This window comes from Marmota flaviventris, chromosome 20 (assembly GCF_047511675.1).
Source record: "Marmota flaviventris isolate mMarFla1 chromosome 20, mMarFla1.hap1, whole genome shotgun sequence".
In the NCBI taxonomy this organism is placed as follows: domain Eukaryota; kingdom Metazoa; phylum Chordata; class Mammalia; order Rodentia; family Sciuridae; genus Marmota; species Marmota flaviventris.
Genome location: NC_092517.1, coordinates 17,880,515 through 18,020,154, shown reverse-complemented (window position 1 = coordinate 18,020,154; position 139,640 = coordinate 17,880,515). Strand labels below are relative to the sequence as shown.

The 139,640-nt window shown below is 55.3% G+C and overlaps 5 protein-coding genes across 6 annotated transcripts in view; 2 read left to right on the top strand and 3 right to left on the bottom strand.

The window, feature by feature from the left end:
• Nucleotides 1-5,348, bottom strand: part of LOC114089939 (zinc finger protein 420-like) — a 12,569-nt gene extending 7,221 nt beyond the window's left edge. The window contains exons 1-2 of the mRNA XM_027931943.2: nt 5,231-5,348; nt 3,399-3,548 (exon numbers count right to left, since the gene is read on the bottom strand). Of these exons, the coding sequence (XP_027787744.3) occupies nt 3,399-3,548; nt 5,231-5,233 (153 nt within the window). The 5' untranslated portion in view covers nt 5,234-5,348. The remainder of the gene's footprint in view (nt 1-3,398; nt 3,549-5,230) is intronic.
• A 20,699-nt stretch (nt 5,349-26,047) lies between these two features.
• Chchd4 (coiled-coil-helix-coiled-coil-helix domain containing 4) lies at nt 26,048-36,992 on the bottom strand. The gene is made up of 3 exons (XM_027931974.2): nt 36,554-36,992; nt 29,342-29,440; nt 26,048-27,115 (listed from the first exon to the last, which is right to left on the bottom strand). Exons 1-3 carry the CDS (start codon nt 36,990-36,992, stop codon nt 26,814-26,816), a joined length of 840 nt encoding a protein of 279 aa, XP_027787775.2. The 3' UTR covers nt 26,048-26,813.
• Nucleotides 36,993-37,049: 57 nt separating this feature from the next.
• On the top strand, nt 37,050-51,783 carry Tmem43 (transmembrane protein 43). The gene is made up of 12 exons (XM_027931909.2): nt 37,050-37,134; nt 39,864-40,013; nt 40,757-40,891; nt 41,770-41,864; nt 42,743-42,792; nt 43,034-43,103; nt 43,708-43,778; nt 44,670-44,791; nt 45,049-45,123; nt 46,058-46,159; nt 48,517-48,634; nt 49,683-51,783. Exons 1-12 carry the CDS (start codon nt 37,123-37,125, stop codon nt 49,883-49,885), a joined length of 1,203 nt encoding a protein of 400 aa, XP_027787710.2. The 5' UTR covers nt 37,050-37,122; the 3' UTR covers nt 49,886-51,783.
• A 1,059-nt stretch (nt 51,784-52,842) lies between these two features.
• On the bottom strand, nt 52,843-77,795 carry Xpc (XPC complex subunit, DNA damage recognition and repair factor). The gene is made up of 16 exons (XM_027931789.2): nt 77,660-77,795; nt 73,618-73,816; nt 72,066-72,181; nt 70,036-70,159; nt 68,600-68,684; nt 67,408-67,565; nt 66,756-66,876; nt 66,198-66,287; nt 63,785-64,642; nt 61,039-61,199; nt 59,110-59,191; nt 56,436-56,570; nt 56,189-56,358; nt 55,643-55,736; nt 54,663-54,752; nt 52,843-53,724 (listed from the first exon to the last, which is right to left on the bottom strand). The coding sequence occupies exons 1-16, from the start codon at nt 77,757-77,759 to the stop codon at nt 53,509-53,511; spliced, it is 2,799 nt and encodes a 932-aa protein (XP_027787590.2). The 5' UTR covers nt 77,760-77,795; the 3' UTR covers nt 52,843-53,508.
• Nucleotides 77,796-77,961: 166 nt separating this feature from the next.
• Nucleotides 77,962-85,451, top strand: Lsm3 (LSM3 homolog, U6 small nuclear RNA and mRNA degradation associated). 2 transcript variants are annotated; one of them, XR_003582275.2, is made up of 5 exons: nt 77,962-78,060; nt 80,262-80,372; nt 82,029-82,124; nt 84,339-84,580; nt 85,059-85,141. XR_003582275.2 is itself a non-coding variant. In XM_027931956.2 (4 exons), exons 1-4 carry the CDS (start codon nt 78,040-78,042, stop codon nt 85,137-85,139), a joined length of 309 nt encoding a protein of 102 aa, XP_027787757.1. In that variant the 5' UTR covers nt 77,962-78,039; the 3' UTR covers nt 85,140-85,451. The 2 variants fall into 2 exon arrangements, 1 of the variants encoding a protein (XP_027787757.1); XM_027931956.2 differs by lacking the exon at nt 84,339-84,580 and having other exon boundaries at nt 85,059-85,451.
• Nucleotides 85,452-139,640: the final 54,189 nt, after the last annotated feature.

Below are 139,640 nucleotides of genomic sequence, written 5' to 3'. Positions count from 1 at the left end.
AAAATGTTCATCATCTCTTGCAATTAGAGAAATGCAAATCAAAACCACTCTAAGATATCATCTCATTCCAGTCAGAGTGGCAGCTATTTTGAAGACAAACAACAAGTGTTGCTGAGGATGGGGGCGGTAAGGTACACTCACACACTGCTGGTGGGATTTCAAATTGGTGCCGGCAATATGGAAAGCAGTATAGAGATTCCTTGGAAATCTGGAAATGAAGCCACCATTTGACCCAGCTGTTCTTCTTCTCGGACTATTCTCAAAGGACTTGAAAACAGCACACTACAGGGTCACAGCCACGTCAATGTTTATATCATCACAATTCAGAATAGCAAACTGGAGCCAACCCAGATGCCCTTCAGTGGATGAATGGATAAAAAAATATGTGGCATATATACACCATGGAATTTTACTTAGCAATAATAAAATCATGGCAATTGCAGGTAAATGGATGGTATTGGAGAAGTGAAGTTAGTCAATCCCAAAAAACAAATGCTGAATGGTTTCTCTTACATGAGGAGGATGAATATAGTGGGGTAGGGAGGGGAACATGGGAGGAATAAATAAATTCTACCTCTATTAGAGGGGTGGGAGGGGAGGAGGCAGGGGATTAGCAGTGATGGTGGAATGTGATGACATCGATATTCAAAGTACATGTATGAAGACACAAATTGGTGCCAACATCCCTTATGTACAACCAGAGATATGAAAAATTGGGCTGTATACATGTAATAAGAATTGTGATACATTCCACTGTCATTGTTTTAAATCAAAAAATAAAAATAACAAACACACTTCAGCCTGTGTGAGGATCAAGGACGAATCCTTTCCACCACTCACCAAGACAATGAATTGCATTTTTGTTCCGGTGCACAGCTGCAGGAAGAGCGGGAATATATGTGAATTTCAATACCTGATACCCACTGGGATATATTTGGGTGAAATACAAGAGACAGAACATCGATGGTAGGAAAGGTGCAGAAGATCTGGGAGGCAGAAAAAAGTTGTCATGAAAGCAATCGACATTCTCAAGCTCAGCAGGTAGTACCTGTGATGAAAAATGTCAACCCCAGCCTAATTCTTGCCTACATTAACACAGACCCTCACTTCATGCACGAGGAATACTGGTCATCAGCAATTTAAGAGGTATTTAACCAAATTTAATATCCTACACAACGTATTTTTGCAATGCACATTTTCAATAAAAGTCACACAATTTTTACTTCAATATTGAGTTATTTAATTTCTTTTGCATTTGTTATAATTTTAGAGTCAGCTGGGTAATTTTTACAAAATGACTTTTGGATTTTGGCCTCATCATATTGAACCTGCAGACCCACTGTGGAATATTGTGGTTTTAACAAAATCAAACTTTTGATCATTGAATATTAGCTGTTTTCCCACTTTGTTTCCATTTTTTTTTTTTTGCATTTTACTTTCCCCTTTATTTTTACTTTGCAGTGAACAGTTCTTTTGTTATAACTTTCATTTTAAATTATTTTTCCTATATTTGTGAATGGATTTATGCCTCAATTTTAACACTGCCCATTGCTAGTGTGTATAAATTACATGACTTAATGTTGACCATCTAACCCATGACATTATTGATCTAATTTAGGTCTTATGTTTCATTAGTGCATGGAAATTGCTTAGAAATATTATAGAAATAAGAATATCATCTGCATGTGCTATTTGACTTTTGATGTATAAAATGCTGTTCAATATTCTCAGAACAATATTTAGAAGTCAGAAAACCATACTTTTTCCTTTTTCTAAAACTAAACTTTGAAACACTTAGGTTCTCACCATTAAATATGAAAACAGTTCATAGCTGCCCTTTAGTGGATTGAAAAAGAATTGTCCTCTGGTCTTCATTGGCCATAGGTTTTGCAATAAATGACATAAGTATGGGATCTGCCAAAAGCTTTTCTCTATCAAAATGATTTTTGGAAACTTACATATTGTCCCTCTTGGTCATGAAGTCCCATCTTTCTTTTTGTTGTTATTCTCAGTTTGCTAGGGGTTTGAATACCTGGGTCAACGTCTATAGGAAGATGGTCTGCCATTTCCATTCTTATGTGTGTTATCTGGTAATTCTGGCCTCCCAGAAAGAATTAGTCAATTTTCTTCTATTTTTAAATGTGATCATGAATTACTGTTACTGATTCCTTATTACATGTTTGGTAGAAATGAACTGTGAAAGCGTCTTTTTTAAATATGATTACTGTTTGGTTTTTTGGTGGGTGGATTTTTGGAGCTGGGTTTTTGCCAGGTTGGCCTCACATTCCTTAGCCCAAATCCTCCTCCTGCTGTAGCCTCACAGGTAGCTGGGACTAGGGGCGTGTGCTCCCAAGATCAGCTTTTCAGCTTCTCATAAAAATATTTGCAATTAAGTGAAATATTAATTTGTAGGTCTACTTTATATTTCTTCACATCTGGGTCTACTAATGTATTCTATTGATTCCTGAAGTAATTTTCAAAGTTGATGATTATCTTGCAATTTATCTATATTTGGTTGTTTTCCAGGCTCGAGACTTTCTTGGCAATTAGGTGGAATGATGAGCAAGCAAAATGTGGGGAAATGAGAACCTGGCATTTTGTGAATTCAACAATGTCTCAGGATGCCCTGTGCAGGACGGAGAGTGTGCACACATAATTCTCTGAGATAAATGAAGCAGAGAAGCTAAAGCAAATTATAATTTTAGTTAGCCTAATTAACAATCTTGAGTAGCTTTTTTAAGTCTTCACACACTTGTTTACTTTTTAGGGCAGAATCTAAGTATTTTACCATATTTAAATTAGGTTATTAAAGGTTTTTTTTTTTTTTATTTTTTGGTGAGTTGTGTAAGTTTCATGTATTTTGGATGTTGAGCTTTTACCAGATATGTGGCTAGCAACGATTTTCTTTTACCCACAGTCTAGTTTTACATTTCATTGATTGATTCCTTTGCTGCATAGAAGCATTTTTAGCTTTATATAGTCTCACCTATCTCTCTGTTTTTCCTTGCACATACTCAACATGTTCTATTTAAAACCATTGCCAACATGAATGGTAAAGAATTCTCGTTTTCTTCTGGAATTTTTACGACTTCAGGTTATATCACAATGAGCTATAACCACATGCTTGTGGGTATTCTCAAAATGTTGGTAGGTAGCACATACTGCAGAGGATATGCAGGAAAGGAAACATGTGGACATCCTTGCCAGAAATATAAATTTGAATAGATATTTTAAAAAACTATAAGGGTTATTTTTCAAAAAATTAAAACTAGAGATGCCATATGACCCAGACATTTTGTTAAGAATATGCCTGTATTTTTCAGGGTTCTTCAGAAAATGAGAATAAAATACATAAAAATGGATGTGTGTATAGAAGGGAGCTTATTATATTTACTCACATAATCATGGGACGAATAGTCACCAAATGTTTGCCTGCAGGATGGCAACACTGGGAAACTGGTAACCGCTTGGTCCAAGATGCTGGAAGCTTCATAATGTGAGGAATCAAATGAAGCAGCTGTGGTCCAGGACAGAGGACTTAAAAGACCCTGGTAGATGAAAAAACAAATAATCCAATCAACAAATGGGCCAAGGACCTGAACAGACACTTCTCAGAAGATATACAATCAGTAAACATATGGAAAGATGCTCATCATCTCTAGCAATCAGAGAAATGCAAAAAAAAAAAAAAAAACTAAGATATCATCTCACTGCAGTCAGAATGGCAGCTATTATGAAGACAAACAACAATAAGTGTTGGTGAGGATGTGGGGAACAGGCACACTCATACATTGCTGGTGGGACTGCAAATTGGTGCAGCCAATATGGAAAGCAGTATGGAGATTCCTTGGAAATCTGGGAATGGAACCACCATGTGACCCAGCTATTCCTCTTCTCGGAATTTACCCAAAGGACCTAAAAATAGCACACTACAGGGACACAGCCACAGCAATGTTTATAGCAGCACAACTCACAGTGGGGTAGGGAGGAAGAGCATGGGAGGATTAGATTAATTCTACATAGGGAAGAGGGGTGGGAGGAAAATGGAAGGGGAAGGGGATTAGCAAGCATGGTGGAATGTGAGGGTTATCATTATACAATGATATGATCAACATCATTATTCAAAATACACGTATGAAGACTTGAATTGGGTGTCAACATACCTTACATACAAAGAGAGATGAAAAATTGTGGTATTTATGTGTATTAAGAATTGTAATGCAGAAAGAAATGAGTCCATGTATAATGGCATAAGTTGACGTGAATATTCTTTATATACAGAGATATGAAAAACTGTGCTCTATGTGTAATAAGGATCATAATGCATCCCACTGTTATCATGTATTTAAAAAAATAATAAAAACAATATATAAAATTAAATCATGACCTAAAAAACATCGTTAAAAAAAAGAAAGAAATTGTGAGATAGGATGCAGGGAGATCACAATTGTGAAGCTGACCCCAGCAACTGAGTGAAACCCTGCCTAAATTAAAAAAAAAAAAAAAAAAAAAAAAGGCAGTAGTAATTTTAAAAAATCAAATTAAGAAATAAATTAAAAATTTAAATTTTTAAGTAAAAATTTAAAAAGGGCTGAGGATATAGTTCAGTAGGACACCCTGGAAATTCCATCCAGAAATAACAATTTCTGGCAATCAGCCACATTTTTTTTTTTTTTTGCCATATTGCATACAGTCTGACCAATACTATGAAATACCGTGTCAGTGTTATATGGATGTTATATAAATGTCACATTTCACATATAAGCATATTTTTAAAAGGACACCTGCAGAATTTGAAAAAAAAAAATGCAAACACAGATCAGTACATAAGAGACTGAATGATAAAATCCCTCCTTATACGGACGGCCGCTCCCCCAGGTTCATCTAGGATCACCCCATCAACATGTCACCATGAGTCCTTTCCACCTCAGCCCGGGAAGAGGCCGGGCACCGCGCTCCCCTGCCACAGAGGACCTGAGCAGGGGCTGAGGCTGCCCCCGGGGGTGGGGAGGCCGCGAGGGGTGTCCGCCACTGTCACGCTCCCCACCCGGCTGGCCCGGGGGACTGAGGGGCGCTGTCCCCAATGGGCTCAGACCTGTGGTCTCAGAGAGCGCCCGGAGTCGGGTGGGCAGCTCGGGCTCCTGCCACTGCCGGTCCCGCGGGACGGCCTCCCTGCCCGGCCTCCTCCCGAGCCTCCCTGTCCAGGCATCAGGGACCACCGCACACTCACCATTTCCTGGTGCCCAGCAGCCAAGCCTGCCCTGGGGAGCTTCAGCCCCTGAATGGCAGGGCCACCCGGGTCCTGGGCAGAGCGAAGCCCGGAGTCCAACTGCAGGAATCTGAGGGGAAGCGCGACCGCGGAGAAATAAATCTCTTCCGGATTGCGGAAGCCCGCCCCCTGCTCGCTGGCTGCGCTCAGGATTGGACATCTCTCAGGATGGCACAGCGCTCAGGATTGGACAGCGCTCAGCACGGGGGCTTCTGATTGGACAGCGCGTCTGTCAGTCTCCGCCCTCCCCAGCCTGAGCCCAGCGAGCCTTCTTTTTGAGTGACAGGGGGGTGATATCAGCTCCAGGCGAGGAGGTGGCCAGAATGGCAGGGTTAGGCTGCAGCTTTTGTATTTTTTTGTTTTCCTTTTGAGGTCTGGGCATTGGGTCAGGGTTAGGGTACCAGAATTCTAAGTTCTGTTGGGTTTTGATGTTAGGAAATTGAAGTCATTTTGAAGTGGCACCCCCTTTCTTTACAGAAAAGCCCTCTTCACCATGGCTGATTTTAGGACTGTCAGCCAAAGAGTCCATTGTAGATAAACTTCCTATTTTCGTGTCACCCTGTTTACTTGGCCACTGGCTGAGAAGATACCAGCACTCCAGGTGCTGGACACCCCCTTACTAGTTTTCACAAAGGTATCCAGTATAGTACTTTGAAGAAATGTACAATCAAGGCCTCTGGCCTTGAGCTGGGCTTCACAGAAACGTCTACATTTTTAAGATAAGTTACAAATGGGCCCATGGTAACAGCTGGCAGGGGGAGGAAAGAAAGGGGAGATGAAGCTCTCCCCTTCTCAAGTGTTGTCCTTGAAGGGTCAACTTGCCCAGAACAGTGAAAGAAAAAGCTGCTTTTATGTGAACTTCTGCAGACTGTGAACTTCTGAGCCCCTCCCCTTACATGCTGGGTATAAAACTCTGAACTCGGGGTTCAGGGGATTGATTGATTACAGCAAAAGCTGTGCCCTCTGAGCCTGGCTGCAGCCAAATAAAACTGTTCCTGCTGTCTTCGGTGCCTGGCCTCGTTTGTCCCTACAGTATTTTGGAGGGGCACATACAAATGTAGCAGCCACAGTGCTAGTTTGTCAGTGAAGAAATGCACAGGCTGAAGCAACAGGTGATCAGTGCAGCCTTTGTGGGACAGGCTCAAGGAGCCCTTTGCCAAAATTTACAATCCTAGAGGGCTTTACTGAGAAGTGTGCCAGTGAGCTGATGAAGGTGGACACCACAGTTTTCATCAGTTGAGATCCAGAGACTCAAAGACAGGCAGACCAGAAAGATGAAGTGGAGGATGGATCTCCTTACAGCTGCCCTCACCACAAACCCAGAGGTCACTCAAAGGGGGGTCTCACTAGAACAAAGCCAGTGCTCCAAATGTTTATAAGGAAAAAAAGTGTGGCCAGACAAAATGGGAAGCCCCCAATGGCCCTGGCAGACAAGTACGCCCTGCCATGTTCAAATGCTAAGCCTTGAACAGAGAAGGAATGAACAGTTTCTTCCACTTGCTCAGAAGTGGATGATTGACAAATATGGCAGGGGTCCCATAGACACAGAACTAAATCAGATGCTCGGGACCCAGCGCTTCAGGAGGGCTCAGCTGCTGCAAGCCTCCAAATGAACCAGGAATATGTTCATGTTAGCAGCCAGTAGTGGGCCATAGGGTGCTCACTCCAAAAGGACATGCCACCCTGGCTCCAAGCCACACGCTGTGAGCCACTAGCAGGAAGGGCCACAGAGCCCCATGCACCCAGGCACACTGAACAAGAACACAAGCAGGGCAGCTACTATGGACAGTTAGAGCAGGCTCCCACCTGACAAGAGGAGAAAGCCACGCAGACAAGGAGCAACACTTAGGTGGGCACAATGTGGCTGCCACACTGGGACCTGAATGGAACCGCACTGCTGCCCTCCAACCTTGGCAGATGGCCCACAGCGAGGTTGACATAGGTGCCTTTTACACAAATGATGCCCCAGGTCATCAGCCTCTGCTAAGATTCACATTAGATTTAAGAGTTGGAGAATCCCGGCAGCCAAGATCCTGCACTGGGAGATAACAAAAAAATTCCTGCATCTTAAAGTGCCAGACGCTCTATGTATGTCCCCCTTCCCTAAATGGCAGTTCCTCCCAGGGGCTTGAGTACACCATCCTTGGGACAGCACTGGACTCTGACTTAAAAGCCCATATCTACCAAGAAAAAGGTCAAATACCTTGGTTACCATCTGACTCCGCAACAGAACAGACAATAGCAACTGGGCCTCAAAAGACACAGGAGATCTGCTCAATTCCAGTCCCTCCAACCTGCCATCAGACTAGAGAATTCTTGGGGGCTACTGGGTTCAGACATGTATGGATCCCCAACTTTCAGTTTTGACAAAAGCCCTCTATGAAGCCACAAAGGGGGGAGAATGGGATCCTCTGATGTGGGGGTCAACTAAGCAAAAGGCCTTTAAGGACATTAAACAAGCACTCACCTGTGCACCTGGGTCAGGGCTCCCTGACCTCAGAAAGCCTTTCTTTCTGTATGTCCATGATCTGTCTGGAGTACCTATAGGAGTTTTGACTCAGATGCTGAGGGCATGGCACCGTCCAGTGGCCTATTTGTCCAAACAGCTGGACTTGGTAGCCCAGGGCTGGCCACCTTGTTTATGGGCCCTTGCAGCCACAGCTCTTCTGGTGTTGGAAGCTGAGAAACTGGCCACGGGACAAGAACTGGCTGTCATTCCTCATTCAATTTTGACATCGTTAAAATATAAAGGACACTACTGGTTGACTAATGAAAGAATGGTCAAATATCAGGGCATGTTATGTGAAAACCCACGTATCCACATTGAGGTCCTCAGAACTCTAAACCCAGCAACTTTGCTGCCCGTTGGACCTGGAAAACCTGATCACAAATGTGTTGAGGTCATGGATGAAGGGTTCTCCAGCAGGCCAGACCCTGGCAGAGCAGCCCTCGGGGATGCTGATGCAGAGTACTTCACAGATGGAAGCAGTTTTATAAAAGATGAGGTATATTTGGCTGGATATGCAGTGGTCACTCTGGACTCCACTGTCGAGGCAGAACGTCTGCCTCAGGGAACTTCAGCACAAAAGTAAAACTTATTGCTTTGATTCAAGCACCTCAGTTGACAGCAGGAGTCTGTGTGGATATTTACAGACTCAAAATATGTGTTCGCTACCTTCATGTTCATAGGGCCTTATGTAAGGAAAAGGGGCTCATTAACTCAGGAGGGAAAAAAAGGCATGATGTATGGGCAAGGAATTCTTGAACTTTTGGATGCACTGTGGGCTCCCAGGAAGGTCGTGATTATATATTGCCAAGGTCATCGAAAGGGAAACACTGTGGTTGCTCAGGGCAACCGGAGAGCTGACAGAGAGGCCAGGTTAGCTGTCTGCAAGAAACAGGAAGAAAATCCAGTCCCAGGTTTAAATGCTGCCCCTCTGCCTGGCCAACTAGCTAACAGAAAGGGAGCCAACACACTCCCAACGTAAAAGTCAGTGATTTAAGACTGAACAAGAAAATTCTCTCCCAGGTGGATGGTGGAGATTTTCTGATGGCTGGAATAGCCATCCCTGAGTTTCTAGCCCCAGCCTTTATCAGACAGTTTTGCAGGAAAACATGTTGGACATACAGCACTTGAGACAGTTCTGAGTCAACATTTCTATGATCCCCAGCTCACAAGCATCACCTGGATGATCTGCAAACAATGTGAGGTTTGTGCTCACAACAATCCTTGTCAGGGGCCAAAGCCTTCACCAGGAATCCAAAGTATAGGAGGAGCACCTTTTGAAGACTTGGAAGTAAACTTCACTGAACTTCCACGCTCACGGGGCTATAAGTAACTTTTGGTTTTTTTATGAGTTCATACTCTGACTGGGTGGAAGCCTTTCCCACCCCCATTGAAAAGGCTAAGGTGTCCCCATAATCATTGGCTCAGACAATGGGCCAGCTTTGGGGCAGAGGTGATATGATTACTGACCAAGAGTTTAAATATCAGATGGAAGTTACTTTCTGCCTTTAGGCTGCAGAGTTCTGGTAAAGTTCAAAGGATGAATAGGACTTTAAGGCTCGATTGGGTGAGCTGTGTCAGGAGACTCACTCACATTGTGATGAACTTCTCCCTATTACACTGTTGTGGATTAGATCCACTCCCACTAGGAGGACTGGATTCTTTTCTTTTGAGATAATATATAGGAGCCCCCCCCCCTTATTAGGGGACTACAGGGAGACTTAAGAGAGAGAGGAGAATTAACCCTGAGTCGACAGCTTCAGGTCTTAGGGAAAACTTTACAGGTTCTCAACCAATGGGTTAGAGAAGATTGCCAGTAAGTTTCACCCAGGTGCACACTCCTTCAAGCCTGGAGATTGAGTCTGGGTCAAAGAATGGAATATTCAGCTCCTGAACTTGTTTGGAAGGGCCCTTTCACTGTTATTTTATCCACCCCAACTACAGTCAAGTTTGCAAAGACAGGTCCCTGGATTCACCACACCAGACTCACGCCTGCAGCTGCGGCCTGGGAGTGCTCTCCAGATGCTGCTACGCCCTTGAAGCTGACCATCCCCAAGAAAAAGGAGCACCAGAGAAGCTTGAGGATCAGAAGGACAACAGCCCTGCTCCAGTCACTCTGGAAGCTGACTGGTCTACGCATGGCCAAAGCTTGAGGAGACTAGGACCCTGTTTCAGCCACACAGGAGGGACTGGCTGATTGATACACAGTGAAGGATAACCTTCCCCCCAGGACTAATGGACTCTTCAACCTCTGAGATAGTTCCTCTACTGTGATGCATTGCCACCCCTGGCTTCTGGATATGTGCACAGTTCTCTGGTTCTTACTACTGGTTTGATAACAGTAACTCTTACTGACTGGACTCTGGGTAACAAAATCTCACTTATAGTTTTTTGGTTTTTTTTTTTAATCTTGCTTACATAAGCTTTCTAGGGTTTGTTTGGGGTTATTAGTTTGGCTCTGTTAATTCATGCTGTTTAACCTATGCTAACCAAAATGTTAGTCTATTATCCAGTTTGGTTTCCTTTGATAACCTTAAGAGGTTCTGCCCTACTCCTATTCCAACCATGGAGATCATGAGAACCATGTGTCAAGACGATCCACTATAACCAAGAGGTGGTAAAACATATATTTAGGACCTGTCCCACCAGAGGAATGCTAGAGATGGATGACTGTTTGGAGAAAAAAAAGAGGTCCATTGGAAAGAAACTTGATTAAGGAAGTCACCAATCTTGGGGTGAAGGTACCTGGCCACCCCAGATGATTATTGCCACTTATGCTCCAGATACCTGGGCACACAATGGCAGTTGGAGTTATAGAACTCCTATTTACGTGTTAAACAGAATCATTCACTTACAAGCTGTACTAAAAATTATTATTATCAGACTCCCACAGCCTTTGACCTCCTGGCCACACAACAGACCAGATGCGAGTGGCTAACTGTCAAAACCGCTTGGCATTAGATTACCTACTGGTGGAGGAAAAAATATATGTGGAGAGTTCAACAGCTCAGATTGTTGCATCCAAATGGATGACAATAGACAAACAGTTAAGGATATAGTCACAACACAAGAGAACCGGCACTTGTATTAGTTCATACTAGAAGGGCATTCAACTTTGGGTCCCAAACATGCTTTTGGGAGATGGTTTTCAACTTTTGGTAGATTTAAAACCTTAACTGGTATAGTGGGTATTCCGCTGTTATCCTATTTATTGCTCCCATGTTTGGCTCCACTGTGCATTAAAACTATTGGGTCCACCGTAGAAGGTGCTGTTGAAAAGATGACAACAACTAAGGTTTTGGCATTGTATAAGGCTTTAAGGCAAGATAATGCTAATGATGCTCTTAAATTTAAAGGATTAAATTATGGGGAGCATCATTAAAGGGGGGAATTGTAGTGGCACCCCCTTTCTCCACAGAAAAGCCCTCTTCACCATGGCTGATTTTAGGACTGTCAGCAAAAGAGTCCATCGTAGATAAACTTCCTATGTTCATGTCACCCTGTTTACTTGGCCACTAGCCGAGAAGACACCAGCACTCCAGGTGCTGGACACCCCCTTACTAGTTTTCACAAAGGTATCCAGTATAGTACTTTGAAGAAATGTACAATCAAGGCCTCTGGCCTTGAGCTGGGCTCCACAGAGATGTCTACATTTTTAAGATAAGTTACAAATGGGCCCATGGTAACAGCTGGCAGGGGGAGGAAAGAAAGGGGAGATGAAGCTCCCCCCTTCTCAGGTGTTGTCCTTGAAGGGTTAACTTGCCCAGAACAGTGAAAGAAAAAGCTGCTTTTATGTGAACTTCTGCAGACTGGGAACTTCTGAGCCCCTCCCCTTACACGCTGGGTATAAAACTCTGAAACTCCCTGAACTCGGGGTTCAGGGGATTGATTGATTACAGCAAAAGCTGTGCCCTCTGAACCTGGCTGCAGCCAAATAAAACTGTTTCCTGCTGTCTTCAGTGCCTGGCCTCGTTTGTCCCTACAACAGTAAGAGGATCATGAAGGTGGTAAAAATAGAGTTTCTCTTGGTGGAATGGTCTGGCTGCAAAATAAAAGCTAAGAAAGGTAAAGCAGGGGACAAAAATACCCCACAGGTTACAGAAAGTAATTTTAAAAGCGGGGGCGGGATGGGCTAGCCAATCTTAGGGATGAAGCTTCCACACTCAAAAGAGCAAAATGGAGCCCCTGTTTGCTTTATTTATATCAGGGAATATCAAAGGTTTTCCATGGAATGTTCTTTGCCAAATAAGGTAGAAGGTGGGCTTTGCAGTTTCCAGTGGGTCACGCCCAACTTCAGAGCTAGAAGAGGGGTCTTCCTGGTAGAGCAGGGATAGGGTCATGTGCCTTGGGCCATCTAGTGCACTCTGGGGAGCTGTGGATAGTTCCCACGGTTAGACCTAAATCTCCATGATTTAGACCCTCAAGTAATTCACGGGTGGCAACCTGCATAGTCCCCCTTTTTACTATGCAATAGAAAATGATGAGTCATTATTTCAAGTTCCCGGACTCTTGTTCTGAGAGTCACAATACACAATACAAAAAAGAACTAGGAGCAAACATCTCATTCCAATCATATACCAAGCAGAGTGTTTCAGCGTGTTTCCAGGGTTAAAGCCATTCCATTCTTGAAGTATTTCCAGTTAGAGAGATAGGATCCATAAGATTGATTTTTCTTTTTTGAATATCCTGGATGTTGTGATGTAACTCCATAAGATCCAGGCTACTATTATTTGCTATGCCAAATGCCCATTAGATGATTTAACCTTTTCTCAAACCCATTGAGAAGCCTTATATTTGGCTGCAGAAACACAGACCTTCATAGTCAGATGGCATTTAAACCTTTCCTTAAACTTGAGAACAGAAAGCTCATTACCAATATTTATGATAGAAGTTTCTAAGGCATTCAATTTCTTTCAATATTTTCATCAATATTTATGATTATTGGGGGCTTTGGAAGTATATTGAGCCAAATCATTAAGAAAATTTGCATGTTGAATGTTCTGAGATATAGCCACTGAGGCTGTAACTGTAGAGTGATGAATTAAATTAAATTTTAAAAATTATAATCAAGAATTATGAGTCCAAGAGCTCGCTTAAGTCTGGTCACATGAGCATGTGTCTGTTGTAAAACTTGAACACCAGCATCAGCATGCCATGGCTCTGAAATGTTGACTGGTAGTAAGACAAAGGAAGACTGGTGAAGGATTAATATTCCTTTCCCTCTGTTATATCTAGAGATGCAATTAGGTAAATTGCAGTTTTACAGGCTACAAGATATTTATCATCCGTTCTCTTAACTCTCACATTTCCAGTAATTAAAGCATAAGGAGATTGAACACAGGCCTGCAGCCATACCAGGAACCCTCTTTACACCCCCTGCCTACAAAGTCAGGCATAGGGCTGTCAGTGTAATATAGGAAATCAGAGGCTGCAATTAAGCTCCAAACAACTTTCTGGATACCGCCTTCACTGAAGGGTAGGATATTACCAACAAAACCTCAGGGATCATGGCATCCTTAAGTGATTGTCTTTTGTCAATTCTTGGAGAACAGTCTAAAATATATCCACTATTTCTAGAGCCTTTTTGTTGTACTGGCAAGACATCTGCACAGTCTATCCATTTAGGAAAGGTGCCAAATTCTATTGTAGAATGATTAGGACAGTAAGGTATTGGCAGACGTTCTGGGGCAATGACTGGCTTGTTATGAGAAAGTCCCATTTTAATAACTGTTTGGGCATATTGCTAAGGATCCCAGGGTCCAATACGATTGGCTGGTCTATGCCCCCCATATGCTGTATTTTCTTCAAAACATACCCCTAGATAGCCAGCATGCTTATCATGGGACCAATATACACGTAGTTGCCCACTGTAACCAGTATAACTAAATCCAGTCACAGTTCTCCTTTCCTGTCCATGTGGGTTTTTTTTTTTAATTCATTTTGTTTCTCTAATTGATCTGGCTACAATTCCAAGAACTATATTAAATAGAATTGGCAAAAGAGGGCATCCCTGTCTTGTTCTAGTTTTCAGAGGGAAGGTTTTCAAGTTTTTTCATTTTAGAATGATGTTGGCCTTGGGCTTAGCCCAGATAGGTTTAAAATATTGAGATGTCTTTCTATTATCTCTAGTTTTTATAGATTTTTTTTCTAGATTTTTCTTTTATTTTTTTAAATTAATTAATTTATTTTTGCATTACAATTCTTAATACACTATTATACCACAATTTATCATATCTCTGTATACAAGGTATGTTGACACCACATTCACATCTTCATACATGTATTTTGTATAACGATGAGGGTCTCCTTCCACCATCCATTCAATTCCCCTTCTCCCTCCCTTTCCCTCCCACCCCTCTTCCCTATCTAGAGGTAATCTTCTTCCCATGCTCTTCCTCCCTACCCCATTTTGAGTCACCCCCCTTATATCAGAGAAGACATCCGGCATTCTTTTAAGGAATGAACTCCATGCAATGAATTTTCCTCTTAGTACTGCTTTCCTAGTGTCCCACAGATTTTGATATGTTGTGTCTGTGTTTTCAACTACCTCTAAGAATTTTTTAATTTTCTTTTTGATGTCTTCTGTAACCCATTATTCATTCAGTAGCATAATGTTCATTCTCCATATGCTGTAGGAATTTTTCTTCCTTATTTTATCATTGATTTCCAATTTCATCCCATTATGATATAATAAAATGCATGGTTGTATTTGCTAAAAGTTGCCCTGTGGCATAGTATATGGTCTATTTTTGAGAAGGATCCATGTGCTGCTGAGAAGAAAGTGTATCCACTTGATGTTGGGTGGTATACTCTATATATGTCAATTAAGTCTAGGTTATTAATTGTGTTACTGAGTTCTATAGTTTCTTTATTCAACTTTTGTTTGGAAGATCTGTCCAGTGGTGAGAGAAGTGTGTTAAAATCTCCCATGATTATTGTGTTGTGGTCAATTTGACTCTTGAACTTTAGAAGAGTTTGTTTTTGTTTGAATTGTGTTAAAATCTCCCATGATTATTGTGTTGTGGTCAATTTGACTCTTGAACTTTAGAAGAGTTTGTTTGAACATAGCTGCACTGTTGTTTGGGACACTTATATTAATGAGTGTTATGTCTTGTTGGTGTGTGGTTCCCTTGAGCAGTGTGTAGTGTCCATCTTTATCCCTTTTGATTAACTTTGGCTTGAAGTCTACTTTATTTGAGTATGGAAACCCCTGCTTGCTTCCACAGTCCATGTGAGTGGTATGATTTTCTTCAACCTTTCACCTTCAGTCTGTGTATGTCTTTTCCTATGACATGAGTCTCCTGAAGGCAGCATATTGTTGGGTCTTTTTTTTAATCCAGTCTACTAGCCTGTGTCTTTTGATGGGTGAGTTTAAGCCATTAACGTTTAGGGTTACTATTGAGATATTGCTTGTATTTCCAGCCATATTTGTTTATTTTTCTTATTTAACTTGATTTGTTTTTCCTCTTTGATTAGTTTTTCCTTTACTGAACTACCTCCCACTGTTGGTTTTCATTGTTATTTTTCTTCATTTCCTCTTCATGTAATGTTTTGCCAAGGATGTTTTCTAGTGCCTGTTTTCTAGCTGCAAATTCTTTTAACTTTTGTTTATCATGGAAAGTTTTAATTCATTTTCAAGCCTGAATCTTAATTTTGCTGGATACAAAATTCAAGGTTGGAAACCTTTATCATTCAGCGTTTGAAACATGTTGTTCCAGGATCTTTGAGCTTTCAATGTCTGTGTTGAAAGATCGGCCGTTAACCCGATTGGTTTACCCTATATGTAATCTGCTTCCTTTCTCTTTGGCTTTTAAAATTCTCTCCTTATTCTGTATGTTGGGCCTTTTCATTATTATGTGTCTTGGTGTGGATCTCTAGTGATTTTGCACATTCAGCGTCCTGTAGGCTTCCAGGATTTGGATTTCCATTTCATTCTTCATGTCTGGAAAGTTTTCTAAAATTATTTCAGTGAACAGATTGCTCATTCCTTTGGGTTGGACCTCTATACCTTCCTCTATCCCAATAACCCTTAAATTTGCTCTCTTGATGCTATCCCAAATTTCTTGGATGTTCTACTCGTGTTTTCTTATCAGTCTCTCTGAGCAGTCTACACTCTTTTCAAGATGATATACTTTGTCTTCAGTGTCTGATATTCTATATTCTAAGTGTTCTACTCTGCTGGTGATACTCTTATTTGAGTTTTTAATTTGGTTGATTATTTCCTTCATTTCCAGGATTTCTGTTTGGTTTTTTTGTAGGGTTGCTCTTTTGCTTCTTGGATTTGTTCATGTAATGCATTGTCAAAGTGATCTTTCATTGTCTGCATTTGCTGTCTAATGTGGGAGACCAACCTTACACGTGACTGAGTCACATTCCCTGGCTGGGTGCTGAGGCCCTCAGTCACAGAAATGTGGCAGGGCTTTCCCCACCCTTCTTGGGTTTGAGGGTCAGTGTCTTGTGCATGGGTGTGTCTTGCTACAGCCCCGTGGGTGAAGCTATGCTCACCTGTTCCTTTGTAATATTACCCCTTGCCCTGTTTAGGGTACAATCTTCCATGGAAGTGCCTTGTGTGTGTCCCCTCCTCTTACTGTGCCCTTGGGTGTGGCCTACCCAGGTGTCAGTCAACCTGCTGACAGTGGACACCATGAAGATAGACTCAGCCCCCTGAAACCTGACCCTTGCCTCATCTGAATAGCTTCTCCTCAATAAAAGGGGTCAGCCCGTGCTCTTGTGCTCTCTTCCTGCAGACCCTTAAGGTCAGAGGAGCCATCACTGCCACCCCAAAGAAAAAGGTATTTGTGTCTCTTGTGTGGTTATTTTGTGCAGCCCAATTAGCCCAGTTCAACTGGAGTGACCCCTGAGCCTTTTAGTTGTGAGAATAGAAACCCAGCAGTCTAGTATCTTCCTTGAGACTCCAGATAATCTGAACCATGTGTGACCTGAAATCTTTATCTGACATTCTTTCTGTTGTAGCTGTTATCTCCTCTATTGTTGAATTGTCCTGCATTGTTTGTGGCCCTTTCTTTCTTTGTTTTTTCATTGCTCACATTTATTTCCAGCTCTGTGTGACTTTTGTTATTATTTTCCCCTATAGATTTGTATGGCTCTTGTATAGCTCCAGATCTCTCCTTTGTGATGGGAGACAATGTCTAGAGATGTTGGATTCAATTATAATTTAAAATATCTTCATTAGCTTCATCAAAGGCATACAGTTTCTGGTGGCGTATAGAGAACTGAGGGTTGGGCGTAGGACTTTATGTTTAGGGGGAGAGATGTGAGGGTATGGGGTTAATCTATCTTAGCTACTTTGGAGGAGACGCTAATGACTGGGGTTATTAGCAGGAGAATAGCCAGGAGGTATTTTGGGGTAGCTAAGTAGGTGGGAGGACAATAAGAAGCATAGAAACAATCACCTATTTGTATTTAGTAAATTACATGCAGTAGAAATGGTAACAGTTGGGAGGTTGGGAGAGGAAGAAAAGGAGGAATAAAAGTAAAACTAAAAGAAGAAAAAAAGGGGGAGGGGAAGAAATAGAAAGGAATGAAAAAGGAGAGGAAAAGAGAGAAGAAAAAGATAAAAAGAAAAAAAGGAAAGAAGGAAAAAGAAAAAAAATGCGCTCTTAGAGTTCTGTTTTCTTCTCCTCCAGGAGGTGGCGCTGTGCACTCCAGGTTGGGTCTCTGCCCTCAGGGTGGGGAGGCACTCCGTGTGGGGCGGCTCTCCCTCCCCTGCCGCATGCCTCTCCAGTCCGGGTCTCTATCCCCCTCCCCTCTCCTGCCCACCAGACCCCAATTCCTGGGACTCTTCTCTGCAGCCCTGGGTTCACTCTGGGCTTGTGACACCCTGACTGCCCCATGCTCCTGCTCAACTGAGCGCCGTCTCTGCGTTGGGTCGTCATCAAGTCATCACGGCTGGGGAGAGGGGGAGTTGGAGACCTTCAACCTGTTCTGTGAGTTCCCTCTGATAGCCACGCCCACTGAGAGCGGGTGAGAGGGTTTTGAGTTATCCCAGGTGGGTAGCGGGGGGCTGGGACTCGCTCACCTGATCCGACGCCCATTGCGCTGTCTGCTCTACACACCCAAAGCTGATGTAACTTTCCAAGATGGCGACTGCCCTGCCCACTTCCGCACTGGGGCTTCCGGTGAGGAGGATGGAGCTGGGCTGTTCCTCCACTAAGTCCAGAATTCGGTCCTTAGTCCTGCGACCTGTGGTGACACGGGCCACAGTCTGTCACGCTCCAGCCCTAAAGGATCTGTAACCTTGCGTCTCCATGCTGCCAGGACTTCGCAGCACCCACCTCCGACCGTCTGCTGTGGGTTTCCAGGCTGTGCTGCTGGCTGGCTTCCGGCTTCCGGTGACTGGCTTCTGGCTTCCAGCGGCCAGCTTCCGGCTTCCGGCTCCCGGCGCCCAGCTTCCGGCTTCCGGCGGCCAGCTTCCGGCTCCCGCACAAGAGTGACTCGGGACTTCCCGCGTTCTGGGCTGTGCTTGCAACAAACCGCTGTTTAAAATCCTGTTGCAGTGCCTTGCATGCACAAGGCCCTGGGTTCAATCCCCAGCATCACAAAAAGAACAAAAAATAATAATAATAAAATCTGTCACAGGCTCCATAAAGCTTAAATTCGTGAATGGGAGCCCCTGTGAGGGAAAGCGTCCGCCCCTCACTTGGAGTCACCCCAGTAACGGGGTCCCCTCTGCTCCGCCATCTTGCCAGCTCTCGCTAATTAGTCCTTTAATGTTACTTGTGTGAACATTTTTCTTCACAAGGAATTCTATCTCACAGCATGTGTATTAAATTTCTTTTTACTTTCTTTTTAAAGTCACGTTTCTTGAAATAGAATTCATATATGGTACAATTTTCCCTATTCAGTTTACAGTTACATGAATTTTGATCACACAAATATAAAAAAAATGACAACATACATATATGTGGATACAGAGTACTACAGTCAAGATACAGAACATGTTACCCTGGTCTCCTTCTGTTTTTTTAAACAAATAGAGAAATTCATTTTAATATATTTTCATTTAACCCAATGGATCACCAACAAAATTTGCAAAGTAAATCATCGTTAGTCCCAATTACTGCGACTAACTAAGTAGCTAAGATATTTCATGTTCATTTTGTTTGTCCTCGAAATTCTTTGGAATCTAATGTCTACTGAACACATCGCACACCTCCACTCACACCAGACACATTTCAAACACTCAGTGGCTTCAAGTAACGGTGGCTGCCATATGCATATGCCTTTTGGTGAGACATATGCTGTAGGTGGCATGATAAAATCCCCTTTTATATGGTTTCTTGTTGAGATCCATCAGAAAGGGACACCAGAGAGATGAACTTAGAATGTACCAGAGGAGAGCGAGGTGCTTCACTCCTCCCTGTAAGACTCTATTAGACTGGGAGTTCATGCTTTGGGTGGGAATGATTTTAGTTAGGTCACCTTCTCCTATAAGGTTTTCATAATGGCTCTCTCTTCTTTCACCTCCCACCTCTCCAAGTCTACGGAAGGAAAGGGGCTTCACAAAATGTGTTGGTTTCCCTCAACCTTGCCCTTACCTTTACAAGTACCTTATTAAAAAAAATTTTAACCTGGGCTGGGGGTGTGGCTCAAGTGGTAGCGCACTCGCCTGGCATGCGCAGGGCACTGGGTTCAATCCTCAGCACCACATACAAATAAAATGGAGATGTTGTGTCCACTGAAAACTAAAAACATAAATATTAAAAAATTCTCCTCTCTCTCTTTAAAAAAATTTAACCTGATTGATCTTTTTCATTCTGGAATGAAAAAGATTTCACATTCTTATAATTAAAGTTTTTTAATTATAAGAAAGTAAACTACACCTCACCTCCTATCACAGGCACTGTATATACACATACTAGATTAATTATATATTAAAATATAACATATAAAATGCTAAAACTTTTAAAGAAAAATATTTGTGAAACTTTGTGAAGAGACATAGAAAACAAAAAAAAATACAAAAATAAGCAAAAACCTGAAAAATAAGATGATATTGTTAGAATTTTTATGTGTAAAAGTTTATTAAAAGGGGTTAAAATAGACATAGATTATATTACCTGACATTTTTGGTATTTAGTTTGACTTGGTTTCTCCCTTGGTTGGCTTTTCCTTTATTGTAGTTCTTCCCTTTGCAGATTTTCATCGTTGTTTTTCATTTCCTCCTCGTGGAATACTTGGCCAAGAGTGTTCTGTAGTGCAGGCTTTCTTTCTGCAAATTCTTTTAGCTTTTGTTCATCGTGCAAGGTTTTTATTTCATCATCAAACTTGAAGCTGAATTTTGCTGAATGTAAGATTCCTGGTTGGAATCCAGCATCTTTTAGAGCTTGGTCTATATTGCCCAGGATCTCCTGGCTTTGAGAGTCTGGGTTGAAAAATCTGCTGAGATCCAAATTGGTCTTCCCTTGAGGGTAATGTGATTTTCTCTCTTGGGGCCTTTAAAATGCTATCCTTATTCTGTAGGCTAGATGTGTATTACAACAGATCTACACCAAGACACACTATAATTAAAATGTGTCTTGGTGTGATCTGTTGTAACTTTGTACATTTGGTGTCCTATCGGCACCAGGCTCTGCACTTTCATCCCTTCCCAGTAACAATGAGTTTCAGACTTTTTACAACTTTTTTTCTGACTGCCCAAACCAACACATTCTGCTTCCATCTCCAATGACTAAGCCACACTCACCGTGAACTATAAAACACAGACCCCTTCTGTAACTGGTGGCCATTTTCTACCCCAAAAATGGAATTTAGGAGACCCTCAGCAACTTAGCAAGACCCTGGTTCAAAATGAAAACCAGCAGGGACTGAGGATACACCCCTGGATTCTATCCCCACTACTAGAAAAATAAATAAAGTCATTAGCAAAACTAGGGAGTTGACAAACTCCCTTACAATTATTCAATATCGTAAGGGAGTTTGTAAACATACTAGAAAAAAAAATTTTAAACCTAAATCCGTTAGAATGGAAAATCACATTTTTCATTTCTTTTTTCACCTCCTAAGATTCTCTTAACAGGAGAGATAAGAAACTTGTAGAAATAATGGATTGATTCAACCAGACAGCTAGGATAAACACTTCATCAGCAATGATCTTATCCTCTACCATGTATATGACGGTAAATCTAATTTTAAAAAATAATACCATTCATACTAGTAGAAAAAATTCCAAGGGATCTAGCACAGATATCTACAAAACTAAGTAGAAAATAGAAATAGAAATGAAGTTGGAAATAAACTAAGAGGTATACTATCTTCATGGATAAAAAAAAATCTCTTCTGAATTAATAAACAACCAAAATTTAACAGCTATCACTAGAAATTTACAATCTGATCTGAAATAAATGTCCAATAACAACGAGCCCAAGTACCAGTGAAAATTGGAGAGAGAAGAAAAATGAGAAAGAAATAGGGAGAGAAGATGAAAAGAAGAAGAGTATGGTGAGAGCACAAAAGTATCAATTGTAATTTCAAGTTCTGTAAATGAAACCATGTGGCGTCCACGTAGGTCTATACCAGTGAAGCCCAGGGAGAGCCCAGAGACAGGTTCGCCCGCACGTGTGAGTGCTGTGTTGTGGAGACAGCCCTTAAACAGCGGTGAACATGGTGGGGAACTGGCTATCCACATGGAAAAACCGGAGCTGGACCCACCCCCTGCGTGGACCCTCTCTCATCCACGGAACATGGTAGAGGAGAGTGTGGCGGCAAAGTCACTCATTAAGTCCTCTGGAAGCAGGAGGCAAGAAGAGGTCTAACTTTATTGCACAGTCACTATGTGTACACACTCAGGCAGGAGCTAAGCGGATTATAGGCAGCCACCAATGCAATGTCTGCTCACTGTCCTTGCACAGACCAGTCGAGGAGTGGGCCGTGGAGAAGTGCAGGGACTGCCACACACGGCCTCATGCCCAGGGCTGCCGCTCACATGCCCAGCACCAGGGGAGTGGCCTGCCACTCAGACGCCCCTATCATGCCACGTATGCAGTACTGCATGCACCTGTCCCCACAGTACCCTACAAATGTTCCAAAACAAAACCCAAGGAACCTGAGTTTATTCTTTTAGACCATGAACCTGGAGACAAGGGTCCTTTGGACACTCTGGACATCTCCTGGTCATGGGTGATAACTTCTCTAGAGTGCCTACCACTGAGACCATCTGCTCGTTCCTAAATCATGCCTGTGTTTATTTATATTTGTTTATGCCACTTTTTTTTCCAGATGATTCTATAAATTCACCTCCTAGACTGGCGGTGTGTGTTTTCATTTTAGTCAAGACTGTGACCAAAGACGTTCCCCCATCTTGTGAGTCTCAAGTTGTGTCTCATCTTATTTCCTTCGTTAGTAATGAGCATAAATATATTATGAGCATAAACATATCAATGAGCAAAAATATCTCATACAGTGCATAAAAAGCACGCGTTTCCTTTTCTCTCATGAGACTTTAGCCAGTTTAAAATTTTTCTTTACCTTCTTACGATATCTTTTCCTGATTCTTAAACTTCTTATCATAGAAAATTCTGAAATATAAACAAAAACAAAGACACTGACATTCTCATATTATCAGATACATATATGACATTCATATATGTACCTAATAATATCAGACACACAGTCATTACTTCAGATATCATCAATGTGTTCCTCTGGACCCACTAACCCTCCCATCTTACGCTGAAACAAATCTTATCAACATCATTTCATCAGCAAAAAGTCAGCGTGTTCCTATCATGTGTCGGACTTCTCTGGGAGTACAGTCTCTGATCCCAGCTACTTGACTGAGGCAGCAGGATCACAAGTTCCAGTCCAGGATGGGACATTTCAAAATCAATGAAAAAATACTTTAAGGCCTGGGGACATCACTCCATGATAGAGCACTTGCCTAGCATGTGTGAAGCCCTGGTCAGTCCCTAGTACTGAAAACATACATACACACACACACACACACACACATGCACACACACGCACACGCACACACACACACACACGCCCTACTTCAATTTATGATCTTGGTTCCTATTTAACAGGAAAACTTTTAATAAAGTCAAGCTAACCTGACCCCGATCCCTGTCTGCTTCCTTTCTGGGTGCCCTCACTTGCGGAGGATCATGTACAATTCCCCCTCAAGCCCTTGAGATCTGTGGATCAAAAAACAACCCAGAGGAACCCTCAGAGTTCTGGCAGCCACAGGAAGAGACAAACAGGAAGTGAGTGGCCACTGGTAGCCAAAACCAAACCAAACCATAAATAACACTAGCTGGGTGGCTGAGGGGACATCTACGTGGCCACAAGTGGCCTCACAGGGAGGTGCCCCATGGGAGGACTGGGCAACCTAGGGCTGCGGCATTTCCCTGTGGGCCTCTGCCTCGGTCCTTGGGGGGTGCGGGGCAGGGTTGACGGGTGGGGACCAAGTGCTCCAAGCCACACCTGCCTGGGACACTTACAAGCCTGAGTCCCCAGAGCTGCAAATGCTTCTGAGCAGGTCTCTGCAGGCTCTGATCCAACCCTGTAGGGGATTCCTAAGATGTTGTCACCCTGGCCATCCCCTGCATGCCCTGCCTAAAGGACCCCAGAACACCTCTGGGAAGAACTTGGGCTCCTTCTTTGTGGCTCTGAGAGGTCAAGCTCCCTACCTGGTCTTCTTTAGCCTGGAAAAGATCCACCTGCTCCATTTCTGCACCCTTTGGACCCCACTGTCCTTCTAAACTAGAGTTCTGTGGCTGAACATCTCACGGAAGCTGAAAGATGGGTTCCTGTGTCTTCATGGACCCCAGGGTTCAGGCATGTGGAGTTCTGTCTACAGTTCTGTCTCTGTATGTCTGTGAGGTCTTGGCGGCACCAGCTGACTTGGACATCAGTGAACCCTCATGATTTAAATAATGAGGCTCTCTCAGCTCCAGGTGACCTGGGTGAATCTTTAACAGGTGACACCTACCATCACTGGGTCAGTGTAAGTGATTGATGATAAAATACCTGACTATTTAACTTCAGGGTCATGTTTGGTGGTTATAGCTAATGAGCAATTGTAGTAATAATGGAAAACTGGGCTGGGGCTGGGGCTCAGTGGTCGAGCGCTTGCCCAGCACATGTGAGGTCCTGGGTTCCATCCTCAGCACCACATACAAATGAATAAAATGAAGGTCCATTGACAATTAAAAATTATATGTATTAATAAAAGACTTCCAAAACCTTTTCAAGTAATTATACCCTCAAGAGTTTTTCTAAGTTAAATTAGATGGTTATTCATGGACTACCCAGGTCATTTCTAAATGCAGCAACATTATCAGTACTCAACACAGATTTAAGCTTATTTACTTTTGGTTTCTTAAATTTCATGTAGAAATAAAATATATTTGGATCCTCAGTAAGTATGTCCTGTGTATCACTGAAAAAAACTCTCCTACGAGTAAACACACATTTTTAGAAATTACACAGTGTGTATTTATAAATTGGACTGGTTCAAACTGCTTACCTCCTAGGTTTTAACTAGAACTTATAGCTACTAAATTTAGAAATCCTACTTCATAGAATTAAAATTGCTAGCAATAAAAGAATTCTATATGCAAACTGTACAAAGAAAGCAGGAAGTATTTTTGATGAAAAACCATTAAAAACAAGATGTATTTTTGTTGAAAGAGAATCATAAGAGTGAATAAAAAATCAGGTAAGATTGATGGGTCTTTAAAAAGGTTTTTATAAAATTATGAAAATCTCTTGAGTGGTCAGAGCGAACACTGATGGATTCATTTATAAGGTTTTATTAAAATTAACTTTTGTGCCGGGCACGGTGGTGCACGCCCGTAATCCCAGTAGCTCAGAAGGCTGAGGCAGGAGGATTACAAGTTCAAGGCCAGCCTCAGCAACTTATCAAGGTCTTAAGCAACTTGGCCTCCCCGGCCAACTTTTTTTTTTCAAAATTAAAAAAAAAAAGGGCTGGGGATGTGGCTCAGTGGTTAAGTGTCTCTGGTTCAATTCCCAATACCAAAAAAATTCACATTTTTATCAACTATACACTGACACCTGTGATCCTATTTCAATAAAGCATTTAAATTTTTTTTAACCACAAACTAACGTTTGAACACTTCAGAAGGCTTATTTGATATGCTAAAATTATGTGGGAAACATCATCGAATAAGAAATGATATTCAAATTTGAGTTCCATTTGTAAGGTTAGTAATGTACATTACAAAACTGTATGTTATCAGTCGATCATAAGGTCAAATTGTTGTCTGACACAGAAATAACCAAAATTTCCAGTCATCGTTATTATTCAAACTCTTATCAGACCTTTATATCATGGTTATTTAGGGTTTTTCTGTTAGTTTTTTTCAAGACAGTCTATGTTGCCAAGCTGGCCTCCAGCGGTCGGTCCTCTGCCTCAGCCTCCCCTCTGCCTCAGCCTCCCCTCTGCCTCAGCCTCCCGAGTAGCGAGGACTACCGTGCCCAGTTCTGAAATCTTCTTGCTTTCGCTAAAAGTTCTTTGCAAACAACATAACCCTAGAGTGTCATGTCTCTAAGAAGTTTCATGGAAAAGTTGCACAACTCTCATCAAACAGGCTTCTGATAACTTGAGACCCTCCGAATAGCATGGACTGAAATTTCCAGAAACTTAATGGAAAAGCTGGACTCACAAAATCGCAACATCGACATCAAGCAAAACAGGAATTAATGACACAGGACCCGGCTGATGACAGGTGATGGTTTGGGACTTCTTGTTCAAAGCACTGGTGAAGGCAAGGCCCATGTGGCAAAGAACTGAGGCCTCTGGCCATCAGCCAGTGGGGAACACAGACCCTCGATCCAACAACCTACAAAGACAGCCCACCGAATCCTACCCCCAAAATCCCTCGGGTGATTCTGTAAGGTCTGGCGAGCTGGAGTCGCCCACAAGGATGACCACTTCATCTGACCCAGCCAGGGAGGCCAGGAAGTCCAGGAGGCCAGGAAGTCCAGCAGGCCAGGGAGGCCGGGGAGGCCAGGGAGGCCAGGGAGGTCGGGGAGGCCAAGGAGGCCAGGGGCTTTGGTTTCCTCTTCCCACATGGGAGGGAGCATCACCCCCGTCAGGAGCTACTGCAATGTCTGCAGGAAGCCAAGAAGCTGGCTTTGAACTCACGGTAGAAAATTTTTAACAGACTCAACCCGGTTTGTAGGGATCTTTAAAAGAGGAATTTCAACTGCAATTTTCCAAAATTCCTATTTCCTTATATCCAAAGTATGCCCAACTTGTGAAAATAAGAGACACGCTCAGACGCAGGTAGGAATCACGTTTCCTTTTCATTGAGCACTTCATTCACACCATGTCCTCTCTTGGCAACAGTTAGGTCCCGACCTGTCAAGAAGACTGCAGCGGACCAGAGAGAGAGCCCGTGTGAGCAGACCCGGCCAGGGCTCCGGACAGCATAACCAGCAAAAGGCTGGGAACCCAACATCCAAGTCTGCACCTTCTAACCGTGGGAAACCCGGAGCTCAATGCAAACACGGGAACCAAACTTCATCAGGAATGAAGTCCCTCCTCACACACCCAAAGGCAAGACGGTTTGAGAGATCCAGCCCTGACCATCTGGCCTCTTCTACCAGGGACGGCCCCACGCCAGCATTTTGATAGAGTTTTTTTGGTTTTTATTTCATTTCCCAAAGAGGAGTAAGATCTACTAACAGGGACAGGATGGATCAGATCAAATCAGCTCACTCACAGGAACATTCCGGGGTGGTGACCTGGGGTTGCTGAGAAGGTTCAGCACAGTGTGTGACAGTGGTAAAGCTCAGGGCAACCTGACAGAGAAGTCAGAGGGGCGGCCACCCTCGGGGATGGCCGTGTGTGGGACGCACCTACCTGGGACCCCATGGTGTCAGGGGGCCAGGTCACCCCGATCATCGACAGGAGTCATTTTGTACATTACAGTGCACACAGCAGGACAGGAAAGACACTTTCTCGGAGGGTGGGTGACTCAAAGGTTCTCTGCAGAAGGTCCACATCACTCTGCAGACGAAAAGCTAGAACCCGGGGCCTCAGGGCCTGCATTAGCTGGAGTCCACCCCGTCTTTGGTAACAGTGGCCTCGGGGGGAGCCGTTGGCTCTCCGTGTTCCGCTGCCTTCTTCTCCTCCTCCTCCTCCTCGTCCTCCTGGGGATAGAGGTCCGGGTACTTCTGCATGCATTCCTGCATGGCCCGGAACTGGTCCACACAGTCTGACCCCTTGATGTCCTCTGTGCTATAGTGGAAGCAGGAAAAGGCCGATTTGAACTGTTCCCCACAGGGGCCGCTGGCCATGCCCCCCAGGCACGGGCAGTTCCAGTTAATGTCTCCGTTTGGCAGTATCAAGCCTGCAACAGGAAGACGGCAGGAAGACGTGAGAGGTCCTCTAGGGTCTCAGAAAGTGCCACGTCAGCCGCCCCCCAGGCCTGGCAGGCGCTCCCCTGGGCACCTACCTTTGGATCTGGATCAAGTTCAAATGCCTAGCACGAGTCCAGAGTTCCCTGGCTCAGCTGGACAGAGTGGCCGTGGATCCCTCTCCACGGGCAACGCTCATCTCTATTCTAAAACACCTCCCAGCGCAGGAGCACTTAGATGATGTCACTGTAAGGGCGCGGTGGTGCACACCTGTCATCCCAGCAGCTGGGGAGGCTGAGGCAGGAGGATCACAAGGTCGAGGCCAGCCTCAGCAATTTAGTGGGGCCCTGAGCAATTTAGCAAGACCCTGTCTCAAAGTAACAGGAGCTGGGGATGTGGCTCCATGGCAGAGCACCCCCTGGTGCTCTGATAGTCTTCTACGGAGAGCACTCTTCAAGAGAGCCTCTAAAATGCCACCGAGATTCCAAGGGACCCTTCACTCCAGGACATGTCCCAGCACAGCACTGTGCCCTGGTGCCCGGGGTCCGCGGCTGAACCCCCCTCTTAATCCTAACCTGGGAAGCTTCACGGATGAGGGGACCTGTTATACTGTTCCTCGTTCATAAAGTGGGGTGACGATGGGCGCACCCCAAACCAACAAAAGCAAAACCAGCCCCTGTGCAATGAGCCACGCCTGGTGACCACGGGGTCCTCTGAGGGTCTCCTGCAGCCGCCCTGCCTACGCCAGCTGACACCATTTCTGGGTTTCATGGGATCCAAGTCAGGACTGCGGCCAGAGCCCCAGTGTGACCCCATCTCCCCACTTCTCCCCACTTTTCAGGGACCTGGGGGCTGAAAGGGGTACAAATGCTGCCCCCTGGAGGCTCAGTCTGATAAGACACCTGCATCCAGACCCTGAGAGCCAGCTTGGTGACATTAAGGATCACAGCCAGGTCCTATCGTTAGAGGGCAGGAGCAGGACAGGGCAGGGGCTCACAGCCGGGGGTACATGTTTTAAACCTCCCCCAGGAGAGCCCAACAAAGCCTGGTCCGTGACCTCTGGAGTCTTCATGGATCAACAAAATCTGCTCAACTCGTTTGGAACTAAAGGCAGACACAGCACTGGAGGTGACAGAGCTCCGACTCAAGTTACCCCTGTGGCTGTCCTCCCTCCTCAGGACACTGACACTTTGCGTGAGAGCTGTCCCTGCCACTGTCCCCGACAGGGTGCCACATAGACATCCTGGGCTTTAATCTGAGGAACAAAGATTCCCACCCAGCACTATCTACACTTGCGACAGCATCTGAACCCCTCCCACCAGGACCCCCCACTCCAGGGTCAGCTGCCAGCTCTTGGGTCCTATTTGTCACCAATTCACACCACAAGTCCTGTTAGTGCCCAGCATGAATGTCAGAAAGGGTTTGGGCTTTTTATTGTTGTTATTTTCAGAAGTGGGTTTTGGTGGGCAAACTGGGCACTACTGACTGGTGAACTGGCTAAGTTTTCTGTCTAAGTCCAACACCCAAAGCCTTGGAGTGGACCCAGCTGGCCCACGCCTGTCATCCCAGCAGCTGGGGAGGCTGAGGCAAGAGGATCGCAAGTTGGAGGCCAGCCTCAGCAGAAGTGAGGCCCTAAGTCACTCAGTGAGACCCTGTCTCTGAATAAAATTAAAAATAGGGCTGGGGAGGGGGCTCAGTGGTCAAGCACCCCTGGGTTCAGTCCCTGGTACCAAAAAAAAAAAAAGATTGACATCCTAGGCCCAGTCATCACTGTCAATGGCTCTAACAGGTGAGCTGAATCCTGCTGCTGGAAGCTGCCCGTCTGTAAGTGATCCTTCCACGCCAGGTGCTTGCTGGAGCACTTCACAGGGGACAGCGGGGACTGCAGCAGCCTCACAGGACAATTCCCACAACTGCTTGCTGATAAGGTTGGCAGAGTGCAATGTGGTCACTTGACAGAGCACACAGATCCCTGTCACCTCTGCCTACCTGCAACTGCTGGAATCCGACGTCCACCCCTGGGACGTCATCCATCGGCCACCTAGGCCAGAGCCAAACCCCAGGAGGGCAGAGGCAGGATGCGCTGCCTGCAAAGCCGACCCGGGCCCACATGGCACCTCCACCCCAGCCTCAGCTTGGACCAGGTGGGAAAGGAAGTGTCCACACTGAGCCTCAGCCCAGGAGGTGCCTGTGGGTGGCCAAAAGCCCCCGTCACTCACCGTGTTCCTCATATGGATCATTGGGGTCATCGGCCACCAACTCTGCATTGCTGGGAGTTTCATGGTCTTCTTTGGTCACAAATATGATGCGATCTTTCCCTGGTGTTAGGACACAAGAGGAGGAAAATGTTTCACTCAAGAGAAGCGACTGCACTGGGTGCCCCTAAGAGCCACTCAAACCCCTGCCGGGGGACCTTCAACCTGGAGCGCATCACTCACTCTGGGGAAGATCCAGCAGCCACTGGAACCAAGACCAGGAGCGCGACACAATCCCACTGGGATCGGGGTGCAGGGAGACACACCCCACCTTGCAAAGCCAGGGGACACAGGCCCCAAACCCAGACAGATGTGATGGTGCGAGTCTCCAACTGTGCCAACAGTAACCGGCACACGCCTCCCTCGCCACCAAGAAGGACTGCAGACCAGGACCCTCAGGAACCCAGACAGGACAGCACCTGTGAACTCCAGGGCTCCGCCCAGTGTCCCCCAACCTTGGCCATGCCCCCACCCACCCTGCTGGCCCACAGCGCCAGAGAAGCCACCTGATGGGAAAGGACACCTGAACCTGCCACCGAAGGCTGACACACAGGTGGCCTGAGCACACCAGGGTCAAGACACTTGTGGGCTATTTCCCAGCAAGCGCAGTGCTGGGGACAGGAGCGATCCAGAGTGCTGGTGTGTTTGACGTCAGTGGCCAGCACGGGAGCCAGGCTTCAACCCTCATTCAGGGTCAGAATCCTGGCCTGGCTCTGATGCCGAGGTCCCCAGGCCTCCAGCCAAGCCAGGGCCACACTGTGAGCTCCTCCTAATGGAGGGCGGTGAGCAGACAGGGGCAGGGACCCACCAGACAGGGACAGATACAGCAGGCCTTCCAGTGACCCTGATACAGCACAGCCTCATCAGCACCCGACCCACTGAGGACAGGGGAAATCCCAGGCCCAGAAGGAGGTGACGGCTCGAGATGACCAGGGGACACCCAGCTCCCTGCTGCTCTCTGCGACTCCTGGCTGCGCCAACAGCACCCCACCCTCCCCAAATCTCTAGCCACTGGTGACCCCAGCAGAGACGGCAGCCATTTCCCCTGTGCGTGGGAGCACCTTGTCCCCAGCGCTGCCTGGTGGGTCATCCATTGTCCTGCGGTCCCCAAGGGCAGGCTGGCTTGGTCCATTTCTGGTCCTGGGCGTCAGCTGGTCTCTCCACCCACCCCACCCTGAGAGAGGGACAGCAGCACCTTGTCCTGGTCGCGCACTGCCTGGCCTCGCTGAGTTTCTGTCCCACCCTGGTCTTGCTTGTCTTGGAGGACAGGAGGCTCTTCAGGCGGGCTGGCTGGACCTGGCCAGGTGGGGATGGCTGCCAGCGAGGCCGGACGACCTCCAGCTTTATTATAATCCATGAACACCCCCCTGTTAACCTGGCCCCCCTCATTCCTTTAGCCCTCTATCTGCAGCCTCCTCCCACAGGGTGCTAACACATTGGAGGGTTTACTTCCCACTTCTCCTCCTTCACCAAGAATAAAAGTCTCCTTTGGCTGGAGCAGTGCACACGCCTGTCATCCCAGCAACTTGGGAGGCTGAGGCAGGAGGATCGCGAGTTCAAGGCCAGCCTCAGCAACAGCGAGGCTCTAAGCAACTGAGGGAGACCCTGTCTCTAAATAAAGCACAACTAGGGCTAGGGAGGGGGCTCGGTGGTCAAGCACCCCTGAGTTCAATCCCTGGTACCAAAAAAAAAAAAAAAAAAACCTCCCCTCTGCTCCCCAACTGCAGCTCAGTCTTCTTACTGGTTCCCCAGTTTTGAAAGAGAAAAGGACCCCCTTTCAGGCTTAAAGACTGTACAACTTTATGGGGCTGACCTGAGGCTCTGGGTAGTGACCTGCCCAGGCTCCTGGGGCTGGGAGCTCCAAAGTCCACGTGGATCCTGCCCAGACACCACGATCCCCTCCCCCAGCAGGCCCAGTCCTAAGGGCTGACCGCGGCCTGGCACCACCGGGCACTGCCTGCCGGGGCTCTGAAGCCCAACCCCTGCCCCTGCTGAGAATGCAGTGAAAAGCTTGCTGAGTGAACAAGGAGGATCCTTCTAGAAAATTCTAGAAAAAGTACAAGGCCAAATTTTGCAGCCCTACTGACTACCCACCAGATCCTAGGACAGCTGGGCTGATGGGACCCTCGGCTGAGGCCACAGGAGGTACGTAGTGCTTTAAAAGCCTTCTCCAGGGCTGGCGCAGTGGTGCTCACTGTCAACCCAGCTGCTCGGGAGGCGGAGGCCAGGTAGAGGCCAGGTGGAGGCCAGCCTGAGCAGCTCAGACCCCGTCACGAAACAGAACTAAAAAAAAAAAAAAAATGGTAGCTGGGGCCTCCTTCAGCCAGGCGTAGTGGCACAGGCCTGGGATCCCCATGACCCAGGAGCCTAAGGAAGGACAATCACAACTGGAGGCCAGCCTGAGCCACTCAGCAAGACGCTGTCTCAGAATAAAAAGGGCAGGACGTAGCTCAGCGGGACAGCACCGGGGTCAATCCCAGTGCAGGGCGGGGGAATGCGTCTTCAGGCTACCTCCAAAAGTGTCCCTCAGCCTGCAGACAGGGGGCTCTCTGGAGGGTGAAAGCCAAAGTCTGGTGACACGTGTATGAGGACAAATCAGGGGACACAAGGACAGTCCAGTGTGCTCTCCTCCCCACTCACACCTGCGCAGGGTCTCCAGGACCAGGTGGGCAGTGCAGGTGAGCCTCTCTGTGACATGGCCTGGGACCTGCACCCGCCTGGGTTTTGCCCGCTGAGGCCATCTGGGCCTCAACACTTCGTGTGTCCTTCTGCCAGGGGAGGATGTGAACCTGGCCAGGCCCTGTCAGCGCGCCCCGTAACCCTGGCAACGGCCGCCTGCAGCTGTGCTGCACAGGAGAGCGGGCGCCCACTTCACAGCTGGGCTCTGGCAATTTTGTTGACCGAGATCTGATGCAGAGGCCCAAAAGGTCCAAACGCGGTCACGTTCTGGAAGCATCTGTGGAGTCTGGCCTCCCCCAAAAGAGCTGAGTCAAGCTGCCTGGCATGTCTGTGCTTCTCAGGGGACAGGGACACACAGTGGAAGAGGGCTCACCAGCCCAGCACAATGCAAGGATGACCCCTGTCCCTCCCCAGGGGCGAGGCGTCCTGTGCACCCCTGATACCCCGTCGCTCAGACTGTGGGGGCACAGCAGTGACAGCTGATCCCTACAGGCCTGCACCCCATGCAAAGTGCTCCTCATCAGGACGTCCCCTGTCCTTCCCCAACAGGGGCAGATCGTCTTCGCCCAGAGGAGCTCAGCTAGCACGTGCCCAGGCCCAGGGACAGCGCTCGCCCAGCAGTGCCAGGCCCGAGTGGCAACCTCAGCACCATCAAGAAGAGCAAAACTGAAATGTGCTGCAAAGTCAGCGCCACCAACTCTTCAACAGACCCGCCTGAGGACGGAGCTAGAGTCACAGATGGTCACTGGTCAGGTAACCAGCCAGGCCAGGGCTCCACGAGCTCTCTCGGGACCTCCCTGGAGAAATACAATATTCCAAGCCTCGAGTTCATTTCCAAGGTGAGAGGACCACGCCGAACCAAAGAGGAATCTGTGTCTCCAGGTCGTGGCTAAGCACAGGACACCCTGCGGCGCACAGTGACATCGGGACCCCGAGCACCCGAGGGCTGCAGCGCCCGTCGGCTCCAGCCCTGCCGGCCTCCTTGTCACAGGAACATTCTGGGTCTCAGAGAACAGGTGCCACCAGCAGTCCTGCCTCCCCAGCTCAGTGAGAATCAAGAAACGGGTTAGACAGAGGGAGTGAAGGGCCCCTGCCCTCTCCAGAAATGCCACTCAGGGGACAATGGCATCAACTGGCAAGGACACAGGAGACCAGGAGAGTCCCGGGCAAACCAGAGGCCTCAGGAAAGATCTGGAAGTGGGAGCCGTCCTCCTCCACCCTGCGCTGAGCCCCGAACCCAAAATGCGCTGCCATCAAGGAGGAGGCCCACGGGTGGGATCCCACCAGGGCAAGGTCCCCGACCAAGATCTTAGGGGAGGATGCAGGGACAAGACCTTCCAGAAAGAAATGTCCCCGCCATGGGAAAGCCCGAAGGCACCAGGTCAGGACTGAAAGTGTTGACCAAGCCCCTGCCCAGCCTCTCACAACACTGTCTCCGTGTCACCTACCAGGGTTTGTGACCGCCATCACCTGGTAATGTGGTCATCCAACCTTTTCCACCGTGCCACCCAAGGAGGCACAGAGACAGTTACTTTCCTCGCTACCCGTGCCCAGTGGCTGGCACACCACAGGCGCTCAATAAATGTTTGTACACTGAACAGGAGAAGGCAGGTTCTGCGTTAGCAGGAGTGGGCAGCCCAAGGCCAGGGAGCCCACGCTAGGTGGCCTTCAATGCCAAGCCGCGGCCTTCAACCTGAAGGCTGGGGAGCCTCCCAATAACTGTGCACAAGCCACGACTCACTGAGGACAGAGGGCAGGCACGGGTCATCGCATCAAGATCTAAGTGCGGTGGCACACAGGAGTGACACACACCTGTAATCCCCAGGGCTTGGAGGCTGAGTGTGAGGACGGCCAGAGGCCTGAGCCCAGGCAACTCCACTGTAAAACTCCAGTTGGGAACCTACAGTGTCCCCAGGCACCCACCGAGTCCCCCGTGTGGCCTCAGACAGTCACCTCCCTCCCCCTGATTAACAGGGTGAAGCCCTGGCGGGCTGTCGTGGCCTGGTAAGAGGGAAAGGCCAGAAGACCAGGGTGGAGACCACCAGGCCAGGTGATCTGACCCACGGTGAATGATCTAATAGAGAAACCCGGTGGGAGCTGGTAAGGACTGAAATGGGGGTCAAAAGCCCCCAAATTCAGTATAAATGATAGAGCCAATGAGCAGCCGGAACAAGGATGCACCCAGCTGGAGGGCCCTGAGGACCTGACGTCCCATCACTTGTCATCAGTGATCCTCTGCATGATCCTCACGGCTCTCAAACTCTACAGCCTGTCTGGACCCTGGTGAGAGCCCCAACTCCTCCCCAGGACCCTCTCCTCCACGGGTCGTCCACTCCACACCAGGAAAAGCCTGTCTTGGTCTGGACCTGGTCACCGAGGCCTGAGTGGATGTGCATCTGCTGGACTTAAAGCCTAAGGCTGAGACTTTTGAACTCAGCACGCAGAGGGAAGGTCTGTCACCAGCCTGTCATGATTAAGTGGGCTTTGCAGCACTAGAATTAATCCAGAATTGCTTGCTGTGAATGCATTATGTCTATGGCAGTGCCTGGCATTAAGGATTGTCATTTTCTTGATTAAGAACCTATAGAGTGAAATTGTATAGAGTAATTTGAGTGAATAAAGCATCGAAAGGGGCAGAAGCGCGTGGCCATTCTTTATTTCTCCCCTCGACTGCACACATTGCAATCTTGCCGCCTCAACACACTGAGGCAGGAGGATCGCAAGTTCAAAGCCAACCTCAGCAAAGCTAGATCCTAGGCAGCTCAGGGAGACCCTGTCTCTAAATAAAATACAAAATGGGGCTGAGGACGGGGATCAGTGCTTGAGTGCCCCTGAGTTCAATTCCTGGTGTCCCCCACCCCTACCCCCCAAAGAAGATCTGAGCACCTATTATAAGGTGCTAGCTCTCAGGTTGGCAAGAGAAAACACACAAGACAAAAAATAAGGTAATTTCAGAAAATTTAGAATGTGAAAGTCACAAAGGGTCAAGGAAGGCCCCTGTTTCAATCCTTACCAGCTACCACCGGATTTCTCCACAACATCATTTACCCTGGGGTCAGGTCATCTGGTTGGGTGGTCTCCCCCGTGGGAGCTGATCTTACAGGACAAGGAGTCAGCAACAGGGGGTGGGAGGAAGGACACAGTTGGCTAAGGCAATAAACCCAGAGGGGAGAGCGGCCAGGCAGGGGACAGAAGAGGCTGGAGGGACACGCAGCAGGTTGGAAAGGAAGGCTTTAGATAGGAAGGGGTTTGAGATCATTTTCCTAAACCCCAGAATCAACGGATTTTTTTAAAGGATCAAGAAACGTTAATCCCTAGTTGAGTTTTGATTCTCTCCATGGGTGTCTCAGGCACCCATCACCTGCCTTCTCTGGCCCCGAGAATGTGCCTGGTGACCTCTGCGGAATGAATGGAGCCCAGCCTCTCCACCTCCCAGGCTGGACTCAGGACTGGAGGAGGGGTTAGGTGGCAGCTCAGGTGACCACAGGCCTTACCATAGAGGGGGCTTCTTCTGAGCCACCGGGTACAGGTGGAAACAGAGAGGAAGTGACGGACCGGGGGACACTCTGAAGAGGGCCAAGGGATACTTCCTCCCAGCAGAGAGGTCCAAACCGCAAACTGGGTTGAACAATGCGGTTCTAGAACCAGATTGCCAGGTCTGGGAGTCCTCCAGCTCTGTGGTTCTGCTCAAGCCACCTGTGTTTTAGTTTTACTGCTCCATAAAATATGGGCGGTATAACAGAGCCTGAATTATCAAGGTCGCTGAGAGGTCAATGAGATCAGACTTATAAAGCGTAAATGGCGCCTGATATGCAGCTGGAGCTCAATAAATGCTCCCACTGCTGCCACTACTCCAGCACTGCACGGTCTGGCCCACGAGGCAACTTTCCAGGACAGTTAAAAAAAAAAAAAAAAAAAAAAAAGGTGTGTGCAGCCCGGCGCAGAGGCAAGGCGGCTGGGGAGGCTGAGGCAGGAGGATCGCGAGTTGGAGGCCAGCCTCAGCAATTTTTAGTGAGCAACTAAGCAGCTCAGGGAGACCCTGTCTCTAAATAAAACAGAAAAGGGGCTGGGGTCGGGGCTCAGGGGTGAGCACCCCCGGGTTCAGTCCCTGAACCGTACAAACGGGACCACGTGGGTGCTCCCAGGGGCGACCGCCACGCGTCCCCGGCAGGTCCAGTTACCGGATGCGACCGCCCCGCCGCCCGTTTGGGGACCTCCCACGTGCAGGCCCCTCTGGGGTCCGGGTTCGAGCTTCACCGTGACCTTGGGCCAGCCCCGTGTCCCCCTCGGGGCTCGATTTGGTCGACTTTACTCCGGGGTTGGACGACCCCGCCGCCCCGCCCGCCCCCGAGGGTCCCCTGGAGGGCACATGCGCGTCGCCTCGGTGGCCCGCGCCGGCCGCGGGGTCGCGGGGCGCCGGGGCCTGCGGGGACTGAGTGGCCCGCGCGTCGCCCCCGGGCCTCCCGGGCGGTCTCCATGGCAGCGCGCCCTGCCTACCTTCCTGCCGGCAGTAGGCCATGGCGGCGGGCCTGGCGCTCGGCCCCTCGCGAGCGGCGGCGGCGGCGGCGGCGGCGGCTCCTACCCCTTCAGGCCGTGACCTCGCTCTCCTCGGGCAGGGCGGGCGGCTCTGAGGCCCGCGCGGACCCGCCCCCTCCAGGCCTGCCCGCCGCGCGCCTGCCTCCGCGCCTTCCCAGCCGCAGCCCGGCCGCCTCAGCCGGGAACTACACTTCCCGGCAGGCCGCGCTCCCCCTCGGCAGCAGGAACTACATTTCCCAGAAATCTTGCAGCGCGCAGGCGCACCGGTGAGGCACGGCGCGGGTCGAAATTTTTGTGGCCAAAGCGCCTGACCCTGAACTACAGTTTCCAGAAGGCCTTGCGGCGCGCAAGCGCAGGAAAGTTGGGTCCCCGCGGGGCGGTAACTCCGTAGCAAGTTCATCCTGATCTGGGACTCCGCGCGGGTGTCTTTTTTTGCAGCTCTGGGACAGGCGGGAGGCCACCAGATCCCGCGCTCCGGTGGTCATTCCAGCTGGGCAGAGCGAGGCGGCGGCGGAGAGCCGGGTCCCACCATGGCCGCGAATGTGAGTGTCTCCGGGTCGCCCGGCCACACCCAGGCTGCCCCATCACCGGGCCGCCGCAGGTCCCCTCCGCGATCCGACTCCCGCTGTCCCTCTGCACGTCGGTGTCGGCGCCCCCCGTGCAGCGCCTCCGGCTCCTCGGTCCGCAGTCCTCGGCCGACCCCTTCCCCACTCGGGCCCCTCGGGAGGCCTCGCCCCCGCATGCCCAGCTCCTGGACCTTGGGTCCTGAATGTCGTGGGATCTGGGAGCCAGACGGGCCCTGGGGGGCTGAGCCCGTCCATCCGGAGCGCGGGGAGGCCGGTCCTGCCGGTGGAGCTGTCCAGCGTGGGCTGCGGGGCCGTCCGCGCCCTCGGGGGTCTGTGCGCCGAGCCCGCCGGCTGCAGGGGAGCCGGCCTGGGTCCCCTGGGCCCGTCCTCCTGCGCGCGATCGGGTCCCCTCCTTCCCCGTGCCCCGTCCTCCTGGGGAACTTTCTCTCCATTGGGCTCGGGCAGCACCGCCCACGGGGTGCGGGCTGAGGAGCCGTGAGTCACCCGCCTTCTCTGTGAAAGTGCTTTGGAGCCAGGTTGGGAGCCCGCCAGCCCCAGACACGCCCTCCCCCGGCCTGTTAGGCTCCCTTTCCAGGTCCCTCCTCTGTCCCCAAGCCTCTTAGCTGCCTCCCTCCCCTCCTGAGAGGCCACGGTTTGTGTCACCCTCTGCCCTGGCACGCTCTGCCTGGTGTCCCCGGGGGAAGAGGGGTGTTGAAAGTCCCCAGAGGTGGTCCACGAGGAGTAGGGTAGGGTGGCCTCCAAGCCACCTCATGGTCACCACCTCCCCATAGTTTACAGATGGGAGTTTCCCTGGCAGAAGGCACCTGCCCAGGGCCAGCTTGGCGGCTGCAGCATGGGAAGGTGTCAAAAGGGACAGAGGGGATCAAGAGACCTGGGTGGGGAGGAATCCAGACCCTTCCACTGTGCCTACTGTCTCTGGGTTTGTCTCCTCCTGGGATCCCTAACTGTGACATTGAGGGAGGGCTGTTAGCTTCTGGCACCAATGGCCCTAGTGGGCAGAGAGCATCGTGGGTATGTTGGGATCTGACCCCTCAGTGAACACCCTCTGCTGCCCAGCCCTGTCAGCTCATCCAGTAGCTGGGGACACGTTCATGGGGCCACCAGGCCTCACCAGGTGAGGAAGAGACCTGAAGACAGCAAGGTGGAGCAGGCAGGCAACTGAATTCCGCCTAACAGCAGCCTGTGATGAGTACATTTTTTCCATCAAGTGAGCAAACAGGGTCAGAGAGGCAGAGCAACTTACCTGGGGTTGTACAGCAATTGATTGGCAAAGCTGGAATTCTTTTTTTTTCTAATATATTTTCAATATATTAAATATATATTTTAATGTTTTATATTATTTATATTTTATGTTTTATATTTTATATGCTTTTAATAATCTTATATATTTTTTAGTTGTAGGTGGCACAATATCTTTATTGTATTTATGTTTATGTGGTGCTGAGGATCGAACCCAGGGCCTCACACACACTAGGGGAGCAGTCTACCACTGAGCCACAAGCCCAGCCCTGAAGCTGGGATTCTAACCGAGTATCTAGGAGTGGGATTGCTGGATCAAAGGGAAAATATGTGTGTAACTTCCAAGCTATTTGACAAAGAGATTGTTAGAAATGTTTTTTTTTGGTACCAGGGACTGAACCCAGAGGTGCTTAACCACTAAGCCACACCCCCAGCCCTTTTGATTTTTCTTTTTTTTGCGACAAGGTCTTGCTAAGTCACTGAGGCTGGCCTCAACGTTATGATCCTCCTGCCTTGGCCTCCTGAGTCGTGGGATGACAGGCATGCGCCACCATGTGGGGCTAGAAATGCATTTTTAATTAAATTCAGTAACGAGGAGCTGGGCTTTTGGAGGGGCATGGTTCCTCTGGGGTCTGAAGAGGGGTAGATAGCCCTGTTGGTGGCAGTCAGGTCATGGCCACCAACAATACTAGGAGGTCAAGTGAGAGAGGGGGTCCAGGGCTAGAGTCCACCTTCCCCTGGGGTACCCAGGCGGGCTCCCTGGAGGAGGGGGATCTTGGAGGCAGACCCTGGAGGACGGGCATCCCCAGCAGGGGGTCTGGGGGGCAGCGCCAGGGATGTGGAGGCTGGGAGTGGTTCTGGGGAGCAGCTAGGGCTGGGCTGTGGACGCCTGTGGGGAGAGGAGGGGCCGGGCATGTCTGGGCAGGATCCAGCTCCCACTCCAGGGCCAGTGGATCAGGCCTTGCCCAGCCAATCACAGCACAGGGTCTGGGTGAGTTCCCACTCCGTCACCCAGGGCCAGGGTCCTTGGCCAAATGATCTGAACCCTCCATGCCCCCCGTCTTCACTGGTTAAATGGGGGTAAGAGTCCAATGTGCAGGACGGGCTGAGAGCCCCAGGGTACAGTATCGGTGGCTCGGTGCCTTGGCGAGGTAGAGCCATGTGGGCGTTAGCTGGCAGGAGTGTTATCAGATGTCCCCATAAATCACACAGGGCCACCTCCCAAGCTACAGGTGAGCTGACGGACTGGCCCTGGGACCCCTCAGACCCCAGGATCTCTCATCCACACCCACTGGTGGTCACTGAAGAGCTCTGCGGCTTTACTATATATGATCAAACTCACTCTCATGGAATTCATGCTCAATAAACACATTTTGGGTAGCAAGATCCCGTGTATTTTTAAAGGCTGATTTGCATTCTGATTTCTTTTCTGGATTTCCCTTCAGTACTCCAACACAGGCAGCAGAAGGGAACATGTCAAGATCACCTCTGACCCCCAGCCAGGCTTCCTGGAGCGGCTGAGCGAGACTTCGGGGGGAATGTTCGTGGGACTCATGACCTTCCTCCTGTCCTTCTACTTAATTTTCACCAATGAGGTAAAATGTCTCGTGTCCCCGTGGGCACAGCGTATCAGGGAACAGGGACTATAAATCCAGAGGCTGCATTTGGCAATAAAGGACCTCGATTTTTATAAAAGAGAAAGAATAATACTGAAGGAATCAAAATTCATTTTGTGGTGACCTACCTCACCCTGGGGTAGGCACGACTCCTGAAAAGCCTGCTTCAGGCATGGTTGGATCCAGGTGTTCGTGCGGGGTCACCTGACTCTCCGTTCCTTCAGCCCTTCCCTGTGTTTCTCGGCTGTGGCATCTCTCTTGGGCAGGGCCCTCCTTTGGCAGGCAGAGGTGGCTCAGCAGTTCCAGTTTCACGTCCAAGTAGCTCAGAGATCCTGGAGAAAGAAAAAAAAAAAAAAGGAACCAAGTCTTTCTAAAGCAATTCTGCAGAAGTTGCAGAAGGATCTCTGAGTCCGGGCTTGGGTCTCAGGCCTTTGAGCCAGTGCCTGAGGCCAGGGTCAGAAAGGCCTGTGGGGACCACGGGGACCAGGAGAGGGGTGGAGAAAGGGGAGGGGGAGGCCAGGCAGACAGGGAGGCCACTGTGCCCAAGTGAGGCCGAGAGCCGGGGCTGATGGGAACCCGCGGGTGGCGGGAAGAGGGGAACCTGGGCGCGCAGGGCCTGGCCCAGTCCCGCTGCCTCAGCCCCAGCAGGGAAGTGGGGAGACCGGTGTGAAGGCAGCGGCCTCGGGTCGCCCTGAGGTGACGTCCCCTGCCCTCCCCTGCAGGGCCGGGCGCTGAAGACGGCCACCTCGCTGGCGGAGGGGCTCTCCCTTGTGGTGTCCCCCGAGAGCATCCACGTGGTGGCCCCAGAGAACGAGGGGAGGCTGGTGCACATCGTGGGGGCCCTGCGCACATCCAAGGTAGGACCTGCCGCAGGCTCTGGGGTGGGTCCTGGAGGGTGACAGACACCGGGGTGACCCCCAACGCCACCTCTCGGCCGCGGAGTGCACTCGTGGCCTGGGACTGGGCTGACCTCTTGGCACAGTGCCTGGCACGTGGTAGGAAGGTCACACACAGGTGCTCTCGCGGTGACAGTCCACGTGGAACGCAACAACTCTGGATGGCAGAGCTCTGCTGTCGTAGATATGATTTTTTTTTGTACTGGGGATTGAACCCAGGGTCACATAACCACTAGGCCCCCTCCCCAGCCCTTTCTGTTTGGAGACAGGGCCTCCCTAAGTTGCTGAGGCTGGCCTCGACCTTGCCATCCTCCTGCCTCAGCCTCCAAAGTCACTGGGGTTACAGACGTGCACCGCCCACACCAGCTGTGCTGTTATTTGAGTGTTGGCATGACGCAGTGGGGCCTGCAGCCTGACCTTGTACTCTGAGTCAGCATCATGGGCATTAAGGGTTAAGAACTGGGGACACCCAGGCACGGCGGTGCACCGTGTAATCCCAGCAGTTTGGAGGCTGAGGGAGGAGGATTGTGAACTCAAAGCCAGCTAATTCAGCAACTTAGCAAGGCCCTCAGCAACTCACTGAGACCCTGTCTCTAAATTAAAAAAAAACACAAAATAGGCTGGGGAGGGGGCTCAGTGGCTGAGCGCCCCCAAGTTCAACCCCTGGTATCCCCCCAAAAATATCCAAGAGTTAAGAACTGGACAGGCAGCTCCACTTGACGCCCCCACCTTGTCCCCGTTGTCCACCTCCTTCCAGCCCAGCCTCCCTGAGCCAGGGTTTCTGGGGGGATGTGAGGGCCACCTGTATTTTCTGGTCCCTTTGACTCTCTTCTGAAAAGCTCTTGTCTGATCCAAACTATGGAGTCCACCTTCCGGCCGTGAAACTGCGCAGACACGTGGAGATGTACCAGTGGGTGGAGACGGAGGAGTCCAGGTGAGGAGCCCGGTAAAGGAGGTGCAGGCACCTAGAGAAAATGCAGCGGCTTTTGTTTTTTAGGGGTACCGGGGATTCAACCCAGGGCCCTCGACCCGTGAGCCCCCTCCCCAGCCCTATTTTGCATTTTATTTAGAGTCAGGGTCTCACTGAGTTGCTTAGGGCCTCCCTTTGGCTGAGGCTGGCCTCCAATCGGCGATCCTCCTGCCTCGGCCTCCTGAGCCGCTGGGATGACAGGCGTGGGCACTGCGCCCAGCAGGCCTTTCATTTTGAAGCCTCTGAAATTCAAAGTATAGACTCTTCGTACCAGAAAAATATCAGATTATCCCAAAGTTAAAAGCCGCTGATCTTCCGTTTGGGGATGGCCAACACCCCCCGCAGAGTGGCTCCAAAATGAAAGGGGACTGAGCAGCTCCCTCCCAGGGACATCCCAGGGAGGGCACGTTGGGGATGTTCCAGGATCCAGGTCTCCAATGACGCTGGCACCTTGTGGCCCCCTGTTCCAGCCTCTGTGCCCACTTTCCCTTCCTTGGGCTCCACCTTGGCCCCTGTGGTAGCAGAAGTCACCTTCCCGCTGACAGCCTGTCGGGAGTCCAGGGTGTGATGGCACCGGCCAGGTGGGCTCAGTCCCCCTGAGCTACTGCGCAGCTGGGTGTGAGGGGACGGTGGCCCGTGGGCCCTGCCCAGGGCTGTCCTGACCAGAGACTGCAGCCATCCATGGAGGGAGCTGGCCCTGTGCCCCGGGCAGGCCCGGCTCTGGCTGGGACCCACCAACCCTCTCCTTCCCTTGGGGACTGCAGCCCTATGGCCCTGGGGGTGCCCGGATCCTGGGGGGCCTCAGGTGACAGGGCTGAGGTGGCCCCTGTGCTTCTCTGCAGGGAGTACACGGAGGACGGGCAGACGAAGACGGAGACGAGGTACTCCTACAGTGAGTACCGCCCGGCCACCAAGGGCCCTGCTGGCCGCATCCCCCGTCCTCTGTCCCCAGCCCGTGGCGGGACGGGACCCGTGGGTGGAGCTGGGGACAGGCACAGCACTGAGCCCAGGAGTCCTCCCCTCTGGGGGCGCCAGGAGCTGTCCCCTGACCTCTGGTGTCACGGGCTCAGGGTCCGCGGGCCTCGGCCATCGGGGCCATGGGTACGGCTGAGCTGTCCCCTCTCCCTGAGCAGACACCGAGTGGCGGTCAGAAGTCGTCAGCAGCAGAAACTTCGACCGAGAGATCGGCCACAAGAACCCCAGGTGAGCGCGGCCGGGGCCTGGCCAGCCTCAGTTTCCCCATCTGAGCAATGGGAGCGGGCTTTCTGCCCCGGGGGTCGAAGAGGACATGGGACATGTTAGGGACCAGGACACGGACGAGTCACCCTCGGGAGGCCTGACCAAAGGGCGGGAAGGGACGGGCGTGGACAGACCAGGGGAGGACCCTGTTGGTGGTCACCTTTGGAGGACTGTCAGGAAGGGCCTCTAGGACAGAGGCTGGTGACCTGGTGTCCGCAGAGGGGGGTCAGCTCAGCCGCACAGGGTGGTGGAGCCCGCGTGTCCCTCGAGCACCTCTGGGGCCTGGGCCATGGGCCACCGTGGTCAGGGCTACGCCAGGAAGATGGCGGGAAGGGGTCAGTGAGGGGTGCGAGTCCAGGGAAGCCCCCGCCACAGCTCAGTGGGCCACCAGAGGTCTGGGGACAGGGACAGAGTGAGGGGGCAGGAGCCCTGGGGACGGCCGAGGAAGACGTCTGTCCTGCCTGGTCTCTGGACTCTCAGGAGCCCCCTGGGTGGGACCTGCCAAGCCCAGACCACCTAGGGTCCCACGCAGCTGCCCTCCTGGTCACCAACGTCCCTGTCCCCACAGCGCGATGGCAGTGGAGTCGTTCACGGCGACGGCCCCTTTTGTCCAGATCGGCAGGTTCTTCCTCTCGGCAGGTAAGTCCCAGCCCTGGTGACCAGCTGGTGCCAGCCCCAGGCCCTGTCCTGTCCTCGTGGCCACTCCCAGGGGCAGCAGTCCCTGGCACCCGGCCCTCGGGGGTGGAGGCCGGGAGCAGCCTGTGCCCTACTCGGGGCTGGGGCCGGAGGACAGGCGGGTCCCCAGGAGGTGGGGACTCCACGCAGCACCCGCCCCCACCCCGCCAGGTCCCAGGAAACCAGGTTGGTCCAGGGAACAGCCCAAGCTCCCTGTCCCCTCCTGGGCCACGCCCATTTGTGGTGACCAGAGGTTCTGAGGGAGCCGTCCCTCCAGCAGCCAAGAAAATCAAGGCCACTCCCTGTCCCCGCGGCTCCTGTGGCTCCACCTGTGGGCCCCACCCGGGCACAGCCCTGTGCCAAAAGAGGATGGCGTGTCACATGCTCCCTCGGGGACTCCAGAGAGGAGCTCCCAGGGGATGAGGCCGCGCCACGGGCCACAGTAACCCCGAGACACCCCCATGGCCTAACCCAGGAGGGGACGAGATGGGCAGGGTCCAGTGTCCAAGGGAGGGGGTGCCCAGTGACCAGGCTTGGCCTCCCGCCCCGTCCACCATGTAGCTCAGCTGCTGCGCAGTGGGAAAGGGCCGGGCCACTCTCAGAGCAGGGGACACTGGCCCGGCAGGGAGAGGGGACAGAGCAGTCCTCCTGGGGAGGGGGTGACACAGGCCACCGGGAAGTTCTGGAAGAGCCCGAGTCGGGAAGGGCCTCCTGGGGGAGAGGCCAGGTGTGAGGACGCCGAGGTGCGGCTGGGTGGTGGCGCACGGAGGGCTTGGGCACCGTGGGAGGGACACCGGGGTGGCAGGTGGCAGGTCCCCACGGGGCCGGTTGCTGAGCGCAGGGCCTCTCTGTCAGGCCTCATCGACAAGATCGACAACTTCAAGCCCCTGAGCCTGGCCAAGCTGGAGGACCCCCACGTGGACATCGTTCGCCGGGGCGACTTTTTCTACCACAGTGAAAACCCCAAGTACCCGGAGGTACAGAGCAGCCTGGGCCGTGGGGACAGCGGAGACCAGGGCCTGGCGCGGCGTCCCTGCGGCCCACTCCTGCCCCAGAGGGCTCCCTGTGTTGACCCACAGCTGCGCGTGGCCAGATAGAGTCAGAGGGGACAGGGCCTTGAGGGGACAGCCCAGCCTGGGCAGAGGTGGAGGGAGGGACCCGCCAGCCAATGAAGGAGCCAAGGCCCAGCCCCAGGTGGCCACTTGCTGACGCCCTCCCATGTCTCTCCCCCCAGGTTGGAGACCTACGCGTCTTCTTTTCCTACGCGGGACTGAGCAGCGATGACCCTGACCTGGGCCCAGCTCACGTGGTAACCTGGCCTCCCTGGGGGCGGACTCCGAGTCAGGGCGTCAGGGCCTCTCCAGGCACAGACCCCAGGAGGATGTGGTGACCGCGTTGTCGTCCCCCCCCCCCGGGGACGCACACGCTCGCCCACACGCAGTCCCAAGCTTTGCTTTTGAGCAGCTACTGAGTTCCGTGCCTCCCTGCCACCATCCCCAGACCCCAGGCCAAGAAATGCAGGTCTAGGCCGGGCGGTGGCCCACGCCTGTCATCCTAGCCGTTCGGGAGGCTGAGGCAGGAGGATCGAGAGTTGGAGGCCAGCCTCAGTAATAGCAAGGCCCTAAGCAACGCAGGGAGACCCTGTCTCTAAATAAAATACCAAAAAGGGCTGGGGACGGGGCTCAGGGGTCGAGTGTCCCTGGGTTCAATCCCTGGTACCAAAAAAAAAAGAAGAAAGAAACATTGTCCTGGACGGTGGCCTCATCGTGTCTGACAAGAACCGTGCAGTCACAGGTGGCTTCCCCGTCCGTGGCCTTGGTTCCTGGCCCTGGGTGTGCACTCAGGAGCTCCATCCTGGCTGGCCCAGGAAGGGGCAGGAAGGACCTCTGGGCCCAGGTAGCCAAGGAGAAGGGGAAGCCACGTGACCTCGACGTGGCCTGGCTGCAGGGTGGCTCAGCTGGGCCCGTGGCAGCCAGTCCTCCCCTGAGCTCTCAGTCCAGGACGTGCCCAGCCCTGCTCCGCCCGCCACCTGCCTCTGGCCCAGGGTCCTCCTTGGAGCTCTGAATGAAGGGGGCGGGACAGCCCAGGGGGAGTCCAGGAGGGACAGACACGCCCAGGTCCCACGCCCAGGTCCCCCCACTCACTCCCTGGTCGCCATGGAGTCCCAGAGAGAGCAAGTGTGGCGGGCAGTGGGGGTCCTCACCTTGTGCCCAGGGGCCTCTGACGCTGATTTCTTGGACTAGGTCACTGTGATCGCCAGGCAGCGAGGTGACCAGCTCGTCCCGTACTCCACCAAGTCGGGGGACACCTTGCTGCTGCTGCATCATGGAGACTTCTCGGCAGAGGTGAGTGGCCGCTGCCCCGCCTGTGTGGAGGGGGAACAGGTGTGTCGGCCCCTCCTCCCTCCCAGGGGCTGTTCCAGAAACTTCCCCTGCTAGCGACCGTAGCCACTGCCATACAGCAAGAAAAAGAAATAGAACAGACACCGAGACGGACGGATAAAAAGCCACGCGGTGTTACAGGGGTCGAGAGCTGCTCTGACACCTGGGCTCCTACGCAGAGACCAGTCTGCAGCCATCGAGGGCTCCTAAGGAGTGACATTTGTGCAGAGGCCACATAAAGAGGGGGTATCAGCCCTGGAGGAATCGGGCCGTTTAGGGACTGGGATAGGAAAGGGCCCCTCAGTGGGGCGCACTAGGAACAGGGGGCAGAGGCCACGCTGAGGTGCCCCTTTGAGGCCATCAGGAGGGCAACAGAGGGGTTTGAGCTGGAGTATCCGGGCCGGGTGAGTGGGGGCAAGTGCCCTGGGACAGTCCCCACAGCCATCGGCATCCCTCTCCCCGTCTGCACCAGGGAGGTCCTGCAGGAGGAAGGTGCAGGGGGTACCGAGGAGCCAGTTCTGAGCCCTAGAAGTCACCCTCTCTAGGCAGGAGTCACCGTGTGACAGCTCTTGAGGTGGTGGACACTGGGACCCTGGCTGGGACATACACTTGCCTTAAATCAGGGGCCAGAGAGGGCGAGGGCAGGAGCAGGCCGCAGGGACCACCTGGGACCCTCTGCTCCTGTTCCTGGGCCCTTGGCTCCGTCTGTCCCCCGTCCCTGTGACCCTCCTGCATGGTGGTGCCTGGCCAGGACCTGGGGAGTCAGGATCTCCTGTAGGAGCCCGGGGAGCAGCTTCAGGGTGGGGCCGCCCCTCCCAGCCTGGCACCCCGTGAGTCACCCTGGGGACTTTCTAAAATTAGGAGGCCTTGTCCAGGCCCTGCTCTCCTGCCCTGGCCGCAGGCCCAGTCCCAGGCTTCCTTGGGCACCGTCCCAGGTCCCAGCGCTGCCCTCAGGGAGGAGGGTGGGGCGTGTGAGTGCGTAGGCCCACAGGGAAGGCCCTGGCCGTGGGAGGGTGTGCGGCCTCCACGTCCTGGGCCTCCTGCCTCTATCCCCACGTGGGGTCTCTGCCGAGTGGGAGAAAAGGCCCTGAGCCAAGGACACCCCAGGGCACTGAGAACAGGCCCAAAAGTCAGGAGGCCGGGACAGGAAGCACAGGGGACCAGCCGTGTGGGCCCCAGGGAGCCACTCACCTGCCCCCGGCTCAGTGCACTGCCCGCGGGGCCTGGGGATTGTGATCGGCTCATCCTCCTCCATCTGTCTCCTCTGTGGGAGGGGACAAGTGTTCCTGCTCCCTGGGTCACCTTGAGGACCAAGCAGTGCACTCAGGACTCATGGGAGACAGGACCGACCAGGTGGGGTGGGAACAGGGGGTTAAGAGACAGGGCCTCCCTGAGTGGCTGAGGGTCTCGCTGTTGCTGAGGCTGGCTCTGAACTCGAGATCCTCCTGCCTCAGCCTCCCGAGCCCTGGGATGACAGACATCATTATGCAGTAAATGTTACCTACTAGATTGTGACGGGGCCTGGTAGAGATCCGGGGCTCCGGGAAGGCTCTGGGGAAGTGGCATTTAAGCCAGGACGAGAAGGATGTGGATGGCCCGGCAGAGCCACCCACATGGGCAAAGGCCCAGAGGTGACAGGACACCTGACCTGGTCTTGGTGGGACCTCGGCAGGTCAAGGGCATGTGGGTGAGGGAGCAGGCCGCGGCTGCCCGCCAGGTCCCAGCTCCGGGGTGGGTGGGCGGTGGTCCCCGTTGCTGAGGTGCAGATGACAGAGTCGGGGTGCAGGCTGCGGGGCCTGAGCCCCTGTGTCACCAGGCCAGGTGCAGAGGTGCTGGGCAGCCAGCAGAGGGGCCAGGGCTGTGGCCTTACGTGGGGGCCACACGGGGGCCAAGAGGCGGAGGGAGGCCCTGGGCAGAGCGTGGCCCACAGAGGCTGCCCTGGGCGAGGGTCAGGGCGGCCATGAGACCAGAAGGTGCAGCCTGAGATGCAGGGAGAAGGGAATGACGGGAGGGTCCCCGAAGCCAGGAGCAGGGTCCTGGGGCCAGTGGACGCCACAGGCTGAGCAGTGCCCGGTGCCTGGCTCGTGCTGTCCGTCACCACACACACGGGGGTGGCAAGGGGCACCTGAAGGGTCCCTCTGTGTCATTCCAGAGATCACGCACTGAGGCTCTGAGCCGAGAAGGGCTTATGCCTTCCAGAAAGTTCTCTCCACTGTGCCAGGTTGACGGGGGGCTCCAGAGCTCCCGAGCCTCAGGTCCAGCCCCGTGGCCCCTGCCCTGCCCGCTGGCCGGCTGGTGACCTCCCCCTGCCCTGTCCACAGGAGGCCTTCCGTAGGGAGCAGAAGAGCAACTCCATGAGGACGTGGGGGCTGCGGGCGGCCGGCTGGATGGCCATGTTCACGGGCCTCAGCCTCATGACGCGGATCCTCTACACCCTGGGTAGGTGCGGGGCCTGGGTCTCGCGGCCCCTCGGGCCACCCCCTGCCTGTCCCTCCCTGGGGCAGAGTCCAGGCCTGGGCCATGTCTGTCCCCCTGCGCTGTCCTGGAATGGACGCGAAGTCACGAGTGAGCAACGTGGTGCTTCCAGAGGGGGGACGTGGGGCCACCTCCCAGGGGCAGGTCTGGCTTCTGAGATTGAAGGTCTGGCCCCACCGTGTCCCTCTGTCCTTCGCTCCCCCTGGGACAGCCCTGTGAGGAGGCCGGCCTCCCGGCTGAGCTGACCCAGCCTGTCTGGGGTCAGAGCTGGGAGCGCCTTCTGGGCTTGGGCCGTTGGTTTGGGAGACAGAGGTTCTCGGGGACCTCACCCCAGTGTGTCCCTGCCCAGGCTTCTCTGGCCCCCACAGGAGCCCTTCCCCGCTGGCTCTGGCTGGGGGACCCTCTCCGTCGTCCCAGACAGCAAAACCGAGGCCCCGAGAGGGGAGGCCGAGTCCTCTAGGCGCCGTGGACAGCTGACCTGGGTCCAGGAGACCCGGTTCTGCCCTGGGCACGTCAGGGAGAGCTCAGGGCCCAAGCAAAGCCGCCATCGGGGCCAGGAGTCAGGATGCACCTGTCCCCAGGCCTGCCTGCTGCCCCTCTCTGGATCTAGCTGCCCATGGTCCTGGTGACCCACAGGCAGGACCCGTGGGAGCAGGAGCCCACACCCCTCCATTCCTCAGTGACTCACCGCCTACTGGGCGCCCTGAGCAGTGGGCAGCACAGCTGGGTCCTGTCCCCTCCAGGGTCAGCGCAGTGGTGACCTGGGCCCGGGCAGTGGAAGTAGACATCCTGGTCCTGAGTCTGCAGGGAGCAGGGGTCTCACCAACCCCGCAGGGGGATGTCTGCCCGTTGGCCTCGGGGGGTCACAACATGGAGTCCAGGTTACACAGTTGACCGCGTCGAGTTTCCTGGTGCTGGGCAGAGCGGGTGGCTCACAGGGAGCCCTGCCACCCAGCTCAGGGCCCTAGGGCCAGGCTGCTGCGCTCCCCACACTGACTGTCCCTCTCCGCAGTGGACTGGTTTCCTGTCCTCCGGGACCTGGTCAACATCGGCCTCAAAGCTTTCGCCTTCTGCGTGGCCACCTCGCTGACCCTGCTGACCGTGGCTGCCGGCTGGCTCTTCTACCGGCCCCTCTGGGCCCTCCTCATCAGCTGCCTGGCCCTGGTGCCCATCCTCATCGCCCGCACCCGGGTGCCAGCCAAGAAACTGGAGTGAGGAGGCCCTGGCCCCGCCAACACCCGCGTGGGCTCGGGGCCCGGGTCCCCTCACCTCTGCCCGGCGCTACCCGCACTGTGGGCTCCGCTCCCCTGTCCTCTGCCACAGGGCCCCGGAGCCGTGTGCATGTTGGACTTGAGGTCCTTCTGTGCACATGTCCCCGCCCCTTGTCTTGCCAGTCTGTCGCTTTGGTGGGCAGAAGCAGCTCAGGGACAGTGACCCCGCGGGCCCTGTCCGGCTTCCTTTCCCCTTCCCTTCCCTTGGGCCTGAGACGATGTGGAGCAGCTCCACAGAGACCTGGTGACAAAGAGCTCGGCCTGGTCATTGTCCTTTCTCATCCCTGAGAACAAATGCCACGGCCCCCGTCACACCCCCCGACCCCAAAGGCATCCTTCACTGCTAGGCTGCACTGGGTGACCCGGATGACACCGAGGCCCGGGGAAGTGGGTGTGCCCCAAACCAGGTGTGCAGACAGGACTCCGCTTGGAACTTCAACAGAAACCACCAAAAAGGTCCAGGGGAAAATGGACGCTGTTGGGACTGCCATCTATTCTGTGGCTTGGGAGAATCCTCTTAGTGCCCAGACCTGCCACGGTCCAACTTAGGTCTTCCTCTGTTACTTCCCTCCTTCCTGTGTCCCCTCCTGTCCCAACAAGGAGGTGTCTAAGGTTTAAAAAAAAACAAACTCCTGGACAATCAGCCTTTCAGACTGTTACAAAAACACCCTGGACTCTGTCAGATGAGATTAATTCAGACCAAGAAAGGTGTTAAATTGGGGGGACGGGGGTTACCTCGGGACATTGGGGAGCTTTTAGATGCTTTTGAATTAGTGTTTCAAAACTGCGCTGCCTGGTGCAGGGGTGCGCGCCTGTCATCCCAGCGGCTCTGGAGGCTGAGGCAGGAGGATCGAGACTTGGAGGCCAGCCTCAGCAACAGCGAGACCCTCAGCAACTCAGGGAGACCCTGTCTCTCAATAAAATACAAAATAGGGCTGGGGACGGGGCTCAGTGGTCGAGTGCCCCTGAGTTCAATCCTTGGTACCAAAAAAGAAAAGAAATCAGTGTTTTTAGCAAAAGAATTTGTTCTCCCTCTGCAAAGACCTAGGAAGCTCAGCAGGTGGAAGGCAGCATTTCTTTTCTGAAAATCCTGACATCACAAACCACCTGCTCACCTGAAGCCACTCATGAAAAGGTGGGAAGCCTCATAGTAAAGGGCTCCTCCACGGTGACCCCAGAGGACACCCGCCTCGGCCTCGACTGCTGTCCCTGGCCTGCAGCAGCGACTTCTAGCACCCTGTGCCTGCTGGGCTTGGCTCTGCTCATCCGCCTCACCCCACTGGATCCACATGACTTCTGACTGTCCCTTTATGTTGTGTGTCGCAACCTTCGCATCTTAACAGAGTCTTCGTCCATCTTCATCTTGGTTACAGTAACAGCTGCTCGGTCCTTGCTGGGGGTGTCTGCAACAGAATGTCCAGGGGGTTTCAGGGTCAGGACTCCTGACCCCTGTGACTCTCCTTGTTCTGAGCTACCCGGGCTGTAGATTGGGGATCCATGGTAAAGACAGAGGTGGCACCAGAGGTGACGTGTCTGCATTTAGAATTGAGACAGCTTCACTTCCACTTAGTCCATGGGCCGACTCCCTCTGTGGACCCTGGAGGATGCTCTGAAGGCGAGATGCGTGCAGTTGGCTGACACCTAAATGTGGAATCCTTGGGGTTTGGCTTGTGCCATTTCTTTCTCGTGAGTTTTAACGGTAGGCTTTAGGATGGTTCCTAAATAGCAAAACAATGTTAAAATAATTGGGAAGCTTTGGAAAAACACCACGGAATTTGTATTATCTTTGTATTTTTGATAAAATCTGTGAAATAAATGTCTGAATCTTTTGCTGTTACCCTATTTTTGGTTTTGAAGTTGGTGCCTCCTTTTCAATGGTGATTAGTTTGCATTCTTGCAAACAATCCAACCACCAAGTTTTACTGAGCAGTGTGAATTTCTAGAAATCAGTTCCAAGTGACTCTGAGTGGCTGAATTGGTCTCAGGTCTTTTAAAAAGAGTGACTCAAGATGTCTAGCACTGTCACCGACCTGCTCTGTCTTGACCGTGTTTAAAGTGAATGACTCCTGTTTCACCCGTCTTCAGAATGTGCTAGAAGTGGTGGGGGAGTGAACAGTCCAGATGGCGCTGGCTTTTGAGTCCCACACACACAGACCTGAGTTTGGGTCCCCAAGTCTGCCACTGAGTGGCTCCTGACGTTGGGCAACTCAAAGTCTCTGGGTCTCAGTTTTCTCATCTGCAAAACTGGGACAAGGACTTGACTTTTTTTTGGAGAGGGGGATATACTGAGGATTGAACCCAGAGGTACTTGACCATGAGCCCCATCCCCAGCCCTTTTTTATATTTTATTTAGAGACCGGGTCTCACCAAGTTGCTTAGAGCATTGCTAAGTAGCTGAGGCTGGCCTCCACCTTTCGATCCTCCTGCCTCAGCCTCCAGATCCACTGGCATGACAGGTGTGTACCACCCTGTTTCCCTCCATTGCCACGCCTCCGAATAGCTGCCTGAATGGGTTATTTCTCCAGAGAAATGCAACACCCTTGTCATAAAACCTCAGAAAACAAGTGGCTTACCTCCCGGCGGCTCAGCAGACTGGTGCAGGGTGAGAACGCGGTTTCCATAGCAACCTGGTCTGTGGCCCAGCCGGGCTCCCAGCCTGTGAGTCAGCCCCCAGCGTGTTGCCTGTTTTCTTGGATCAGAGTGAGTCAACACTTGGAGGGCTCCTCGGAGATCCCGCGTCCTCTCGTGGGCACAACCAGGAGAAAGACAAACCCCACGTGGGATCAGACCCCAGGCTGAGCACAGAGGCTGGCCTCCTCCGGGGAGTCCGACGTGCCCAGAGACCACTGTGTCTGGGTGCCCTTAGCTGATGGGAAATCGGAAAGAAAACGTCGAACCAAGTGTTTTTAGATAAATGCTTTATTTCTTTCTCAAATGTTTATAAAAGTGATTTCTCCTGAACATCCTCAGCACAAGCAGCTTCGCGAATTTATCCAGCCGTGGGGGAGGGCCGAGCTGAGCGCCAGCCTGCTTGACGCGTGGTCCCTTGACCCTCCGTTGGCGTTTCCGTTTCTTTCCTGACCTGAGCTCTGTGTTCAAGTCTTCTGTCATCAGAAAATGTGACTTCAGAACAATAGACCCCAAATGCCACTATGGGTGGTGGCCTGCAGTCCCTTGTCCTCTGCTCTCCACTGAGCCAGCCTGATCGGGGGAGAGGGAGGGGCCCGCAGGGAGCAGCCCCTCCGTAGGGGACAGAGGGACACCTGAGAGAAAGGGCAGCTGCGTTCCTAAGGGCACTTCTGCCCAGGGACCCCGAGTGTTTCTGCATTTAAAAAACAAGGCCACATCTCCAAAGGTGGGAAGGACAGGTGGGGCTCAGGGGGTGTCTCCTGGGAAGGTCCCACAGCACAGAGTGGGGTTGGCACCAAAGAGCTGTGACAGTCACCCTGGGGGTGTGACGGGGTTCAGGCCACGACCTCCACGGGGCCCACCCCTGTGGGGATCGCCACTTCTGTCGGCCTCCTCCGCAGAGGGGACCCAGCACTGGGACCCAGAGCCGGGCCTCGGTCACATCTTCTCAAAGGGGAACAGGTGGGCGGCGGCCGCCTTCCTCCCCCTCCTGGTCTGGGGGCGCCTGGGCTTCTGCTCCTCGTCCTCAGCCCCCCGGTTCTGGGGCCAGGAGGCAGCCAGGATCCGGGCGGCTTCGGCTTGAGAGCTGGTCCCCTCCTCCTCGTCGGATGACAGGCCACCTCCTGCATCTGCGGGGGAAGCCACCGCCTCCTTCTGCAGGGGACAGTCAAGGGGCGCCACAGGCCACCGTCAGCACCCAGCCATGAGGACGTGCCCGTGGGGGCAGTGACGCTCTCAGCCACCTGCCCCAGCTCCAGCCTGGCCAAGCCCTGGGCCTAGAGGAAGAGGGACCACAGGGGGAGGGACCTGGGCACTTCTCGCTTGGCCCAGGGACTGGTGCAGGCAGGGCCCTGAGAATGTGCTGTGCGACTCGCTCTGGGGACACCAGATGTGCTCCACAGCATGGCCATGTCCAGGGTCACTGCCGGCTGCTCTGTCACCCCACTTGGACAAACGTGCCTGTGTCTCTGAGCTGCACAGATGTGGGGGGCCCTCCTCAGTGCTGACTGGTGGCAGGGGACACCCCAGGAAGGCTGGGGGCCCCTGGTGGAGGGGGACGGCACACGGGCAGCCTGGTCCCCATCAGGACAAAGCCAGACGCAGGCTCCTGACAGGGGAGGGTGCAGAACGGGACAGAAATATTCTCTAAGAGCGAACAGGGGGTAGGGACGGGGTGGGGACTGGAGGGTCCCCAGAGCGCCCTCCCCTGGGCCTCCCGCAGGACCCATCCCACCCACCACAGAACCCCAGGACCTGACGGGGACCTAAGGCTGTCACACTCCCACTGCACCCAGGACCTGCCTGGCACATGGCAGGCGCCGTGACAGTTGTTCTGAGATGTGCAGGTGGCTGCAGGTGCTGGGAGGGACGCATCCCCAGGAAAACCGCAGCCTCCTGGCCAACCCCGCCTGTGGCGGCTGCGCACAAGGACAGGGACACCCGGATGCAGAGCCAGCGGGGGCCTCCCTCCAGCAACACCCCAACACGTAAGGCCAGGCACGAGACACAGGCTGGGCGTCAGGGTGTCCACGCTCGCGGGCACCTTCTCGAAAACCCACCCAGCCGCTCCCTGGGCGCAGGCGCACACTGACCTGGGCCCCGTATCTCAGCTTGAGCTTCTCGCGGATGAGCAGGCCCTTGGTCAGCAGCTTCCAGTGCCCCAGCGCCCGCTTCTCCCTCTTCTGCAGGGGGGACCGCAGAGGGAGGGACAGTCAGCGCCACGATGGACAGGTCTGGGAGCAGACCCGGGAGGACGCACCCGGGACAATGCAGGCCAGAAGGCCCTCCCCCGTGCCCAGCCTCATTCCCCAAAAAATGGTCTGACCCAGGGGCAGGGGCTGGGCTCAGCGGTGCGCACTCCCTGGCATGAGGGGACACTGGGCGCGATTCTCAGCACCGCGTATAAACAGGTAAATAAAATAAAGGTGCAGCAACAAGTAAAACAAAGTTAAAAATAAAAAAACCTGGTCTGACCCAAGAAAATGACATTCTGCAAAGCCACCAAGAACAAGGACCTCTTCTGAATTGTTACTGTCTCTGTGGATCAGGTCGTCCAGGACCTGGACCTGGGCCACTCCCTTCAGTGCAGGGACGGCTGGTGTCGGCAGCAGGGCTGGCTGTCCCTGGGGCCTGGGCAGGCTGGTAGGGACAGTGGCGGTGGCTGTGGGTGGGTGGCAGGAGGCTGTTTTCCCCAGAGCTCACATCATGGGGCACTTTTCATGAAGTCAAAGAGAAACGGAACCTCGGCTGGTGGCCCACGCCTGTCATCCCAGCTGCTTAGGAGGCTGAGGCAGGAGGATCAAGACTTGGAGGCCAGCCTCAGCAACAGTGAGGCCCTGAGCAACTCAGGGAGACCCTTCTCTAAATAAAATGCAGAATAGGGCTGGGGACAGGGCTCAGGGGTCGAGGGTCCCTGGGTTCAACCCCTGGTCCCCCAAAAACCTATTGTCAGAGAGAATTTCAGAGCACGGCTGCTCCTCTTGCTCTCCCTGAGGCCAGGGGCCAGGGCAGGGCCAGCTCACCAGGGTGTCCTGCCGCCCTCTCCCCCTGGCCGGTCCTGCCCCGGGCTCACCTCCTTCTCCCTCTTCTCGATGAGGGCCTGCTCGTTCTCCCAGGCCGTCAGGAGCACGTCTTTGAATTCCTCGCAGACGATGTAGCCCTCGGTTCTGTGGGGACACAATGCGGGTGACCTTCCTGAGTCTGCCGCCTGCCCTCTTCTCCTGCTCCCCTCTGCAGGGGACACAGTCCCTCTGCGCACTCAGGGTCCTGGGTGAGCTGGTGACAGGCAGCAGCAGGCAGCAGAAAGGCTCTGGAAACCGACAGGACCACTTCGTCCCCAGACCCTGCCTGAGAGGCCCCCGGCTGCCGGCCAACCCCACAGGGGACACAGCTCAGTGACCAGCAAGGACATAGGCCAGCTTTGGGCACCAGCTTGTGAGGACCCCTGGGGACCTAGCATCATGAGGACGCTCATGTCCCTGGTTCTGCTGCCCCTGGGCAGCTGCCAGGGTGGGGCAGGACAGGCCTGACCTCCAATCCAGAGCCAAGTCCTGCCAGGAGAGGCCGGGCCTCCCCGCGCCAGCGGCCGCCCTGCCCCCCATCAGGGCCCTGCACGCACACAGGGTGGGAGTAGCCTCCGTGGAAATCGAAGCCCGTGACGGCCTGGACACAGTCGATGTCCAGCTTGCGGGCCACGCGGGGCAGATTGGGCAGGTTGAGCTGGACGCAGCCGATGGGCATCATGCTGGGCAGGAAGAGGTACACGTTCCCGAACTCATTCCGCGGCACCTGCGGAGGGGGCACAGCAGAATGTGGCCGGCAGCAGGACAGAGCCGCCTGGTCCCCAGCCCCGAGGCTGCCCGTACCTTCCCGTCCACGGCCACCGGGGGCTGGTACTCCTCCGTCTGCCAGCGGCCGAACAGGGCCAGGTCATTGTGGTCCTGTAGCTGGGGCTCGGCCAGGCGGGCCTTGCGGGCGCGGTTGGAGAAGCCCTTCACCATCTGCCCAGAGAGACGGCCACGTCACGGCGCGGGCTCCCAGATGGGGCCTCGTGACAAACGTGACCTCGGGTGCCACCAGCGAGAAGTGCCCTGGGCACCTGGCGCTCTTCCTGGGGCTTCAGATGTTGGTCAGAAGCCCACGAGGGGGGCCCACTGCGGTGCCCACTTCACAGATGAGCAGCCCGGGGGGACACGAGGCCTGATGTCACGCAGCGTGTCACAGCCAGGCCTGTGCTTTCAGCCACCCCACTCCATGCAGCACTCGACCTCCACAGGAAGATCTGCACTAGAGGTAAGGTCACCCGCCTAAGGGGACCATGACCAGGACGAGCCAGAACTCAGACACAGGTAGTGCCCTCTCTGTTGTCAGCCACCACATGACCTCAGGTCACCTCTGGAGGCCCGAGTGGTGCAGGACACTGTCCCCTCCCTACCTGGCCCGGTGCCAGTCCCCGGACTTGTCCCAGGCACAGGAGACACAGGTGCTGGGGTGCTGGCCAGGAGCACGGGGGTGTGGGACTCATGAGGGTGACAGGTCCAGGGCTGGAGACTGGCTCCTGGCCTGGGCACTGCAGGGGCAGCAGCTTTCCTGAGAGGGGCACGTGGGGCCACCATGTCCTTATCCCCTTTAAAATCCTGAGACGCAGCCTGGGGTCAAGAGCCAGGGCAGGCGCCAGCGTGTGACCTGTGTGACCTGCTCCCCTGTCCCCTCCTGCCGTTCTCCCAGGCACCCCCTCGCTGTCACCCGGTGGGCTCTCTCCAAGGAAGCCACTCACCCAGCGGTGTCTGGTGACACCCACTGAGCGTCTCTCACACCCTGCTGGGCCACCAGCCACGAGGGACAGACAGGAAGGGACATCACTGCCCTGGTGGAACCCAGGATGCCGTGGGGAAGAGGAGGGAAAGTCACAGGGCGCTCGGGGGACAATCACCACCAGCCCTCGGGACGGAGGAGGAGGACAAAGTCTGCCCAGGACAGGTGGCGTATAAACAGAGACTGAAAGGGCACAAGGCAGGGTTGCTCAGCAGAACAGGGTGGGGAGAAGGGCACCTGGCACCCAAAAGGCACAGACGTGTGAGAACACCTCTACCTGGAATTCTGGACATAGTCTAGCAGGGAGGAAGCAGGTGCCACAGCAGCCCTCTAGCACCATGAGGAAGGCATGGGCCTCTATCTCAAAGGCAAGGGGAGGCTGGGTGGGCTGAGGGTGGGCTGTGCTGGGTGGTGTGGAGCATAGTGTTGTGTTTTGGAAAGATCCGCACAACTGCAACACAGCCACCAGGTTCCGGCTGGGAAGGAAGTAAGGTTGTCATCTGAGAGGGAAACGGGGAGGCAGGATGTGGACGGTGGGCTCAGAACAGAGTGTGGATCTGAGAGACCTGGGGTCATCCTAGGGCTGCACTCGCACAACATAATGAAACACCCACGACTGTCCAAGCCCAGGGACTGACAGCCACGTACACACAGGATTAAGATACTGGATGTAGCCAGGCACGGGGGCAGCACCTGTCATCCCCGCAGCTCAGGAGGCTGAGGCAGGAGGATCATGAGTTCAAAGCCAGCCTCAGCCAAACGGAGGCCCTGAGCAACTCAGGGAGACTCTATCTCTAAATAAAATGCAAAATAGGGCTGGGGACGGGGTTCAAGGGTCAAGAGCCCCTGAGTTAGTCCCAGGTACCAAAAAAAAAAAAAAAAGATCCGTCACAGTCCCGCCTGTCTCGTGGGTTTGGCCCATTTCTGGAAGGTACTGAAGACGATGAACCTAGGGCTTGCGTTCTGTCCCTGCTGGGCAGCACTGTTCCAGAAAGAAGAAACTGAGCAGGCGTGGTCCAGGGAAGACGTGGCCCCTCAGGACCGGCAGACGGCACCGTGCGCCCAAGCCTGCTGTTGGCAGCCCCCTGCCACCAACGCCTGAGCCCTCCCCCTAAACCCAAGCCCTCCCTCTCCACCCAGCACCCTGCCCCCAGGGCCACTGCCGGGAGCTGGCAGAGAGGTCCCTGCTTCTCTGTGGCCGTCGCCGCACTCTGCCACTTCACTGCGCTGTGTCCTGAGAAAAGTCTGTGTGGTGACACCTCGCTGCGCCTCGTCCCTCACGGGGGACTGCCCCCACACCACAGCTCCGTGGGAGAGGAAGAGGGCCGATGACAGGCTGGGCCAGGGGCTCTTGCTGGGCTCTGCCATGTTCCTAAGCTAAGGCCCGGGGCGGGCCACCTGCCCCTGGAGGTCCCCTGTCTGCGCATCTGTGAGATGGCACCGGGGTGCCAAGGCCCTGGCTGAGCCCCCAGAGGACGCACACGCAGAGGCCTGGCAGGCTGGACACAGGGACAAAGGGACTCAGGCGCACGCCTGTGGGGGCTCAAGGGCCCAGGAACAGGCACCTGCAGGGCCCGGGGCTCCCCAGGGCTCAGCTGCCCTGGGCCAGGCTCCTCCCATTCCTCCCTGGTAGGTGGCTCCACAGGGACCCCTCGATCCTGCCACAGTCCTGCCCTCCGCCCCAGCTCCGACCCCCGCCCCCTTCCCTGGGACACCCAGTGTCACCTTGTAAGGCACTTCTCCCAGCCGCACCACCCGGGCCTGCTTCAGCCACGTGTCCTTGGAGTGCAGCGTGTGCACACAGTCCCTAGAGGGCGACAGAGGGGAGCAGACGTCAAGCCAGGGCCACAGGCCACCGGGCCCGCCCAGGACCCAGCACCTCCTGAGCCCAGCAGGTGGGAGAGCCCCGTCCCCAGCCCTTTTTATATTTTATTAGAGACAGGGTCTTGCTGACTTGCTGAGGCTGGCCTCCGACTTGGAATCCTCCTGCCTCGGCCTCCTGAGGAGCTGGGGTGACAGGCGTGCGCCCCTGCGTCCAGCTTCTTTCTTTTTTTTGAAAAAAAATATATTGTTTCCAGTTGTTGGTGGACCCTGGTTTCATTGATTTATTTCTAGGTGGTGCTGAGGATGGGACTCAGAACCCAGCACCCCCGGTCTCTGCTCCTAAGGGACCCGAGGAGCTGCGGGAGCCAACAGCCCCAGCCTGTCCCTGGGAAGTGGGCCTGTCTGTCTGGGGCTCTGCGCTGGCCTCCGGGGCCCGTCCCTGGCCTGGATTCTCTTTGCTCCTGTCCAGAGCCCGGGGCGAGAGTCCTTCTGCAGCCTGCAGGGCACAGGAAGGGACACTGCATGCAGGTGACCACTCCCCACCGGGTGGCGCCCGCTGAGGGTCTCGTCTGCAGCTCACACCACTGGGTCAGGTGCCTGGCGTCCAGCAACGCAGCGGTGAACCCGAAAGACGGCTGGGAAGCCACGATCAGCAAAGGGGCCATCGGGATTGGGGCGCAGGCACAGGCCGTGGCCCGGCTGCTCTCTCCTCCCTGAGCTAAGAGCACGTCACAGCCTCGCAGTCCCCAGAGGGCCCACTCCTGCCCCTGCCAAGCCTCCCTGAAGGGGACAGTGTCAAGCTCCTCTTGATGTGCACCCTGACCCCGCTGGGGAAAGAGATCCAGTAGGGCACGGACGCCCAGGGGCCGCCTGGCTCAGACCTCGGGCTCTGGGGCTTTACAGTCCCTCTGTGCCACCTCCTGGCTGGGACTGGACGGGTCCCCTGAGCTGCCTGGGCCTCGGTGTCCTCAGGATCCATGTGGGGTGAGGAACCCTGTCCTGCTCCACCTCCGTGGTTGCTAAGAGGAGATGGGGCTGGGGTCGTGGCTCAGGGGTAGACGCTCACCCTGCACGTGAGGCACTGGGTCCCATCCTCAGCACCACACAGAAGTAAATCCATAAAACCCGGGTCCATCAACAACCGGAAACAATATTTTTTAAAAAAGAGAAAGAAGCTGGACGCAGGGGCGCACACCTGTCATCCCAGGGGCTCAGGAGGCTGAGGCAGGAGGATTCCAAGTTGGAGGCCAGCCTCAGCAACTCAGCGAGGCCCTGAGCAACTCAGCGAGACCCTGTCTCTAGTAAAATATAAAAAGGGCTGGGGACGGGGCTCTGTGGTAAAGCAACTGTGGGTTCAATCCCTGGTACCAAAAATAAGTAAATTAAGAAAATAAATAAAGGCAACCCTATTTGCTTGGTCTTACATTTAAGCATTTTTTTAAAAAATGATCACTTTTTTCATTTCCTTTCCATTTCTCAAAAATCTTCTAATTTTTCATCAGACAGGGTCTTCCTTAGGTTGCGGAGGCTGGCCTCGACCTTGTGATCCTCCTGCCTCAGCCTCCCGAGTCCTGGGGTGACAGACATGCCCCACCACAGTGGCTCTAGCTACTTTTAATTTTCCAACTCTTTCATCCCTGGTCTGTTAACCCTCCCGGGGTTCCTCCCAAGCTCTGCTCTCTTCTTCACGGCGCAGGTACAACCACAGTTCACCCCTCAGTGCCGTTCACTCAGCAAGATGAGCCGATGTGAACGGCCCCTGGCCCAGGGAGACGGTGGCGGGTTCCGGACCACCAGGAACCCCAGGAGGCCACCAGGCCGCCCACGCACCTGGAGTAGACAGCTTCCCCACGACAGTAGCCCAGGATGGCCGCTGTCTCGGGGTAGATGGCCTCGTACTTGAGAAGATGCCGCTTCAGGGCGTACAGAGGGTGGTTCTTGTAGGTGCCGATGGCAGTGGGCAGAGGCTGGCCCAGGTGCTTGGCCTGAAACTGCAGAGGCCAGACAGAGAGCGGTGAGGCCAAGGGGGGCAGGGGAGGCCGAGGGGGCAGGGGAGGCCGAGGGGGCAGAGGAGGCCGAGGGGGACAGGGGAGGCCACAGCAGAGACCCCTCACACTGCTGTTCTGCCAACAGATGGCGGGTTCCAGGGACACTAGCACCAGCAGGAAAGACAGCAGAATCAATGGGACGTCACCCTCTGTGTGCACCCAGGGACACTCGACCAGCGAGACCCTGACCACATGCAACCACAGGAGGGGATCCCAGCTAGAGCAAGCCGTACCCCGCGTGCGCGTGACAGGTCAGCATGCACTGCACTGTCACATGTGTCTAACAGGAAGGAGCAGAGGGACACTGGTGACTTCCTCATGCTTCATCTGCAGCTCTGGTCGTGGGGAGGCTGCAGAGTGATGAAAAGCTCTGAGGAATTCAATCCCCCTGTGGTTTGCGGTGACTCCAGGGAGTCCCCCGACCTGTCCCCAACCCTCAGACCCCTTATCCAGCCCTAGGGGAATGGGGCCTGCCCCCTGAGCATCTTCAAGGAAGAAAGTCATTTCCTCAGTAAGAAAGCCTTATCCCAAAGTGACGTCACTGTCCTAGAATGTGGGCTCGGTCGCCTCTGCTCTCACAGGAAATTGAAATGACGGTTCACATCCTGCTCCTACATTTTCTGATTTTTCTTTTTCTTTTCTGTTTTTGGTACTGGAAATTGAACCCAAGGGTGCTTAACCACTGGGCCACATCCCCAGCCCCTTTCGGTTTTTATTTTGAGACATGGTCTCGAGGCTGGCCTCCAACTTTCAATCCTCCTGCCTCGGCCTCCCGAGTTGCTGGGATGACAGGTGGGCGCCGCTGTTCCTGGCTCCTGCAGTTTTCCTCTTCCCACCGTAATTAAGGATTCCGGGTTCTCGGGGGCAGACTCACTGCTGTGACCCGTACCCTGTTCACAAAGTTCTCAAGCTTTCCTTGACAGCCCTTCACAAGCCCCATCGGATCAGTCGTCCTGGCGTGTGAGACTCCAGCCCCACCGAGCCTCAGCCACAGGAGCGAACCTCTGCCCTGGTGAGCAGCTCAGGTCCCCTCCCTGGTGTCAGAGCTGGTTCTAGAACCAAGGGACACGCTGCGTTTCGTCTGGGAAGTCCCTGCCTCCAACAGGCCTCCTCCAGATACTGAGGACGCTGCCTCCTCCCAAGCCCCGCCCTTTCCAGGAGATGTGTGCGTTGCTACGGTGAGCCATCTGTATACATGTGGGCCATCTGTATACGTGTGAGCCGTCTGCATACGGGTTTGTGCCCACGGGATGGAAAAGGAGCGACCCCCAGGCGCAGCAGCTCAGACCTGTACTTCCAGCTACTTAGGAGGCTGAGGCAGGAGGATCTCGAGTTCAAGGCCAGCCTCGGCAACTTAGGGAGACCCTGTCTCAGAATGAGAAAAATCGGGAGGGGACACTGGGGTTGTAGCTCAATGGTAAAGTGTCCCTAAGGCCAATATCCAGGACCACAAAAAAAAGAAAAAGAAAAAGAAAGAGTTAGAGGTAGTGGTAAGTGTGTGGATGAGTTATTCCCTCTGTCCCTGGGCCCTGTTTTGTGAGTTTCTAGACTACTTTAAAGCTGCATATGTACAATGGGACAATGACTTAAAAGTAAGCAGGTTCCATAAAGAAAATGTGGTACATATTCACAATGGAATATTACACAGCCATAAAGAAGAATGAAATTATGGCATTTGCTGGTCAATGGACAGAGCTGGAGACGATCATGCTAAGTGAAATCAGCCAGTCCCAAAAAACCAAAGGCCAAACACTCTCTGTGATGTGCGGATGCTGACTCACACTGAGGGAGGAAGGACGGACAGAGTTCACTGGATTAGACACAGGGGAAGGAAGGGAAGGGAGGAGGGGGCTGGGAATGGGAAAGACAGTGGGATGAACTTTCCCATGTTCATATAGGAACACGTGACCAGTGACACCCCACAGCATGTCCAACCACAAAACAGGGAGTCACACTCCGTGTGTGTGTCTGACGTCAGGACACTCTACTGTCATGCATATCTAAAAAGAATAAGTAAATAATAAAAAGTAAAAGTATCCAGGCTCCAAGGCAACACGGACCTGGGTTCAAAGACCTAGTAAGATGATAACAATAAAATGATCATAAAATAAAGATATCAAAAAAAAAAAAAAAAACCCTAGTCAGTCAGTCACTCAGCTCTGAAACATGCTACCAGCAAAATCAAGGCTCTGACGACCCCAGCTTTCCAAGATCTGATGGGATGAGCAATGACACTAACGACACCCCACACAGCACTGGGCACTAGTTACTTTAAATGGACTTAGTTGGGCACAGTGGCTTACACCTTTGGGAGGCTGAGGCAGGAGGATTGCAAGTTGGAGGCCAGCCTCAGCAACTTGGTGAGGTCCTTCGCAACTTAGTGAGACCTTGTCCCCAAATATAGAATAGAACAGGGCTGGGGACGGGGCTCAGTGATGAGACGCTCCTGGGCTCAATTCCCAACACCAAAAAAAGAAGAAAGGGAGTGAGTGTCCGCAGGCTGCAGGGGGGCGGGCGGCAGGCCTTACCTCCGAGTCCTCCTTCTTGTCCCTGTCCAGCTGCGGGCTCTGGTAGGGCCTCAGGGTCTCGGCCCACCACTCGGGATCCACCCGGCACTTGCGGGTGGCCGTCATCCAGGCGGGGTCATACCTCTGCGTGACGTCGCGGACCCAGCCGTCGCTGTCGATGCCCACGACGTAGGCCACGGGCCTGGTGGCGAACCTGTAGCAGGCCGGGGGCTGGCCCACCACGCCGTGCACGCAGTCCACGCACACCCACCGGGACTCGCGCTCGCAGAACACCTCCAGCCACTGGTCCACCCCGGGCGGGCCCCTGCCCGTGGCCTCCGCGGCCTCCTGGGCCTCGCCAGTGGCCTTCTTGCCTCTCTTGCGGCTCGAGGAGACCGACGACGCTGCCGGGCGCTTACAGTGGTCACTCTGGGGCCCAGACTTTGTCCTCCGAGGGGCGGGGGCCTTCCTCCGCTTCGGAGGGCCGGGTTCAGAGTCCTCCCCGGAGGAACTATGGGCCTCCCCGCTGGAGAGCTCGAAGTCAGAGCTGCTGCTGGACCGGCCACTCCCGCTGTCCTCTTTGTAAGAGACCCTGGAGGTCACCCGTCGCTGCCGGCCACGAGGCCGCCCCGGGGCTTTCCCGGGCCGCTGCCCTTGGCTGCCCTCCTCGCTGGAGGAGTCGCCCCGCTTCCTGCCGGGCCTGGCCGCCTGGGTCTTCCTGGCCTTGGCCGCCCGCTGGCTGGGGCCCTTCGATGACGCTCCCCCTGGTCCGGCTCTTGGGCTGCTCTTGGGTGTCTTTGGGTCTCCTGGGACTTGGCTGCCGGCTTCTGAGGAGTCTCCAGCACCTTCTGCACATGTCTCCTTGGACAGCCTCCTTCCCTGAGTACGACAAGGAGCTCTGGTTTCTTTTGGCTTTTTCACTATTGATCTCGGGAAGATCCTGACCCGAAACAGGGCCAAGGCGCGGCCCGAGAATCAGTGCAGCAAGAGACCCCGGATCAGACACGGTCCCTCCTTTAGGGCTGGACAGAAGCATCAGCTCAGATCTGTACCCCTGAGATGAAGACCCTGCGATCCCTTTGTCACCCTGAATGTGGACAGAAAAAGGGCCAGGGACTCAGGAACAGAGGCCCCCGGGTTTGAACTGAGGTCACATGACTCGGGGAACGTACTTCACGTCCTGACCTCAGCTTGCTCTGCAAGAATCATACCTACCTCGCAGACAGGTGTCTGCAAGAACACACTAGGGACGATGGTTTTAGAAATTCAGAGATTATTGTCAGGCGCAGTGGCCCACGCCTGCCAGCCCTGCAGCTCAGGAGGCTGAGGCAGGAGGATCGAGAGTTGGAGGCCAGCCTCAACAAAAAGTGAGGCCCTAAGCAACTCAGTGAGACCCTGTCTCTAAATCATATACAAAACAGGGCTGGGGAAGAGGCTCAGCGGTTGAGTGCCCCTGGGTTCAATCCCTGGTGCCCCCCCAAAAAAAAAAAAAACAAATTCAGAGGCTATTAAAATCCACCTGTAGCCTGAGGACTGGGGCGCAGCTCAGTGCTGGAGCTGTCACCTCAATGAATGAAGCCCTGGGCTGGATCCCAACCACCACCCCCCCAAACAGAGAGGAAAGCGTGCCATCACCACCCGCTGCTCAGAATGCGCATCACGCCGCCTGGTTCACGGAACAGAAACCACAGCACCAGACACCAGGCCTCCCACAGGGCACTCTGTGCACACCACACACCAGGTGCCAGGTGCCCACTCATGTGCCCACTCTCCCTCCAAACCCAGGTTATACGAAGGCAGCCTCCAAAGAACTCAGCCTCCAGAATAGCAGCTCTTAAAAAAAACTTTTTTGGGGGACAGGGGATAACAGAGATTGAACACAGAGGTGCTTAACCCCTGAGCCCCCTCCCCAGCCCTGTTTTGTGTTTTATTTAGAGACAGGGTCTCATTGAGTTGCTTAGGGCCTCGCTTTCGCTGAGGCTGGCTTTGAACTCGCGATCCTCCTGCCTCAGCCTCCTGAGCCTCTGGGATGACAGGTGTGCACCACTGTGCCCAGCTCTTAAAAATATAATATTGATGCTGAATGTGGTGGCACTTGCCTGTAATCCCAGAGGTTCAGGAGGCTGAGGCAGGAGGATCACAAGTTAGAGGCCAGCCTCAGCAACTTAGTGAGGCCCTAGTCCTGTCTCAAAAAAATAAGTAAAAAATGAAGAATAAAAAAGACTGGGATATGACTCAGTGGTAAATGCCAGTAAGTTCAATACCTGGTACCAAAAATCAATGATCAATAAAATACGCAAATAAATTATATATATAAATACACACAGAGACACATATACACACATATATATACTGACTGATCTTTTTTTTAATTCAACAACTTCTCACTCCTCCATGTTGCCTGACCCTTTCTCTGGACGCCCCAGAACCTCACCTTTGCCACAGATAACTTCAGAGGAATTGGCTGGAGAGAGAGCACCAGGCGGGTCAGGAGCCGTAGAGCCCGGAGAATCAACAGAAATATCTACGAGGAAAAGAGAGAACCCATTCATCCTCACACGATAATTCAGGATTTAGTTAATTCCCTGTTGCTAGTGACTTGTTTACAACAGTGAGAAGCTGTTCCTGTCAGGTATTTCAGTCACAGTGACAGAAAAGCCGACACACTGAGGCTCCTAAATTTCAGTACATGGATTAATAGGCACCTTTCAGGGATAAGATCATTTTTTTTTTTTTTTTTTGGTACCAGAGATTGAACCCAGGGGTGCTTAACTACTGAGCCCCCTCCCCAGCCCTTTTTTGTATTTTATTTAAGGACAAAGTCTTGCTGAGTTGCTTAGGGCCTCGCTATTGTTGAGGCTGGCCTCCAAGTTGTGATCCTCCTGCCTCAGCCTCCCCGGCTGCTGAGATGGCAGGCGTGGGCCACAGTGCCCAGCTGCAGACTCATGATCATGGTAGTAGTGACACGGCAGTGCCACCAGGAGTGACTCACATGGACCAGCTCCTCATCATCTCGTGCGGAGTAGATGGCAAACCTCCTCTCGAGTGTCGTCTGCAGGTCATCTTGCTCGTTGGTGGACAGGTCCGGATTGACCGTGAAGGTCCCAGTGAACCTGGAGGGGAGGCAGCATCCCCGGGGGGAAGGGGACATTCCGTTGTTTTACAGACAGGAAAATCAAAAGGAGGGGGACCATGAGCCTCACCGGGAACCCAAGTGGCTGAAGCGCCAACTCTGACGTCACTTCCTGGGGTGGCCTTCCCACACCGCCCACCTGAGGTAAGCGCCCTGCTCCAGGTGCCACCGTCCCCGACACCTCTCCAGAGTGTCCCCACACACCATGACCTGGCGTGCTCCTCTCCCCCAGCCTGGGAGCCCTTCCAGGACGGGGATCACGCCTGTGTCCCCCCATCTTCCCCACCAGGTCCCCTGCCTGGTGCGGCCCACCTCAGGGAAGGTTTGCAGGACCCGAACCTCACCCAGGAGAACCTCAGTCCCTTTTTTCTATTTTATTTAGAGTCAGGGTCTCCCTGAGTTGCTGAGGGCCTTGCTCAATTGCTGAGGCTGGCCTCCAACTTGCGATCCTCCTGCCTCAGCCTCCCAAACCCCGACCACCCTGCTATAGAGCACAGGCGCGCGGCCTCACCACTTCACCAGGTTGGAGAGGAAGCTGACGTCCACGTCGTGAGGCGGCACTTTGGTAAAGCGAGTGGGGATGATGGAGAGGCCAATGGCGAGCAGGTCTGGCTGGCTGCAGACGCTATTGCGATAGAAGCCATTGGCCAGCAGGCACAGCAGGTGAACCTGCAGACAGGGAGGCAGGAGAGGGGAGGCCATGGGAGGAAGGCCGAGAAACCTCTAGCAGAGATTTCTGCTCTGTCTCGAGTCCAGGCTATTTTTTTTTGTGGTACCAGGGCTTGAACCCAGGGGTGCTTAACCACTGAGCCCCCTCCCCAGCCCTATTTTGCATTTTATTTAGAGACAGGGTCTCACGGAGGTGCTTAGGGCCTTGGTTTTGCTGAGGCTGGCTTTAAATTCTTGATCCTCCTGCCTCAGCCTCCAGAGTTGCTGGAATGACAGGCGGGCACCACATCCAGCTGAAATCCTGAGCATTTTGAGTACTGACATGACGTTCACTGAAAAAGTTTCCAATTTTGAAGCATTTAAGATATTAAATTTTGGGGTTAGGAATGTCTTAACCTATAGAAGTCTCTGTCCAAAGTGCCATACAATGACCTTGCCAGGTCTGTGTACATATTCTGGTAACTACCAGCGAAAGTCAAAAGCCACTGCACTATAACTAAGACCAGAATCAAGGTTCACAAATGGCTGAAGCCAGGCGCGGTGGCACATCCTGTCATCTCAGCAGCTGGGGAGGCTGAGGCAGGAGGATCACAAGTTGGAGGCCAGCCTCAGCAATTTAGCAAACTCCTAAGCAACTCAGGGAAACCCTGTCTGTAAATAAATACGAAATAGGGCTGGGGACGGGGCTCAGGGGTAAAGTGGCCCTGGATTCAATCCCTGGTACCAAAAAAAAGAAAAAGAAAGAAATGGTTGAAATTAGAGAAGAGATGGAAAGCAGTAACCTGGTGCTCAGCCCCTGCTACCTGCCGGGCAACTGTGCTGCAGCAATCTGCCAGGTGATACCTGCCTAATGCTCATAACCACCCTGCAGTCAGCCACTGCCCACCCCGACCCCCACCCGACACACACACGCTCTTCACAGAGGAGGAAACCAAGGTCAGCGGGCTAAGAATGGCGCCAGGGTGGCCCTGTGTGGAGCCTGATTGGCGGAGACACGGCCCTCCCAGGGAGCAGAGCCTCCTCACGGCCCGTACCTTGTGCGTGTTCTCGTGGACTTCTTTACTGAAGCGCTTCATCATCCTCCGCAGCTGCGTCTCAAACTCCATCTTTATCTTTTCCCTGCCACACGGAGAGAAAGACACTGTCATCAGATCCCACTCCCCGTCCACACCACCGCCCCTCACCATGAGCCTTGCTGACCCCACGGGTGCGCTACTCGAGCAGGCTGCAGGCCAGGTATTCCCTGCATGCTTTTCCACTCTTCCCTCCCTGCACACCTGAGCTAGGACAGTCCCTACAGAAGTCTTCCCTGACCTTACAACTACTCACTCCTTCAACTGGGATTGAACTCAGAGGTGCTCAACCACTGAGCCCCGTCCCCAGCCCTTTTTATATTTTATTCAGAGTCAGGGTCTCACTGCGTTGCTTAGCATCTAACTTCCAGAGGCTGGCCTCAACTCGTGATCCTCCTGCCTCAGCCTCCCCAGCCACCGTGCCCAGAGCAAGCACTACCTTTATGTTCAGTCAGTGCACGGTCATTTGGGGGGGCCATGAATGAGTCCCGGGTTTGTCTGAACCACCTCAAGGCGGGGATGTTGCTCTTCTGGGAACCCTGGGTGAAGTCCCCCATTCGAGACCACTCAGTATGTGGTGGCGCCCTGCCCTTGGCTCCCTCAGCCCTAGGTTCCCAGGCCCCAGGGAGTGGAGGAGGTGGAGGAGGAGGTGGAGGAAGCCTGCTCAGCCCCCACCTGGCTGCCCTTGCCACCTGCTTCCTGTTGTCCTCGGGAAGGTCTTCATTTGGAACCCCCTGGGGTTCCTCCACCTAAAAGCCCCCGCCCGGGCTGCGGTCAGTGGTCAGACCCAGGCCCCACCGCACTGGGCCACCCCCCAGGGCCTGCATTGCACTTATTTCTGTGTCTTCAGTTCTTCAACTTCTCAGACCATTAAGGTTCCTAATCTGACTCCTCGCCCCAGTGCAGGGACACAGAGTCAAGGTCACATCCCATCAAGTGACCGTCATTTGTGTGACACTATTCTAGTGCAAAGCCTTCAGGAGTCTTCGTGAATCTGGGATCCTCGACACAGGGACAGCTGACCACTCAACAGTTCCTCTTGTTAAGTCATCAGAGGCGGCAGGGACCCTGGGAAGGGGGAGGCTCCCGGGCACAGCGAGCACTGGCTGAAGCTCAGTAGCAGGACGTGGCAAGACAGGGCTCCAGACCCCAGGCCTCTGCTCACTGCTGAGTGACTCCAGGAATGTTACTTGACCTCTCTGGGCCCCTCTGGCCATCGCCTGTCCCCAGGACTACCCAGGGTCCTCGTTCAAGTCCTCCAGGGAACCCGGGCCTCACTCACCTGACCTTCCTGAGCACGTCCATCCCCAGCCGTGGTCCCCAGGTCCCTGTCACCAGGTTTCCCTCCGTGGACCTGCGGCCCTGGTGGGGGACAGACCCAGGACGCCTGCCCTTACCTCCTCTCTCTGCTCTTGGCCTGCTCCGGGGTCTCGATCTCGATCTCCACGGGCTCCACAGGCACCGCAGACGCAGACGACGCTGAGCCGCCTCCCGTGTCACTCGGCCCAGGCTCGCTGAGCTCTGTCGACAATGACGTTTCAAATCAATGATGCGAATAAACCAATGCACTAAACCAAGTCAGGGCGCTGGGAGGCAGGAGGAGGGGGAGCGTGGAGGAGGAGCCCCCAGAACACACGTCACCGTGCTCAGTCTCTGACGTCTGTGTATCTCATGTAACCCACACGGCAGCCCGTGTCTCACCTTCAGATGAGCAAACTAAAGCAGAGAGAGAGCGAGGTGAACCCAGGACACCCCCTGGGGCCAGTGTCACGTGCCTGGAATCCCAGCAGCTCGGGAGGCTGAGGCAGGAGGATCTCCAGTTGGAGGCCAGCCTCAGCCACTTAGCGAGGCCCTAAGCAACTCAGTGAGACCCTATCTCTAAAAAAGGGGCTGGGGACGGGGCTCAGGGGTTAAGCACCCCTGGGTTTAATCCCTGGTACAAAAAAAAAAAAAACCTGCTATCAAGAGCTCACCACGTATGGGGGCTGGAGCTGGGGCTCAGTGGGGGAGCATTTGCTCTACTTGTGTGAGGCCCTGGGTTCCATCCTCAGCTCCACATAAAAATACAGTTATTTAAAAGGGTGGTGAGTTGGGGGTAGAGTACAGTTTGGATTAAGAGAGACTTAAACATAACAATAGCAGCCAGGCACAGTGGGGCATGTGATCCTGGTGACGTGGGAGGCTGAGGCAGGAGGATCCCAAGTTGGAGGCCAGCCTCAGCAACTTAATGAGACCCTGTCTCAAAGTAAAATAAAAAGGGCTGAGTAATGAGCCCCCAGGGTTCAATTCCCAGTACTGGAAAAAATAAAGAGCTCTGACAGCCAACAACAAGGGTTATACCCACTGGAACCTGAGTTAGAATAAAGACAAAGACGCAGCTACAAGGAGAGGTTTGTGACAACTCAGGTGGGACACTCTTGCTCTGTCACTGTAAGGGTTGTGCTGACATATTAGAAGTGTCAGGACGTGTGCAAGTAATTTTCCAAAGGTTCCAATGTAAACTTCCACAGGAAAGAAACCTTCCAGGTGGCAAGATGTTAAAGGGAGGAACCTGGGTCAAGGGTACGTACTGCTCTTTCAATGTTTTGCAAGTTTGAACATTTTCAAAATAAAATGCTGGGCTGGGCTGGGGCTCAGTGGTAGCGCACTTGCCTGGCATGTGTGAGGCACTGGGTTCGATCCTCAGCACCACATAAAACACCATAAAGATATTGTGTCCACCTGATTAATAAAATAAAATAAAATGCCAAGGAGAAACCCTACTCGGCAGAAAGGAATCAGGGACACTACCATCAGTGCTGTCTACTGTGAGTGCGCGATCCGGCCCCAGGACACCTGGGGTCCTGTTTTTCCACAACATTCCAGAGCCCAGACTGCCAGGCTGGTAAGCAGCCAGTGTTTAGAGAGGGCTACCAACGAAAAGTTACTTACGTGACTGCAGACCTGCCCTGAACCCGGCTCTAACGTCATCCAAAGCCCGTGCTGTTTCTACAACACACTGCTGCCTCTCTACTTATGGCTACTCCACTGATGGTCACCAGAGGAAGAGAATACAGATGACCTTCTTGGATAATCTGGTCGTGGATTTTCCATTATATCAAAAGCAAGTCCCTGGCCAGGTGTGGTGGCCCACGCCTGTCATCCCAGCAGTTTGGGAGGCTGAGGCAGGAGGACTACAAGTTGGAGGCCAGCCTCAGCAACTGAGCAGGCCCTGAGCAACTCAGCCAGCCCCTGTCTCTAAATAAGACATTTTTAAAAAGGGCTGAGGATGTGGCTCAGTGGTAGGGGAAAAAAAAAGAAATCAGGAAGTCCTTAACCGCTACCTTAGCTTGGTTTTATCAGATTCAAAAGAAAGTGTCAGAATTAGAGCAAGTGGCCGGAGTCCAGGAGAGTCACCCAGCTCAGGGGACAAGGAGAGGAGCTTTACCTTCCACCTCCTCCCAGTCCTCCTCACTGTCTTCCTCATCTTCTCCTTCGCTGCTCGTTCTGTCCACGGGGGCCTCCTTCTTTACACGTGCCTTCTTGAAGTCCCTTGAAAAGCCCCTGTGTGGGGACACGGGAAGGAAACAGAAGGCTCAGACGTCGCAGTGTCTCATTCAGGCTCAATGGGATGAAAAGACAACTCCCCCTGTGCATCAGGAGGCCGTGGCAGTCCCGAATGTGAAGGTGGCTACACCGAGGGCCAAGTCCCATTCCCTTCCCCAGCGTGGGTCCCCGAATCTCCTCAAGCTGCATCTGATCAACCTAGATATCTGTGTGTGCACATGCAGGCCAAGGCCAGAAAGAGGGGAAGGGATTCCCGCTTGTTGATCCTCCTGTAAACCAAGTCAGAAGGGGTCTCCCTCCACCTTTAAGAAATAAGACATAACACACTGGGCGCGGGGGTGCAGGCCTGTAATCCCAGCAGCTGCGGAGGCTGAGGCAGGAGGATCGCAAGTTGGAGGCCAGCCTCAGCAACTCATGCTGAGGCTGGCCTCGAACTTGCGATCCTCCTGCCTCAGCCTCCTGAGCCTCTGGGATTAGAGACATGAGCCACCCCACTTGGCTCAGAGGCAGTCTTCACAGAGTCTAAGAGATCAGAAGAGATAATCGATGGTGGCCAATCTGCAAGCTTCCCCCACGCCCCTGAAACTGCTGCCCTCTCCTGGACTACTCTCCCATGCGCGGATTAGAGGTTCTAGAAAAGTCAACACCACAGCTGAAGTTCCTTTTGAAGCAAAGATAAAACGAGCACACCTCTGTTCCTCCTCTAAGCACCCACCAACTTCCTTAGGGGGCAGACAATCCACCAGGCTCATGTCTGCTGTTGCCACATGTGAACCCGAGTGCTCATCACTGCAAAAATACTCGCTGTCTGCCAGACCAGGGCCCAGTGCGAGATCCCACAGAGCCCGCGAAAATGAATCCCAGATGGCCCCAGCCCTCTCTGAGCTCAGAGGGTAGTCAGCCCTGGCCTGTGGCAGGGTCACAAGCAGCTGGGACACCAGGCAGAGACACGCTATGCTCTTCAAAAACATGACAGGAAATCCAAGGAGGGAAGGGGGAGGAACCGGTGGAAACTTCTAGAACAGATGCCCCCAGTCATGATCTCCAAGGAGGAAGGTTCTCCACGTGGAAGGAGAAAACATGAGTAACGAGTGCCCAGGCCCAAGGTACAGGGACGTGTGGAACCAGGGCAGAGAGGTCCAGCCGGGCCTGGGCCAAGTGTCCCCAAAAAGATGGCACAGAGGAAGCCAGAGTGGCGGGTACCTCGTATCCACGGGCCACAGTCAGCAGCCCTGGGGCCTCTCTGGCTCGTGTCCCCCTGGCTGACTGCATAAATCAGTGTCCCCACTGTCCCCTGCTCCTACTGTCTAGAAGGCTCTAGAGAGTCCTCCCTGTCCCTGGATCCTGGTGACAAGTGAGAAGAGGGGGTCTCACTCTCCACGCTGCCCGATGGGAAGGGTGGACACGGAGTCCTCAGCCCGCCGGGCCCTCACCTGACCTCTCCCCCTTCACCGAGGGCTTCCTCCTTCACCGGGAGGCTCTCAGACGTGACAGTCGCCTGGGCCACCTTCTTTCTTGCTGGGCGATCTGTGGAGTCCCCAGGGTGACTGCGACCTCTCTTCTTCTTTCCTGGGGAAACTTTTGGGACGAGGCCCTTCTTGGGGGCTTCCGGTTTCTTGTCTTCACAGACACCTAGGTGACCACACAGAACAAGAGTTGGGGACAACAGGAACGTGGGCACAGAGTGGCTTAGGGACAGGGTCTGCGACCTCTCTCAAAGCGCATCTCCATTGCGGCTCACCATCCCGCCTTGGCCCAGCTCGGGCCTCGCCCCCCTGCAGCCGTGGGAAGGTCCATTTTCCTGTCTGGGTCGCAGCACCAGACGTGGAACCCAGGGCTGCTGTGACCCTCGGCTGCCTCCTGCTGATTTTTTGAGACAGGGCCTCCAAGGCTGGCCTCCAACCCACGAGCTCCCCTCCTGGGTCGCTGGGGTGACAGGTGAACCCCTGCTCCTGGCCAACCCAGGCCCCTGACCCAGCCTTTATTCTATTTCTCCTGAGACTCTGGAAACCACCAAGGGACTCAAGTAAAATCAGAATTCTGTGTCTTAAACCCTCAGCTCCCTCCAGCAAGCAAACTAGCTGAACCCACTCCTGGAGACCTGGCTTCCTGACGCCCTGATCTGTCGGGAGGGTAGGCCACAGGAGCGACAGGTTTCAAGTTCATCTACAAGTCTGAGTTTTCCCACGACCTTATTTTTATGAATCTGTCTCTGCCATAGATAGACAGGAGCCTGGTCAAAACCCATCCTGCTGCAAGATCTCTCCAACCGCACCCCAACGTCCCACCAAACTCAGAGGTGGACAAAGACAGGGCACACACAGGTGGTGTCTCCTTTCCAATCGGAAGTGCTCACATATACGACGTTTTGTGTTTTTTTTCAGATTCTGAAATACTACCCATTCCTAACCCAAAAGTCCAAAATCCAACATTTTTGCCACATTTCAGACATCAAAAATTTGGGGACGTCAGATTTTCAGAACAAAGATCTCAACCCACAGTATTTCAAAAACACCACTATCTTCTTAACATAAGTATTCTTGATTTCTGTTCAAGGGAACTATGAAAAATTCACAAGCTGTTGATTTTAGTTGATCAGTGTGTCTAAACATATTATGTTTCTATATGATCATATTATTCACTTTAAAAATTTATAAATAAAAGGGCCAGGAAAAATATTGTCCCGCTTTGCAATGACATTCACACAAATAAATCTTCCTTCAATTTTGTATGACTCTGCTTCAATTAATTTTGGAAAATAAAAATATTATAGCTTTTATGTAGGTCCTAAAAGGGAATGCAGTGCTAACCTCAAATATAAAATTAATTCATCTCTTTCGCTCGTAGATAGTACATGCTCAATAAATAGCTGTCAGAGGAATTGATGAGTTATAGCGATAGAGGCCTTAAAATACAGCACCATGAAGAAACCACAGAGTCTTCACCGCAACAAGGAAGCAATGGGGGAGGCTACTTTGTTCCTAACTGTCCAGAGCAACACACGGTCACCTTCATTTGCATGCACAGAAGTGCTGTTACAGTCTACACTGGGGGCTGGGGCTGGGGCTCAGGGGTAGAGCGCTCACCTAGCAAGTGTGAGGCCCTGGGTTCCATCCTCAGCACCACATAAAAATAAATAAATAAAATAAAGGTATTGTGTCCATCTACAGCTAAGAAATAAATTTTTTTTGAATTTGGTATAATGTTAGAAATGATGCTGAACATCAAGTTAACTTCAGGTTATTGTCACCTGCATCTAAACCACAACTAGCAGGTCTGTGCTCCTCAACCCAACCACAACAAAGGTTCTAAGCCTTCAGACCCTGCAGGTTGCCTTGGAAACGTACTGCTCACGCCTCTGGTTGGCAAGAGCTCACCAGTTGAACTGGAGGACATCCTTCAGCCGAAGTGCTATGAGCTGGTCCTACAATGTCCCAACACGGACATGCCCAGGGCTTCCTGCATACCTCCCTGGAAACTCACCGCCACCCCAAAGGGCAGTTTTGTTTCCCAAATGAGGTTCAGAAAGGCTGAATTATTTGTCCAAAATAACTTCCCCAAGTGCCCACAACTACTAAGTGTTGGAGCTACATGAAACTCGGGCCCAGGTGACTACTGATCTGGGCCCAAGCATTTTCATCCGATTAAAACCTTGACTTTTTGAATTGCTACCTACCAAGAACACAAGCCGAGTGGAACTCCCACTTCCTATCATGGTCCCTTTGCTGAAATAATAGCCATCTTTAAAGGGGCACATCAAAGGACTCCTTCACAGAGTACTTTCCAATCTCTTGAGGTCAAACTTGATTATTCCTTTGGAAGGGAAAAAGGCTCACACATTCTCTTGTGATACTTAACATGCTCTTCCTTGGGTATTTTGCAGGCATGAGTTATGTCTACACAGTATTCTAAGTTCCTGCAAGACACCTCTACCTTCTATGTCATCCAACGGATGGATAGCACATGCCAGATATTCAAAAACAAAAACAAAAAATTTATCTGAATAAATTGTAGGAATAATATGAAACTCATAATATTAAGTGTGGAGTAAATCACTTCCTAAACTTAGGATTTATGACCCCATTTGATTCACTTAATGGATCGCTATTCATCCAAATGAATTCGTAATGTGTTCAAAATTACATAATCTCACGTCCTGGAGGCAAACAGGTGTTACCTAACCTAATCTTCTACCCAGCTATCTCAGAAGGTCCACAGATCGCTACTACAACATGCATTTTGCACAAATTGATGCTATTTATTGATTATATGGTGTGTGGGGGGGGACTAGTTGGGGAGAACATTAGAACATAGTTGTTGTTTTTTTTCCTTAAACAAAGGCATGCTTTCATGAAACTTAAATTCCAGAAAGACAGTCAAAAATTAACAAGATCATTACAGATTGAGAAAGAGGGGGGGAGGGAACGACTAGGGTCCGATGGGACAAAGTACCAGGGAAAGATCACCATAGATGGGACGCTCATGGGGTGTCTGAGACGTGAAATAACAAGAGATGAGCCCCACCAAGAGCCCCGGGAGAACATTCTAGGCAGAAGGAACATCAACAACAAAGGCTTCCAACATCAAAGGGCAGACAACTTGGCATTCGCACTTGGGGAAGGGAAAAAGGGCCAACCAGGAAGCTGCCTGGCACGCAAGAGTGGTAGGAGAGGAGCCCCATCCAGATCGTGCAGGGGCACGCAGGCCCCGATAAGGGAGGCAGATTTTCCATTTTCCAAGAAATGGGAAACCCACAAGGTCTTGAAGCAGGAGCAAGGCACATTTTTTGCTGTGAACATCTTGGGGGGCTGCCTGGTGGGCACCTAGTGCAGAGGGCGGAGGGGAAGCAGGAAAGGAGGCAGGCGAGGATGGCTTGGACCTGGGTGATGGACATGCAAATCAGGTGGACAGACAGACGGAGGCACAGTTGGGAGGCTGAGCTGGCTGGAGTCTGCAGACGGACTGGGAGCCAGGGAGGAAGCGGGGACCGGGCTGCAACAAGTGGGTGCAGCGATCAGTTACTCAGATGGAAGGAAATGGGACAAGGACATGTTTAAGGAGGAAAACTCGGTTGCTGTGCTTTGGGGACAGTGAGGCTGAGCTTTGGGGACAGTGAGGAGGCCCGTCCGACACCCACGCGGGGCAGCACAGAGGCTCAGATGAAACTTGGTGGCACTGACTATCCTGGGAGTCGCCACTAACCACGTCCCGGACCCTGTGTCTTCTGGGGACCCACTTTTTCCCGCGCCGACCTGAGCATTGCCCAGAGGCTAAGCGGCACCAAGGGGCGACGGGGACAGGAAGGAAGGAGGCTCCGGGAGCTCGTGGCAGGTGGCTGCCGGCGCGGTAAACAAAGGCACGGGCCGTCGCAGGGTCCCCTCGCGGCTCAGCCACCCCGCTCCGTCCCCCGGCTTCCGCCCGCCGCCGCCCGCCCGCAGCATCGCCCCGCGGAGCCCGGCTCGGCCCCGCTCTCACCCTCCGCCTCCTCACGCGGCGCCGCATTCCTGCCCCTGGCGCTCCGGCCGCTCGGCTTGCGTCCCCGCGGCTCCCCTCGGGCCCCGCGCCTGCGAGCCATGCTGCCCGGGCAAATCTCCCCGGCGCGTGACGCAGGAGGACTCCCCAAAACAGCCGCGCGCGCGGGGCCCGCCCCCAGGCGGGGCGAGGCCTGGCCGCACCCCTTCTCGGTGGGCCAAGCTCCTCCCCCAGGAGGAAGCTCCGCCCAGCTCCGAAGGGCCCAGACGAACCGACCCTCATCACTACTTCCGGAGCATGGCGTCATTGCGCTTCCGGTTCTCCGGTCCCGGAGACGCTCGCGTGTTCTCGCGAGAGCCGGGAAAGGGCGCAGGGTTTGAAACATGGCGGACGACGTGGACCAGGTGAGTGGGTTCTCAGGACCCGGCTCCAGAACAGCGTCCCCGCCCCTTGCGGCCCTGGCCCTGCTCGGCCTCGCGTACCAGGGCCGTCTCCTTCCAAGCCCGTGGGAAGGCGGTCCGCCGCGGTGGCTCGTCCCGGGTCGCCGCTGCCTCATCCGTGCCTCCGGCCGTCGCGCCCCTTCCGGACCCCGAGGTCCTTGTCAGCCCGCCCGAGAGGGGCCCGTCGCGCTCGCCACCTCTGGGCCCGCGAGGCCTGCCCTTGTCTGTGGAGTGGAAGGAGCCGTCCCTGCCTGTCACCCGGGGCGGTCGGGGTCCCCGCAGGAGGCGGGACCGGGCGCTCAGGGTCCCTGGGGCCCTTCCTGGGCGCCGGCCGAGGGGACGCGCCACTCGGGAGGGACCTGGCTGTGGCCCCGGGGACGCTGCCAGGCACCCAGCGACGCCTGCCTGCCCGCCCTGGAGCCCGTGCTCTGCAGGAGGACAGACAGGTGCAGGTCTGTGACCGGGGAGCTGTGACAGGAGCAGCGGGCCCCGGGTAGGGAGGGCGTGACCCGCCCCTGCACCTGCTCTTGTGCTGGCCTCGGGCCACGACTTCTGCAGCTTCCTACCGCGGGAGTCTCCGCTGCACGAAAGAGGACTTCCCGGCCACTTATGTAAAGTGGCACTTGGTTTTGTTTTTTTACAGCATTTTTTATGTTGAACGTGAGCTGCTTCGTTTCACGTGCGTCTCCCACCAGGAGAACGCGGGGCCATAAGGCTGATCTGTGCTCAGCGAATATTGACTGAGTGAATGAACCAAGTGATGGGGACACGGGGTGCACCGTGGGCATCCTGCGCCCGGGTAGCAGGAGGATGGTCGTGTTTTTATAGAACTATCGTTACCTATTAATGTGCATTTCTCCACAATAATATGAGCTCCCTGGGCTGGGATCGTGGCTCGGAGGTAGAGCGCTCCCCTCGCACGGGCGGACCCGAGTTCGATCCTCAGCACCACGTAAAAATAAAGGCATTGTGTTGTGTCCATCTACGCCTAAAAATAAATATTTAAAAGTAATAATGATGATCTTCTGAGCTCCCTGATGGTGGCGACTGCGGTCAGCCAGTCCTTAAACAGCTGTTCAAGTGAGGTGAGGAACGTACCAACTGATGTCAGGGGTTTTGGGGTTTTTTTTTTTTTTTTAACCATCTCATTTGTCCTTTTGAACCTTCTGTCACCTCCTTCCACCAGTTTCATGTACTCTCTGAAGCAGTTCTTGAATGATCTTACCAACTCCTCCTGGCTGCAGCCATCCCGTCCATGAGGATGACCCTAAGTCATCCAGCCCTGACCTCTGAGGCCTGTATGTTGAATAGTTCTCTAACAGTGATAATGGAAACCATTTATTTTGTTCACCAGGTATTAGGTCATTTAGTCCTCGTAAGAACCCTAAAGGCTTCCTCGTGTTACAAATGAGGAGTCTGAGGGTTGTGATGGCAGGATTGGTAATCCGAGTTCAGGAGAGTCCAGTCAGAGTCAGGAGTTGGTCACAGACTGCCTGACTCCAAAGCTGGTGCTTTCAGTCGGTATTCTATACGCCTGCCAAATTCCTGCATCTTCCTGACCAGTTCCCACCGTAAACTCCACCTGCCCTGTGCTTGATTCATGATCTTCCCTTAAATCTGCACCTCTGGTAGCATTCTGAATTCACAGAGACATTAGGTGAATGTTTTGTTTGTTTTTGAGAGAGAGACAGAGAGAATTTTTTAACATTTATTCTTTAGTTCTCAGTGAACACAACATCTTTGTATGTGGTGCTGAGGATCGAACCCGGGCCGCACACATGCCAGGCGAGCGCGCTACCGCTTGAGCCACATCCCCAGCCCTAGATGAATGTATTTTAAGTGACTGAGTAAGATCTGAGACAAGACTAAAGTCCCTGGATATCAAGGAAACAAAGTCATGCTTACTTTGCTGAATAATTCATATGTCTTTCTGTCTTAGCGCTCATTTATGTCGCAGGTGTTATACAAGAGGCACTGTACTAAGCCTTCATACGTATCATTTAAGCCTCCCAACAATAGAATTAAGTAGACACTATTGGTTTTCCTGTTTTGCAGACTGAGGCACAGAGGGGTTAAGTAACTTGCCCCCAGTGACACAGCAGGGCAGAGATCCAAACTCCGCGCCCCCTCTAGTATCACATCCTAAGCCTGTTTTCTTTTACCAGCAACAAACCACCAACACTGTAGAGGAGCCGCTGGACCTCATCAGGCTCAGCCTGGATGAGCGCATTTACGTGAAGATGAGAAATGACCGAGAGCTGCGAGGCAGGTTACATGTGAGTACATCGGATGACCTCGAAATCAGACTGTTTCCTGTCGCTCCTTCCTGCCTCGCTCCTTGTAGTGCAAGACTGTGCAGGGGAGAGCGTGTTTTAAAATGCAGGAGAAGGGGGGTAGATAGTCGCTCCTGTTTCTATAAACCCAACACAACTGCGCTTTACTCATTGTTATCAATTTTTTCTTTAGTAATTTCATCAGAAATGTTTGTTAGAGTTCCTTCTCCTTCCTTCATTTCTCACTTTTATTTGTAAATAAATTTGTCCTCCATTCTTACTTAAATATATACATATATACTCATTCAGATCTTTTCTGTATATTTTCTCAACACACAGGTGTAAGCATACGTGTGTATACATGTAGACACATATATACACGTACACGTGTCTGTGTGTAGATGCTTATATTTGCACACCTCTAAAAAAAGTGGAATCCTGTTATACATGTTTTCCAGCACCTTTTTCATTTATGAGTCTCCTTTGCTTCCACTAGGGAAGGCTTGGATAGTGAATGACAGTGCTGTATGAATGAGGGCTGTTTTGTATTGTAGACAGTCCTTGTGTATAATGGTGACTTTACCTGTATGACGGTGGCATTTAGACTATCTCCCATTTCTTGCTCCTATAAATGAGGCACATATTTCTTTGTGCCTGTGTGCAATTCTTCCTGTAGAATTGGCCCCTTGAAGTGATCCTGTTTGTTCATAGAAAACCTGGAAGATGTGGTCTCTCCTTGGTCACCTCCTAAGTGTGCGGCTTTCGTCACTGTTTCTGTCCCCTGAACTGGTTAAACACAGCTGCTGTTTACTGGGCACAGCTGCACGTCAGGTCCTGTTGTTCTGAGGTGTCTGCCTCTCGCCGTGGCCCCAGTGGGGTTTCTTTTCCATCCTAAACTGTATACTTGGCCCTGGTTTGAGCTCCCTGCACAGCACTCCCCACGTGGCCTGTGGGCCGTCTATTCTGAGGGGGCACATAAACCATCCAGCACTGTTGGAGTCAGCGTGAGGAGACGCTGAGCAGGGACCTGGGGCCCACGTGTTGGCAGAGTGCCTGAACTCCCGAGGCCACACTGAGTGTCTTGGTCACATTTATTCCCTCGGCCCACAGGTGCCAGGCACGTCCATGTCCTGCAGAGTTGCTCCACCTACCTGCCCTTTGTGGTGTCCAGTCCACCCCAGGACAGGGCGGGTCTGATGACAGGGTCCTGTGCCTTTAGAAAAGTGCAGTGCCGTCATCTTAACAGTTGAGGAATTTCTTCTCTCAGTTCCTGTTTCTTTCCTTTCACACTGTGGCTGGCTCCATGGAAACGAGTCTGCTGATCAGTGATAATGTGCTACTTTTCCTAATGACATGACATGACCACTGTGGGTAAGGAGCAGGGTGGACACTCAAGAAATTATTCCAAGTCACTTTTAGTAAATGCATTTGGGGCCGTGATAGACAGTGTTGTTTTTATTGGGTCAGTCCAGCTGTCGCTGAGACCATCTGTAAAGAGGTAGGGTAGCAGCAGATTGTTGTCACTGGTAGGTGAAGCGTGTGGTGTGAGCATCAGGTGCATTACCTGTGGTGGTACAGGTGACATGTCGTGGCCCTGCTCATGGTGGTTTCTCCGCCGGGTGGGTGTGTGTTTTCTGATCCCTCGCCCTCCCACTCCAGGCTTACGATCAACACTTAAATATGATCCTGGGCGACGTGGAGGAAACCGTGACCACGATAGAGATCGACGAAGAGACGTATGAAGAGATCTATAAGGTAAGTCATCCCATTATCTCAGCTCATCACTTTGAACTTGTCACTTGTTCTCGGCATGCCACGGCTCCAGGAGGCCTGTCAGGTTGGGACACCTACTTACGGACTTGATTGAGTGTGGCAATTAAAAGGAGAGCCCGGAGGTCAGGCGGATCTGGTTTCCGCTACTGACTTGGCCACTACCTACCAGGGCTCCCTTGGGCAAGAGAATCCACTGAGTCGGCTTGTCGGGGGTGAGCAGGAAGGCTGCGCTCGACCTCCTGGGGCGGCCAGGGTCATTGTGACAGTGCGAGGTGCTGCCTGTGAGCTGTGTACAACAGGGATACAGAACGATGGTCTTCCACGTCACGTGGACTTGGCCTGGTGATGCCTAAGGTGTCAGGAACTAAAACAGAGACAGTTCACAGAAGTATTCACTCATTCAGACACGCGCATATCCATTGTGAATACAAGTAACACTGTTACGGGGCTGGGGTTGGGGCTCAGCGGTAGAGCGCTCACCTAGCACTTGCGAGGCCCTGGGTTCGATCCTCAGCACCACATAAAAATAAATAAACAAAATAAAGGTGTTGTGTACAACTAAAAAAATAAAATTTTTTTTTTTTTTAAATAACACTGTCACAAGCAACCACTGTTTTCTAGAACAGTATTTAGTGAAGTGCGTTTGCTGTGCACTTTGCCAATGTCTCTGCGAACCTCCTTACTGCCGGCAGGTTTGCGTGCCTTTTACCTGCATTTCCTCCATTGTGATCTATTGTTGAAGTTAAAGAGAGTCTGACCCCACAGATGGGGACCAGGAAAGGGAAGGATGCATTTTCACAGATACCTGCTGCAGTCAAGGTCGATCGCACTGTGGCATCGGAAACCGAGTCACAAAAACTGTTTTATATTCTTATTCCATGAACATGGACTTGCCTTGCACTTTAATGGACCTTGGTAAGAAGCATGATCTGGTGACCCCAAACACTGCTCATGGGAAATCCCCAGTTCACCAAGTCATGCGCACACATTTCACTGGTTCATATTTTGATACTCACATTTGATAATATCTCCTCAAAAAAAGTCTTTGAATATCACAAAGCCAGTCTCTGGCCTGTTGGACTCTAGTGGTTAAAAATAACGGGCTCAGGTCTCAGAACTGCCCGAGTTCAGACCTGGATCCCGCTCACCACTGATATAATGGAGCCAGAGCACCGACCCTGACTGTGACTGTGTCCTTGTCTATCAGACAGGGCCGATGGGGGTGCCTGCTTCCTGGGACTCTGGAGGGTCTCCTGACGGACCACACGGAAGCCTTCAGGGGGCAGGGCTGGCTTCCAGGCGCAGCTACAGGGGAGTGTCGCGCTCTGCTGACATGCGTGAGGCACTGGGTTCGATCCTCTGCACCACATAAAAATAAATGAAGATACTGTGTGTCCACTAGAGCTAAAAAGCACTTTTTTAAAATATTTAAAAAAAAAAAAAAAAAAGCCTTCAGATTAGGGACAGGTGACTAGTGGGTGTCCCAACAGTAGCCTTTGAGGGTCTTGGCGGTTCCGCCCGCCCTGACTCCTGCCCTCTGCTCGCTCCTCTTTGCCATGGTCCCTTTTTCTCCCTCCTGCATCTACGCATTTTCTACCAAAGGGACCCATTAGTAACTGAGCGGAGCACATGGGCCTCGCTGGCTTCCAGGCGCAGCTGCAGGGGAGTGTCGCACTCTGCTCAGCCGTGGAGATGCCCCTGACTCCCTGGGGGAGTGTCAAAATGCCGTCCCTGGATGATCCAGTTCAACACAGGAAACTGGGCTAAATGCCTCTCCATCCCCGGACCCGGTGTGGGGCTCGCCCTGTGCGTACTCACATAACAGAGGGCCGTCTGTCCGCATCGCCAGGACACACAGACAGAGGTGTCTTGTGGGTCTTCCTGTGACTTACGTGACCAACTCCTGGACAACTCAGCCGACTGCTGACCACTAACGGGCAGGCAGAGCGGCCGGCCTTGCTCTTTTGAGTGTCGCTTCGCAGCTGGAGAGCCGCTGTGCAGGCTGCTGACAGTGGCCTGTGCTCTGGGTCCCCAGCCACTTTCCCAGCCGTCCATCCTGTACCGCGTGGTTGCTCCCAGGACACCAGCCCCTCTGCCTAGGGCTCCCTCCCTTACCTGAGGGACCAGAGGCCTGGAGGCCACACAGCGGATGTCTGTGCCCCTCCCTCCAGCCATTGCTGACCACTGGCCTCGTAGGTTTGGGTGGACGGACAGCCCCCTGCCTCCGCTCCTCGCTGGGGCTGAGCTGGCTGAGGAGCTCACCAGGCCTCACTCATCCAAGCTTCATTTCTACACGTCTGCTGTTTGGCTTCAGCGTGTCTGACGCTGTGGATTCCGTTCCTTCTCTTCTCTGCATGAAAACCAGCCAGATTCTGCCCGAGTTCATCTCCTTCCTGTGCCATTTGGTCCTGTCCACCCTAACCCTCCAGGGCCTGCAGGTTTGGGAGGCCTGAGGGCTACTTTCCAGGTTCTTCCTGACGTCCAGCCAAGGCTCAGAGAGGTTTCAGACAGTCCTCGCTCCTGGGGCCCAGGCCCGAGCACTCAGTGGAAGCCTCAAGGTGTCCATTCTGTGCGTGCCCCACACCCTCCGCAGCCCCTGTAAGCAGTGCCCAGTGGGGAGCAGAGAAGCAGCTCACCTCCTGCCCCTGCGACTGTCCCCACTGTCCCCAGGAGGCCACCACACTAGCATTCGCTCAGGTGGTAAATCAGGGACCCCGGCTGCTTCTCCTGGTGGCTCTGGTACCCCCTGGGTTTTGGATCACCTGAGTCCACCCAGTACTATAGGGACGACCACAGAGAGGCCCTCGGGGGAGGTTCACGGGTGGCTCAAGTATATTCTAAATGGTGCGTCTCTGTGACTGTCATGATATTATTCCGTGTCATTCAACGTGGCCCGGTTGGTTTTGTGTCTTGCAGTCGACCAAGCGGAACATTCCGATGCTCTTTGTCCGGGGAGACGGGGTCGTGCTTGTCGCCCCTCCACTGAGAGTCGGCTGACACCGAGGGTGGATCCCGAGTAGAAGACGGAGACCGTGTACAGCTGCCCCTTTGAATGTCCAGGACGTTGAGAAGACGAGCCTGCTGCTGCGTGGTGTCACTAAGAAATGGCCGCGACTCCTCCACCCCAAGATGAGTTGGTTTCAAACAACTTGCAGCCTCTTGAGCTCAGTGCACTGTCCCCTCCGATCCCCCCAGGTGCCCGCGTCTTCTTCAAGGGTCAGTTTCCCCCGTTGTTCCTGCACACACGTCCTGATGGTTTGTTTGTGTTTTTTATTAAATTTGGTGTTTGCTTTGGGGTTTCTTTTTTAACGCGGCCTGCTGTCTCGTGGATTCTTCTCAGCGCATGTCTGCGTCGCACAGCGCCCAGGAACAGGGCCGCTGTGGTGCTGGAGGCACAGCTGGCAGAGCGGGACCTGGGGTTTTGTCCCTGTGCCTCTGCCTGTCCCCTGCAGTTATCCAAACAACAACTGCAGGGTGCCACACGAGAGCTCAGGTGTCATTTTAAATGTTGACATTCCCATGGGCCACAAAGCGTGATTTCTGGTACCAGAGCTACACTTACAGAAACCACTTTCCAGCCTGGTGGACACCTGTCACCCCAGGGCTCAGGAGGCTGAGGCAGGAGGATCACAGGTTGGAGGCCAGCCTCAGCAAGTTAGTGAGACCCTGAGCAACTCAGCGAGACCCTGTCTCTAAATTAAATGCAAAATAGGGCTGGGGATGGGGCTCAGTGGCTGAGTGGCCCTGGGTTCAATCCCCAGTACCAAAAGAGGCCACTCTCCACTCTTGGGTCATCAGTGGCCAAGTCTAAAACGCTCCTTAGTGACACCTGAAGGCGGGGGGTGGCTAAAAGCCAAGCTGTTCTGATTCCCAGCACTTTGTGCCCTAAACACGGAAGAGCAGGTAGGTCCCTGCCCGCCCCGCACCCGCCTGCCCTGCCCTCAAACCGTTCATCCAGACGGCTGAGCCCCGGGCCCTGCACCAGTGTTGACTCTGAAAAGCAGAAAGTCTGGTTTGGGGCGACCTGACCGGAGACACGGGGTGCTGTTGGCACACCCACCATCGGGCCCTGCCGTGTGGTCACGAGGGACGCGCACTGAGCCACAGGCAAGGGACATGCTTTTAGTGGGTGTCGTGTCCACAGGGGTCCATTTTCATTGTTTACTGTCCTGGCCCCGCAAGTTAACGGGGAAGGATGCTGTGCTGAGCCCAGGGCGCGGGGGACCCCAGCCTCCCTTCAGCCACCCCTGGGCTTGGTCCTCGGGGTCACTGGTCCCTGGAGGCAAAGGCTGTTCGCTGCGGGAAACAGGGACTTGCAGCTCTGGTGGGTGGCAAGCCAGCCGCCATCCTGGGAGCCCTTCCTGAGCAGAACTCTGGCCTGAATGACGAGGACGGGGGGACAGGAGAGTCACCACCGTTTATGGAACAACATGCGCAGGCCAAAGGCACTTTGTATCCTCACAAAAAACCTGCAGGTGCTAAGCGAGCTCAGGGCACCACAGAGCTAAGGAGCAGCAGGACCCCTGCGGAGCGAGGGGACAGGGCGCTGAGAGGTCCCAGCCTGGGGGTCACCCTGCCGTCCCCTGCCCTCCCCCCGTCTGCCCTCTCCAGCACCTCTGCTCCACCCGCGGTCCGCCTCCTCCTGGAACCGACAGCCCCGCGGGATTGTTCACCCCTGAGCTTAAAACACAGGAGCCTGCCATGTGACCTGGGGACCTTCGCACGCGACAACCGCAGCCTACACACGCCCCTCGTCTGACTGCCGCACACAGGGACGGGGACCAGGACAGGTGAAGTGCACGACAAACGTGGCTGATGAGAAGACAGGGGAGGCACTGTGAGGTGGGGGGTCTTGGGGAGCTGGGGTTCAAGTCCCTATAGCTCAACCAGGGCCCTGCCACGGTCCCCAAGTCGAGGTCACCTACCCAAGGCTGCAGGAGGGCTGTCCCCAGGGTCGTGCTCTCCGGGGGTCCTGGCAGCCGTGCCTGGGGCCTCTGCAGCTACACAGCACTGAGCCCCAGCCACCAGCTGGTGGCCACGTCGCGGGAGCTGGGGACTGGTGGTTCCTGCCACATGCTGTCACATACCTAGAGGGGAGCCTTCTGGTGATGTCACCGTCCTCTGGAGACCTTGCCAACAGATGCCACACCTAGATCCCTGTCTTGGTGGTTTCCTGAGGACACAGGAAGGTAGTGGGCGCAGGGACCCCTGGTGGCACTGTGGATGGCTCCCATGGTGCTGGGGAAATTCAAAATGAGTCCCAGGACTGTCCTCATAGAAGGACCAAGTTTCCAGAAAACATTGAAACCTGCAGAGAAGTCAGTCCGCACAGAGTCACGTTAGAACGGAATGGCGCACCCCGGTCATCCCAGCGGCTTGGGAGGCTGAGGCAGGAGGATCGCGAGCCAGCCTCAGCCAAAGGGAGGCCCTAAGCAACTCAGGGAGACCCTGTCTCTAAATAAAACGCAAAATAGGGTTGGGGACAGGGCTCCGTGGTCGAGTGTCCCCAAATTCAATCCCCAGCACACACACACACACACAAAAAAAAAAACCTGCCAAATACTATAGATGACTATATGAGGCCAGGTGAGCTGACGCAGGAGTCACCTCTGAACACAGGGTCCACTTCCCAGTCCAGGTCGCACTTCAGACTCATGGTTTGGCAATAAAACTCCAAGCAATTGTCACACTCAACAGCACTGTGGAGAGGGAGTGGGTCAGACGTGCCCAGCCCTGACCACTGACCACGAGAGCTGCTCTGTGGAGACAGGACCTCGTGGGCAGCCAGGCCAGGGGGAGAGCCTCAGTAGAGGACGTCCACCACAACTGGACGGTGTCAGTGCTGGGGAGACCAGAACCTTCTCTCACTCATGAGAGTCCCTGGCCACATCTGGAGTCCTTCAGATGAGTCACCTGCTCAGTGACTCGAGGTGAGACAGTCGGACTCCTGGGCCCTGACCGTGGGCCCGCGGTGACCCTCCACTGCAGACCCCGGGCGCCCTGGCTCCTCCCCCTAGTGGACACCTGTCTTGTTCTCAGGAGAAAAGGAGCCGTCGTCACTAAACGGGTGTCACGGAATACGAGAAAATATGGGTGGGACTCGGTCAGACGTTAGAGCAACTCAGATTCTCTTACACGGCCATAATGAAAGGAGAAAATCGAAGAATTATTTACATATTCAGAAATGGTAAGAGGAACTTTTTACTTATTTTTTGTTGGTGCATCACGGCTGTACACAATGGTGGGGTGTGTGGTCGCACATTCTTACACACACGCTATGACGACATCATTGAGCCAACGTCACTCCCTGGCACTTTGTCCCCTTCCCTTTTCCCACCCCCTGGCTCCCTTCCCTTAGGATCCCCCTTGGATTTTCATGAGGGTCCCACCCGCCACACACACTTTTCTTTTCCTGTGAAAAGAACTTTCTAAGGAGTTAGGGACTCATCTCCTGATTTTGATCATTCATCAGTTGAAATAATGAGTGTACAGTAAATGGGAACAGACCCAATCCAGAAGCAGAGAAATCAGCGTCACCTGTGTCTACAGGACTTTCATCTATTAGGCAGAATACAGCCAGGTAGGGTGGCACACGCCTGTCATACCTGCAGCTCAGGAGGCTGAGGCAGGAGGATGGCAAGTTGGAGGCCAGCCTCAGCAACGCAGCAAGGCCCTAAGCAACTCAGTGAGACTCTGTCTCTCAATAAAATGTAAAAACGGGCTGGGGATGGGGTTCAGTGGCTAAGTGCGTGCCCCTGGGTTCAATCCCCAGTGCCAAAAAAAGGGTCAGCCAGATGAGGGATACTTAGAGTCGCTCAGGACTCTCTGCCACAGGTTCTCCTGGGACCCAAACCATAAATAGCAATAGAATAAAGACATCCGTGTGTTAAAATCAGGACGTTGTGCACCTCTGTTCCCGTATCTCATTATTACATTTCAACTGACCAACGCTGAGAGATCCTCTAGGACCCGGATTCTGAAGGTCATCTGGACCTTAACCTGCACTTGGTGTGATAAACACCGTGATCTATCTGCCTTCGTGTAAAGAAACACGGCCTTTACAGAGAACTGACGTCGGCACTTTGCATCCGTCATCATGTCAGGGTCAAGGTTTTCCTAAGCACCTACTTAGTCTTACTGTCGTAGTTGACCATAGACTTTATAGAAGCTCAATTTGAAAATCTGTCACCATTTTTAAAATCCTGGGGCTGGGGTCTGGCGGTGGTAGAGCACTTGCCTGGCCCAGGTGACACCCTGGGCTCCGTCCTGGGCACCACATTAAAAAATGAAAAAAAAACAAAGTTTACAAAACTTCACGTTGATCGAGTTGTTGGAGGGACACTCATGAGTGGCCACTGCCTGCCACATCTTTGAGATGAAGGGGCCCTAAAGTCCACCCAAGTAACTTCTGAGTGTCCCAAGTCGAGCTGAAATCATGAGCCACAGAGGGACAAAGTCTCAGTACTGTCCAGAGGGGCCAGAGCTCTGATTTGGGCACATCTTCAAACTTCACCCGGAGGCGGGCGGTTCCCTTTGACTCACTCTTACAAATGAGACCGAGCTGCTGCTTTTAGCCACTGCCAGGAGGGGACTGTCCCCTGGGTGACAGCTGCCGTCTGAGTGGCTCTCTGCATGTCGATCACAGAAAACATCTGCAAGGCCAGGGGTCGCCCTGGCCGGGCCAAGAAGCTCCCTGGCCATTTCTGGTCCCCTGCTTCCCCTCGCCCCGTCCTGACTGCTGACCTGGGCCAGATGCCCTGCGTCACCTGGGGCTCAGAGCAAGGGACCGGCCGTCTGTGGACTGAGACCCCTGAAATCATGAGCCCCAATAACCCCTCCTCCTCTTAGGGAAGAGAAAGGGCGTCCCTGTCCCTCACTCTGGACCTCATTCTTGGGCAAGATCTTCCTGGAGCAGATCCTGACCGGCCCCCGGCCTGCCTGACCAGGGCGGGGGTCCCCGTCTCCTTGGGCTCTTCCTGGGCCTGAGGGACCAGGGGAGGGCTCCCAGTGACCAGGCCTGGGTCACCTGCCCATCCCTGGGGCTAGGCGCAGGATGGTCCCCAGTGCGGACAGGTGGTTCCCTCAAAGGAAACCAGGAGGGGACAGGGATGGCAACAGACACAGCCGATGCTGTGGGTGACCTGACTCGTGGTCACCACTTCCCAGAAGAGACCTCAGTGTGACTTTCAGCCCCGGCTCGGGACGTGCTGGGAGGCCCTGGACTCGGGGCGGTGGAACTCAGGCTTGGTCTAGGGCCGGGCCCAGGGGTGGCTGCAGTCCCCTGGCCGGGGTCTCGCTGGGGACCTGCCACCAGGAGGGGTGTTAGGCTGGGGGTAAGTGTCGGGTCCCCAGAGCTCCTGGGAAGGGCAGCTACTTGGAGAGAGTCCACGGGCACCGGACAGGCTACTGCTCCCTGCAGAGACGGTGTCCCCAGCCCCGGCTCGGGCCTGGTCAGGCCTGGCCTTGTGGATACCCAGCGAGTCCACAGGCCGGTGACCAAACTGGGGACCTCGGGACCTTGCAGTCAGCGTTTGTGGGCTGTCCCCAGACACTGGTGTCCCCCCCCACCACGGCTGGACGACACGTCCCTCTCCCCGCCCTGGGCCCTCTTCCGCGTGACCACCACCTGCCAGATGTGCAGATGTGCCAGCTGTGAGGCCGAGCCAGGCGTCCCTGACCCCAGGAAGAAAAGGCCACGCGCGTGTTCTGAATTCCCTTCCGGCCTGTCGCTCCAGGCGAACACACCAGAGCGTGTAGATTCCTATTTTCTTGGCAGCTTCTAGAAGTTTCCAGGGTGTGGAAGCCACCTGGCCCCTGGGGGTTTTCGAACGGATGACTCCAGAGGAATTTCTTCCCGGGCTCCTCCCTGCCAGCCCCACCTGCCGCGCTGTGGGCATCCAGGCTGGGGACTTGACAGGGACCCACCTGTCCTCGGGAAGGTGGGAAATGACAGAAGAAGGAGGAGCCCGTGGTGGCTTCAGACTCACCTGGCTCCCGACCCAGTGGGACCAGTGAGGTGCCCCGAGGTCACCTAAGGACGGCAAGGCCTCTCCAGGAGCAGCCTGGGCTGGTGCTGGGATGTCCCTGCCCCGTCACCAGCAGCAGGTCAGAAGGCACAGAGGGAACAGGGCGTCGGGAGGCCCGTGAGGTCCGCCAAGCCCCCATCTGACTTATTCCAAATGCCCACTCACTTTCTCTCCCCTGATAGCTTTCAAGAGAATCGTGGCTTCGAAATAATTTGATTTATTCAATCACATGCCACCACCAGGTGTCCAGTACGCGCCAGGTGTGGAGGGACACTCCGTGATCCCCGCGACTCGGGAGGCTGAGGCAGGAACATCTCAAGTTTGAGGCCAGCCTCCACCACTGTGCAAGATCCTGTCTCATCAAAAGGCAGGTGGCGGGAGGCTAGCAGCGAGGCTCAGTGATGGGGCCCTCGACTAGTAGGGACGGGGCCCTGGGTCCCAGAACTGAGAAAAAGAAAGAAAAAGGAAAAAAAGAGAATTTTTGGTGGATCACAGATAGACAAGGGGACAACAGCCCCCAGAAGAGTAAGCCCAGGAGGCCGGGGGACGGTGAGGTGGGAGAGGGACGGGGTCAAGGGGACCTCAGAGGCCCAGGTGTCATTGCAGACAGGGATGAAGAATCCAGGAGGGGGACAGAGATCTGCCTGAGGCCACAGGAGAGGCCTCTCTCACGTGGGAGGCCCTGGGTAAGCAAATCAAATAAAGGTAGTACGTCCATTTACGACTAAAAATATTTTTAAAATATAATAATATTCTATCCCAGTGGCTCGGGAGGCTGAGGCAGGAGGATGGCAAGTTGGAGGCCAGCCTCAGCAACTTAGCAAGGCCCTAAGCAAGTCAGGGAGACCCTGTCTCTAAATAAAATGCAAAATAGGGCTGGGGACGGGGCTCAGTGGCTGAGTGCCCCCAAGTTCAATCCCCAGTGCCCCCCAATAAAGTAATACATAGTAGCAATCATCTAAAAAACCCAGAGAATGCACCTAAAGTTCACGTCTTATTTTTTTTTTTCAAATTAAATGTGGATTTTGTTTTGTTTTGTTTTTTGGGTACGGAGGACTGAACCAGGGTCACTCAGCCACTAAACCCCATCCCCAGTCTTTTATTTTATTTTGTATTTTGAGACAGGGTCTCACCAACTTGCTTAGGGCCTCACTGATTTGCTGAGGTCAGCCTCCAACTTGCGATCCTCCTGCCTCGGCCTCCCAAGTCACTGGGCTAACAGGCGTGCACCACCAAGCCCCGATCATTTACACATTTTTTTAACTGCTGCATAAAAACATAAAAATGGTCTTTTTTATCCTCAAATATTTATCATGGGCAGCAGTTTTCCAGATCTTTTCTGGTAGACTTCTGAAGTGGACAACCCATGACAGCACATGACGTATTGTCCCTGGTGTCCTCGTGCAAGAGCACACCAGCCCCTCGTGCCCCTCTGGGATGGATGAAGGACCCGTTACTGCTCAGCCCCACTTCCTTCACTCAACTGTGACAGCAGGTGGCGCTCTTCTGCCTTCGCAGCGTCCTCGGTCTGTAGGCAACAGGAGCGACGTTGGCCTGCGAGCCCCGGCTCCTTACCCCCTTCAATCCCGGTGGTTGGTGAGACTCCATCCTACGCTCTGCTGCTGCTGCCAAAAGCTAAGTACAGAAAACATTCCATGTTCCACAGGCGCCAGGGGGAAGTTGTAAGTTGATTCGGAGCCCAGCACCGTGGCTCGCAAGATGTGAACCAGACTCAGCTTCCCCCACCCTCAGTTTCCTCCTCCAGGAAAGGGGGACAGTGAGCCTGGCCCATGTCTGTCATCCCAGCAGCTGGGGAGGCTGAGGCAGGAGGATTGCAAGGTGGAGGCCAGCCTCAACAACTCAGCGAGGCCCTAAGCCACTCAGGGAGACCCTGTCTCTAAATAAAATATCAAATAGGGCTGGGGACGGGGCTCAGGGGTTGAGAGCCCCTGAGTTCGACCCCCTGTACCCACAAAAAAAGAAAAAATAGTACCAATAGCAGGGCCCAGATTTCCAGGCCAAAAGAATTGCCCAAACTAGGAGGACCCAGGACTCATCGAGGGGCCAAGCGACGTCCCCTTCTGCCCTCCCCCACCTCGGTTCTCAGCAATGCTGTCCCCTGGGCAGCTTTAAGGGTGCGGGAGAAATAAGTGGGACCGGCTCACTCAGCAAGGTCACCCAGCAGCATCACGAGACGGTGACATCACCGTCAGGTCTGCCCAGGAAAATGCAGGGCCCAGATCACCAAGGGGAAGGGCAGGTCACCGTCAGCGCAGGTGGACAGGCTTCGGGGCAGGTCTCTGTCCTGGGTGAGGGCTGCCATATCCCCCAAGGGGCCCCGGGGCCACACCTGTCCCTGCTCAGTTGGCCCTGAACAGGGACACGCTGGGGACGCGGAATCCTACCAACAGGTCCCCCCCCTCCTTTCCTAGAAGAAATGTCAACAACTGATACAATCAAAATAGACGGTGACTCACGTCCCAGGAATCCTGTCCGGGCCAAGCCCAGGCCCAGGGTGCCCTTGGGGACAGATAAGCAGAATCTCCAAGTCATCAGCCCTGGGGTGGAGGTGACGGCCCAGGAGGGCAGCAGCCAGCCCCTGGCTCCCCGGGGGCTGTGTCCACTGAGCTGCGTCTCGGTGCCCTGGAGGGACCCTCTCCTGAAGGCGACTCGGATCCAGGGCCCATCGGGGAGAATCCCCTTGTCATGGGGACTCGGGGTCTTCAACCTGACCCCACTGCAGCTCCGCAGCCTCAGGAGGTGCCATGGAGTCCACCCCACACCGGCTCCAGGTCTCGATGGTGGGGGGTCGTCTTCCGTGGGGGAGAGGGAACCTGGGGTGCCCTTCCCAAAGCACAAATAAAAATGGAAAAAAAAATATGGAGACGCCAAAGCTTGGCTGCTGGTCTTCACCTGCGAATGACACTGTCTTCTTCTCTAAAGCTTTGATTCTACCTTGGGGAACTGGACCGTCTCTTGCTGCCCTTTGACATCTTGAGAGATCAAATTAAATTTCTTTATACTATCATCAGCTTTTCTTTATTTATTTTTTTTTTATTTTTCTTTTATTTTTGGTACTAGGAATTGAACTCAGGGGCCCTCAACCCCTAAGCACCATCCTCAGCCCTATTTTGAATTTTATTGAGAGACAGGGTCTCCCTGAGTTGCTCAGGGCCTCACGAAGTGGCTGAGGCTGGCCTCCAACTTGCGATCCTCCTGCCTCAGCCTCCCCAGCTGTGGGGATGACAGGCGTGACCCCCTGCCCCCAGCTTATTTTTTATTGTGGTCAAAGAATTGCAAAATGTACCCTCTTCCCCATTTTAAGAGTATAGTTCACAAATGTGAAGTCCATCACACAGATGTGCAGTATGTGGGGACTTTTCTTAAAGCAGCGCCCTCCTGGATGTCTCTGAAGTATTGAAGATGTCCCCTGTGCACCAAGTCCTTGTCCTGGTCGCAGTGCTTGACTGCTCTGCCTGAACCTGATTCCAAAGGTCTCAAAGCCTTGAAAAGCAACTCTGCACAAAATCATGGGCAACACGAGGGTCGCTCTCAGCAGACTGTGAAGTCATCCTTTCCTTACCAGAAGCCAAAGTCCTTCAGGCAGACAGTGCCCGGCCTGGCAGAGGGACAGCTGGCCTCGCGACGGTGGGTGGGGACCTGGCTAGGTGTTCAGATCACTCCGCTCCTGCCCAGAGCCTTCGATGGCCTCCCATCTCACAGAACAGCCCTGGCCTCTGACCTCACCTCCTTCTGCCCAGACGCAGTGGCCTCCTTGTTGGTTTGCGTGAACTGGGACTTGAACACGGGGCCCTCTGCCGCGGAGCTGCCTCCCCATCCCGTGTTGTTTTGTATTTTGAGACAGGGTCTGGCCAAGTGGTCCAGGTTGACCTTCTGAGGACCAGTACCCTTCCCAGGTCAGCCACCGCAGCATCACCAGGGGACCGTGTGCACACCTGTCATCCCCATGACTCTGGAGGCTGAGGCAGGAGGATCACAAGTTGGAGGCCAGCCTCAGCCACTTAGCGAGACCCTGTCTCAAAATTACAGAATAAAAAGGGGCTGGGGATATAGCTCAGTGGTAGTGTCCCTTGGTTCAGTCCCCAGCACCAAAGAAAAACAGAAAGGCCGAGTTTCAGTCCCCCTCCCAAAGTTGCTGAAGTCAGAAACGTCAGCGTAGGGCCCAGGGCTCTGCGTGGCCGTCCGGTTGATTCTGATGCCACCAGGTTTGGAGAACCGCTGTATTCCATGTGCCTTGGGGACTGACAGCCCCGCACACCCAGGAAGCGGGTCAGATGTGCGGATCTCTGATGCAATCCCAGCTGGCACTGAGTCAGAACCTGCACTTGAGCAAGAGTGACTCACGCGCATTGCATTCTATATCCAGAGCTTCCTGGGGGCCCCGGCGGGGCTCAGTGACAGAGCGCTCGCCCAGCACGTGTGAGGCCCTGGGTCCGCCCTCGGCACCACATAAAAACAAATAAATGAAATATTGTGCCCGTCTACAACTGGGGGGATAAATGCAGCAGCACTTCCTGACCCGTCCCCCGAGGGGCCTGGAAGCAATGACATATTGGGAGCAGGAGCCCCCCCCCCCGCCACCAGATCATGGATCCTAGACATTTTTGAGCCCCAAAAGGATCCAGGCTCATTGGAGAGATGGCTGCTTCCAAGGCTGAGGCAGGGAATGTCCCCCAAGGCCCATGTGTTCAAAGCCTGGTCTCTGGCCTGTGGCACGGCTGAGAGGGGGTGGGACCTTTAAGAGGCGGAGCCTAAAGGAAGCAAGTGAGGTCATTGGGGGCGGGCCCTTTCCCTAGAAAGGGCTATTAGAACCCTGGCCCCTTCCTCTCTCCTCACTTCCCAGATGCCACGAGGTGACAGGTTTCCTGAGCCACGTGCTTCTGCCACGATGTTCTGCTCTCATCACGGACCCAGCGGCCGTGGGGCCCAGCAAGCATGGGCTGAAACCTTTCCTCTGTGTAAGCTGCTTACCTCGGGTGTTTGGTCACAGCAACGGAAACACCGACTACTAAGTAGGAGCAAAGATGGAGGAAGAAAGAAGATCGCCTGTGGATCCTCCAGGTATTGACACTGTAAAAGTCCCTCCCCACAAACCAGTCAGGAATTAAAGGGAAAAGTAGCGACTTCAGAGTGGAGAGACCTGGGACTGGGGAGACCCCCACAAGCACACAGCCCAGGCCACCATCCCCAACACTGGAGCCGACCAACCTGCGTGCCCACTGATGTCCTGCCCTTACCAATGGGGACATTGCAACTTCTGTGGCCGTCCTGACAGAGAAAAGGACATGTGCTGAGCACTGAGCCCTATCCCCAGCCCTTTTTGCATTTTATTTAGAGACAGGATCTCACTGAGTTGCTCAGGGCCTCACTAAGTGGCTGAGGCTGGCCTCCAACTTGCGATCCTCCTGCCTCAGCCTCCTGAGCCCTGGAGTGATAGTCGTGGGCCACCGTGCCCACCTGGAGGAGACAGGAAAAGAGACAAATGTATGAACAAAACTGGTTCAACCTACACAGCACCGTGACGATGGGAAAACAGAACAGATCCAGTGCTCAGAGACGTCAGCCAAACCCGGATAGAGGAATGTTCCAGAGAATAATCAGAGTGCACTCTGCCGGGGTCAAGAAAGACAACCTGACCAGGGAGCGGCTCCAGACCAAAGCCGGCCAGAGACGGGGCGGGAGAATATAATAGGCGATGTTGGACCCGGAGGGACCCGCGGGGTTCCAGAAGGTGATTCTTGGAGCCACTGACCAAATCTAAACCTGGACCGATGAGCTGTGGACACGGTGATGTCAGGGAAGGGCCATCTCCTTAGGAGGACGTGGGGCCACCAGGGAAATAGGGGTGCCTTGTGCAGTCCCAGGTGGCTCTGGGGACAATGCGTGTGTGGCTGTGTCTGTGACCGTGTGTGGCTGTGGGGGGCGCATGGTGTCTGTTCACAGAGAGGGACCGTGACAGACGGTGGGTGGATCTGCACAGTGAGACCTGGATCCCAGCCGAGCCCTTCCCTCCTCTCGCCAAAAAGCACCATAGAATCCACACCCAAGGGAGCCAGGTGACACGGGGCCTCTGGGGGCTCAGGCGCGGGAGGCCCTGGCTTCCCTCCCAGCACCCCGAAAAGTCAAGAAGGAAAGGTGGGGGCTGCTCTGGTTCCCAAGTTCAGCTGCTCCTTGATCCTCACCGGGACCCTTCAGTTCCGCCTGCAGTGTCCCTACTGGGTCCATTCACGGGTCCCCAGGGCCTGCTCTCTGCCCTACCCACAGGGAGTCCGCCAGCCACGTTAGCAAGAGCTGCCCGAGAAACCAAGGCTCAGAGAGGTTGCCCAGCTACCTGAAGTCACACAGCAAGTGCCCAGCCGACCTGGGAAGCTCCCCTGCTCCCTCCACCCCAGTGACAAGGTTACACAGAGCAGCGACACCGGGGGGTGGCGCCCTCGGAGCCATCACACCTACCTGCGTCTCGTGACCCCAGCACTAATCCTCGCTGTTCCCCTTTCTCGGCAGAAAAAACCCAGAACGTGCTGTATCTCGGCCATTTCTGCTTGTGGTTTTGATTATCCATGTTCCTTCTTGGTCCAAGTTCAAGATAAGCCAGAGACGTTCTGCTTTGCTGGGCAAAGGTCAGGTTCAGTGGATCTGAGCCGGAGATGGGATCGGATAACCTTGCAGCAGTGAGATCTGGGGGGGAGGAAGGAACAGAACAAAACCCACATCAAAAATGTCTCCTGAAGACACGGAGCATGAAGAGTCGGAGCCCCCTCAGGGAGCAGGGCAGCTCTTAACCAGTGGCCTCAATTCTCGTCCCCCTCATGGATCCTGCCCCTGCACGAAAGCCCCCTGCTGGTCAGTCCCTCAGCTCATTAGCAGGCCCCGTTTCCTGGTCTCTGGTCTGGAGAGCAGGACAAGTGCAGGTCTAAGGAGGTCAGTTCCTGCGACTAGTGTGGGGCCACCTTCTCTGCCTGGACGTCTGAAATGTCCCAACCAAAACCCTGTGACCCTCACGTCCCGTCCTGCGATGGTTCGCCCTCGTCTTGGGCCCAGGACAGGATGGATCTGTGCCCGTCGATGCTTCTCCTCCTCCTTCTGGAAGCAGCTAACTATGTCGAGAATCGCAAAGGCATTATCTGTGGGCATCTGAGGCAGAGCCCTGGCAGGAACGCGTAGTGGGTGGGTAGAGAAAGGGGACACAGGAACAGAGCTTCGTCATTCTAGAGGGAGACATGCACCATCTCCGTCCACTAGGGCCACAGGGTTCAGAGGAGGGGAGGCGGTGGGCCAGCAAACAGCTTTGTTCTTTGGAACTATTATTCACAGACAGCTCCCTCAGGGGAGAGGCCTTTCTTGTTGCTGATGAATGTCACTTTTTTTTTTAAGTGTGCCACACAGCTAAACTGGCAAGCGAATGATGAGGACATTCCAATCACCCCAAGAAGGGACAGCTTTGGTTTACACCCAACATGAGCTACGACACGTGATCCAGAAGGAGCATCGCAGGAGAATTCAGTCACTGTGTGTTTCAGTCCGTTTTCTGCTGCTATTACACAATACCAGAGGCTGGGGGATTTATGAAGTAAAAAGGTTATCTAACTCATGGTTCTGGAGGGCGAGAAGCCCAACAGCACGGCAGAGGCATCTGGTCAAGGCCTCCTGTCTCATCATAACAGGGCGGAAGGGCAAGTGAGCGTGTGTGAGACAGAGTGTGCAAGGCGGCCAGATTTATAACAAACCCACTCTTGTGATCATTGACCCACACTCACACACTACGGCTTTTCTTCAGCTCGTACAAATCTATTGCTTTTTACCAGTCCCTGTCCCCAGTGATAGTAGCAACTGGGGGGCATCACCTGACCTCTTGACACTGTCACAATGGCAACTAAGTTTTGACACGGGCTTTGGAGGGGACACTCAGACCACAGCGGTAAGGGCGTTGTGCGTATTTGAGAAACGTCTTTAAGGAGGACGGGCGACATGGGCCGTGCACTGCGCAGCTTGACAGGAATTGGGGCAGCGCCTGGGATTCCCCCTGACACAGCTTTGAGCCCCAGAAAGCTCCGTTACTGATCAGGAACCCCAATACCCAGAGAAGGTGAGCATCGTAGTGGAAGGTGGGGCGCTGTCGCCTCAGCAGGCCCTCATTTTAAATCCTGACCCCATTAACGGCAGCTCCTGATCATCGACGTCCTCCTCTGTGTAGGTGTGGCCCGTGGCCTGACCCACTGGGAGCGACAGTCCTCCAAGGTGGGTGCTAGAGACTCGTTTGCAGATGAAGAGACTGAGGGTCCCAGAGACAGGATGTGACTAGCTGTGCCAAATGGCAGAGCCAGAATCTGAAGCCAAGTCCACCCAACTCAAGATCCATGTTCTTTCTTTCTTTATGATTAGTATTATTGGGTACCAGGGATTGAGCCCCGTCTCCAGCCCCTTTTATATTTTATCTAGAGACAGGGTCTCACTGAGTTGTTGCTCAGGGTCTCACTAAGTTGCTGAGGCTGGCCTCCACCTTGCGATCCTCCTGCCTCAGCCTCCTGAGCTGCTGGGATTCCAGGCGTGGGCCATCATGCCCAGCTGAGATCCATGTTCCTTCCAGCTGTTCACAGTCTCCACTCAAAGGTAGGGGTCATTGACCCCATTTTGAGCCAACTGTGTGCTCACTGACCCCAAATCTCTGCCAATGGTTCCTCTGCAAGAATCTCTGGACTTTGTACAATGCCAGAGCTGGGGGCCGACCCCAGGACACCCCAACACATATCTGCCAAGTCCATGTCTGACTCCAAAGTCATGCCCTCTGCCCCCCACCATCTCGCGGCTTCCTGAGAACTCCAGGATGGGAAAAATTCAATTTTGAAAGTGCAAATCCACTTAGGGGCCCCCCATCCAGGCTGGATTTACGAATTCCTTTCCTGTGGGTACTTTCATGCTCACCAGAACACGACAATAAAGCGAGCTTTCTGAATGGGGTGTCAGTCAGACTGTGCACATTTTTCTGATTAGCAATTAAGCCTGTTGTGGGATTAATGTCTTCCCCGGGGCAGTTCCTCCGAGAGCTGCCTGCGGGCTGGGCTTGCTCTCTGCCTCTCCTGCGGGGACCAAGCGCACCAGGGGGAACATTTCTTTTCCTGAGTCTGATTCTTTCTCCAAACGCTCAAAGCCTTTTTGATTTTGCAACTGAGAGTCTCCGAGACCCTTGCCTCGGGCTTCGAGTTTCTGAGACTCTAGACATTCCCCAGACTTTGGTGGGACAGGGGGACAATGGAGGTGGCTTCCAATTCCTAAGAGTGGAGAGTCCCGCCAAGGTCAGCTGACAGGGGAGCGCCCTGTGTTGCTAATCACGGTCAAGTTCACGGGAGGTTCTGTTGGGGGTCATTACCCTCCAATCCATCTGCACTCTTTTTTTTTTTGGTACCAGGGATTGAACTCAGGGGCACTCGACCCCTGAGCCCCGTCCCCAGCCCTGTTTTGCATTTTATTGAGAGACAGGGTCTCGCTGAGCTGCTGAGGGCCTCGCTTTGGCTGAGGCTGGCTTTGATCCTCCTGCCTCAGCCTCCCAAGCAGCTGGGACGACAGGCGTGGGCCACCGCACCCGCCTTGCACTCATTTTTAGCAACTGGAATTCTAAAAATTCCCTCTGAAACCCCATCTAAACATCACTGCTGCCCGTGACTGTGGTGGTGTTTATGAATCAGGATGTGGTTTAGCATCTCCGCAGACCCAAGTCAAAACACTGCATTTTGAATTCCAATCTCTCTGGATTGAAAGGGATCCTACAGACCCCCCCAAATCCAGCTTTCCCTAAAGTTTGTTTCACAAAACGCCTCCCCAAGATACTGTGCCCAGGAAGCTGTCCTCTGTGACTCTGGGAATCGTGATCATCTCTGCCTCCCTATTCCTGAATCACGGTGCCCAAGAGGAGGCTCATGTTTCCCAGTCTGGACTGGGGAGGCGGCTCAGTGGGGCAGCCCGTGTCCAGCATGTGTGGGGCCCTGGGTTCCATCCCCAGAACCGTGCAAAATGTTTCCGAGTCCTGCAGTTCATATATTTTGTTCAACTCTGTCCTAACAAGGATTGCCAAAATTTCTGGACCTGGGAAGTCTTGGGTGGTGGCAGAGGTGGGAGCCTGTCCCCAGCCCCTGCCCCCAACCTCTCTCTCCCTCTCTCCTAAAAATGCCTACTGGAAATACTCTGGGAAATATCATGCTCATCAGACCAGCCTTTTCTTGTATTTTATTAGAGCCAGGGTCTCCCTGAGCTGCTCAGGGCCCAGCTAGGTTTGCTTTTCTTATCAGCTACAGTTCCCGGGTAGGACTAGAAAATGACTGTGAGCAGAAATGGCGGGGTGATAAACCAAGAGCTCACTTAGGTTTTACTGAACCAGATAAACTGATTCTGAAGCTTCTTATACTGAAAAAGATGATGACTTCAGTTCCTCCTGGGTGACTTTCCAGCTCTCCATTTGGGAAGAGAGTGTCCAAACGTGGTCACTTGGCCTCTTTTCCAGCTGTAGATTTCTTCTATCAAAGCAGATTTTAGTCCCAAGGTGAGCAGGTGAGAAAGGTAGCTGACTCCGCCCACTGGAGAAGTGGCTTGTGACATCAGTAATTTCATCGTTTTAAATGAAAATTGAGACAAAGAAAAGTGAATTGTATTAACTTGGGGTTAACCATTAACAACAAGAGCAACCACCAAAAAATAATTTTTAAAAAAACCCTCAAGACCGGTTTAAGAAAAAAAATGAACAGGGGTGGGAGTGCAGGTGCGGCTGTATCCAGGAGCTCAGTTCAGGTCTGTAGGCCCACTTTCCCTGCTGTTGATTCCTTCCCACTCGGGTCCTCCCTTCAGAGCGCCAAGGTGGCTGCGGCAGCACCTACTGGATATTCTACAGCTGGGCGGTCCCCCCTTCCCCAACATCCCAACCAAAGCCTCAGGATCCAGGATGCTCCGTCGGAGCCCGTGGGCGGATCCTGGGTCACTTGCTTCCTCCTGCAGATGAAGCGGACGTGGGTGTGGGACTGTGGTCTCCTGCCTGGGGTCTCCTCCTATTTCTTTCCATTTCCAAATCTTGTCACTTTGCATTCAGTTAGCCAGGCTCTTAAAGCCACCTCATGTGGTCCCTGGGGATTAGGCCCCAAGTTGGGCCCCTGCTGATCCAAGGCAGGTCCAGTAGACGCCACTTCAGGCAGAGCGGGGCAGCATCTCGTGGGTGCCAGGGTGGCCCACGAGCTTCCTTCTTGTGCCACTTACAGGGGTCCCCACCTATCCACAGGGACACCTTCCAAGACCCCCAGTCACGGGCTCGGGCTGCAGATGGGACAGAAGTGTCACATCTGTGATGAAGCCCACTTTATGAATCAGGCACAGTAAGGGACTGAAACCACGCAATTGAAGACCTGTGGGCTGTGTGTTCTGGAACCTTCCACCGAGCATGCTTGGACCACGGTAACGGAGAGCACAGGAGATGGACCCACGGGCTGCGGGGAGCTTGTGTGTGATCACTGGTGGCTGCTGCCTGGGGACAGGGAGGATGGCAAGTGCACACTCAGGAAGAAGAGGCCATGGTTGGTCACCAGTATCTGTCAGGGGCTGGGACTGACGCTGGTCCCAGAAATGCCACAGATGGACGGGATTTCAAGGAGGAAACATCGTGGAGGCTGACCCCCGTGTCCATGGGCACCTGCCCTCTTAGCCCTGTGAACACCAGGAAGTCACTCAGGGTGACAGTCACTCGAGTCCCCAGGTGCACGACAAAGATGCTCGTCCCAAAGAGAATACATGGAGATCGTATGTGGGATGTGTTGGGTCCCCATAAACGGAGTAGATGGATGCTGTGGTTCTTTTTTTGGTACCAGGGATGGAACCCAGGGTCACTTGCCCACTGAGCCCCGTCCCCAGCCCTTTTTATATTTTATTTAGAGACAGGGTCTCGCTGAGTTGCTGAGGGCCTTGCTGAGTGGCTGAGGCTGGGCTTGAACTCACGATCCTCCTCCCAAATTGCTGGGATGCCAGGTGTCCCCACCACACCCGGCTTCTCTTTCACTTTGGAAGGTAGTTTTCCTGGATATGGACTTCTCGGCCGACCATTTTATTCTCTCAGCACATTGAGTAAGCCATCCCGCTGTCTCTGGCCTCCAGGGTTTCTGATGAGGTATCAGCGGTGGATCTTACTGAAGTGCCTCCTTCATTTCTCGCTGCTTTGAGGACTCGGCCGTTTTGGTCTCCAACAACGTGATCACGATGTGTCTCCGTGAGGACCTGAGGACTCACTGAGGTTCTGGATGTCCAGACTGTTACCTCTGGTCAGATCTGCCATGTTTTGGTCCTCCCCAGTGCCACTATGCCTTTTGCCCTCCCCCTCTCTCCCCCCTCCTTCCAAGGCCCCTGGGATGCACACGCTGGTGCACCTGGTGACAGGCCCCAGATCTCTGTCCACCCTCCTCCACCGCCTCTCCACCCTCTTCTGTCTCCTCCTCCCCCTCCTCCTCCTTCTCCCTGATCTCTCTCTCAGACGAGGTGATCTCCTTTCCTCTGTCTTCCAGTTTGTCGATTCTTTCTTCAGCTTGCTCAGGAACGCTGCTGCTGACCCTGACACGTTCAGCGTCGCAGTGCTCACACTTCTCGACCCCAGCTCTGCTCTGCGGCTCCCCTGGTCTCCATTTCTCTATTAATATTCTCTTTCTATGGAATCACACACACAGTTCCCTTTAGCTCTTTGAGTGTATATTAAGTCGACTTCCATGTTTATTAAGTCCAGTGCCTTCCCTTCCTCACACACCATCTCCATTAATTTTTCCCTGTGTATAGGCCCTACTTTGTGGCCTTTCATGGCTCATAGTTTTTTGCTGAAAGTGGAACATTTTGACATTACAATATTGTCCCTCTGGAACTCACATTCCCCACCCCCTTCACCAGGTCTGTAGATGTTTCTTGTCGTGACTGTTTTTTTCTATAAAGTGCCTCAGATATTTTCTGCTGCCCCAAGTCGTGTACTAGAAATGTACATCAGGCACGTGCACAGCTGTCTTCAAGGGCACTGCTGGGCCAGGGTGACTGGGATCAGGGAACTCTATCATCAAGGTTCTGTGATATTTTATGTCTTTATTTATTTGGGGGGTATCAGGGATTGAACCCAGGGGCGCATGACCACCGAGCCCTGTCCCCAGCCCTATTTTGTATTTTATTTAGAGACAGGGTCTCCCTGAGCTGCTTAGTGCCTCGCTAAGTCGCTGAGGCTGGCCTCCAACTTGCAATCCTCCTGCCTCAGCCTCCCAAGCCACTGGGATGACAGGCGTGGGCCACGGCACCCAACCTGGTGATTTTTTGTTCCCTGCTTTCCCTTGATGTAAGCATTGTTGGCTACGAGGAAGCCTTACTTTTCCAACTTGCAGTAAAGTTGATCTGAGAGGTGCTGCCAGCTCATTCACTTTTTTGGCAGGGGGTGGGCACCAGCAGCGGAAGGGACTGTCCTTCAGCAGGTCTCCTGCTCCTGCCCCCTCGGGCCTGGCCACTGCGGTCCAAGCAGGCTGCCCTCCCTCGGCCAGCCCTGGACCTCTGGGCCATCGGACTCCAGCCTGTCACCCCAAGGTGGCTTCCAGGTTCCCCCTTGCTGGGCTCTGGGCCCCTCAGAGCCTCCGCCACGCCTTCCTGTCACTGTCACCTGGTGACTTGGTCCTCAGACCTGAGGTGTCACTTGATGGTGACATTCTCTGCGAGCCCTTCATGCAGACGACTTTGCCTGTTTTCTTTCAGACGCTCCCTTGCCCCTTCCTGCTGGGGCCTGTCGGGTCCTGTCTTGGTGGATTAATCCACTTCTGCCAACTTGTCCACACAGAAAGTGGGCACAGGCCCTGAACGTCCCCCGGGCAGGTGGAAGGGGACAGGGAGGCTGTGGGTCAAAGACGAGGCCCAGCCTTCCAGCCTTGACCTTCAGTCCTGGGAAGGAGGGAAGGGGCTCCCCAGCCCTCCCCTGAGCCCTGAGCCCCTCTGGCTCCTCGGGACAGCAAGTCGCCTGTGTCTCCAAACGCTCTCCTCGGCGTCCAACCCTGCGTCTCCAGAGCATCCCCAGGACCCTGCAGCCTCTGGTGCCCTGGGGGGGGGAGTGGAACCTTTAAGAGGTGTGGCCTATTGGGAGAAAGTTAGGTCATTGGGGGCGGGCCTTTGAAGGGTGACCTCCAAGTTGCTAAGTCACATGGTCAGTGGTCACTCCTCACTGTCTCTTGACCAATCAGCAGCAGTGGACGTAGCTGCTGACCCCCTTTCCTGAAGCACACTTGCCCCTTCCAGGAGACCATTCCTCTGGGTTCTCCTCCTCTGTCTCCTTGGCTGCCTTGACCTAGGGCTGCTGGGCTCAGGCCTGACTCCCCTTCTTCTCCACCGACTTGTTCTCTTGATGAGCGATGTCATCCTGTCCTGTGTAGGTTTTAAGCACCTTGTTGAGGTTAACAACGCTCAAACCAATATCACTACCTTGGGCCTCTTCCCAGGGCCCAACGTAGTGATATTGGTTTGAGAGTCAGGATCAACTCACTGATAAAGTGTCCCTGGACGTCACTCTGTATTCAGGTGCCCCTTCCAACCTCCTCTTGGATGATTATGGGTATGTCAAACTCATCTTGTGTTAGTCAGCTCCGTGTTACTGTGACAAAATACCCGAGATAATCAGCTTAAAGGAAAGAAAGGTTTGGATACAGTTTCAGGGGATTCAGTCCCACTAAGGGAATGAACTAGGTGGGCTCCGTGACGATTGGCAGATCCAATCAATGCAGTTATTTAAAATTTCTCTTTTCACGTGCATCTCAGGGATATGTCCAAGACGTCATCTCATAAATAGCTATGAACTGGGATTCTAAAGAACTAGCTCACTGCGGGCTGCTGACGGACTTTTTTGTATGTTTTTGGAACAAATACGTCAAGCATGACGACCCTCAAGACTCATCTCTTCCCTCTCTGATCCAGCTCGCCGAGGGCACCAGGGCCTTCTCTTGCTGGCGGAGCCCTGTGTCTCGGCCATGATCCCCCAGATGACCCTGGTCAGCTCTGCTCCTCGCACTGGGCTTCCTTTTCCCACTTGTGAGGCCTGCAGGGTCCTCGAGCCCTGGCACCCTGCGGTGTCTTTCTCCTGGGACGGTCCTGACATTGACTTTCGCCCTCCCTGGGAAAGCGAGTCACGTCAGCAGGTCCTGCTATCTCAGGAGCCTCCTCCACAAGAGCCCTCCCCCGAGTTCATTGATAAAGTGTCCCCAAACTTCTCAATGAGCCACACGCTGCAGAGCCATGATAGGGGGCTATATCTGGACAGACCTGGCATCTGTCATCTGTTCTGTGTGAATGGCCAGAGGCAGAAGGAGCCCAGGAGCCGTCCTGGTGAAGAGTGGAGGTGATGACTGATGTCACCCGCCCCCTGTGGGTCCCAGCCGGGGACGGCAGGATGCAGGCTGACAGCTGCCCGGGCTCCACACCACCCTCAGCACAGCAGGAAACAGTGACTTGAGGCTCTCGGGCCTGTCAGCGGCTCGGGCTCTCGGATAAGGTTGTCAGGGAAGGGAAAGGACAGTCCCAGGAAGGGGTGAGCTTCCTGTCCTTGGAGGCACTCTGTCCAGGAGGGCAAGATGGACGGCGCTGCAGCAGGGGCTTCTCCTGACCTAGGGAGTGGCCACATCGGCCCTGTTCCCACGATGGCACTGGGACCGAGCCTGGCCATGGTCAGAGACACAGGGTCAGGGCTGATCTGCTTGGGCATCGCTAGGGACACAGGAGACAGGGGGAAGGGGATGTGGACTGAGCAAGCCGGGCTGAACTTTAGAAGGACAGCCAGGACCCGGTGTCATCGAACCAGAGACAACGGAGGACGGAGGATTCAATCCTCAGAAGGGGACACGAGATCAGGAGGAGATGAGCCAAGGTCAACCAGGGTCAGAGGACAAGGGGACAAGGAGAGCTTTCCTCAGTAGGACACAGGGCGACGCCCCGGGCACGGGCCCGACTTTAAAAATGACCAGAAGTGGGGTGCGCGTCCCGTCTGCAGAGGTCACCGCACGGCAGAGCCCAGGGCCACCGTCATAAAAGGGCCAATTTGGCAAAGTAGAAACGCCCAGGGGCCACGTTCCCCCCTCAGTGAAAATGGCTTTGTCAGCTCGGAGGGAAAAGGGGGTGTGCTTGGAACTTGTCACCCGCTTTCTGTGACGTCACTGGGGAGCCCCTGCTTTGGGGCCACGGGGATCTCCCTTCTGGAACTTCTATTTGAAAAAACCCAAAGGTAGGAGCCGACTCACCTCTCAGCTCAGGGTCACCCAGGCAGTGACAGTGTCCCTCCGACAGAGTCCCATCGAACGCAACGGCAGCTGTGGAGGAAGCCGCAGAGACTCTGGGCACGGGAGGCGCCCATAACTGCGAAACCCTAGTCTGGTGACGGCCCTCTCTCTTCCCTTGTCCCCTGTCACGTGTGGTCATTTGGACCCAGGCCACAAAGAGCACTGAAGGCCCTCGATCCCCCACCCCGGCCTCCCACGGCTTGGGCCCTGATGCTCCTTGGCATTGGTCTGCAAAGCTCATGTCCTGTTTCAGCCTGTCACAGCGGAGAGCCTGACCCGGGTGGGGTGACACGAGGAGACTGGACGGCGTCCCAGCCTCTCACCAGTCGGGTGTCCGTGGCCTCCTTCTTTTGTCCAAAGAGAATTCCTGGAACATCACCCGTTTTCTGATATCGGTGCAAAGGCACCTCCAGCGCCAAGTGGTGTCCTCTGGGGTCACCTCGGTGGACCTTACGGGCACCTCTTCTTCAGGATGAGAGAGATGGGCAGCCAGCAGCAGATGGGGGTCCATCTTTGCAGGGTCCTGCAGGGAAGCGAGGGGGGACAGTGTTATCAGAGCAGCTGGGAGCTATAGAGGGTTTGGTGGAGAGGGAGGCCATGACCTCAGGTTCATTTTAAACATACGTCTCTGTCACCAAGTGGCCCGTAGGACAGAGCGACTCAGGACAAGGGAGGCAGGTGTAGCATCCGTCCCTCCACAACGTCATTCATTCCCAAATATCCACTATATTCCAACCCTACGGGGACAAGAAACCAGAAATTAGTTCCCGAGTCCCCCTGGAGTTTATGGGGGGACAGACAGGAAGCAAATAAACAAAGAGCTCATTTCCAACCGGGTCTGTGCGGGGCAGAGGATAACTCAGGGTGCCCTGATGATGAGTGGCCAGGGAGGGAGGTCATGGTCCCTTCAGAGGTCACAGGCTTGGCCTTTAGGGGGAAATGGCATTTGTGCTGAGACCCACAGAGTGGGAATAGGGGCGTCCTGTGCAAATGTGGGGTGCAGATGAGGGCCAGGCTGTGGGCAGAGGGACAGCCAAGACCTTGAGGGACACATGAGCTTGGCATGTGGCGGCGGAGTGGCCAGGGACGCTGGTGGCCTACTCCAGGGTGGAGAGGCCAGCAGGGGCCACCCCAGGCAGCTCCTTGGGCCCAGGTCAGTTCTTCTGTGCATCAGATCCTGGGGGATGTGTCCGCCCCAGGGTGCAGGCCCCTCCCTCTGGGTGCTGGGGACAGATGCTGCCCGGAGCCTGGTGAACTTGGCCAGAGGACTTCACCGCTCCCCACGGAGCCCCCGCCCAAACCCTAACCGCCTGTCCTTCGTCTGAGGCACCTCGTCACCCCCTGGGGGCCTCGGAGGCCGCCCGAGCCAAGCAGCTGTTCCCCATTACCTGACGTCCCGTTTCTGGGCCCACGGTGACGGCCAAGTTCGCCCACACCACTCCCAACAGGGGCAAGGGACACTGTGAGAACCGGGTCTCATTTCCAAATTGCAGGGCAGGCTGGTGTGGTTGGGTTTCTGAAGGAAAACATGAAATAAGTAGAATAGTTGAGCTCCGCGTTAGAGAAACTAACCCCAGACATCTGGGGGTTGGTGCCTGGGGACTTATTTTCATTCTTTTGGTCCTAACTGATAAATAGTCACAGAATAATTGGGTTAGAATTTCTTTTTTTAAGGATGAAAACCATCCCTGTTATGCAAAAACATGGTGAGGACGAGGGCAAGGACAGAAGATCTGGGTGACCCAGCCGCTGTCCCCAAGAAGCCCACTCTACTTGGGAGGACAGATTTACTTTCCAATTGATTTGGGGAAGCATTGATTGGGCGCCTACTCTATACCCAACACTGCGGAGCGCTGGGGAATCAAAGTCCCTGCTGCCTGGGGACTTGCGGATCTGTTGACAACCAAGGTAACAGCGACACTAGGACACTCAGGTCGCAGAAGCAAACGCTCTCGGGTCTCTCAGTTCTCAGGACACCCTCTAATAGGTATTGTCCTTTCCTGTTTGGGCCCACAGATGGAACCCGGGGCGCTTAACCACTAAGCACAGCCCACCCCTTCTTATAGTCTGAGGCAGGGTCTTGCTGGGTTGCTGAGCACCTCTCCTCGCTGAGGCTGCCTCTGACCTCTCGATCCTCCTGCCTCAGCCTCCCCAGCCGCTGGGATGACAGGCATGCGCGGCCACCGTACCCAGTTGTCCTTTCAATTTCAAAAAGCAGCTCTCTCCCCATGACTTGGCTCCACCCTCTCCTGGTGTGACTTCACTACCAAGCAGGACCTCCCCGTGGGGACACTGGGCTGTCCCCAGGCCATCCAGGCTCCCACTCTGTGCATTTAGAGAAAGGCCCTCCTTTCCCTATACTATCAGAACCAGCCCCGCGGTCAGCTCTGATTGGTCCGGCTGGAATCACACGCCCATCTCTCAGCCAATCCCTGCAGACATGCAAATGTGGGCCTCCCGCTGAGAAAACTCACCAGACCACGTGGACTGAGGGCAGTCCCCACCCTCTACCGGGGTCTGGATGTCCTCTGTCCCCCAAGGGTCCCTACATGGGAAGCTTGGACCCCAGTGTGGTGACGTCAGAGATGGGACCTAGTGGGAGGGGTTCATGTCACTGGACTCAGAAGGGGACTAAGGTGGTTCCCATGGGAGCCTGGTGAGCCCTTGTGAGAGGGTTCCTGTCAAAGAGTGAGCCTGGCCCCGCCCCTGTCTCCTCACGTGATCTCCCCCTCCCACAAGCCACTGTCATATTGAAATACAGAAAAGGGGACCCTCACCAGTGGCCTGAAAGGGTCGCCTGATTTTAGATTCTAAGTGTTCAGAACTTATTAATAAACTTCTCTTCTTTTTAAAGTATCCGGCCTCTGGTATTTTGTTACAGCAACACAAAACAGACTAGCTCAGCCCTCCATCTTCCAAGTTTCCCTAAGGCCACTCCTCTCAAGGACACACAGAAGCTGGGCTCTTTGGACAGGAGACCATGGCATCCAGTATGATGGAAGAAGGGTGGACGTGGAGCTCAACAGGCCTGGCTACTTCACTGTGTGACTTTGAAGAAGGATCCTCCTCTGGGCCTCATCTATAAACTAAGAGATCACAGCACCGTCCTTGCTGGCTTCAGGGATGATTAAATAGATGCCCATCATCGTGGCTGCCCCGGGAGATGATGCCCAACCTTCCCTGGAAGGGATTTATTATGTAGGAGAGGCTGAGCGTGCCAGGGCCCCCCCCCACAGTGTGCTGGGGGACGGGGACTGAGGGTGGGCATGGGGCTGTGGGTGGTCAGGGATTCAGCCAGGTTGACAGCATCAGGGAGGCCGAGTCTCCATACTGCACTCCTGGGACGAGGCCACTTGGATGAGCTGCTGTTTGCGAAGTCCTGGCCAAGCCTGTCACCTCTCCAACTTCTCGACGTTCCCAGAAGCCACTGGCCCAGAGCCTCAGCGCAGCGCTTCCAGAACAGAGCAACCAAGACTGCCCTTGGCTTCTCGGGGGTCTGCAGGAGACTCAGGGGAGTGGGAGGAAATGGACACCGGGCGGGGAATGGCGGGGTCCCTGGAGGTGAGCATGAGACCCCGCAGCCAGGCCATCGAGGGGTTTGAGTCCTGGCACCGGCTATCACCACCCAGAGGAACTGACCCCTCCTGTGGGATGGGGTGACGACTGGGAACTGTATCTGTTGTGCCACGTGGAAATACCGATGTGCACAACGTGGCCACTGTGTGAAGGAAGGAAGAGGCCATCTGGGGCACCAGAGGTGCGTTAGGGCATCTCTTCATTCTACCTGTCCTCCAGGGAAAGAACCATGACCAGCCAGTGTGCTGATGGGGACAGAGAACAGGGAACAGGAGGCAGACAAAGGTAGTTACAAACCCCGGGACAGTCGCGTGGCCAGTTGGAGAAATGGGAACTTCTGTAGTTACGGATACAGTCATCCTTCACCTCATGGCGGAGATGCAGCCTGAGAGACATGCCACCTAACAACTGCACAGTTAGGAGACCTTGACGAACATGAACATCACAGGGGGCCCGTATGTCAACAAAACCTCTGACAGGTGCCCCCGTGCTCCTAGGGCCCCGCGAACACAGCAGGACATGACATCAGGCAATGGAGAGAGACGGATGCTCAGGAGGCTGAGGCAGGAGGATCCCAAGTTTGAGGCTAGCCTCAGCAACTCAGTTGGCCCTAAGCAACTTGGTGAGATCCTGACTCAAAATAAAAAATTTTAAAAAAAGGGGCCAAGGAGGTGGCTTATTTGGAGCTTCCTGTACCTTCTATTTCCTTCCCGAGGATTTCCATTTCTTTTCTTTTTCTGCAGTTGGCTCCTCACGGCTCTTGGGTGCCGTCTTAATGGCTGCTTTAAGGTCAGGTCATGTCCGCCAGCCTCCTGATGGCCTCTGGTGACTCTTCTAGTCACTCCACCTGCCATCGTCCTGGTTCTTGGTGTGACAAGTGTCCCGGGCTCTGCTGCTGTTGCTGGACACCTCTGTGTGTAAAGGCTCGGGTCCTGCTGGACCTCCCTGAGCCCATGCCCACAGGGGCCACGTGTGGCACCTGGTCGTGACTCACAGTGAAGGTCCCAGTCCAGGGTCCCTGTTTAGCCTCCTTAGCACCCAGGCGGGGGCTTTCCTGACTGTCACTGGAGGTGACAGTTCCGGCTCCCTAGTCCTTTGATGAGGGGACCTCACTATGGGGACAATGCCCACAGTCCCACGTCCCACTGGACCTGTGACACAGAGGTGCCCGTCATAGCCCCAGACTTCCCACAGAGGGCGACTCCAGGGTGGGTGAGCAGGGAAAGGGGGACCCGCTGTCCAGCCTTTAGTGGCCCCTCGGACCCCATCCCAGCAGGACGTGGAGGTGCCTCCGTCCAGCCTCACGTGGATGGAAGGGAAGTCCCTGGGGTATGTGGACATGGTGTGAGCGTGTCCCCCGGGGCTCATGATGCTGGGTCATGGTCCCCCGAGGGCCATGCTGTGGAGGGAGACACTCCAGGAGATGGGGCCTAGAGGTGGTCACCGGGGGCATCACCCTTGGAAGTGACTAATATTGGGCTTTGGGGACACTAGTCAGTCCCCACACGTGCCCCTGTATAAAGAGCACGCCTGGCTCCTGGATCTCTCTGGCGTCCCACCTCAGCCTGCGACCTCTGCACTCACAGCCCTCTCGCCAAGATGCCATCTACACGTCGTGAGGTAGCAGAGCGCCCTAAGCTGATGCCATGACCCTGGGCCTCCAAGACTGTGAGCTAAACAGACCCCTTTTCTCTGTAACGTTCCCGGTGTCTGGTGTTTTGTTACAGCAACAGGCCACGGACCGAGACAAGCCCCCTCACCACTTGCTGCTGGGTTTCTCTGCACATGGAGGAGCCTCCTGTCCACAAGTGCCCCACCTTGTCAGGGCGCCCTCCTTCCCACCAGGGCTGCAGACAGCGGGGTCACTGGACTTGGCTGATGTCCTCCTTGGCCCCCGATCCTCCTCCCAGGACCCCCTGGCTCCTTGATGAACTGCGAGGTCTGTGCCCACATCCCTGGGGGGCACGCTGTCACTGGAGGGTGGACTTCCTGGGTGCTGTCTGCCCCGGGACGTACCCTGAACGTAGAGAGGGAGGACCGTGCTCTGCCCCTGGTCTCGGGGTCCCTATGGGAAGCCTGGTCACTGGCGTCCACCTCGAGGCCAACGCCCCCTGTCCCTCTGCACGTCCAACCTGGATGCTGACTTCCCTCGGCGAGAGCCCCAGGAAACGCCTGGAAACTGGGAATGGAGGAGATTGAGAGTCTAGGCCAACTGCCGGGACGGTTGACAGAGTCAACAATGACTCCACAAATGTGTGCCGAGCCGCGCGCCCCCCCCCCGAGAGCACTGCTCCTGCCAGGTTTCTGTACCCAAGTCACACTGGTTTCATAAAAGGAATTTGGAAGGCGTCCCTCTTTCTCTGCGCCCAGAAATATTTTAAATAGCAGCAGAGTTCTCATTTCCTCATTGACTCGGTTGGCTTCCCTCCTGGGCCTGGTGATTTCCTCTGCTTTCCTGGGTGGGGTGGGGGGGGCACTGTGGAAGGAACCCAGGGCCACTTCACCCCCGGGCCACATGCCCAGCTCCTTTTATTCTGTATTTTCAGACCAGGTCTTGCTAAGTGGGTGAGGCTGGCCTCCGACTTGGGATCCTCCTGCCTCAGCCTCCTGAGTCGTGGGGATGACAGGCGTGGCCACCACGCCCAGCTTGGCTGTGGTACAGGCCTATAGGGTCCGGCGTTTCCAGCTTGGGCTTGTATAAATACAGCGACTACAAACATTCAGGTCCAAGTCCTGGGTCGACATGTTGTTTCTCCTCCTGGATAAACACTGAGAAGTGGGAAGACCAGGCCACGTGGTAGGCACGGCCTGTTTTCTCACGTGGCTGCGCCACTTCACGTTCTCATCAGCACAACAGAAACGCTCCAGCTGTGCGCCTCCTGGCCAACACCAGGTTCTCCAGCCCCTGATGTTGGGGTGGTTGCGATTTGGTAACTTCGACTCAGTGGCAGAGCCCAGGTGCCCGGACCTCACTGCAGGGTCAGGGATGGGGTGGCAGATGGCGGGAGGCCAGAAGAGACGCGGGGCGGAGAGAAAGCCAGAGCTTGGAGGTGCACACTGGAGCTTGCGGTGAGCTGAGGACGCACTGGAGGCACCAGGCACCGCCAGAAGAGCCGCCCGGCGGAGCCCAGCCTGCTGCCGAGCCCTGGGCTAAGTAAGAAGTCCCTGATTTAGGATTCCAGGTTGCCGAGCGACAGGTGATCAACACGGAAGGTCAGGTGCTTAGCCTGGTCATCAGAAGCCGATGAACAGGCCTGATGATGCTCACCGTCATGACAGTGTGGGCCACGCCCTGCTCAGACGTCCTGCTGGACACATAAGAAAAGGCTGCGTCCTGGCCTCTTCCCTAAAGAAGACCGTGATGTCAAGACAAGGTGACAACTGGGATCCTCCAGTGAACCCTCAGGCCCGTATTCATTCTTCAAAGTTGGGACCAGCTATGAAGACCTCAAGACTGGGGTCCTCCTGCCTCGGCCTCCCAAGTCACCAGAGTGTGGGTCCACATGAAGCCCCTGGCTGAGGAGAGGGGGTAAGAGGTATTTTGGAAAGACCACAGTGGGCAGGAAGGACCCGAGGAAGAGAGCTGGGAGGGGGTCTGGCCTGGTGGTCCAGCGAGGCAGCCCTGCTGGCCTCCTGCTCACACCTTCCATAGCTGCTCATGACTCTAGAATAAACTCCAGGGTCCTCCAACTCCACTTGCCCTTCCCCCTCTTGAGCTGCTCCCCCGATTCTTACTCTGCTCCAGCCACACCTGCCTCCTTCATTCCTCAAGCAGGCCCTGAGCCATCCTTCCCCAGGGCCTTTGCACATGCCCTGAGCCATCCTTCCCCAGGGCCTTTGCACATGCCCTAAACATCCTACTCCAGGGCCTTTGCACATGCCCTAAACCATCCTTCCCCAGGGCCTTTGCACATGCCCTGAGCCATCCTTCCCCAGGGCCTTTGCACATGCCCTGAGCCATCCTTCCCCAGGGCCTTTGCACATGCTGTCTTGCTTTCCCTCCCCTTCCATGTCACTACGCTCACCCTTCAAATTTCTGGGGTTCTAATATCACTAAGTCATTGATCTACACCAGGTTACCTGTCATCCCTACTTAAAACCCCATGCGTTTCTCTATGCCCTGCTCAGCAACTCAGCAACACTTATGATGGACTATGTATTTGGGCTGCCCTACAAGTGACACACTGAGACTTTCTCCCCACCCCCACCCCACTCCTTTCTTTTGTTCTGGGGATTGGACCCAGGACCAGGGGTGCTTTACAGCTGAGCCACATCCTCAGCTCTTTTTATTTTTTGAGACAGGGTCCCACTAAACTGCTGCGGCTGGCCTTGAACTTGACTCCTCCCAAGTCCCGGGGATCACAGGTGTGCGACACTGCACCTGGCACCTGGGTGACACTCGACAGTGCCTGACTGACGATGTGACAGACAGCCGTCCCCCACCTGTCTGTGGCTCCACCGGGGGTAGATCTGGGTCTGTCTTGCTCATCGCTCTGCCCCAGAGCCTGTCCAGGGCCTGTCCAGGGCCAGACATGGAGGAAACACAAAACTGGACGTAGGCCCAGGAGGAAGGGCCTCTGGGGACACACTATCCCGGACTAATCCAGAATCGCTGCTCCTGGGGGGGGGGGGGCACAGTCCCGAGAGCCCTCCCCTCAGGGGACAGCTCTGTCTCACCCTGGAAACGTGGCCGAGGACTCTGGCCCCGGCTTTACCGACAGAGGACACACGGAATCTGGTCAATAAATAATCCATGCCCCTCGCCTGGTGGCTGAGCAGAGGTCCTGGGGGAGAGAACACGGATGTGGAACACGGAGTCCCCACCCCGAGGACAGGGAGTTCTCCGCGGGGCTTTGGTGTCTATTTGAACAAGGAACCTCTCCTGAAGTCGTCCATAAACAAGTCTGTGAGCAGAAGCAAACAAACAACCCGGTAGGTCCTGGTGTTTGGGAGATCTTATCTGCGCAGCGGCAGGAGGACGCCAGACATCAGCAGGAATCAGCCAAGTCACTTCAGCCCCAAAGAGGACACAGCCCGCCATCTGCCCCCTTCAGCTCTCCCCAGAATCCCTCCTGTCACTCGGTGCTCCAGGGCTGCGTATGGTCACTCGTGAGCTTATCTGTCCCTCTGTCATGTGTCCCACAAGAGTGCGAGTCGCGTGAGGGCAAGGACAGATCCACTCACTCACCGTGTCCCACTCACGGCTGGTGCTTGGCACAGAGTCACCTCCATAAATTCTTTGATCCATTAAGCAAAGGAGAGAGGTTGAGCCACAGGTGGGAGGGGAGAGGCCCACCAGGCTGAGTGGGCTCCTGCGTACAGCACAGGAGAGCATCGGAGTGGACGGTCGGCGAGACTCAGAGGTTCTGGATCGAGCCATTCCTGAAGTCCTCGCCTCCACTGGAATGTCCAGTCGCGTGTGCCAGGGTAAGCCCTGGACCCGGGGCACAGGGTGAGGCTGAGCATGGGGCAAGCTGTGGGCACAGGCTGGGCGTGTCTGTTGCACAATTTTTCAGTGGTCAGTGGCACAATGGGCTTAGTGACCAGATCACAGATGCTCCTCCTCCTCCTCCTCCTCCTCCTCCTCCCAGCAGCCGGGAGGCTCAGGGTCTCCGGGGACGGATTAAGCACCAGCCACCACAGGGGCCGCCAATTAGACACTTCAGGGATGACACCAAGTCTGGGTTCCGCTAGGGCCTCTCTCATCCACCGCCAAGTGCATTTCCTTTGAGGACCGCCCTGACCACATGCTAGCCAGGCCTCAGCGAGGTGTCCGGCGGGACTTCCCTTGAGTCTTGGCAGCGCTCAACCACACAGACCAGCCCAGGCCCCTCTGGGGACTCACACTGTCCTGAGTGTCCCCCTCAGGGATCTGGGCCTGCTCCTTCCTTCTGCTCCCAGATGACGGGTCTCAAGCCCTGGACTGGCGCTGCACCCGCCTGTGTCCTGGGGACAGCACTACTGAGGCCCGCCTTCTGCTTCTCCTGGCTGGGACACTCTGAGAGTGGGGTGTCCTGAGCAGCCCCCCTGCAAGAGAGGGCCAGGCCGGGGTCTCAGCCAGCAGGGAGGCTGGTCTTTCAAGAACTGGAGGGAACCGGGCTCGGTCTTCACTCTGCCCCCTCCCCACCTCCATCCCACGTGGCTCAGCAGGGGCCTCAGGTGCGGGGATCCAGTCTCACCCTTGCACGGGTTCTGCTCCTGCTAAGTCGCTGTGTGACCCAGGGCCTCCTGCTTGCCGTCTCTGGGCCTCAGACTTCTCACCCCTCTGTCCTTCCCACTTGGCGACTCCTGGCTTCTCTGAGCTGCCAATCTCCCAGTCCTTTGAGATCAGAAGTCCTCCGGCTCTTCAAAACACAAAGGACGAGAGCTGAGGACAGTCCTTCATGGCCCCCTCCTCCCCGACGAAGGCGCCTGGGTCTCTGTGACACGGTGGATGGTCCCTCGCAGGCTGCAGGGGGACACACACACAGCAGGCCGCAAAGAAAATCTGCAAACGAAGCCAACGATGCCAATACTCATGGCAGCGTCTGGCCTGAGCCTGCACCAGGTCCGGGCACTGGATGGGGTCACAGGTTTGCCAGCTGCCCGCAAGCCACCGGGGGCCCTGTTCCCAGGGTCCTCCGTCCACAGAGGCCAGCTGTAATGGCCGCTCTGCTAAAGGTTGTGTGTGCGACCACAGCTCTGGGATGCAGGGACAGGGCCACCCAAACCTCAGCACGAGGGTTAGGAACAGGGATCCTGAGCTCTGAGGTCACAGTCAGCTACACCCCTGGCCCTTTTTTTTTTTTTTTTTGAGACAGGGTCCAGCTAAATTGCTGAGGCTGGCCTTCAACTCGGGATCCTCCTGCCTCAGCCTCCCAAGCTGCTGGGGTGACAGGCGTGGGCCCCTGCGCCCGGTGCCTTTGAACCATCTCTGACTGTGGCTGCTGAGGCAGAAGCTCAGGTGACCTTCCGAGTGGGTGGTGTCCCGTGATCCTGACTTATTTATTTATTTTCTTGGCACACGGGAGTGAGACTCGGAGCCCCGGTCACCGAGGCCTGTGCTGTCCGCCGAGCCCCATCTACCATTAACTCTGCACCTTGCAGATGCTTGTGAGTCTTTCCTACCCAGCACTATGATCTGAAGTGACAGTGACGATGACAGCGAGCCTCCTTCCCATCTTCATTCACTTCCTTCCGTATCTGGCTGAGCAGAAACGACAGCAAGGGACAGGCCTCCTGTCCTCGTCTGGTCCTCAGGACGAAGGCGTCGGGGCGTCACCCTGAGGGACGGTGTCGGTTGCGGGTGAGCGCACGCGTGTGGTCAGCAGACATGCTCTATCACATTAAGAAACTTCTAGAAGCCTTGATCCTGAAAGGTGTGGATTTCACCCACCTGTTTCCCCGTCGGCTGGTTTTGGCCCACGGTGGCACCTGCAGGTCCCCCAAGCAGGAGGGTGGGTGGCTGGTCTCAGGCCAGATCTTCCCAGAGGGCACCCTGCAGGGAGCCCAGATGGACAGGTGCAGGGGGGACACGCCCTGGGCCCCAGCCAACCCCCAGCGGGCCAAGAGCAGGGGCTGCCCGGGCCACTCTTGTCCCTGGGTCCCCTTCCAGAGGGTCTGGACGGATGAGGAGGCTGTGGCTTGGAGGCCATCACAGGAGAGCCAGCAGGTTCCAGATTCTGGGTCCAAGTCCCACAGACGCCTCAGGCCACTGGGCCAAAGCTGTGCCTCCAGAAAAGAGCCACGGTACGTGTGGTTTCTGCTGTGTCTGTTCAGCCCCACATCCCAGGGCAAGTCCCTGTTCCCGCCAGACCAGGGGACGTTGGGAACCTGAGTTACCAGTGACAGACGCCAGAGGAAAACCGCTTCAGCCTCCCAGGAGGGGATTTCTTGATCCACAGATATAAAGAGTCTTGGGGGGGGGGGGGAAATGCCTTCAGGTGCGGCTAGATCAAGGTGCTCAGACACCATCCCCAAGAATGTGAGTTTCTCCAAATTCGGCTCCACTTTCTCCTCTAGGGGGAAGGCACACTCTTCCTTCGGGGGGGCCAAGAAGTCTGGGATCACACCTCCCGCCTGAAGTGGGTGAGTCCAGGAGAAAGACAGCAGCTCTTCCAATTGATGAGGTGAACCCTTAGGACTGCGGCTCAGGGGCCCAGGTCAACCCACACACCCAAATGGACACGCCACTGGCAACATACGGTCCAAGACGCTGGGGCTGGGGCTCAGGGGCAGAGCACTGGCCTGGCATGTGTGGGGCGCTGGGCTGGATCCTCAGCACCACAGAAAAATAAATAAGTAAGTAAATAAAGGTGTTGTGTCCCCCTATTTTTAAAAAAGTATATGGGAAAAGTAGATCCTGAGAAGGAAAATGGGCAGCTCCCAGTGTCATCCTAAAGGCAGATGACCTGGTTACTTCCTTGCATCTTATCAAAGTGATACTGCTCCCCAAACACGCCAGAAGTCACAGCGACACACTCCACATCACGAGATGCTCCAGGGGGCGCAGGCACGGGGCGATCAGGGTGACAGAGAGCTGGGCAGCCGGTCTCCCTGGGGGGGGGGGCTCTCGTTCCTGCCCCACCCACTTAGGACCTGGGTAGCTGCCAGATGGGGCTGGGCCTTGGTCATTTGTCCCTTCATCTCCATTCCCACTTTTTCGGAACTGCGCGGTTGGGGCTGCTTCTCTGGGTGCCTGCGCTGGCCACCAGATGGCGCTGTTGCATGGAGTCCAGTGTGGGGGGGCAGGGGGGGTCCAGCTCCGGGAAGACTCCCCTGGGGAAGAGCACCCCACTTCCAGCCCCAGACCTCCACCCAGAGAGACTGGGCGGCCCTCCTCAGAGCCCCACGGGTGGGTGGACTGCACATCCTCACTGCCCAGAGCCTGCCCTGGGGTGACTCGCTGCCCACCTGGAAGTGGACACCTCACTGTTGCCTACAGAGTGGGGGGAGAGGGGCCAGCACCCTGGGCTGCGGCTTCTGAACCCCAGTATGCAGGTGGCTGGCGGGACCCAGGGGGCCTGAGGGGTGCCAGGACCCTGTTACCAAAGCGGATTTGGCAGGTGGTTAGAAAATAGTGTTTGTCCTCCCAACACATGGCCTCTCATGATTTGATCATTTAGAAGGAATTAAAAAAAAAAAAAAATTTAAATTTAAATTTTAAATGCAAAGGAAAATGCAATAGAGGTGGTTCACAGACAAACCACTGTTTCCTCTGCAAATCTCTGGCTTCCAGCTGTTGATACAGATGCGAAGGTCTGATGGCTGGTCAGATCTAGGAACAGTGCATTGTGTCTATTTATTTTTAATATCTTTATTTGATTTGTTTTGAGCTGAGGATGGAACCCGGGCCTTGCACATGCTAGGTGACACTCTACACTGAGCCCCGCCCAGCCCAGGAGGGACAGGATTTGAAAACTTGAGTATTTAAAATGTCTCGTCTGGAAACAGATCCTGGGACCACAGCATCTGGACCCTGTTTCAGAACCAGCAAAGGAAATGCTCACTAGGGCCATCACGCGACTCTGCGGCTCCCTGAGAGCGGGAGGGCGGCATCTTGGGAGGTGACACCTTGGGGTCCTTGTCCCCAAGGCTGTGGTATGCAGAGGCCCCGCTGCCACCAATCCTAAGGCTCTAACAGAACCTGAGCGGTGGCCTCAAGGCCCCTCCCCGTGACCTCGCCCCGGGGTGCTCAGAGGGTCCTCTGGTCCTCACCGACTCCCCATCCGGCCTCCCTCCCGGCAGCCCCCTCTCCACACGAGCTGCCCTGGGGTCCAGCCACCATCCTGCGCCACCGTGGGCGGCTGAGGGGCCTCAGGACACATGTCCTCCCTCGGCTGTCACTCGGGCTGCCTTCGGGTCTCTGTGCGGTGCTGATGGGGAAGTTGAGGCCCTGGGGCCCGCCGTCCAGGACGGGACCGTGAGCGTCGGTCCTCCTGGAGCATCCTTCAGACCACTGCCCACCCAGAGCCTCAGTCTGGCCCCCGGGATGGGGGTTCAGAGTGGACTGGGGAAGGCTCCCCCTCGCTCCTTCCTCATCTCCGCGTCCAGGTGTCGGTGAGCAGAGGACAGAGCCAGCTTCGGAGGCGGCCACAGGAGCAGAGCTTTCCTAACTCAGCCCAGGCGCCACCTCCTCCGGGAAGTCCTCCAGGACCACTCCCCCCACAGAGCGCATGCTCCAGGTGGCCCCCATGTGCCTTCCAGCTGGACGCCCCAAACTCTGCTGGTCACCATCACCCTGGGCTGACTGTCGCCCCCCACCAAGTCACTTGAATGTCTTCAAACCGGTGACCTGGGGTTTGCCCACTCCAGGGCCCAGAGAGGCCAGGTCAGGAGGCTGGGGACTGCAGTGAACCAGAGGATTCCCCAAGTGACTATTGGAAAAGGACCCTCCAGGACCCACCGAGCGGGCCCAGGGGCTGCCCCGGGAGCGAGATCCGTAGTGACTGCCAGCTCCTAAGGCTCGGGGGGTGTCACATAGCAAGAGAACACAGCGCGGCTCCCGGGGAGGCCGACTCGGGATCCCGGGTCCTTTTCCTCTGTGTGACCTCAGTTTCTCATTTAGGAAGTGGGGGCTGCAGTGTCCCCAGTGTCAGGGTGACCGTGGAAGGACGGCGTGGCAGGGCAGCGAGGCTCCTCGCAGGTCAGCCCCTGGGACCGTGTGGCGCTCCTAGAGGCTCCTGCCGGCCAGGGGACAGCTCAAGGCTGCCCGGGCGGCTCATGCGCAGGACAGACAACTGGACTGGGATGGAGGCCGAAGGACAGGGTTTACTCACAGACCTTCACGTGCCTGGATCAGAGTCCTGCGTGGCCACCAGGAGGGGCCGCAGGCGAGGCCGAGGCGGGACAGGCTCCAGCCCCTCTCTGGCAGTCCCTGCCCCTCAGGCCCAGGCCAGGTTCCCCTCTGTCCCCAGCTCTGTCCCCAGCTCTGTCCCCAGCCCAGACTCAGTGCGCTTTGGCCGGCTGAGAGGTCTGGGAGCCAGGCCCAGGGAGGACGGGAGACAGGGAGGGGAGCACCAGGTCCCACAGGGACCAGGACCCGCCCAGGGCGCTCAGGAGGCAGGGGGCCGAGGGGCTGGCACACTGGGCCAGGGTTCTGCACACGACCGGGCACGGGCCTTCACAGACCAGCTCCCCCGGAACACAACCACGAAGGCCGACCCCGTGCCTGTACCCCGGGGGACCCCTGGACCGGAGCCAGCTCCCTCTGGACAGCACTCCCACCAGGCGGGGCCTGTTACCCCATTTTACAGAGGAGCAAAAGCTGAGGCCCAGAGAGGTCAGGTAACTGCCCCAAGCCACACAGCCAGGAGCGGCAGAGCAGGATTCAACCCCAGAATCCTGGCCCCAGGACCACAGGCCCCAGGCGGGGCCCATCACCCAAGGAAGAGGCTGAGGGTGAAGACCGTGGCCCCGGCTCCCTCCTCAGCTGGGATCTGCACCCAGGGCCAGGCCACTGCGAGGGCTGGGGGGGACAGGAGCAGGACAGTGCTGTCCCATCCCAGCAGCAGGAGCCCAGCCCTCTCCTGGGGCGCCCCAGGCCCCCCGACACCCCCACCGCCGCCCCATCCACTGAGTAGAGGGGCCTCAGACCTGGGAGCTGCTCTAATCCGATGGACCAGGCAGCACTGCCCAGAACTGAACGTGGCCCTGGTGACAGTCCCCGGAAGTGACCAGGAGGCTGCCTGGGGCGCGTTGGGAGGTGGGGCACCCCGGGGACCTTATCTACAGGAATTCCACAGGGAGTGGCATTCTTCAGCTCAGCCCTGCCCTGGGAGGCCCCCGGGCTCTTGGCCATCAGGTCTAGGGCCTGGTGGGGTCCACTGTGACCGCGGGCTTCCCTTCCTGCAGGACTGGGCCTGAGGCTCTCCCCACCAGGGGGCTTCAGAGGCCCACAGCCGCCCACCCACGGGCTCCCAGGAAGTCACTTCCACACCCACGCGATCACCTGCCGCCATCTGATCCCAGAACGCCCCGGCAGGAAGGACTGCAGGTTCCAGCCACCTACAAAGTGCGGAAATCGCGGCTCGGCCAGGCGCAACCCCTCACTAAGTTGCTGAGGTGGTCACGAACTCGCAATCCTCTTGCCGTGGCCTCAGGTCACTAGGATCATAGGCACGCACCACTGCGCCCAGCCAAATGTCAGTGTCTTGATAAAATCTCTGTCCCCAGGGTACTGTCCCTTTCCTTACTGGACTGGCTCTCCGAGTCAAAATAATGACTCCTCGGTTCCCCCACTGCCTCGGGTCCTGCTCCCAGCTTTACAAAAATCAACTCCGAGTTTTTGAGAGGTGATTATCGTTGCCTGATTGTCACTGGGTCCTGCCAAAATTCCTGTGTTGAAACCCTCTGTCCCTCAGGTGACGGTGACGGTATGAGGAGGTGAGGCCTCTGATCAGTGGGCAGGCAGGTCTTGAGGGTGGCCACCTGACATCTGAACGAGGGCCCCGATAGAAGAGGCCCCAGAAGCTCCTGATGATCTGGCACCCTGTGGGGACACGGTGAGAAGTGCCACCTGCGGCCCAGGAGGTGGCTCACGGCACACGCCCCCACACAAGGATCCGCCGACCGGCACTGTCACCTTGGGCTTGGGGCCTGAAGAACAGTGAGCGGCGGGTTCCTGCTATTTATTAGCCACCAACTCTATGACACTTTGCCACAGCAGCAAGGGATAGTGACGGATGTTCACAGGGTAAAATTCTGAACTCTCAAAAGGCAAACCCACCTTCCAGGCTTCCCTTGTCACCTGTCTGTGCCCCTGTCTGTCTGTCCTTGTCTGTGGCCGGCTCCCACACCCCCAGGTCCTGGTCTCTCACAGGAATCACCTTGTCACCCACAGGATGGCTTCAGCATCCATCTGTCACACGGATGACACTCGACTCACTTTCTTCCTCTTGCTCTTTGTTTTTTATGGGGAAAAACAAATCTGGATTGTGCACCGCCGCTCCAGGCCATCGCTGCTTGTCACATCCTCATTCTGAAACCGTTTAAGACCCACAAGAAGTTGCAGAAACAGCAACGCGAGCTCCCGAGTCCCTGTCACCCAGCTCCTCCCAGTGCCCTGTGACCCTCTTGCGTAACCAGGGCGCACGGTCAGAACCAGGGCGCTGACACGGCCCGACACGGACCTCCAGTCGATGTCCCTCGGAGTCCCCCGTCTCCACAGCACAGGGGTCTGGGCTGGCTGTTCTGGGGCGCACAGGTCTATAGGAGGTTGTCACCCGACCAGCTTTGCGACCCCTGAATGTAGAGCTGTTCGACTGCCCCCGGAAAGGACTTGGTGTCAACACCCGACCGCAGCCTCGCCCAGCCCTGGCCCCTGGCAACCGGGGATCATACAGACGTGGCTCTCCGTCACCCTGATTCTCATGTCACCTTGACACGTGTGGAAATGGAAGCGCACAGGAGGTGACCTTCTGATGCTGGCATTTTTTTCCCTCGGCAGGATTTCCCTGGGGTCAGTTCACACTGTGTTATCAACAGCCCTTTTTTTCTTTTTTGGGCACCAGCGACTAAACTCAGGGCCACTGAGCCCCGTCCCCAGCCCTCTGCATTTTCTATTTGGAGACAGGGTCTCGCTGAGTGGCTCAGGGCCTCACCAAGTTGCTGAGGCTGGCCTCTAACTTGTGATCCTCCTGCCTCAGCCTCCTGAGCCGCTGGGACCATTACTTTTATTACTGTGCACAATTCCACTGTATGGTTGATGGCATTTTTCAGTCACTCACCTATGCAGGGACATGTGGGTATCTGCAGGTTGAGGCCATGATAAATAAAGCTATTAGGGATGTGCACAGTTTATTCTCCAAGCTACCTTCATGTTTCAGGGACAAATACCCAAGAGTACAATTGCCCAGCTACATGGTTTTAACTTGAAAAGCAAAAGCTAAACCGCTTTCCAGAGTGGCCGTGTGATGCGCAGAGTCTCAGGGCTCTGGTTGCGCGGGGTCCTGGGCAGCTGTGGTACTTTGGTCACCTACGTCACTGTCAAAAAAGTACCTGAGCTCGTCAACTTAAAAACAGGCCAGGTCTGTTCTGGCTCCCGTTGGAGAGGTGCCAGTGTAGGGTGGCTGGAGTGTGGCTTTGGGGCACAGAGGGTGGCCCAGCGTGGTGGCAGCAGGTGCAGAGAGGAAGAGGACAGGCTGGGGTCCCAGAACCCACTTGCAACCTGCAGCCTCCACAGCCTCACAGCCTCTGCTTTCCCACAGCCTCCACAGCCTCCACGGTCCCCATAGCCAGGGTTCCAGGTGAGCGCCGTCCGCCCTGCGTGTCCCTGCGTGTCAGGTCAGCGTCTGTCCCACTGGACCATCTGTTTCTGAGTTCAGATGGCCACTGACCTTCTGGACACACGTCCCCTGCTGCAGATGTGACCTGCAGACACTCCTTCGCAGACAGTGGCTGGTCCTTCCCTCCGGGCAGAGCTTCTGTGGAGCGCACACTTTTAGTTCTGGTGACGTCCAGTTTGTCCGTGTGCCCATCTGGGGGTCCGCAGTCTGGACGCTCGGTTGTTCTTTCAGTGCATCTTGTGGACAGGCCCTGGGAGCGGGGAAGGGCCTCCCCGGGAGGCCGCCGTGCAGATAAGGCACCTCCATCTGGCAGCCCCGGGGGACACCGCCTGCCGCACCTGTGAGGCTGAGCATGGGCGTCCACCAGAGGGTCCCGTCCTGGCCGATCTGAGACGTGGAGGATGGTCCCTCGGCAGAGGATCCGTTTGATTTTCTTGAAGGGCAACCCTTGGGCCCAGCTCTGGGCGCGTTTCCCTGGCAGGAGCCCACACGGCCCTTCTGAGGTGGGCACTCCCTGCTGCGGCATCCTGTCCCCCGACACAGCGGACACCAGGGCCCTTTTCCAGAGAAGACTGGCATGGGGACCGAGGGGTCCAGTAGGGAAGACGGCCCTGCCCAGGGACAGTGGGCACTGATCACCCCGAGGCCTGGGGAGAAGGGCGCCACCTTCCCGCCCTGGACACCAGCACACGACCCCCGGGGCTCCCGGCCTTGGGTCTTGGCTAGATCCGCCCCAATGGCCCTTCTGGTTCTGAGGTCCCCAGACCTGCTCTGACCACTGCGCTGCTTCCCGGACACTCGAGCTTGTGCTGGGCCTGCAGTGGGACCTGTCACACTCAGTGTCACATGAGCCAGTTCCCCCCACGTAGCAATGCACACCTCCCCTCCCCCTTCTCCTCCCTCCCTCGCTCCCTCGCTCTCTCTCTGGGACACGCTGACCCTAGAGCCCTGGGGGAGGTACCCAGTGCCCACTGCAGAGTGACCCTCTGGTCCCACCTGAGCACCTGCCCAGGGTGGAGGGGCCTGCCCACCCTCACCTTGAACCTGACCTCGGGGCTTGCTTTGTCCACTGGGATGAAGTGACCGTGTGACAGGCCCAGGCCTGGCCCTGAGGGCCTTTACCTGCCCGTGCCTTTGTCACCAGCTGGTCCAGGAGGATGCCAGGCGCGAGGAGCGGAGCGGCCACAGATGCAGATGCGCGTGGACCCCGGGTTGGGACAGAGCCACCAGGCAGAGCCCTGCAGCCGGCCACCTGGCAGCCTGCCGGTCCTCGGTCCGGTCCTCAGCAGGGACAGTCGTGTGGTCTCCCGCTGCTGAGCGCCGTCACATTGTCATCGCCATGCCTAGACTCCCCCACCCGGCCCTCCTTCCAGCACAAATCTGTCCCCATAATGAGGAGGTTCAGGAACTGGGACTCGCCTGTCACACAGAAGCAAAACCAGAGCGACCCTCCTCTCCCTCCCTCCCACAGGCAACCCGGGTGCCCAACCCTCAAAACTGAGCATCGGGGGACAGACGCAGGGACGCCCGGGCCACTGAGCAGCCAAACACAGCGGGGCTGGTGGCCAGGCGGTGGCAGTGGCCGAGCTCTGGCTCTCTGTGCCTGGCTGTGCGGCCTCCCTGGGGACCCCAGGACTCACGTCCCCCTCTCTACCTGAAGCTGTGCCCGGCCTGAAGCCGTGAACCTGGGGACAGCACCAGCAGCTGACCGTCGCCTGCCTTGGTGTCCACAGGGAAGCGTGCAGTGATGAGAGGGCTGAGAGGGGACAGCTTCTGGGGACCTCGGGGGGACAGCCAGGGCTCCCCAAGTACATAGCTGTTGTCTCCCTGAAAGTCACCGTGGAAACCCAGAAGGCCACAAGGCATTGGTAAAGGGCTCTGAGCCAGTGGTAGTGACAGTGGTGACAACACGTGCCGTGGCCTGTCCACTGCCACATGAACCGTGAGCGCTGCTGGGCTCTGCCCCGGGTCAGGCTCCAGGGTCCGTGGAGGCAGACAAAGCCACAGAGGTCACAGTGGCCACCGCACACCGGGGCTCCCCCTAGGTCCCGCAGCCCCGTCCTTGCAGGGTCCCCCCAGGCCCACGGGGCCACCGCCATGCCCACTGGTCCTTGGCACACAAGTGGCTCAGCTGGGGCCACCCACCCCGTGGACACTGCAGGTGGTGGCCCCCCACAGCCTCCCACCCCGACCTCTCAGCGAGGGCCTCCACCTGTCCCCTGGCCCTGCCTGGCTGTGCCCACACAGGCCACCTGGCACCTGATGTGCCCATGGGGCCGAGACTCAGGCCGGAGCCAGGTTCAGAGCCACATGTGCCAACCTGGAGGCCGCTGGCTGTGCCCAAAAGACGCGTGTGGCCTGTGTCGGGCAGGCGGCTGACGGCGGCTGGGTGGGTGCCCCGAATCCAGTTTTTACCAATCGGTGACATTCAGGGGGTTTCAGCTACTCAGAGCCCTGTGCACGGACGTCACCTGGTCTCCTCCACTGTCCTCGGAGGGCGTGACCATTCCCCCACGGTGACAGAGGAGCAAGTCAAGGTGGGGGGGCAAGGTGACAGGAGAGCCATCTGTCTCCTCCCCCCTCCTCCTGGACGGGGGTCCCAGCTTCTCCTCGGAGAGCCTCCCCCCCGACTGTGACAGAGAGTCCCATCAGTCAGTCACTGTGCCCTGCTAGGGCGTGGCCACATGGCCCAGGCTCGGCCACTCAGATCTCTGCCCGGGGACGCTGGCCCTTGGCTCCTGTGACTAGAACCCGTGCACACGCCACAGCCAGGGTGCTGCACCTCGAAGTCCCCGTCTGCCAGCTAAGAGGGGTTACAGGGGTCCTCCGAGTGCCCAGCCCCAGCCGGAACCCTCCCCCTGGACGTGACCCGTTTCCCTGTGAGGGAGCTAATGTCCCTTGATTAGGGCCACACACATCTCAGAAGGTGCACTGGTCCTCACAGCACAGAGAGAACAGAGAGGGAAAGGGTCTTGGCCGGGGTCACACAGCACCTCCCAGAGACACAGCCTAGAGGCGCCCTTCTTGCAGCACCTGGCCTTGTCCCTTTAAAGCCTTCAGAAGCTCCCGGCAACTCCCGATGAGCTGGGAGCACATTTTAATCTCGGGCGGCCCCTCCCCGCCCATCTGTTGGGCTGGGCCTCCTCACCCCTCACGCCTGGCACCGGGCGCCAGTTGGTGTGGGCTCCGCAAACGCGAACTCATTTAAATGTCAGCTGCAGAAACACTGAGCTTAGAAAGGCAAAGAGGTGACAGAAATAGACGTGACAATCACAGTATCCTAGACTCGCAGCGGGCACTTCCAGCCCCTCTTAACCCTTCCGGGGGCGGGCGGCCTTTGGAGAATCAACATGACCACAGACCCCAACCCCCCCAGGAAAAGTCAGGCACGTGACACAGTTTTGCCTGTCACGTGGGAGGGGTCACAGGCCCATCCCACCTGGACAGCTTGGGTTGTCACTCTGTCTCAACAGACTGGGGTTCCAGGATTTTTTTTGTAAGAAGCCATCTGGATCATCAGGCACAGGGCACACACCTGAAGTCCCAGTGACTTGGGAGGCTGAGGCAGGAGGATCGCAAGCTGGAGGCCAGCCTCAACTGCTTAGCAAGCCCCTGTCTCAAAGCAAAAGATAGAAAACCACGAGGCCCAGGGGTTAGGCGCCCCGGGTTCAGTCACCAGTACTGGGGGAAATCCTGATGCCAAGAATCTGGACATGGCTGGCCCTGTGACCTCCCAGGTGGCCCCCAGCTAGTGAGCCGTGTGGAGGCTCGAGTCCACGGCGGAGCAGCGGGGTTCGAGGTCCACCTTCAACCAGAAACCCAGCCCAATCCTTGGGGAGGAGCGCCCTGGGGTCTGTCTTCAAGTTGGGGGCACTTCTGTGGTGTCAACAGGACCCTCTGCCCACTGTGGAGAAGATTCAAGGCTGAGTCTCCACAGGTAGGGAGGACGGCCTCTGCTCCCAGCCTCCACGGCCCCTCCCCACCTGGTCCAGTTCCAGCCACCATTGGACACTCGAGAGGCGACCTCATCCTGCGCCTCACTCAGAGGTCCTGGCCAAGGTCCCGAGTGGCCTTAGAGCTGCCTTGCCTTTGTCCTCCACAGCGTCCCCATCTTCACCAAAGAAGAGGCCGATGGCCCTGCCAGAGGCCAGCCCCGGGCCCTGCCCCCCCCTTGTTTTAACGTCCTGGGAAGATCTCGGCACGTCCGTCCCATGTGATGTCCTCTCGTCCTGCTGGCTCCTGTGTTTAACAAGGGGGGGTCCTCCCTGGGAGGACGAGGTGAGGTCAGCGGCTGAACAACAGGCTGCAGAGAGGGGCCTCTGCGCAGGAGGGGACAGGGCGGGGTGGCCAGGAGGTGGCCGCAGGCAGGAGACCAGGAGAACTGGGCTGTTCCCGCCAGAACGGCGCGTTGGGCCTGGAGGGTGGCTGGAGAAGGGCACGTCCCCGTCACTGGGGTCCTGTGGAACCCCCCAGGAGGCTTGGCGCTGCTGGTACCAGGGACGGGCACCGCAGGGCGCATGAGCCCAGGTCCCTCCCAGCCCCTCTGGCCCTCGGGCCTGCGCCCTGGGTTGGTTCTAGAATGTTCTCTGGCCAGGAGCATGGGCTGCGATGTGCCACCCAGCAGAAGGCCGAGGAGGGGAGTGGCCCCTGGTTGGCTGCCACGGGGACAGCTCCGCTTCCCACAGCGGGAATCCGGTGGGCGGGGGTCGGGAGGGCCGGCCGGGGGCCTCAGACCCCGCACCCCACCTCAGACCGTGCACCCGGCTGTCCGTGGCCTCTGAAAGTGACGGTCCCCAAGTGTGTGGGGGGCAGAGTGTGCGATGACCAGGGACACAGCCCCTGGGCAGGACGCCTGGGTCCGGATCTTGGGCTCAGCAGATGCAGGAGCTCGGGAATCCCAGTCACTTGCTTATACAGGGACACGTAAGTGACAAGGTACATTGGTGGCCCACAGCACACCTCCCGTTGGCTTTCTTGCACCCAAGGCGGACGCTGCTCATCCACCAAGGCCTCCTCTCCCACTGCGCCTCAGAGTCCCCGTGTCCTTCAGGCAGGACCTGGTATGGGGGAGGACGCCTTTGCCATTCCTGCCAGAGCAGGGCACTCGGTGGGCCCTATATGAATGGCAGGTGCCACTCAGTCTCTGCCAAGGGCAGGAACGCACAGCCACTCTCCCAACGGCTGCTTACTCACCCCCAGGGACAGGGAGCTCTCCACCTGCCAGGCCACCAGGGCGCTGGACGGTTCTGTGGGAGACCCTTCTCCAGCCTCCCTCTCCATCCTCCCTCTCCGGCCTCCCTCTCCGGCCTCCCTCTCCATCCTCCCTCTCCGGCCTCCCTCTCCAGCCTCCCTTTCCGTCCCTCCCCCCCTCCTTGCTGAGCTAGCTGTCATTGCAGATGTAGGTGATTTATTTTTAGGTGATAAACTTGAACCTCCTGCTGGCACAGCCTCTCAGCTTGCAGGGGCTGCACCCCAGTCGAGCCTCAGCGGCAGGGTCGTGGAGGGGCAGCCTCCAGGGGGCGGACCTGGGTCTGAGGAGGCGAGAGGGGGAGATGGGCAAGCGACAGGGAGACAGGGAGGACGCATCTCCAAGTGTCATCCCACACCAGGCCAATGTCACTCCTTATGTAAGCCCCGCAGCTTCCCAGGGATTGGGGCTGCGCGGCCTCCCGGCCTCCTCCTCCTCCTCGTTAGCTGATTAAGGCTGATTACTGTGGGGGCAGGGCGGAGGGCTGGGGGGGCTGGAGGGGGGCTGGGGGGAGCTGGAAGGGGGAGGGCTGCAGGGGGAGGGCCGTGCGGTTACGTAACTCCGTTTCCGTGGATTCAATCCACGCTGCTAAATTTAGGAGCTGGAAGACTCCAAAGACGAGCCCCTGTCATCTGAAGGTGATGCTGCTGGCCACACCGGGTGACATGGCCCGGGAAGCGGTGGGGACACGTTGTACAGGCTGTGGCAGGGTCGTCCTTCCAGGGGCTTTGTGTCCCAGGGGGACATGTCATAGGGTGACCCGGTGCCACCCAAGCACTCAGCTCTGCAGCAGCTGCGGGCCGCGGCACGGGGCGGTGGACAACACGGGAGGACCTAGAACTTGATGTCTCTGAGGCTGGCAGCTCTAGGAAAACCTGGACAGCCGCGGTCACCCCGGGGTATGACACGTGTCCCTGCGCAAGGCCAAGTGCAGCCACTTCAATACACTTCCTCCCCGCTGGCTCCTGGGCTCTGCCCTCCCAGCACCTGGGCGACGGGGGGGAGCCCTGGGACTCTCCAGGCTGCGCCCCTCCAGGCCCAGAGGGGACCCCTCACGGGGAGCACAGGGCCCACCCACATGGGGCAAAGGGGATATTGTGCAGATGGCTGCAAAGGACGGGCCAGGGACACCACTGTCCCACTGTGTTGGTGGAGGGTGGGAATCAAGCGTCCTGATTTAGTTTGTGCACAAACGTCACATAGCTCAGGTGTCTCCTGCTACCTCATCCTGTTTTAATTTTGTCTTATTCTTCTTGATCTCTTCCTGTCTTTCTCTGCTCATTTATTTTTTTGTTTTTAGCACCAAAATTTAAGCTCCAAGGGGGCAGGGAGTCTGGTCTGTCTCTCTCACTACTGCATCTCGCGCGGCAGGTGTATGAGTCAGCTCTCCGTTACTATGACAAAATACCTGAGATAATCAACTTAGGAAGGTCTATTTTGGATCACGGTCTCCAAGGTTTTGATGTGTGCGTGTCTGGCCCTGTTGCTTTGGGCAACGGGACATCAGTGTATGAAAACACATGGCAGAGGAGGGCTGTCACCTCGTGATGGCCAGGAAGAAAACAGGGAGGGAGAAGGTCCCAGTATCTCCTCCAAGGTCAGCCCCTCCCCTGGGGACTTAATCCTTTCCATCAGGCCCCATCTCCTAAAGGCTCCCCAGCTCTGGACGGCACCACAGGCAGGGGACCCAGCCTGAACATGGGGGCCTCCTGGGGACCCGAGATCCAAACTCCAGCAACAGCTGTCTAGGGAGAGCGCGCTGTGAAGGTCATGTGCAGGGGGCTGGCGGGAGGGCTCTTCTGGGCTCCCTGAGCGGAGCTGTCCCCACCCCACCTCACTGCCCTGCTCTTGCTCGTCATGGGTTCAAGGTCAGGGTGACTTAACCCTCCTCCTTTCTCGTCTTTCTGAGCATCTGTCACTTGGGTCCTGGTCTCCTTGCCCTTGGGGACAAACCTGGGAATCCTGGCTGAGGTGAAAGGTCTTGGTCACCACGAGGCGGCTGCCTGCAGCATCCGGAGGCCCTGGCCCTGGGGTCAGATGGAGGGACCGAGACACAGTCACCGGGGAGCAAGTGTGGGGTCGTCCTGAACAGCAGGGCCACCGCAGGCCACAGTTCCGTACATCGGGGTGACCGCAGGTCTCGTGGTATTACATATGTTATAAGCAGCTAAGGAGGAAGGAGTGTCGGGATTCCCAGTGGGAAGAAAGGCCCCAGGAGGCTGGAACGCTGACCGCCTCCTTGATCGCCCACCAACCACCACAGCGCCCTGTCACAGCGCCCCGACTCGCCAGGGTCACGACCATGTCCCAACATTTTAACTTAAATAAAAACAGAACCTTTCCAAGTGCTAGCTGTGACAACACTAAAACTAACAGTCTGAGCTTTAAAAAAAAAAAAAAAAAAAAAAACTATTTCATGGAGCACTTGAGAGCGAAGGCTGAGCCCTTAATTCTCTATGAACACAACAGGGCCACCAGGCCACCACTCTACAGAGACACCCAGCGAACCACAGGGCCCACGGCGGGTGGCAGAGCCTGTGGGGCCATGGCGCAGTCTCCCTGGGTGGCGGGATGGTGTGGCATCTGTCATGGCCTACACCGTCCAGCTCCCCGGGACTGATGCTCTCCCTTCAGCGTCCTCTCTGTGACCCAGATGTCAGGGCTTTCCCTCAGGTCCCCACACTGCACAGCTGTGCTCCCCACTGTGCCCCCCCACAGTGACCAGCTGGGAGGGGGGTCTGGGCAGACGCCAGCCCCCAGGAAGCGGCTGGTTTCAGCACCACTTGGGCTCAAAGGGCGGTCACTACTGTCACCCTTGTGGCTGTGGCCCCGGGCGGGGGTGCAGCCACACCAGGGCGGGGGAGGAGGCTGTGGTCTGGGGACAAGAGGCCCTGGACGTGGGGTGGGTTTAAAGAGACAGGCCACGCAGGGGACCTGGGGGCCAGGCGGGAGGGGCGCCCAGGATGCCCTGCAGCTGCTCCACTAGGGCCACCCAGGTCCCCGCCCTCCCCGCCGGCGGCACCCAGCGCGGTCCCCGAGCACCCCTCGGCCCACGCAGCCCTCGCGGGAGGCCCAGGAAGTGAGCCCGGCCCCGGCGCCAGCCGCAGCCCGACGCTGGCCTCCGGCTGGGCAGGCGGCCCGGCGTGGGCGGCCACGTGCAGGGACCAGGGCACGTGCGGCCCCTCGTGCTGCTCCCCGCCTGGCCCCGGGCTGAGGCCAGCAGGCGGGGCCACCCTGCCCACCAGGGCTGCGACCTGCGGAGGGAGGGGCGAGGGGCTCCGGGTGACCCGGGAAGGGGCTGGCCGCCAGGGGCCTCCCTCCCCCATCGGGTACAAGGAGGGGGCTGCCCACAGCCTTTCCAGGACCCAGGCGGCCGCGGCCACGACAGTGTGCAGGGTCCTGATCACTGGTCCAAAGACGACGCTGCGCCCAGCATCCCCAAGGACTAGCTCAGTCAGTCACCCAGCGACCCTGTGAGCTGGTGGCCCTTCTTACAGGGGGACAGTGACGGCAGAGAGGGGCACCCAGGGCTAGGACTGCTGAGGCTGACCCTAAGGCCATGGCCGCTCACACCAACGGTGACACCAAGATCCCCCCTTACTGAGGGCTCGAGTGTGCCAGCAAGTGACCCAAAGATCACCTGTGACCCTCCCATCCTCCCACATCATGGATGAGGGCTCCCGAGTCCTGCTTCCTGGCTGTCACCAAGTGCCCAGCTGCCCCCCCCATGCCCTGCCACCAGGTGCCGCGCCTCACTTGGGGCCCAGGGTGACGGAGCCAACCCAGACTGAACCCCTGAATCCAAGGGGCCACCCCGGGCAGCTGAGACTTGAGAAGCAAGACCTCAGGGGAAGGTGGCCTCTGCAGGTCAGGGACACAGCCCTCACTAGACGCTGGCCCTGTAGGACCTTGACCTTGGGCTTCCCTGCCACCTTCCCACCTGGGGGACAGTGGATCTGAAGTCCCCACCACCAAGGACAGGAAGAGGACACCACAGTGACAGGGAGGTGGGTGGCAGGGCTGGACTCTGGCCCAGGACTAGGTGAGGGAGCCCAGGGGTGGCTGTGGGCCGGCGGGAGGGGCCTCGCCATCCGCAGGGCTGAAGAAGGGGCTGGATCTGGGCGCAGGAAGTCAGGGAGCCATTTGGGGGGACAGGCTTGCTCTTAGGACCCCGTGTTCCCCCCAGAGCTCAGAGGTCCTCCTTTAGAGGGGGCAGAGCACTGGCCCAGCGTGAGAGGCCCCGGATGGTCACCCCAGCAGCACCAGGGGGGACAGAGCTGGCTGAGCTTCAGTCCATGACCCAAGGGCCTCCCCCAGACCCCAGCTCCCCCTGAGCGCCCAGCCTCTGGCACGGGGGCTCCTGGGGTCAAACCAACCCCAGCCCAGAGCCTGGCCCCCAACTCCCCGAGCCCCAGGTGCTCTCACAGCGAGACGGAGACCACGGTCCCACTGCCTGGACGTCCTGCGCGGATCCGAGGCCCTAGACCATGTGCAACTCGAATCATCCGAGTCTCCCAAACCTTCAAAGGGGTTTTTATTGATTTCATATTGCAGATGGGAGAGAGGGGAGGAGGGGGAGGGGGAGGAGGAGGAGGAGAAAGGGGAGGAGGGGGAAGAGGGGAAGGAGAAGGGGAGGAGGGGGAGGAGGAGGGGAGGAGGGGAAGAGGGGAAGGAGAAGGGAGGAGGGGGAGGAGGAGGGGAGGAGGGGGAGGGGGAAGACGGGAGGAGGAGGGGGAGGAGGAAGACGGGAGGAGGAGGAGGAGGAGGAGGAGGGGAGGAGGGGAGGGGAAGACGGGAGGAGGGGGAGGAGGAGGGGAGGGGGAGGAGGAGGAGGAGGAGGGGAGGGGGAGGAGGAGGAGGAGGGGAGGAGGAGGAGGAGGGGAGGAGGAGGAGGAGGAGGAGGGGAGGGGGAGAGGAGGAGGAGGAGGAGGAGGAGGAGGAGGGGAGGAGGAGGAGGAGGAGGAGGGGAGGAGGAGGAGGAGGGGAGGAGGAGGAGGAGGGGAGGAGGAGGAGGAGGAGGAGGGGAGGAGGAGGAGGAGGGGAGGAGGAGGAGGAGGGGAGGAGGAGGAGGAGGAGGAGGAGGAGGAGGGGAGGAGGAGGAGGAGGGGAGGAGGAGGAGGAGGGGAGGAGGAGGAGGAGGGAGGAGGAGGAGGAGGAGGAGGGGAGGAGGAGGAGGAGGAGGAAGGAGGAGGAGGGGAGGAGGAGGAGGGGGAGGAGGAGGGGGAGGAGGGGGAGGAGGAGGGGAGGAGGGGGAGGGGGAAGACGGGAGGAGGGGGAGGAGGAGGGGAGGGGGAGGAGGAGGAGGAGGAGGGGAGGGGAGGAGGAGGAGGAGGGGAGGAGGAGGAGGAGGGGAGGAGGAGGAGGAGGGGAGGAGGAGGAGGAGGAGGAGGGGAGGAGGAGGAGGAGGGAGGAGGAGGAGGGGGAGGAGGAGGAGGGGGAAGGAGGAGGAGGGGAAGGAGGAGGAGGGGGAAGGAGGAGGGGAAGAGGGAAAGGAGGAGGAGGGGAGGAGGGGGAGGAGGGGGAGGAGGGGGAGGAGGAGGGGGAAGAGGGGGAGGGGGAGGAGGAGGAGGGGAGGGGAGGAGGAGGGAGGAGGAGGAGGGGGAAGGAGGACATGCAGGAGTGGTTCTAAAGTGACAACATGGACACAATATTTGGGAGACATCCCCCCGACCTAGGGCGTGCCCTTTCACCTTATTTCCCCCTCTCGTGCTGGGGACTGAAGCAGGGTCCCATGCATGCCAGGCAAGAGCCCCACCACTGGCCACAGCCCCTGGCCCCTCTGACTTTCTATATAGAAAGAGAGGTCAAAGGACCGCCAAGATCATTTTGGGGGTGGGGCACACCGAGGGGCTGAACCCGGGGACTCTTAACTCCTGGGCCACCTCCCCGGCCATTCTAACTTTTATTGTGAGACAGGGTTTCCCTGAGTTGCTTGGGGCCTCACTGAGTTGCTGAGCATGGCCTCCAACTTGTGGTCCTCGTGCCTCAGCCTCCTGAGCCTCTGGGATGATGGGTGTGCACCACAGGCCCTTCAGGAGTTCTGATCTGAGCAAATAAAGGAAGAGCTGGCCTGAGGCCGGAAACCACGCAAGTGACTCCAGACACAGGGGCAGGCCCAGGGGGTCCCAGGGCCCCGAGCCCGGAGCCTGGCTGGGGTCAACTGGGGCCACAAGCACAGGACGGAGGAGGTCATAAAGGACACAGAGTCAGAGAGGAGCACAGGGAGCCCCAGAGCACCCGCAATGTCAGGACGGCACAGCAAACAACGAGGGCAGCGGGGACCAACGGCCACGGCCACACAGGGCTGAGCTTCGGGAGGCAGAGGGCCCCGGGAGGAGAGGGGCTGGGGGAGGGGTCCCCTGTGCAGGGCGAGGGCTCCAGGATGGCCGTCCTCCTGCCACACACAGCAGACTCAGCCGACCGCGGTGGAGTGCGTCTCCACAACCGCCCCGACACCAGCTTCCCTTTCACCTCTCCTTAAACAGGAAAATGCATGACTGACGCCTTTCCAAGAGGGACCAAAAAAATAAATCAGCCTTTACTCGATTCCAAAGGGATTCCCCAAAATAACACAGGGACGACACCAGGAAGGGCCCAGAAAGACACCCGCGACTCGTGGGTGGTCTGAACCAGCCCCAGCAGCCCCTGCTCCCAGCAGAGGACGGCCATTGTCACAGGATGCTGGCCTGGGCGCCAGGCTGACCTGTGGGGTCCCGCAAGCCTTTGCTTCCAGGCTGCTGGGCCGAGTGGGTGACTGCTGCTCGGCTCCCAGGGGTCTGTCCCTTTTCCCACAGTGGCTCCTTTTATTTTATTTTGGTACCAGGGGTTGAACCCAGGGGCGCTTGACCCCTGAGCCCCGTCCCCAGCCCTTTTAATTTTTTATTTAGGGACAGGCTCTTACTGAGTTGCTGAGGGCCTCACTAAGTTGCTGAGGCTGGCCTCCAACTCATGATCCTCCTGCCTCAGCCTCCGGAGAGGCCAGGATTACAGGTGTGCGCCACGGCACCAGCTGAAGGTACTCTTTCTTTCTGAGCCACGTGAAGGACTCTGAGACGCTCCTGCTCCTTGGTCACTGTACATGTGCCCCCTGAACGTGCGTGGGAGCCGGTGTAGAGATTTCAGGTGGGTAAAAGCTCCTGGGTGGATTTTCTTGGTACAGGGAACGGGAGCTTTTTGGTTTGAATAGGGAGATGGCCCTGAGGTTGTTTTGTTTTGTTTTAGCTGTAGTCAGACCCATTTATTTTTCTGTGGCGCTGAGCATGGAACCCAGGGCTTCCCACGTGCGTGGCGAGCGCTCTACCCCTGAGCCCCAGCCCCAGCCCAGGGACAGGGTCGTCCTGCTGCCCGACAAAGCCCCAGGCACAGCACAGACAGACGTCCAGGGCAAGGACAGGGGAGCTTCCCCTGGGTTCACTCCTCACCTAGCACCTCCGTGATCTGAGCAACTACAACTGCAAGGTCACCAGCCTGTGGGTGGCCCTGTGCTGTCACCATGGCCCAGGTACCGACACCAGGTCCTTGCCAAACAGCTTCCATAAAGAACTGGGATACATTATCCTCCTAAAGACAATTACTTTCCCGGTGTGGGAGCCTGCGACTTTAAACCAGAACAGAAATCTTTCTGAAGTACGACGTGGCGTCATGTTCTAGAAAGTTCTCTCCTTCCTTCCTTGCACCCTGCTCACTCAGAGACAGGCTTGAGAAACAAACCTCTCAACCTGACACCCGCGTCTCCCAGCTTCACGAGGTTTCCTGTTGTGAGTGGGAGGACAAGGCCACACACCTGACCCCACAAAGGTTCACTGTGCCACGCGCCTTCAACACTGAGATGCAGCCTGTGGTCCCCACCACGTGGGAGTTCAAGGCTGGCCTCGGTGGCTGGCAAGACCCTGTCTCAAAACAGAAAGTAAAAAGGGCAAAGGACACAGCCCAGGGGAAGGTGCAGTGCATCCATCAGGTGCCCTTGGGAAGTCCCTCGTCTGCAGGAGGTGACAGTTTGCTTAATGACAAAGGAGGGGTCAGAAGGGACTAAGACCTGGCATCTTAAGCTTCTAAATCAAGCTAATCTCTGCGCTCCCCTGCCCCTGGGCGGACCGGGTGCCCTCTCCTGATGTGGGCCTTAACTGCAGGGGACACGTCATCTCAGACTTAGGTCTCAACTCCACTTGAACCTGCCGTGCAGATAAAGCACCTAAAGTGGATAAGAGGGACCTTTAGGAACCGTTTGCCTGAGTAAATGCCAAAGCCCAGGCTTGCCAATCGCATTGGCCCGCGCAGGTCCCCTGGCACGGGCTGCGGGGAGGGGAGGGTTGGGAGAGGCCCAGGGTGAATTCGCATTTCTCCCCCTGGCGCCTGACCAGGGATAAAGGCGCCTCCCGCAGCTCCCAGCAGGTCGGGAGCAGGAAGTGGGCTGGTTTGGGCAGCAGGAATCTGGCTCCACACGGACCGCTGACAGGCCATTGTTCCAGGGCTTAACTGGGGGCCCGCTGCTGGCTCCCCGAGTCTCCACGGGAGCCAAGGCCTTCGCCAGACACAGATAAACAACAGGCCCCGCCAGAACCAGCCCTGCGTGGCTCCTGGCCAGCCGGCCACTCTCCTGCTCCAGCACCCTCCATGGCTCCCCAGTGCCCGCCCGCCCTGGTCCTCCCAGCTGGCCCTGATCTGGCCCAATGACCTGGTCCCCGGTTTCTTATGACTCTTCACTGTTTAACTATTCGGGGTCCCCTGCACCCTAGGCCAGCATGGGCCCCAGGCCCCGGCTTCCTCATCTGAGATGTGCCTGTGAGAGCAGCTGTGGGCACTGCGTCCAGCCCCGAGAGTCCTCCAGAGTCCCAGGAAGACTGAGGGGGCCTCCATGAATTCCCTGTCCCCCGCCCTATCAGGCTGCCGGCTGGGACCCCCTGCAGCCCCATTCAGGAGATTGATAAGCAGACTCAGCGGCCAGGAGAGTGAGCCAGGCTGGGGACAGACCTGAGGCCGCTGGGGCTGACCAGGGCCCAGGGCCCCAATTCCCCACTGACCTTCACCCTGCGCGAGGCCTCTGTAGGAACCCGGATCTGTCA

Coding starts and splice junctions, on each gene's coding strand:
- Chchd4 (XM_027931974.2), bottom strand. CDS start 36,992: ATGAACTTGCTACGGAGTTACCGCCCCGCGGGGACCCAACTTTCCTGC. Junction 29,441..36,553: donor GGCCTACTGCCGGCAGGAAG/GTAGGCAGGGCG, acceptor TCCTAACACCAG/GGAAAGATCGCATCATATTT. Junction 27,116..29,341: donor TGATCCATATGAGGAACACG/GTGAGTGACGGG, acceptor TTCCTGTTGCAG/GCTTGATACTGCCAAACGGA.
- Xpc (XM_027931789.2), bottom strand. CDS start 77,759: ATGGCTCGCAGGCGCGGGGCCCGAGGGGAGCCGCGGGGACGCAAGCCG. Junction 73,817..77,659: donor GCCGCGTGAGGAGGCGGAGG/GTGAGAGCGGGG, acceptor GTGGTCACCTAG/GTGTCTGTGAAGACAAGAAA. Junction 67,566..68,599: donor TCCACGAGAACACGCACAAG/GTACGGGCCGTG, acceptor CCCTGTCTGCAG/GTTCACCTGCTGTGCCTGCT.
- Lsm3 (XM_027931956.2), top strand. CDS start 78,040: ATGGCGGACGACGTGGACCAG. Junction 80,373..82,028: donor AGCTGCGAGGCAGGTTACAT/GTGAGTACATCG, acceptor CTCCCACTCCAG/GCTTACGATCAACACTTAAA. Junction 82,125..85,058: donor CGTATGAAGAGATCTATAAG/GTAAGTCATCCC, acceptor TGTGTCTTGCAG/TCGACCAAGCGGAACATTCC.
- Tmem43 (XM_027931909.2), top strand. Junction 40,892..41,769: donor GGGCCCTGCGCACATCCAAG/GTAGGACCTGCC, acceptor TCTTCTGAAAAG/CTCTTGTCTGATCCAAACTA. Junction 43,779..44,669: donor CAGGTTCTTCCTCTCGGCAG/GTAAGTCCCAGC, acceptor CCTCTCTGTCAG/GCCTCATCGACAAGATCGAC.